The sequence below is a fragment of the Megalops cyprinoides genome, chromosome 7, assembly GCF_013368585.1.
Source record: "Megalops cyprinoides isolate fMegCyp1 chromosome 7, fMegCyp1.pri, whole genome shotgun sequence".
NCBI lineage: Eukaryota > Metazoa > Chordata > Actinopteri > Elopiformes > Megalopidae > Megalops > Megalops cyprinoides.
In genome coordinates this window covers 39,629,056-39,773,234 of record NC_050589.1, presented here as the reverse complement: position 1 = coordinate 39,773,234, position 144,179 = coordinate 39,629,056, and the positions used below count along the sequence as shown (strand labels likewise).

Sequence of the window (144,179 nt, the reverse complement as noted above, 5' to 3'; positions counted from 1 at the left end):
CAACCACCAGACACTAATATCAAAGCTGTCTGAGATGGGCATCTCTGGAACCGCCCTCTCCTGGTTCACGTCCTACCTGACTGGTAGATCCTCCCAGATCTACTGGAAAGCCTCCACCTCTGCACCCACCCCCCTCACTACAGGAGTTCCACAGGGTTCAGTACTGGGACCCCTACTCTTCTCAATTTATATCAACTCTCTTGGCTCAGTTATCAAATCACATGGCTTCTCCTATCACTGCTATGCTGACGACATCCAACTCTTTTTCTCTTTCCCTCCCTCTACCTCCCAGGTCAACGAAAGAATCTCTGCATGCCTGGCTGACATCTCCAAATGGATGTCATCCCACCATCTAAAGCTGAACCTCAGAAAAATGGAACTGCTCTTTATCCCAGCCGGCCCTTCCCCCCTGCATGACCTCTTCATCACTGTCGATGGCACCACAATACCATCCTCTCAGTCAGCAAAGAGCTTGGGCGTCATCCTCGACAGCAACCTGGACTTCAAGGAGTACATTGCTCGCACGTCACGCGCCTGCCGTTTCCTCCTCCACAACATCAGGAGAATTCGTCCGTTCCTGACAACATACGCGACGCAGCTCCTTATCCAGGCCACAATTCTCCCTCAACTGGACTACTGCAACGCTCTCCTCGCAGGCCTCCCAGCCTGTACCACCCAGCCTCTCCAGCTCATCCAGAATGCAGCTGCCCGACTGATCTTCAACCTCCCCAAATTCTCTCATGTTACTCCCCTGCTTAAATTCCTCCACTGGCTTCCTGTCGCTGCCAGGATCAGATTCAAGACCCTGACCCTCACCTTCTCTGCAATCAACAGGACAGCCCCTGCCTACCTCCAAAGGAGGTGCTCGTTCTGCCAGACATCAGCGTTTCACCTACATCGCTCCCCAGTGGTGGAACGAACTCCCTGTCCCGCTACGGACAGCTCCTTCACCCCATTCCTTCAGACGGGGCCTGAAGACGCACCTCTTCAGACTCTACCTGGACTGACCCAGCACACAATTGCTGCCCCCCCCCCTCCCCCAATCAGTGCTGTCGTAAATTGCTGTGCTTTTTAAATTGCGCTTTTTAAAATTGTTTCTTGTTGCCGTCTTTACCCTGACGCTCATTGCGCTGTTTGAAGTTGTTGAAGTTTGCCGTTTGAAGGTGTATCGTATTAGTTGCCCTATAGGCTGTAATTGTACAAATCTGATAGTACTGTGTCCTCAAACAGACCTTGCTCTCAGCTGAGAACTGTCTCATTGTGGAACTGTACACATCCTGTCCCCATACTGTCGCTATACTTGCTGTATGCACTTTTGTAAGTCGCTTTGGATAAAAGCGTCTGCTAAATAAATAAATGTAAATGTAAATAAAGTTCGTTTTGTGGATTTGAATAACATCACCCACATGACTGGTTGCATTTAGGGGGACTAAGTGAGCAAAAAGTCAAACTGGAATAAAACCTAGGTTTCTTTCTCTCTTCTAGAAACCTCCGTGATCTGTAGTTACACTATTCTCCATAGAAACAACCCCGGGACTATTGTTATCTGTAAGAAATAGTCATAGCTACGGTTATGGTACTCTCGTGCTTTCCAACCACAAAACAAAGCACTGTTTCTCCTCCGGCTTTCAAAATACTTGTACAGCTTTCACAGTTTATTGTTTGCCATTTTTATAAAGTAAATTTATTAACTGAACTTTTGCCATTTGCCAATGTTATTTTAGGGTTGGGAATTTTTTTACTGGGCCCAAGTTTAAGAACCACTGCCTTCCTATAAAATTTCTGACAATTATGCAAAAATGTCAATATGCTGCATGTGCTTTCACAAGCAAGCTAAAACTAATTTTGCCATTTCAGATGGAAACTTGTTACCTCTCTGGCTGGAGCTGGTGTGTGAGGAATATGCTCCAAGAGATTCTTTCTCCCCCTGAAAGGTGGTAATTTCTTATTAGTCTCTGAGTCCATCAGCCTGCTCTTCCAGGACATCCCTTCTCGGTGGTCTCAGAAGAAAGGATTTCCTTACACAGAAAAAAATATTTCCAACAACGTGATCCTTCCCCCCTGCCCTCTCTCTGCAGCTCAGGACAGGATCAGACAAGTAACACCACCCACAGTGAACAAAAGGAAACCTGAAACATCATCAACTATTTATATTCTTCTGCAGACCAATTCATTTGCACCCTGCCCCTCCCTGCCCCCACACACAGGCCTTACCAAAGTGTCTTTCCTTGATATTAGTGCATTTACCTGTCCACACATCCAGAAGTTAGGTTTATTTCAAACTTAAAAACAAAAACATACAATAAACAAACACCAGTTAATGTCATGACTGCAGTCCAGATGAAAACATCCACCATACAATCACCTCCATATTTCTGATGTTGGTTGGCACTGGTCTTTCATAATTATGATGGTCTTCAGTCCTGGGTAGGACTAAGAGAAATAAACTTCCATATTCAGAATGTGCTCAAAAATTGCAGACTGTCCATCTGAAGTTTGGAGTTTTTTGTGATGATCAAATATGCATGAGAGAACATACATCTGCCAGCCATTATCTTCGGTATTTCATTTCCTTATCTGTGTAATGACATACTCTGAACCAGACAGATGTACTCCTACCTATTGGGTGTGCTGGTCCATTCATGTCTCCAAGATGTGTCCCCAGGCTAAGCTCATGAAGTTTATATTCTGTTATGACAATTTCACAGAAAGTGTTTTCCTAGTCTCACATCCTTCTCTCATTCCTCTCTCTCCTTGAGTTGCAGCAGTTGTAATCCCTGACCACATACTGCCACATAGGATCTGCCCAGCTGCCCCCCGCAAGGCCACACCTCAAGCCCAGCCACATCTGCCACATGTGAGAAGACCACCGCCTGGGGTTGGGGCACACCGTTGTGCAGGCTCCACAGACACACACGTTGGTCAGGAGAGGTGGAGACCAGCAGCCAGGGACTCAGATACCCCAGGGCTGTCAAAGGGGCAGAATGAGCCAGGGGCACGGCAGAGCTGGAGTGTAGCTGTAGAGATGCTATGCTACTTTCTACATCCTGCTGGTGGAACTCTACCCTGATGATGACCACTGACAGCTGTCCATCATCTCCACCGCTGGCCAGTGTCATCCAGCCCACTTCCCAACCCTTCTTTGCTGGCTTCAACTCATTACTCTGCCTCTCCCAAATGGCCAGTGTGTTCACACCACTCTGGTGGGCTGTGAATGTGAGACATGGACTGGATGGACCTAAAAAAAAGACATATTAACCAACAAACCCACACACTTTCACATACAACAGCAGTGGTGCCATACTTACCCTTCCAAGTAGAGGCAGAAGTCATATCTTCATTCCAGTTTATGACTGTACTAATATCCCACACTGCTATCCTACCATCTGTGGCTCCACTGAAAAGGAACAGCCTCCTGACATGGCACATGAAGGGGAAGGACAGAACAACAAAGAGGATTTAAGACAGGGACAGGAGCAGGAACATTTTATCCAATTTGAGTTTTAGGGTTTTTGATTAAATAACCTGCAAGATTTAAATTGCACAGATAGCTCAGATATTGATTAGAATTTGATTGGAATATAGATTTAGATTTTCCTCCTTTGAAGATCTTGTTTTAAGCTCATCTTGTTTTAATACTAACAACTCACATGCTTCTGAACTGCTGCAATTTCATGGCTGATAAGGACTTGATTGAAGGGATTTTCAATAAACATGTTGACTGTGTACAAACGGACTTTACGTTACTTCTTGACATAAATCCATCCAGCAAATTAAGATTGGATGAAAATCTATCTTTATGGTAGCTCTTATAGTAAATTTGTGCTGAGGAGGAGGTTGGCGCTTGGCCATAGAAAATTCTGGTGCTAAAAACTGTCCTTGCTAACACCTCATATCTTGTGGGTCTGCCATGTTTTTAGCAGACTCCTGCTCTAAATTGGGTGTCAGCCTCAATTTGCCTTCATGGCCATGGGTTTTAACCATTCTGCTAAACAATTTTTGTATGCTTCCATAGTTCATCTCTGTTGAGACTACAAAGTGTCCCACTGCCCCCAAAACGATGTGGGTATCCTACGCTAACCACTACTTATGTCCTCCATCTCTCCCCCTCCCTCTTTTTCTCTCTTTCCTCTGAAAGCAACAAGTGTTCCTGTAGCCCACAAGCCTGCATCAATGGACAAGATGCCTAGACCATCCCTGCCCTGGCCACTGTGGGAAGGTCCCCTTCATACATCGCCTGAACCAAACAAGTCATATCTCTGTCCACATAACTGTCCAGACATCAACTGGTGAAGAGCCAAAGTGATTGATATTTCATATCATATCACATCACATTTCACGTCATATCATATCATTACATTGTTTTGTAGGAGTCTGTTGGCCACCTTTTCCCAGGGTCAGGGAAAAATGTCCAGTATTGCCCTATTAGTTATGGGTTTTCTGGTGTTTAAATTTACTCTGGAAAACACAATGTGTTCAGTGCTTTTTGACAATTCAACAGGAAAATGTAGTAACAAGTAAATTTTATTCATTGGCTATTAAGATTTCTGTAAAATGGTATGAACTCCATTTCTGAAAATGCACCTCTGGCTGAAATCCTTTCTCTCACCGATTGCCCTGTGGGTCCTGGAGGCAGCAGAGGACAACGCTGAGCACACATCTCTGGTGATAGAAACTCTCCCACAGCAGCCGGAATCTACCATCTACATTAGTTACAGAGAAGAGCCTGAGGATGAGGCCATGAGATTGACAGGGAGAGAATGACAAACTTTGAGAAGTTGGGCCAGTAACAGGTAGAGAAAAGTGCAATCATCTATATATCCTCAGAACACCCACCTGACTGTGGGTCACTGACTGATTGCCCTGAAATGTCCCTATATTGTGACACACTCACCTCACAGCTCCATCACTGCAGCCCAGAGCAAGGAGTACTACTGTCCCATCCTGAACCACATCCAAAGACATGTACCTGCATCCAGAGAATCTCATCATAAATGGCTGTCAAAATCTGAAACTACAGACACACCCATGAGTCACACCCACAATCTCAGATTCAGAGGAATGAGGTATGCAAGTGCCACTGATTACATTTTAAGTATATGCACAAGATTTCAATGTTAATGTTTCAATGGCAATTGGTCAGTGTTAACCAATGTTAACCAAAGTGTTCCAACTATGATATAAGTCATATAAATATACTTTATATAATATGATATACAATAACCATAACCTGAATAAGCCAGTGTTTCGGTTAAAAGACGGACATGAGGAATATTTGTAAATCAAAACGATCCTGAGTCATGCAAACACCTTTTCAGCAAGCTTACAACTACAATGTTTTTCAAGGAATCCTGGCCTCATGGGTCCATGGTATCTTATAGGCCTTGCCAAAAGAATAAAGTATGCAGGTTATACATGTCAGCGAATTTAGAGGTACATAAGCAGTGAAAAACAATAACATCGTAGAAGATACAACTTTTTTGCAGGGCTGTTTCATTTTACAGTGGTTATCTATCTGCACACACTCTGCTGTTTAATATTTACATAAATGACCTTGATAAAGACATTAGAAGCAAAACAGTTCCATTGACTGATGACAACTTGGAGATGAAGCAAACAGTCTGGAAGCTACCCAAGTGATTCAGGAGGAATTAAACAGAATACTGAAGTGGACAGACAGCAGGCAAATTAAGTTTAACATTGACAAATGTAAAATTATTCTTGTGACAGCATGGCTAAATTATTTTACAAACGGTACCAAATTAGAGTTCATACAACATGCAAATACTTGGAAGTAACAGTATATCTGTATATCTGAATCCATTATTGTGTTGAAGCCATAAAAAAGGCAAACAGGATGCAGGGATACATACTAATTTGTGATCGCCTATTCTAATGAAGGCACAAAAAACTAGGAGAATTCAGCCACGTTGAAAGATGGAAGGAAATATTTGTAGGTCTCCTGTACACATTGCCCCCATCTAACTTGCACAAATTGTACAGAGAGGGAAAGTGCCCCGCAACTGCTGTTACAAGACCCCCTTTCCATATTATGCTACACTGAGCTACAAACAGACAAGGAGGTGTCTATAAACTTGAATGTTTTAGAGACATTTAGATATTTGAGTATGATACGGTGTTAACCTTTTTCTGATGTTTGTTCATAACTTTATTTTTTTAATAAAATTTAAAGCGTTCACTCTGTCCAAATACATTTTGGGATATTCAGACATTTAGGCTGTGGGCTAAATGCCCACATGTTCGAGTCGCTGCCTAAATTTAAATACCATGTAGTAATGATTTGATGAATCTAGTGGAAAAAAATTCCGGTACTCTTGCTCTAGCTTCTTTCTAAAGGTCCTTGTAGAGGCAAGCAGCAATATATCTTTACCGGGCTAGCCACCTCTGTAACTAAAAACAGCATTACAATTAGGGCTTGGTGATATAGCCATTGCGATATATCGAATAGCTATTTTTAGCATAATAACAGCTATCCCCGGTATGCGGCGTTAGGTTTCTTCCCTTATTGTTTTTGCTTTAGTCATACCTGATGCAGGAGCACCTCTCCAGTTTTCTGAGGCCATATGAAATGCTTCTGGGGGAAAAAACGCCACTCGTATCCACTGGCAGCGGGTGAGCTGGAAACAGGGGAAGCCCGAACACTACCTCGCATGCGCGACAAGGCTAACAATAGGACACGGTCCTGTCCGTGACCGCAGGAGGTCCTATGTGTGTACCATACTGATTACCCTGTACCGCATGCATGTAGAGGAATCAATGACGCTAGCTAGCTGGATTTATGGGAGGAATAATCGTTTTGTCTGCTATTTGCTCCTCAACATTGTAGTCTACTGTAAAAACAATGCCCGATGCTAACACGCTGTCTTACACAAACAAACACTTTGTCTCGGTGCAAATAACAGACAAACACAATCTTAATGTACACACATAATACACATTGGATAAGAATGCATAACACCCTTCTCTCTCTACAGACAATTATAATACAACCAGTTGAACTCAGGCATAGTACTTATGTAGACACAGATGCACACAATAATAACACAGTACTCTGTCCCCAAGGGTTTGGTCTCCCCAGTTGTTCACCCCGCAGGTATTGGTGCTAGTGATGTGCAGTATGTGAATGAACGAATCTTTTTGAATGAATCTTTGAGGTGTACTGAATTGCTAGTCTAAAAGCTTTGTTCCTTTCTCTTTGCAAACATGCATGCTGATTAGCTGGCATAGCAGCTACATATAACTCTCCATCCAGTGGATATTAGCTATGCGGTCTGTCCATGAAGCAGCCTATCACAAAACTGTATCAGCAGTACGTTCATGATGACAACTAGCCAATGGCTGAAATGCTAAAACACTCAAAGCATCTCCCACTGGCCATCTCGGCACAGCGGCTCAGTGACTATGCTGACCATGGTGACTATAGCATGTGATAACTGTGTACTGTGTACTGAATGACCTGATGTACTATTGACAAGGTCTCAGTACAACGGTTCATTCAGACTCCAAAGATTCTCTGACTATGTTGACGATGAGACCCTAAATGGCCCGAAATATTCTCAGTACAATGGTTCTGTATGACTCCGAAGAGTACAGCATGAAACAGACTCTACTGACCTGAATCACTAGCCCCTTTCAGACATGCACTGCAACCCTGAACTTATCTGGACATTACCCAGAGGAGCTGTATGTGAGAATGCAAATGTCCGAATCCGTTGGACCGGACATTAAACGGACTTTACCCCACCAGCTCCCTACAAAGTCCGTGTAATGTCTGATTGAGTCCATGTGTGAATAGAGCAGGTCATTGACCGGAGAATTCACAGCAAGAGAGTGGGCGTGTTGATGAGATTTTTATCATGCGACTGGCGCAAAACCGGAAGAATACAAACATCTGCTTCATATTCTTTTCTGCTTGCCTGCATATTGCTTTCCACTCTTTCATTGATATTGCGGATACGTCCAAATACCTGTTATTTTGAGTCCAACGATAATTAAAGAGATAGTTAGCTATAGCTATACAGCCAAAACTTGTCTCTAACGATGATTAATAACGGTGGTTAGTAGTTTATTATCTGGTTAGTAGCTAGCTAAGCTGTAGCTAAGTAATAGTGACAGGTATAGTGAGGTGAACCGGGGACCTAACATTACATAGCGAACAACAAAAACTTACCTCCCTGTTATAATAAATGTATAATTAATAATAAATTATATGTATCGGTAGCACCATTTTGGATTGTACCTGCATTCATTTGAACTGTTGAATAGTTCAGTAAACTACAATGGTTTTGTGGACTATTTTAATTATGCTGCTTAGACTACATGACATATTGTAGCGGTTGATAGTTAGCCACTGCTGCTAAGGAAGTGTGTGTTCCCATGAATCTTTTTGTTTTTGTCGTTAGCTTGTATGGTTAATGTTCTTCCTATAAGACTTTGTTATGTAGGCTGTTACTTTGTTACACAGTTAGGTTGTGTGTGTGTGTGTGTGTGTGTGTGGGAGACCCCATGTGTTTGTTCAGTGCGTTTAATGAACTACCGTATGTGTGACAGATAGGGGCAGTGACATGCCTTCACTGTCACATTACAATTTACAATTTGAGTGGTGACTACAAGTATATTAAAATGTTTGGGCTCTGTTTGAAGCGAAAAACTTCATTTTACAAGTTTCAAACAGATATAAGTGTGACTCTTTTTTCCCCAGTGCATTTTTTTAGTTTTAGCAAATGACATGTACTTATTATAGGCCTACGTGTTAAAATGTATGGTTCTATTACCTTCACGTAATGGATATTGTGATTTAATTATTATTCATTTCATTGACATTTGGTTTTGCACGTGCTGTTTTGCCGCAGAGCAGGCTAATAATGGACATGATGTTTGGAACAATGTAGGATAATTTTTAAAATGCAAAAACTATTTACAGATTTGTGTTTGCTGCCCGACCAGATATGGAAATGAACAAATCAGTGAGTCAGAGATTTAAATTTTATTGTACTGAATGAAAGGAACTGAATCACTAAAAAGAATCATTTTGAACAACACTAATTGGTGCAGTACTGAGGTGGGGGAGGTCACCACTACTTTTATATTGTAACGTCCTTGGGGGTGTGCCTGTGCCTCGGGTTACCTGCAGGGGGTCCTGCTGATAAGGGGAGCAGCAGGACCGGTTTGGGCAGGTTTCAACTGAGTTGTAAACAAGTGCTTGTGAGAGGTGGGGGTGGTGTGCACAACCAAGGACTAACCCTACAGTCACATGGACGACACAGCCCTAGTCTCATGTGGGCGTTCCTGGCTTGTAATTACTAGGTTACAGAACTAATCAAAATGTTGCATCATTTGTTTCAGCAACGTGTGTCTATCCTATGAGTATGGACGCTTTTTTGATAGGAGATAGTGTTTATGACATGTGAGATGTCAGACAAATTTAGTGAACATTGGGGGGCGACAGTGGCTCAGGAGGTAGAGCAGTCAACTGGGGATTGGAAGGTCCCTGGTTTGAATCTGGCTCATCCTGGCAGAGTGTCGAAGTGTCCCTGAGCAAGACACTGAACCCCCAACTGCTCCGAGTGGCCAGTTGGTACCTTGTATGACAGCCTCTGCCACTGGTAGGTAGATGTGAGGCCTATAACTGTAAAGCGCTCAAATGAATAGAAAAGCACTATATAAATGCAGTCTATTTACCATCATTGATTGCTGTTTTGGGATATTAAGCCACATTAAGCTTTTTCCTTTTAATGGGCGTCAATGGAGAGTGAACGTAGTGAGATAACGACCATACTCCTAGGATTTCGGTTTTGTTTTTTTGACAGGAGAAAGTGTTTCTGACAAGAGATGTTTGAGAGAAATTTGGTGATCATTGATCGCAGTTTTGGAACATTAAGCCACATTAAGCGTTTTAGAATGATATCGTAAATCCTGACTCCCACAATACTAATAATATACTAAATAATTTATTTGTAGAACTACAACACTTCATGTATAATTCATAATACCATTTTCATGTAATATATTGCATTACACCTTTGGAGCTTGGAAGCATTTGAGGTAGCTTGCAAACTCTAGTTGTTGTTGCCTCTTATTGCACTTTAAAACCCTTTCGCACGGGTTTTCACATAACTTTTCACATATTTTTCATACTATGTAGCGCACATGGTTCGTTATGTTTTCATTAGCGTTATTTAGCTTCTCAGTTTTCAGTTAGAATTTGCTGTATTTTTTAACGTTAACTTGCTGTTACCTCAAAGCTAAAATTAGCTAGAATTTTTCCAATCCCGTGTTCTAATCACACCGGTTTTAGCTTACGTGCTAAACAGCTAATTACACTGGTGTGAATGCCGTTGGCACGCGAATGAGTACGTATGTCCGCTTAAGCAGAGGATGTTAGTTGAGTAGGCAGTCCTTCAATGTGGCCCAGGATGCATTTGCGTTCACACTGCTAAAAGAATGTGGCCATATGCGGCCCAGACCACCTCCGAATGCGGTCTGAGAGACTGGATTTCAGTGTGTCCTAAATGCGTCTTTGGTGCGTTTACACCTGTACTTAGCGCTGTCCACTTGTGATCGGATCATCCAAGACGCATGTTAATACCACGTGTAAACAGGGCCATAGATTTATAGGTAGTGTTCAGGCTTCCCCTGTTTCCAGCTCACCTTCCACCACTGCCCGTATCTATTCAATGTTGATATCACAGCAATAGCACTATGCTGCTTCCTTGTGGTAGATAGAAACACATGGCTACAAAGATAAAGAGTGAAAACATATGCTATGTGTTTTTCAAAGCTAATAGGTCAGTTAACCAACATATTGGCACAAGTGATTATTTCTGTCCCAGAAGCATTTCACTGCACTTTGGAGGTGTGCTCCTGCATCAAGTATGACCAACAGGAAAACAATATGGGAAGAAACCAAACACCGCATACAGGGGATAGCTGTTATTGCGCTAAAAAAAGCTATTCGATATATCGCAACGTATTGCCAAGCCCTAATTACAATACTGTACTTTAGCTGGCTAACAATCAATATTTCTACAGTTTCAGAATTTTTAACTCATGAAACAAGTTGTAGGATGATGAGTGCTACAAAGGGATTTTTTTTTTTTTTTTTACAAATCTGAGAACTGGTCAACAACTTTGTACACTTGGCATGGCACCCAACCACATTTCACTTTAGACTGAAACAAATACAACCAGGCCAGGAAAGCCAACTTTCTTGCATTTACCTTCCTCACTTCCTGCAATTAGATATCTAAAATGAAAAAAAGAGACCAAAAAGACACTGCAAGAGTAACTGCAGAATACATTAATCACTGCCATTGTATGAGGTTACCATTTCAAACAAATTAATTAGTGAACATATGAACAGTGAGTACTGAGCTAGTGAGTCTCATCAAATGGGAGAGTATAAAGTGAAAGCAGTGACATGTGTAGCAGATGTTATGGTAAATAATTAAATAACAATCATTTTGAGTGGAGTATGTCCATTTGCAGAAAACAGAGCACAGAAAGCAGTGGCAAACCATCAGGACCTTCAAGGTATTCAGAGAAGGCCCTGGAATCCTCAGATGAAAAAAACAAAAAACCGTATGTGATTAAATTTATAAATAAAATAAAATGAATAAATAAAATAAATAAAAATTGTCTCTGTGTTGCTTATCTGTAATATTAGTGTTTCGCTGACTTATTTCTGTTTCCTGTCCATGCACTGCGCATTTGAGTGGTTTTGTGTTTTTTTGTGAAAAAAAATGCAACCAATCAGATATTTTTCTACAGAGTCTCTGGGGAGAAAATCCTCCATCCACGGTATTCTATATCCTTGATAGAATGCCCTGACCATTAAATGGAACAAGAGCGTACGTTTGGATTGACAATTTGATCAACCAATCATATCTGTATTTGTAGCCAATGTGCATATTCTTCAGATTTTCCCACGGCTCCAGGGTATTCTAGAAGACCTGCTCACTCGCTCAAACACGAGACCTAGCTTAGTGCTAACAAGCGATTGATAGCCGATGTCGAAAATGGTAACAGGTGGAGATGATATTTATTATTAGGATTTATTATATATAGATATAGATAGATATATAGCAAATGCGGCGTTAGCGTTGGGGGGGGGGGGGGGGGGGGGGGTCATTTTGGTCATTTTGCTAACAAGGGGGGTAGCATCACCCCTCAAATCGCCTACTGCATATAACGTAACACCCGTATTAGATAGCATTAAATTAAGTTACGTGCAAAAGGGTTAAGGCAACTATCAGCTTTATGACCGGGTTATTGAAAAATTCATCCAAAAGGACAGGAGGATGGATTTCGTCTTGAAATGAACATCATTGGTGAGTGAAACTGAATTGTTATTGCTGGTTTTGCTACAGTGTTGCATCTCGTTGAACTGGTTGCACTTTGTTTCCACACACTTGTAGAATGATTGTTGAACGTCTGTCTTGAATTTGTTAAGCATTGGTTGTTTTGCATTTAATTTGTGAGTCTTGACTTGGTCTTTCTTTGCATTGGCAATTGTTACAAAGGTGGTTGTGTGGCAGCCATTTGTCTATGTAACATCATTTTCGTGGTTGAGTGGAGTAATTATTGTGTGTAACAATGTAGCAAGCTACCTGTGTGAATGCATTAATAGCCCGTGTGTGGTGGTGCTGTGCTGTGCTGTTACTTTACTACATGGACAGGGTACTTTGGAACACAACTTCCGCCTCCTGGAGTGTATGCAGGCGTGGTTGTCTGCCGCTGCTCGCTGGATTTATGCCATTTTTCATAGTGATCCTTTCTGTTTATGGACTATTGGATTTCTTTATTTTTCTTGTGCACTATATCAAAAGCCAAGGATTGCAACCACTGGTCTGTTTATCTTCATTAAAATATTGGATTAGCCTACCTGGTCCGTTTGGAGTTGTCTTCTCTCCCGCAGGCGACGCTAGCATTTCACCAGCCTAACTCGAGCCCTCTCTGTCGCTGACACCACTGACTGCCCGGTGTCTGTATGTTAGGCGTAGCATTTTAACTTGGGAGGGTAGTCTCTCCTGCCCTTTCTGGCGAATTGCTGGTCTCTGTGTGTCTGTCGGTAGTTAGCCTGTCGAGGATAAACTTAAATAGGCTGTGTATAAATTAGCTAGCTAGCAGGGCAATCTATGGCAAGTTCATGATGCGTCCTGGTCGCTTAGTCTTGTATAGCCTCATACCTTGCGTCGTTCTTCAGATACTGTGGATTATCCACTTTTGTGGCTTCTCCATAACACCACTTTTGACTATGGGTTACTCATACTCCTCAGAGGACCTTCTAAAAATAAACTTGTTGTCTTTCCGTTTACCTGCTGGAGTCTACAAGCATTGTGTTAACTTATGCATCGCTCGCCAACCTCATTATACACACCAACGCTCATGTCGTAGATTTTGCTGGCAGGCTGAAGTATCCGATGTCGTCATCCCTACTACCTGGTCTGCGCTGCCCACTCGTCCCCTGGCCAAGTAATGCAGAGGTGGTGGTGTTGACTTTGGCAACCTCCTATCTCTGACTACAGACTCTTCTCCTACAATACCTGCGGTAAACTCTGTCAGGTACCAAATTCCGATACACTGGACACCTCGCTCTCTCCCCGCTAAAGCAAATGTTTTGAGCAGTGGAGTAAATGCTGCAAATCTCCGTTTGTTAAAATTTTGTGGAAATACGTTGTCGGAGCGGGCTGCACAGCAAATACCGGATTCCCCACCAGTCAAATTCGCCCTAATAAACGCTTGGTCCCTATCAAACAAAACCTTCATTTTAAATGATAACTTTACGTCTCGTCAGTTGGACTTTTTATTTGTAACTGAGACCTGGCTTAACGTTTGTGATATCACCTCACTTGGTGATCTCTGTCCTCCCTATTGCAGTTTCTTAAATTCCCCAAGGTTTACTGGTCGTGGAGGTGGATTAGCCACCGTTTTTAAAAACTGTTTTAAATGCAGATTTATGCCTGTTGATGTCTACTCTACTTTTGAGGTGCAGCTTTTAAAGATTAATGTCACTACCCCTGTCCTATGTGCATTGGTGTACAGACCACCTAAGACTAACAGTAATTTCATTCAGGAGTTTTCTGATCTTTTATCATTTATGGTCTCTCGCTCTGATAAACTGTTAATTGTAGGGGATTTTAACAGTCATATCTGTTGCCCATCAAAACCTATGGTCAGAGTTCTTATGCCTTGTGGACTCTTTTAATCTTATTCAGTCAGTGTCAGGTCCTACACATCAGAAGGGTCACACACTAGATCTTGTATTATCATCTGGTTTCTCTGTCTCTAACCTTGAAATTGTTGATACTGGTGTCTCTGACCATCTTATGGTTGTGCTTGAATCCTCTTTGTCTTGCCCCCTTCCCACCTCCTCCCAGCCCCACTCCCTTGTCCGATCTATAAACTTAGCCACAGCCACACACTTCAACACATTCATGCTCACACTTACCTCGCATTTCAGATGCCCTTCCCTCCTGCACCGACACTGGGGAGCTAGTCACTCGCTTCAACACATCCTGCTCTGAAGCTCTGGACCATGTAGCTCCTTTAAAACTAAAAAGGCCCAAGGCTAACACTGCTGACTCCACACATGCTCTTAGATGAGCTTGTAGAAGGGCAGAGCGCAAATGGAAAAAAGACAAACTCCAGGTCTCATATGAAATATTAAGGGATTGTTTAGAGCTTTACCAAAGCTCTGTTAAGTCAGCTAAGGCTCAATATTATGCTGAACTAATTAATAATAATGCCCACAGACCTAAAATACGGTTCAGCACAATTAACTCTATCCTAAATCCTGTTGCTGCTGCTGTTGCTAGTCCTGCTTCCACTACTGAAACCTGTGAGAAGTTTCTGAATTTCTTCATCGACAAAATTGACAATATAAGATGTCTCATCTCACCTCCAGACTACGATCCCTCAGAGACACATCATCCAGTCAGCCACCTCCAGCAGTTTCAACCTGTGTCGTCCTCCCAGCTGTCTGAGGTGGTCTCTCACATGAATCCTACCTACTGTCCCTTAGACATTATACCGTCACGCCTCTACAAGGAAGTTTTCGCCACAATCTGCCCCCTTATTTTGGCTATGATTAATAGCTTTTTAACAAATGTCGTCCCTTCTGGTTTTTAAACATGCAATCGTGCAACCCCTACTAACGAAACCTAGCCTAGACCCCAGTGACCATAAAAACTACAGGCCCATCTCCAAATTACCATTTATTGCTAAGATTTTGGAAAAAGTTGTCTTCTCCCAGGTCTCCTCCTACTTGAACACATTCAATATCTTTGACAAATTCCAATCTGGTTTTAGAGCTCTGCATAGTACAGAGTCCACTCTGCTGAAGGTATATAACGACATCCTTCTCTCTGTCGATTCTGGTTCATGTGCCTTTTTCGTCTTGCTCGATCTCAGCACAGCATTTGATACAGTCGACCATGACATTTTTTTTAAATGCCTGGAGGGTGAAGTTGGTCTGCAGGGCCCAGAGTTAAAATGGTTTACCTCCTACCTTAGAGAAAGAACCTTTTCAGTCAGAATAGGAAACTGTTCTTCATCCCCTGCTCCTATTAAATGTGGCATCCCCCAAGGTTCAATTTTAGGGCCTCTTTTATTCTCACTATACATGCTTCCCGTCGGCTCTATCTTTGAAAAATACAATATTCTGTATCACTGTTATGCAGATGATACACAGTTCTACCTACCCGTTACACCTGACAGCGCTTGCTCACTGAAGAACCTTTTTAATTGTCTTGACGACATCAAATGCTGGATGGCGAGGAACTTCCTTCAACTAAATGAAAACAAAACTGAAGTAATTATATTTGGCCCTCCTAGCTCTGTCACTAGCCTAAGCAATGCGTTTGGTCCCCAGTCTGCAAATTTGCACAACATAGAAATCTTGGTATCTTTTTCAACACATCTTTGAACTTTAACAAACAAGTTAGTAATGTTGTGAAGGGCAGTTTTTATCAGCTTAGAACCATAGCCAAATTAAAGCCGTTTTTATCTCATAAGGACCTGGTAACAGTAATCCATGCTTTTATCACCTCTCAGATGGATTACTGTAATTCCCTGTATATGGGGTTGACCCATTCCACCCTGTCTCGACTACAGCTGGTTCAAAATGCAGCTGCTAGACTTTTAACTGGAACAAAGAAAAGACAACACATCACTCCTGTTCTGGCTCACTTGCATTGGTTACCAGTGAAATACAGAATTGATTTTAAAATTTTACTATTTGTTTTTAAAGTCATCAATGGATTACCTCCACAATACATCACTGATCTGCTGATTCCATATTCTGCCCCCAGGTCACTTAGGTCATCCTCACAACAACTTCTCTCAGTCCCCCACTCACACCTCAAAACCAAAGGTGACCTGGCCTTTTTGGTTGCTGCCCCCAGGCTTTGGAATAGTCTCCTGTCTCATATTGAGTCCTGTTCCACTATTTACAGTTTTAAGTCAAATTTAAAGACCCACCTTTTTTTCCTTGCTTTTAGTTCAGCCTGAGGTTGCCCCATGGTTTTTGCCATGTAGAAGTTTTTATTTTTTATCAAGTTTTTGTTTTCTGTTTTTTTTCTGTTCTTGTGTTTTATTATTATTATTATTATTATTATTATTATTATTATTATTATTATTATTATTATTATTATCATCATCATCATCATTTACTTATTTACTTATGTGTTTTTCTTAATCCTGCTTTTACTTGTACTCTTTATTCATTTTATTTATGTATACTTGTATTGGTTTTCATCTGTCTTCACTTGTCATCTGTCTTGACAAAACAAGTGAGAAAGAAATCTTAACCCTGTATATAACTGCATTACTTTCGTTGCAAAAGCGGAAATATTTTCTCATTACAGTGAAGTCTGTGGAATTGTAATGAAGTATGTGTCTGCATGCACATGTGCAGTCAGTGTGTTCTCTACATTATGACAGCATGTGCGTCTATCAGTGTACTCACCTCTGTGTTTCTGCATTTGTACACTTGTGTCTGTGTGACTGACAGTGATGTTAGCTGCAGCTCTCATACTTGCCTGGTCTCAGGATCCATTTTCAAAGTCTTGTGTCGATTCCGCCTTCTTTCCAGCTCTTCATCCAAATGGTGACTGGCTATCTGGATCACCTGACACGTAGGCTGACTCAGCTGTGCAGTCCACCTAATCAGCAGCCGATAGCACTGCAACTGGGCCCTACCGCCCGCAGAGAGCAATAAGGCAGACAGGGATGACACTGTCTGCCCCTCTATCTTGCTGCAGTAATTTCTCTGTCGATTTGTCTCTTCCACCTCCTGCCGGATTGCAGCAAGTGTGCGTACGTTGGAGATGTGGTCAGTGATGATGGACAGCACTCTGACTGCTCCACTTTGTGGCTGGACTGCAAGTACTGACAAGCGCGTGTCCTCTCCTCCAGTCACCAGAATCTCCCAGCATCTCCCCATTCCTGCTATCCCCACCCAACCCAGATGACATATGCATCCCACCCCTTTACCATGGAGCCCCTCCTTCAGCCATAATCTGCCAGATCCAAAGGACTCCTGAGGGCCTTGGGTGGCTAGTACTGTTCCCTGCTTTACAAACAACAGAGATCCCCCCGTGCCAGTGGTACGGAGGTCGGAGGGCGGGCAGTAACTCCAGGACCGATGCCCCCCTCCACAGGGGACTGACATAAGTCTCTCCTGTTGGATTGGATCCCATACCACAAAGAAGACTGAGTGAAACCCCAAAATCACAATCCTGCCCTCCCCTCCCCACCCATCCCTCTCTTCTACTAGATCCAGGATCAGAACCCTCTCTATCCATTCCATACCTTGGCAGGCCCGCTGGACCCTCAGGACTTCCAACATATCAAATCGTTCCCCACCCACCCTCAGGACCCGCACACAGCCATCTCTTCCACAGCTGTACAGTACACCTTGGTGTTCACACACCCATGTTACACCCTGTTTCCCATGAGCTCCAAACAAAGTGTTTACTGGCTGCACCACTCCTCTATTGCTCACTGTGCTCTCTTCACTCACCGTCTCCTCCACTTCTTCCCTTTCACCTGCCTTTTCCTCTCTTGAGTCTCTGTAGAGCAGCAGTGATCCCCTCCTGTCTCCACATACCCACAGTGACCCTTCTGATTGTAGCACAAATGCCACAGCAGTGAGCCAGCGCTTGGCACAGGGTGGGAGCAAGAACGCACAGAGTTGCACAGCCCTAAGTTCCAGGCCCCTCTCACCCAACTCCAACTTCACGTACCAGCGATACACCTTACCTTCTGCTGCTGACACAAACAGGTACCCTGCCTTTCCACCCTGCCTTGCCCACAGCACATTGTGGACTTTCCCTGCACCTGCCCTCAAGTGTATCACTGCACTTGGCTGGGACAAAGGGAACACGGACACAACTCCATTAAGGCCACCTAAAGCACATAGCCCTGTCCTGGGTTGGTCAAAACTCAGGACCTCCATCACACTGTAGGACTGGAACTCAGCCCTCCCCTTCAACAACAGCTTCCAGCATTGCTCCTCCCAGAGATACACCACTCCCTGGTCAGTGCTGACTACAACCCCACCCTCTCTCCAGTCACCTGATACTACACGGACCACCTTGGGGCAGCCTCTGCCCTCAAACCCCAGATCAACCACAGTCTGCACACCCCCATGCCCACCGTCTTCATTCCCCAGATTCCAGAGCCTGATTCCTCCATCTGCTCCCCCAGTGGCTACCAACCTGCTTTGTCCACTCCGTTCATTACTGACAGCCAACGCCCTGACCCCTCCAGCTCTGTGGCCCTTTAGAGCACGTTCAACTTGGCCCCTCTCCCAGTCCCACTGCAGACATGTCCCATCTTCCCCAGCACTGAACACCTGGCCGGGTGAGAGCTGAACTGAGAACACTCGAGCCTGGTGTCCATATAACACCTGAAGGCAAGGGGGGCATAAAGCCCCGCAGCCTGCTGCACCACCCAACGTTCCTACCCCCCAGATTCGCACGCTGCGGTCATCTGAGGCAGAGGCCAGCAAACCTTGTTTGGAGTGGTAAGCGAGACCAAAGATCACGCCTTTGTGACCTGACAGACGCCTCTCCACCGGCTTCATCTGCCCTGCTTCCTCTTCCCCTTGTTCCCTCCCCACACCATATGCACCTCCAGGTCTCCAAATAACCAACTGGTTGAAAACAGTCCCGCCCACAACAACCATGTTATCCCAGTGCCATCCCAGCAACAGGGCAGAGTAAAGCAAGCAGCCCTCCTGACAAGGGCAAAGCACTAAAGTCTGCCCTTCCTCAGCCTCCAGCAGCAACACAATATTGTGGGCCAGAGCAACAGCCAGAAGGTGCCCCCCCCCACTGAGCCAGCGCACATCACACACCCAGTCCTGCAGCTCAGTCAAAGGGCCCAGTAGCTTTAAAACCGGAGGGGTACCCACACCCACCTCTTCCCTCAGCTCCACCACTCTAACTGCTTTCCCCCCAAACACAGCCAACACTGTCCTTCTGACCCCCCCTAATTGTTGCCATGGTGATGCCAATAATTCATCCTCTATAGTAACAGTGACACATGCTCCTTCACCCTGCTGCCATATTTGCAGACGAAGTCCATGGATGCACTGATTTTGGAGTACAGTCAATGAGGTGCATGTTACTGACAGAGTCCGCAGGCTGTAAACTGATAGAGTTGGGCCTTCACCTGTAAAAGAGGTTAAGGTGACATGTTAACATATATTAACAAACTGCTATCAATCATGAGACATGACCAACCACTTAAATGACTCACTGTAGGAAAAAATCTTTTGGGAGGCCATGTCACAATATGGTTCCCAAACCCTGGTCAATCATCAATAATCATGAGGACCATCACCACACCTGCCAATAAGTAGTCTTCCTCCAGAAACTCAAGGGCTGTGACAGGGGCCACAAGCAACACAGATTCCATTACTAATGGACTCTTCCTGGCAGCCATCTCGCTTTCTAAGCCTGTCCACCAACACAAAAACATAGGCATATACATGGGTATGTGCACACACACACACACTAGAGATGTTCTTTGCTTGTGTTGTACTTTGGATAAAAGTGTCTGCCAAATGAATAAATGTACTATAAATGACACACATTTCTGATTGCTGATAAGTTGATGGCTGAGAAGGGAAATTATCAATTAATCATTTGATTATTGAGGATGAAATGAAACTTAATGTTACTTGAATGAAGTATTTTTTACTTTTACCTTTTTAAAGGATTTCTCTCATAATAAATGTACCAATCACTTGAATCAACACATGAGGTAAAACACAAGGTAAAAAAACACAAATAACAGGTACTTGATACATTTTGGGCTTTGTGCGTGTGGCAGGTTTCTGAACATGATTTGGACGCTGGATAATCAGATGTTCTATGAACAGGACACTTGCATTTCTTCATAGCAAACTTGATTAAATTAGCCTAGCTAGCTTGCCAATGTTAACTTTGCTTGAATTGCAGCCAACAGGCCTAAGCTTTTAGACAGTTCTGTGTGATAGCTAGTGAGAAGCAATCAGTGAACTAGCATATGTTAGCAAAATAATCTAACATTACTTCTGCCTGTTAGCTCATGTAGAAAACTACTTTGCACAAGTAACCCTGTTTAGTCTGCTCTTTTGCTCAAAAACATGAAGTTTAGAGGAAGTTCAAAGCTAGGTGCTTTGAACTTCTTCGCCATTTCTATTTATCTATACTCTGTCGCAGTCCAACTCCTTTTTGTATTGTGAAAGTTCGTGCTGCATTCTTCATGGGTGCATTGACCCGTTTAGACTGACTTCAAAGGTACATCATATTAAACAATCTATCATAGCTACAATACATTGATTCAATTAAATGTGTAAGTCTTGCACTATCACACAGAACTAAATGAATAGTCACTTAGCCTGCAGGGTCTAATCACTTACCTGAATTTAAAGTTATTTTCCTGTTAAAGCACTAATTTCTTTGCAGACACATGCAGTTCCCTGTAAAACCTGTGTGTTCCACACAGTACTCCTGTGCAAGCTAGTCGTCTCTTCAACTGAAAAGCTTGGAAAGGGAAAGAGAAAGCCCCACCCCTAGAATAAAAATAAAAGATAATTAACAATGGACAGGTTTTGGTACAGTATGCCATTTCTACTTTAATTAGATTTGTTAAATGTTATAAATGGCTTTTAAATAAACTTTAGCTCAGGCTAGTATAGATCTCTTTGTGCCAAGCATTTATGTCATATACTTTGCTGGTAACTACACTTATTTAGCCCCCTCTCTGCTAGATGGCTTACTTGCAGAATGCTTAGCTATGTTATGAACTGAAAGCCTTCAAATTCACGTTTCAGTTAGAATGGGTTCCTCTGAGTTCACTACGCTCCTTTTCATTAATATAATTTCTTTTGCTGCTTCTTCATAGCAAAATATGTGCACATAGATATATGCACAAAGATACCTATGCAGCCTACAGGGCTACAGTAACAGCCTCAGCAACACTTACAACAAAACTTTCAAACTCATGTGTTTTGGCTAGAGGGGGTTCTCCTGAGTACTTTGAAATCCCTTTTTCTTTCTTTTTCTTTATTGAAAATATTCATTACTTTTCACAACTAATAATTCACAATATCACCTGTTTTCCCTTTGAAACACACCCACCCATCCCTCCTGTACCCCTGTCCTTAGAGTAGGGAAAAATAAAGTAAAAGCTATCAAAGAACCACCAAAAAAGAAAAAAAGACTGTAGTGGTTAGTATATTAATAAATATTGTTATATTAATAACAATAACATCCATTTACATCTCTGATGTTACTTATAAAGTTTGTCAGCTGGAACATTAAGGGAATTGGCTCACTGCCAAAAAACGTTATATTGACATCAATGGAACCAGAAATGATAAAATAACCATAACAAACATTTATGGACCAAATATGATAACCCACATTTATTCGAAACCATTTTTTCAAGACTAATGGATTTTGCTGAATCTACAATCATCTTGTGAGACTTCAACATATAGTTATCAATCCAAACCTTAACTGATCAAACACTGGAAGCAATCACAGACACTGGCACTCATCAGAAATTTTCAAACAATACATGACTGATGTAGGTCCTGGCAATTAAAAAATCTCAGCAGTAGAGAATACCCATATTACTCCACTCATCACAGGCCCTTCTCACACTTCTTTGTAACAAGAAACTAACATATCCAAAATATTTGATCCAGATATTCTTCTTATAATAATCTCAGCCAATATCCCATTTAGCATCAATCTAATACCTGACATCAAACCAAAACCCCCCACTGGGTGGCGTTTCAACTCATCACTCCTGAAAGACACATATTTCATTGGAGAGGGGGCATCTTTAATTGAACTGAATGACTCCTGCGAAATATGCACTACATTATTTTGGAAAACAGCAAGGGCAGTATTGAGGGGGAGAATATTCCACTCACAAGAGGAAGAAAGAGCATGAAATTGAAATTAAACTTGAACAATAACTGAAAGACCATTCAGCTCTCCTTGCCCTTTCAGAATCAGAATCAGAACTTGATTCATCACGTACAAATGTACAAGGAATTTCTCTTGATGCAGCTGTCAACACTGAAAACATAAATGCAGAAAGAAACTGTACAATGCCTTTGGTTATGTACATTTGTGCAATAACTTGACACTTTTACAGTTCCATTGTGGGATCTGTGGGATGGGCAATTAAAGGTTAAATGTACAACTGGACAGGGGGTAAATATGGGAAGGGTCCTTATTGAGAGGATTGCAGCCTGAGGAAAGAAGCAGGTGACGTGTCGTCCTAGCCTTTATGGATCTCACTCTTACTCTGCCTTTAGAGGGAAGCCACTGGAAGAGAGAGTGGCCAGGATGTGAGGGATCAGCCATGATTTTCCCCACCCGCTTCTGCATCCTGGACGAGTACAGGTCTGTGGGGGGGGTAGCTGACAGCCAATAATCTTCTCTGCACATCGCACAATGCACTGTAGTTTCCATTTAGAGTGTGAAGATGCAGATCAGAACCAGATGGAAATGGAGGATGTCATCATTGATTCAATAATGGCTATATAGAATTGGACCAGTAGCTCTTGATACAGCTTGTATTTTTTGAGCTGTCGCAGGAAGTACATACGCTGTTGTGCTTTCTTGATTATTAGTGTTATTGCAATACAAAGCATTGCAAGCACAACTATTGTTATCCAATAGTTTTATTAGTGTGCTTGCAATGCAAAGCATTTTTCAAAGCATTGAAAGCACAACTATTTCTTCTACCACAACTTCTTCTTCCTCTTTTTATTCCACCAAATTTTGCCCCGCTTCTGCTCCCCCAGTTTTCGAGATATCGACCCCAAACCAACCGTAACCCGTCCGGTCTGACCTCGATCAGTGTGCTTGTATACAGCTAAGCCGTACCTGCACTCGTTCTCTGGTTTTTGTCGTTTTTTTTCATCCCTTTTTTCCCATAGACTCCCATTCATTTTCAAAATCACCCCCCTCACACTTCATGGCCTTCCCGCTCGGTCACTTTTCACCCCATAGCCACCATACCTCACATGTTGCCTCAGGACAAATCACCCAACACTCATCCAAGACTGTCTTGACCCGCACTCGTCTTTTTGTCATTCATTCATCCATCCATTCTCCCACTGACTTCAATTCATTTTTCAAAGTCTTACCGCTAGGTCACCTTTCGCCCTACGGTCACAGTACCTCATATGCTGGCTCAGGTCAAGCCACCCAACACTTACTGAAACCCATACTGACCTCGCACTCGTCTTTTTGTTGTTTATTCATCCTTCCATCCTCCCATTCACTGCAGTTCATTTTTCAAAGTCTTACCACTCGGTCACCATTTGACCAATAGCCATGAGACCTGATATGCTGCTTTGGGTCATGTGACCCAACACTCACAAAAGGTGGGTGTGTCCCTAGCAACCATATTGTTTACCCTAGCAACCATCAAACAACACCCTGGCAACCACCCAGCAACACCCTAGCAATGACTCACTGACCATATTGCTTACCCTAGTAACCACCTAGCAACAACTTAGTAACACCCTAGCAACCAGCTAGCAACCTCTTAGCAACACCCTGGCAACCACCCAACAACACCCTAGCAACCACCTAGCAACCACTTAGCAACACCATAGCAATCACCGACCAACACCCTAGCAACCACCTAGCAACCACTTAGCAACATTTTGGCAACCACCCAGCAAAGCCCTAGCAATGCCTCACCGACTATATTGTTTACCCTAGCAACCACTTACCAACACCCTAGCAACCACATAGCAACACCCTGGCAACCACACAGCAATGCCCTAGCAACCAACTCATATACCTTAGTAACCATCTAGCAACGCCCTAGCAACCACTTAGCAACACTTTAGCAACCACCTAGGAACACTGTAGCAACCACCTATCAACACCCTAGCAACACTTAGCCACATCCTAGCGATTGTCTCATATACATTAGCGTGTTTTCGCTGCCGGGTCGCAATCACACTCTGCATTTTCTTCAGGAAATGCAGAGTTCTAATTGTGATCATGTTCCCTTCCCACTTGAGATCCTGTTGGATGATGGAGTCGAGGAATGTATAGGACTTCACTCTGCTGACCATGGTGCAGTGTATTGCCAAAGACGGGTGTGGGGTGGGCTTCTTCCTGAAGTCAATAATCATCTCCATGGTTTTTTGTGTGTTCAGCTCCAGGTTGTTAGCTTCACACCATGACACCAGACGGTTTGCTTCCTCCCTATATGTGGACTCATTACCATTTGAGATGAGTCCAATTAGGGTAGTGTCATCAGGACACTTAAGAAGTTTGACAGATTCACTGTTAAAAGTGTAATCATTGGTGTAGAGTGAGTAGAGCAGTGGGGACAGCAAACTTCCTTGAGGAGTGCCAGTGCTGAGAAAGAGGGGGTCTGAAATATAGTTACCCACCTTGACGTACTGTTTTCTATTGGTTAGGAAGTCCTGGATCCAGTGGCAGACAGGGGAGGGCACTTTAAGCTGTTTTAGTTTTACCAGTAGTACGTAGTACTGACCGATAAATCGCATTTTCATTGTTATCGCAATATGTGATGTGTGATAAACACATCGCAAAAGACTGCCTGAAATGCGATGAATAAGTGTGAATAAAAAGACTGCCTGAAATGCGATGAATCATTTTATTTACACGCACCATGCATTCATATTCTAATGGATAACATTGTAATGAACTGTAACCTATGTAAGTCGCTTTGGATAAAAGCGTCTGCCAAATGAATAAATGTAAATGTAAAATATTCAGCATGTGAACATTTGACCTATCACAGGGCCGCCCAATTTCGCTCCCTTTGTTTTGGCCCGCCATGAGCTATGCACTCCCGCCGCCATGTTCTTCCAGGTAAGATGACGCGCCCCTTAAAACTGATGTTCCACCAATGAGTGGAAAGGGGCAGGGGCATAGTGAGCGCTGCTTGAGCAGGAAATAAAATGCACTAAAGAAGCGTGTCTTTGTGATAAACTACAGTCGGCCTTTTCAACAGGGTTGCCAGTCTAATTTCAAGTGACGTCACATAAAAAGCTGAAATCCTGTTACATGCTATCAAAACCGTTTCCCGACAAGGTTCGCCTTGGAAAAAGCAGTAAAACACCACTCTGCCAAGTGTTTACTTATAATTAACTGCTAACCGTGGAAACAAACCGTGGCTATTTCTGCGCAGGAACGAGTGTTGAAATTGATGGCTAAAATGCATGTTTTATTTTAAGTTGACATGATCTCAGTAAGGAAACCAAACTATTGCCATTTCAGTCACATAAGTCAGTGCGAAATCACTACCAATTACGACAAATAATTATGCCAAACTTGGAGGCCTGGGTTAGCGGATTCTGTTGTATTTCCAACCAATAATCTGTTGTTGGTGTTATTAGTTACCCAACGTTACTATAAAACAAAATTACCAAATCATTCCGAGTGACCCCGTGAATGAGAAGCTAATTTTCATTTTGATATTGTGGCTCCTTAGCTACCATATGTGGGCATTTTGTGATGATGCGTAACTTAAACGTTGCTCAATGTAAATCTAATATCCAATATTGATTTGTTATTCAGTGTTGTCACTATGATGTTTAACTTTTGTCAATTTTTCAAGTTGAAGTCAAATTTCCACTCTTGATTACAAAGGTGAACAATACAGCTGTTTTCAATTTAATTTTCTAAAGCACCTTGAGTTGCATGCACTTTCTGTCAGAAAGATGTGATTCCTTTTAAATATGTTTATGCTCCCAAAAAGAAGCATATGGATTTTTTATACTTTTGACAATCATCTCTGCAAATTAATAAAATTACTGTTAAGCAGATTAAAGAGTAATAACAATTTTATTATTTTGAAATTTTATTTTAGATTTAGAAGGTTAATTTTTCATAAAATATAACACTTTTTAATGTAATGTAATTTCACATAACATCAACATTTGTTTTTGGCCTGCGGCCCTTTCATCGGAAAGTTCAATGTTTGGGGTCTATGTACTTCGCAGTGTACCTATTTAAGCAGAAAGACATAGGAACTGTATAGCTAATATGCACACTTCAATATTTGTTTATTTATCTCAAGTCATATCATCATCGCAATATTGAACAATGTTATCGCACATCACAGATTTTCCTCATATCGTGCAGGCCTAGTGGTAGGTCAGGGATTACAGTGTTGAAGGCAGAGCGAAAGTCTACAAAAAGGATGCGGGCATTAAGTGTGAGGGCTGTCTAGGTGCTGCAGTATATGGTGCAGAGCCAAATTGATGGTACCATCGACACACCTGTTAGCTCTATATGCAAACTGCAGGGGGTTCTGACTGGCATCAGTCATGGCTTTAAGGTAGTGCAGGATGAGTCTCTCAAAGCACTTCATGACAACAGAGGTTAAGGCAACCGTCCTGTAGTAATTCAGGCAGGAGATCTTCCGTTTCTTGGGGACTGGGATGATAACGGAGGTTCTGAAGCAAGCAGGCACGGTGCACTGGGCCAGGGACTGATTAAAGAGATCAGCCAGGATAGGAGATAGCTGCTAAGTGTCCCCAGTTAGACATGATCAGGGCCGGCTGCTTTTCTGATCTTTTGTTTCTTGAGAATACAGTTGAGTTGATGGCTGGTGATAGTGATAGGAGCCAGGGAGGTGGGGGTTGTAGGTGTAGGGGGGGAAGTGGGGGGCAAACAGAGGGTCTTAAACCCCTTTTTCACCAACGCAAACTACATGCTAGTTCTGGGCTGCTGCTAGTGCCAGTTTCGGAGTTGCTTCAACTTGCAAACCTTCTAAGAACGGGTTTGCTTTCCCACGGGCTAGAGAGCCACGTCATTACGTCACTGTATACATCTGTATATGCCTCCGCTTTCCCGCTAGCGCCAAGCTAGCAGTGGTGGCTGGTGAGCTGGAAACAGGGGAAGCCCAAACACTACCTTTAAATCTATCATTACTTTCAACCTGTTCCCCTTTATCCTCCTTGATTAACAATAAAACAAATAATTCACAAACACCAGTCATGTAAATAGAGTAGGGGTGCAACGGATCACAATTTAATATAACTTTTCTTTCCATTAATTACTTAAAGAACACTTAAAGCAAGGAACTTTTGCTTTTGCGGTAGCCATGATTTCCATTGCGGTGTAGGAACTAGTGATGGGAATTCCGGCTCTTTTTAGTGAGCCGGATCATTTGGCTCAGCTCAGCAATAAGAGCTGGCTCTTTCGGCTCCCAAACAGCTCTTCATTTAGGACCACTTCTGGCTTTTATAATTCAGCCAAATTTAGCAATGACCTATGATTGGTATGTGTGCACATATATCACTTAAATTATTCAATGCAATTATACTAAACCTTATAATTTCCAGAAAACCATTATTTTACATTAAGTTTGGTATAAAACATTAATGTAAAAACATCAAACACTATTACACATGTGTACTGAATGTTTCATTTATATTGAACATTGTAAATCAGCGTTTCGCTACAAACACTAATCTGGTCCTCGTGCATAAATGTGTTACAATTCTAACATTCAGTCAGTGCATGGAGTGCCTGTGGCCAAGCAGTGTGGCGAAAAGATCATCCTATTATCCTGACTTGTATCAATTAACAAAAATAAAAAGAAATTAGCTCTCAGATGAGAGCCGGCTCCGATCGTTCACGTAAAGGAACGTAAAGAGCCAACTCGTTCGCGACCGACACATCACTAGTAGGAACCACCGGACTCACAAGTCCGTAATATTGCGACAGGTTCGACCACGACGTAAATTCTGAGCGCTTGTTCTGCTGTTCTTCAGCTGTGTCCGAAATCGCTCCCTATTCACCATATAGTGCATATATACATATTTTACACTTGATCGTGAACTTAAGTTAGCTAGTGATAGCTAGATAGGTAGCGCTATTATCTAGCGAGCAGGTTAATGTCAGCTGCAACTAGCTGGACACTTAGCTAGCTAGCTGGCACAAAGATGTTCATACAAATGTTCGAATAAACTTGCAAACATAAAACTATATCCAGAAAATTAATTTATTGTATGACTGTGAATAGTGAGTGAGCGAACAAGTGAGCGATTTCAGACGCAGCCTTCGTCTTCGCAAAACATCTGCTAAGTAAGGTTGCTGGTTTTTAAAATGGTGCTTGTATCTTTTCACTGCAACTCTGGATCGAGATTTGGGGAATTATTACTTTAAATAGTAACAGCGGCAGTAAAACTGTATTTCACACTATTATGGTTAAACTCTGCAATTAATCCGCGTTTCACATGCGTGCCGAACCGTGGTGGGTGATCTGTACGGATCACAGATCAACTACAATCCGTTACACCAAATGTTCATGAAACACCACAAATTGTCTGTAGTTTGTGTGCTTGCGAAAGCTACTACGTGAGATTAATTAACAAGCATTGTTGATTGATTGATGGCATTTATCGATTTAAATTACGTTAAATGCTCATGACACATCGCAGCTTTTGTGAGGTCTGTGTTCTAACATTATTGTTCATTGCACTCAACCTAATCTAAAAGTTTATTCTCAGTAATTTAAATCGATTTAACTAAATTTAGCTCTGTTTTGTGATTTGAATTTTGTAACACAAGAAAGCTATAATGCGACACATTTAAGAGTAAGATTTGAGATTAGTTGCCACTTAATTATTCAGATTGCCACCCTTGTTAATTAAACAATCTCATGCTGTAGTAGCTTTCGCAATAGCGCACAAATTTCAGACAATCTGCGGTGTGTTACGACCATAATGTTTCGCGAGCATAGTGTTTCGCTATAGTGTTCCCTAGCTGGAACAAACAACAATAAAAACAAGAGAACAGTGCTTTAAAAAAACAAACTTGTCCACTACACTTTATACAATGTTAACATTTCGCTTCACAAAAGGCTAAGTGACATTGGTGGGTGAGTCAATGGCAATGTTAGAAAGTAGCATGCTAACGTTAGCTACTGTTACCAAGGTTACGGTAGCTGGCTAGCTACTTGTTGGTCAGCTAACATTACCCACGCAAGCATAGCTACTAATTTCTCACATCAGTGATATGAACGTCGAACGCAACATTGATGTGAGAATTTAGTAGCTTGCTAAACAGCTAAGAAATACATAGCTAGCTTACAAGAAGGCGAAATGTTTAAAAATTTTTCAATTCAAAAAATTGTTCAATGTTTAAAACTGGTTTTTCTTCTTCTTTTTAGGCAGACTAGACGCTGCACTAGCTCTAGTTTTTTTAAAATGGCACAAAGTTTTAGTTGGACTTCGATAATCCCACCCCCAGCCCCTGATGTAGCGGTTCTTTGTTCTAGACCAGCAAAGAGTTGGTGCCGCTCTCGAACCAGTTTTCCTGGCCGAGAGCTGGTTCTTTGGCTGTTGAAATACAAAGAACTGGTTCGAGATTAGGCACTGGCTCCGAACCAGCCCTCAAACTGCCTTGGTGGAAAAGGGGCATCAGAGTGAGTGTGGCTGGGTTGGGGAGGGGGGGTGGGGTGAAAGTCCTTTGTTTTTCATATCTGGAGTAGATGGTGTTAAGATGGTTTGGGAGTGAAGGGTCTGCCGTAGTGTTGATGGGTTTAGGTTTGTAGTTGGTGATATTCTGGAGACCCCTCCCGATGGAAGAGCAGTCATTATTTGAGAAATGGTTTTCCAGTTTGTCCTTATCTCTGCGCTTGGAAGTTTTGACTGCTTTATTGAGTGCATAATTGGTCCTCTTGTATGCATCCCAGTCACCACTCCATCTTCCCCCCCTTCTTGAGATAGTCCAACCCTGCTTCTCAGTCTGCCGTGGGATGCAATGAGAGCAGGTCTCTCTTCAAAATACAATAAAGTTTGTTGAGTCATTGTTTAACGCTCAGTTCTTATGTTATCTGCAAAGTAAAACCATAGAAAAGATTGTAGACTGTGTAAGTAGCGAGTGCGTAGCCGCATTACCCTTTGCACTTGTGAAATCCGTCTGGCTAAAAGTATGATACGCGAGTTAGTCTTTTCCAGCTACTTGCTGCGTGTAGTCTACTCAAAGAATGGATATGTGTAAGAAACCGGTAGACAAACTAAAAGCATAAAATAAATTGGTTATGTAGTAAGGATATAGTTGCAGTACCTGTGGAATCTGAAATGTATGTTGTCAAAGGCTTACATTTGAGTTTTTTTTCTGTTGTTGTTATTTGCTATATGTAGCCGCTATCTAAATTAAAGTGTGCAATAAACTGGTGCCATTTTCTTTTCATAGAGCAGGTATGCAACGGCCTTTGTGTTCCTTATTTTATTTATTTTACTGTATGATGGTTGATTGCACCGCCATAGTCCTGTAGCCGTTTTAGAAGATATATTTCTCATTTTAGAGACTGTGTGTGGCTGCGGACCTGTCTGTCATTAAGCCCGTGACATATCTTTTCTCTGTGCTACAGGTATGGCAATAAATTGTATGTTTATATTAATAAAATTTTGAACTGCTATAGACATTCCAAATTGTTAATTATAGGTTCTTATGGGATAAATCGTAAAACCACTATACGATCACTCAAAAGAAGTGTATTTTCATTTGATGTGATATATGCGATACTGTTTTTGAAAAGTTTTATTTTTATACTGACTTTACAAAAATTGTGAATTTATTTTGAATTGTAATATGCAATGTTACGGGAGTCTGCCGTGGGATGCAATGAGAGCAGAGACTGTGTGTGGCTGCGGACCTGTCTGTTATTAAGCCCGTGACATATCTTTTCTCTGTGCTACAGCTACGGAATAAAGACTACAGTCTACTACAGTCTACGTGTTTGGTGTCCTTCTGAAGCCATTACACTCAGAAGAGAACCAAGGTTTGCTGTTGTTATACCTATACACAGTCTTTGTTAGGATGCAGGTCTCATCACAAAAACCGATGTAAGAAGTGACTGCCACCGACTGTTGTCGGTGGTTCTGAAAACATACCAGCTTGTGGAGTCCCAGCAGTCCCGCAGATCCTCTATGGCCTCAGAGGACCATATTTTCACTGCTTTCACCTCAGCCTGGCAGGGGAATGGTCAGAGTTCCCTAGTGGGGCACATATGGTTGCCTTGTATACATCCCTGACAGTGCTGTAACAATGATCCAAGATTTTGCCTTCTCTGGTGGGACATTTGATCAGTTGTTTGTATTTAGGGAGTTCAATACTCAGGTTGGTGTGGTTGAAATCTCCCATAATGATGACTGGAAAGTCAGGGTGTTTTCCTTCAACCTCTACAATCTGGTCTGCTAGCTGTTGTTGTGCTGAGTGGGCATTTGACTGAGGTGGAATATACACCCCAACCAGTATTATAGAGGCAAATTCCCGTGGGGAGTAGAATGGCTTGCAGTTGACAATAAAACGTTCCAGCTCTTGTTTTATTTCCCATTGCTGCCTCTGCTTCCTGAGCCATGTTATTTAAAATTTTTCTCACACCCCCTCCAGAAGCAGAGAAAAGCTTAGCAGCACACAGCTAGCATCCTCCCAGGGTAAGAAACTTAGCTAGGGGTTGGTCTAAACCATTAAGACCTCTGTTCGAGTCCCAAAGCATGAGCTCGGTGATCGCGGGCTGTCTTGTTTTATTTCCCGTCGCATTCTCTACTTACCAAGCTGCGATATAAAAACAATGGTCTCACGCCCTTCCAGAAGCAAATAGAAGCTTAGCAGCACTCAGCTAGCATCCTCCCTGGGTGAGAAACCTAGCTAGGTGGTCGATCGAAACCATTTCACCACCCCAATGCCCTCTGTTCCGAGTCCCAAAGCATGAGCACAGCGATCGTGAGCTGTCTTGTTTCATTTCAAATCATATTCTCTCCTTTACGGAGACATGTTATTTAAAAATGGTCTCGCGCCCCTCCAGAAGCAGAGAAAAGCTTAGCAGCACACAGCTAGTTTCGTCCCAGAGTAAGAAACTTAGCTATACATTTTACCCCTCCTCGCAGCACTGGTGCTTTACAAGCATTGCAAATAGCAATTTTGTTATCCGTTTCAGATACTTCGAAATACTTCCATACAGCTGACATGTTGAAGCTCGTTGCTGGTGCTCATAATAAACATTTAGCGTCATCGCGTGCACATAGTTAACGCATCACCTTATTGGCCAGGCACATCGGCAGAAATTTTCATATCTACTGATGCCGATAATCAACTTCTTAAGTTTTTATCGGCCGATACTGATGTCATGCTGATATCATCATGCATCCCTAATTATAACAGCTTTTTTTTCCCCTTATCTGAGAGTGCTGCCCCATCCTCATGTATCTTTTGGTTTGGTCTGTGGCCTTTTCTACACATATCCGGATATTTTCGAAAACTCACTTTTTTTTCTCTCAGTTTTGAAAAGGATCACGTCCACAATACACACATTTTTTTTTTTTTTAAAATCTCTCCACACGAGAAAGAGAAAATGATGGATTGACATTGCGGAGAAGTGGTTCGCGAGTCTGGTGTTGAAAACTAGTGAGCAACTGCATCTGTCAACAAATAGGCTAATGTTATGGAGGAAAACATTCAATGTATGATAACCTGTCTATACCCATGTTTATTAATTATAATGCTCATGTAAAATGCTTTTAAATGTGTGTAATAACTACGTCTTTAGTTTTAAATTAATCAACCAAATATTTAGCATTTTATATGGTGTTTGAAATGCATGCCATGGATAAACTAGGACAATTAGCCTAGGCAATGGCCTAGAACTCAATCGATGGATTTTTGCCTTTTGAAAGCGATAAAACAGTAGAAATGATATTTGCTCAACAAATGATTATATGACTGTTTAGGTTAGGTGTATTTGTTATATGGCTACATTTGAAATTGCCAGCACCTGCTGCGCATAAGAAGGAATTAAAACCTGTGAGCAATTTATATAGCCTATTTTAAAATAGACCTAGTGCCCCCAATTCTGGTAAATTAAATCCCTTTCTGGTTATTGCAAACGAGGCATGAACAAGTCTGCGATGGTCAGCTATTTGGTGTAACAGTGTATTAGTCAAAATAGGGGGTAACCTAGTCTTTTTTTATATAAAATTCAAGCCTGAATTAGCCTATTTACATTAACACAAAAATAATTGGAGGCCCTAAAAAAACAAGAAACAACAAAGACAAACAGTTTGTCCTGTCTTTGTTGGTTCTTTTTTCAATGCTTTTAGGCCTATATGGTAGCGATAGTAGCAACAGTGGTAGCGATAGTACCACTATATTGCATATTAAGGGACAAGTAATGTCAAATGAATGAATAATTAAACACAGGGGGGTTTGGTTGCAGTATTACCAGTAACAAGTGGACCTTAAAAACACTAACCTCTCAGTGCCCAACAAGTCATCACCTGGATTAGATGCCTGCCTCAGCTAATTTTAAAAACACTTTTGGCAATCAATAGCACCATTATTTATCAGAATGACTACTGAAATAAACACATCCAGTCACTCATGAATACTGATCTCATTTCAGTTATGCTCAAGCCCAATAAGGATCCAAACCTTTGCTCAAATTACCACCATGTACATTTAACAAAGACAACTGGAACTTTTTATGTGCTGCTTTGAAGTGGTTTGTTTTTGGAAAGTCATTCATTCCATAGGTTCAAATCCTGTGTAAGACACCCACATCATCCATTATCATTAATGGTCGGGGGGGGGGGATGAACTTCACAGAAAATGAACTTGATTATAGAAATACTGTGAGTTGTGTGGGCTTACAAAATCACTGCGTGTGAGTGTGTCTTTCATTTTAAGATGTATCTTGTTACAAATTACATTTGAATTTTTTCAGCCCTGTCAAACACAAATTACAAAATACTCAAAAGTAATTGAAATATGTATATTTCAAATACAAGTAGCAGAAATACTGCCCATCTCTGCTGTAAGAATTGATATTTCCACCAATCTGTCAATTATTCAACTTCACTTCTTAACTTCACTCAGAACTTTTGAAAATGATCTCAAATGTTGGAATAACCCCCCCCCCCCCCCCCCCCCCCTTTTCCATAGTTAACAAATTGTACTCAAAAACTAAAAACCCAGAATTACACTGGCTACACAACAAAAAACAAAGATGTTGGAGTCCACAAATATTAGACTATATATTATTATTATATGAAAGGGTCAATGACGTGATGCTCATTTTTTGTGTCCATAAGAGTTAGTTAAATTTAAAAGTGTTAAAATTTGAAAATAAACAGAGATTACTTATAAACATTATTTTCTTCAGGACCTCATCTAAAATTTCATACTCTTTTTAAAAGTTTTAACATAGTTTTTGAATTGCCCATCTTGCCAACCCTTATTTGTCACTGACCCAAAAACAACCTTCAATACATAGTAAAATGGCTACTCCCTGATAGGTTCCCAGTTTTATTCAGTACCATGTATATATATTATCTGTAGTGTATTATGTCTCCTTTTCTACCATTACTATGTCTGTAATTTGTATGTCTCTGTACATAAAAGTAATGTAAATGTATAACACCTCTGTAGTGTCTGTGACATCCTTGCTGAATGGCTCTGCCAGGATTCCCATGGCACAAGACCATTTGTCTCTGGCCCGCCACTTAACTCAATCTTTTGATATGTATGACCATGGACTGTATATGTACACACCACACAACTTTATTCTTTAGAGATTCTCTCAGCACAGACAGCCCAAATGTCCTGAGCTTGTCTCTCTCCCTTGCACGTTGTGCACATCAATTCTCTTAAGAGAAGTGGTCAGCGTGTTCTTCATCATCCTGCATTGGGTTCCACGGAGAAGAGCAAAACATCCTAACATCCCCAATCATAAAGAGATCCCATGGCTAGAGACAGAACCAACACAATGCAGAGAACTTTCAATAACTGATCTAGCTTTCCTCACTCAATCACCAAAAAACATAACTGCCTCAAAAATCTGGTAATCTCTACCACTTTTACACCTTGGTGAAAAGTTAAAAAGATCATGGGTTGCACTCCATTTCAGAACAAATTCACTCCAACATGGCACAAACCAGAATTACAAATTCAAAAGACACCTTTTATTTTCAACCCAAGGAATCAACACCTGGAACACGTTTAAAAATAACTCACCGATACTAGTCACGATACTGAGAGCCTTCTGAAATACCTTCAACTTTCTTCAAAGCTTTCTTGAAATTAAAGATCAATTTATCAAATATCATTCAACCACCACCACTGACTGAAAAACCCATGCATATCACTAAATCAAAGGAACCCTTTCTACAAATCTTATAAACTATTGCCAAAAATAGACACTGTCTACTAAGTACAGAATGGGAAAAAGATCCAACCATCACTGCTGATATCATCTTTTCGAAAACAAATATGCAATAAAACCTTCACGACAACTAACAACCCTAAAACCCAACTCACCCAATACAAGATAATCCACCAAGCACATATTACCCAACACAAAACGTACATGGGAATGGGATTTACTGACACTTGTTCAAACTGTAGTCTAAACATGACATACAACTACATTCATGCCACTTGGTTCTGCCCACCAATTCAAATAGGGTAGGGCTCCAGCGGTATAGAAATTTCCTTACTGCAATATTCGAAGAATGCCACCTCGCGGTTTGCAGTAATACTGCAACCAAACCCCCCTGTGTTTAATTGTTTATTCATTTGACATTACTTGTCCCTTAATATGCAATATAGTGGTACTATCGCTACCACTATAGGCCTAAAAGCATTGAAAAAAGAATCAACAAAGACAGGACAATCTGTTTATTGGCTTTGTTGTTTTTAAAGCCTCCAATTATTTTTATGTTATTGTAAATAGGCTAATTCAGGCTTGAATTTTATTAAAAAAAAAAAAAAAAAACTAGGCCACCCCCTATTTTGACTAATAAACTGTTACACAATAGCTAACCATTGCAGACTTGTTTGTCCCTTGTTCACAATAACCAGAAAGGGATTTAATTTACCAGAATTGGGGGCACTAGGTCTATTTTAAAATAGGCTATATAAATTGCTCACAGGTTTTAATTCCTAAAACTTCTTATGCTCAGCAGCTGCTGGCAATTTCAAATGTAGCCATGTAACAGAGGCAGAAAATATCTGTATTAAAAAACAAACACACCTAACCTTAACAGTCATGCAACCATTTGTTGCGCAAATATCATTTCTACTGTTTTATTGCTTTCAAAAGGCAAAAATCCATCGAGTTCTAGGCCATTGCCTAGGCTAATTGTACTAGTTTACCCCTGACATGCATTTCAAACACCATATAAAATGCTAAATATTTGGTTGATTAATTTAAAACTAAAGACGTAGTTATTACACACATTTAAAAGCATTTTACACAAGCATTATATTTAATAAACATGGGTACAAACAGGGTTTGTCATACATTGAATGTTTTCCTCCATAACATTAGCCTATTTGTCGACGGTTGCAGTTGCTCACTAGTTTTCAACACCAGACTCGCGAACCACTTCTCCGCAATGTCAGTCCTCTCGATTGATTTGATTGGTCAGTCGACCAGAAGGTTACAATGACGTGAAACACTTGCTAAATGTTATTTAACCTTTTTTAAACTTTTTCTTTTACTATGACGAGAACATGCCATTTAGCCCAACTAAACTCGCCATTACAATTAAAGAGAATCCAAAACTGCATTGAGTCTGGACTTGAACACAGCAAGGGTCTCTGCGTCAACTACATGACCTGGTAACTCCATGTATTGATAACTCTTTGTGTAAAATAGTACTTCCTTACATCGGTGCGGAACTTACTCCTGAAAATGTATTATAGTTAACCTTATTGAGTCCTTTTATAAATTTAAAAACCTCTATTAGGTCACCCCTAAGTCTCCTCTTGCTAAGTCTAAATAGGATAAGCAACTTGAGTCTTTCCTTGTAGTGTTTATATTTCATGCCAGGAACTAAATTAGTCGCCCTTCTTTGAACTTTTTCAAGAGCCTCAATATCTTTCTTATAGTGCAGTGCCCAGAACTGCACATAATATTCCAAGTGAGCTCTGACTGTATGTTCAGTGCAGAGGTCTGGGTGTTTTAGAATCATTTTCTCGTTTTCGTGTGGAGAGATTAAAAAAAAACTGTGTACTGTGGTCCTTTTCAAAACTGATAGAAACAAGTGAGTGAAACAAATATCCGGATATGTGTAGACAAGGCCACAGACCAAGCTAAAAGCTACATGAGGATGCCAGCACTCTCAGATAATGGAAAAAAAGCTGTTATGACGGAAATGGCGGTGACGGGCTCAACACTGTGGTATACCTCCTAATACCGCAGTATGGCAGTGATGCGGCTATTGTTGCAGGCTTGCAGCCCTAATTCTGGGAAGACATCTTGGACTATCCACCTTTCTGGATCACTGCATTCCACCCTCTCCTTCCCTTTTTGCCTACTTTCATCAAGTGAACTGCCACCTAAAGATCAACAACCCTTTCTAATCACCTCAACTATGGCGAGAAAAACAATATCAACTGGAAAAGCAGAGATAAATTTAAACCTGTTGACAGATCACATTTGATAAAAAACACATTTCAAAACTCAAATTATTCAATGAAATTTGGATACCAGTCAGTGACTCCCATGATTCAGCACTTTAACAATAAAAGAAATACTGTATATAAGAAACATTTCTCCAAACAATGCTCCCAACCACAGACACATACACCAGTTTTCTGTTCATCATTACATCATCATCATTTAGCAGTCTTATCCAAAACATCTTAACATAGATTACAATTTTACATGTTGCTCATTCATACAGCTGGATATTTACTGAGGCAATTCTAGGGTAAGCACCTTACCCAAAGGTGCAAGAGCAGTGCCCTAGCAGGGAACTGAACCAGAAACCTTTTGGTTATGAGCACTGCTCCTTACCACTATACCACACTGCTGCAAAAAATAATACAATATTATCAAATAATACAATAAATTCCTGTCCCACTTCTGTATTTGTCTTTAACCAGACTCTTTTTCCATGCCTTTTACTGTGGTCCTTGTCTTATGTGTCTGATTGCATGTATATGCAGGGTTGGGAGGGTTACTTTTAATATGTATTCCACTACAGTAGGGCTGCAACTAAGGACTATTTTGATATTCGAATAATCTATCGATTACTGAAACGAATAATCGACTATTCAGATTATGAATCGCATAATTACTCAATGGCTCTTATTTATATATCAGATTTTAAATTTTGCTTGAGGTTGTTTTAGGCATATGCTAACTAACAATAAAGACAATAAAGATGACTAATTCAGTGAGGGCAGGTGCTAGCTGGGGAGTACAAGTCTGCTTCCTTTGAAGAAAGCCATCCAGAGTAGCATTACGAGATCCAGCAAACCCATAGCTCGTTCGAATTCATTCGCATGCAACCCACACTGGGCACGCACGCACAGACAGGAGTTGTAGAAATCTTTCGCGATCTAGAAAGTATCAAATTTTCCGGTGTTCTCTAAACTTGTGCACTCGGCAGCAACACTATCTCCAGCCATAAACGTTGCCATGACAACGACGCAACATTTAAGCAGAGAATTTCTAAACAGCAGACAGGCTCTGGTTTAACATTGTAAAGTTAGAGCACATTTGGAATGTGAACAGGATCGTTGTGAATAGTGGCTTATTATTTGCTACACTGTATGTTCAACGTAATTAATAATTTGTTGATCAAGAGAAAACGTATTTCAAAATAGAAAACATTACAGCTCATAACGTGAAGAGACATGGCTTTTAACATTAACATTAGCTATTCTAGCTAGCTAACTAACTTAACCAGACGAGTCTTCATCATCCAGAGAGCCAATGTGCCACCTCTTCAGATGTTCGAGCATAACTGATGGGCTCGCATGCCAAGCAAGGTCAGGTTTGCAAATGTTACCATTCACAACCTTCTTGGCATAGTTAACCCTTTCGCGTGTACGGTCACACCGGTGTAATTAGCCGTTTATCACATATGCTAAAACCAGTGCGATTAGAAAACAATTTTGGAAAAATTCTAGCTAATTTTAGCTTTGAGAAAACAGTGATTTAACATTAAAAATATAGCAAATGCTAACTGAAAACTATGAGAAGCTTAATAATGCTAATGAAAACATCATGAACCATGTAACGTAACACGCGCGCTACATAGCATAAAAAATAAGTTACATGCGAAAGGGTTAAGAGTCAAATGCTGCCACACTTTTGAGGTCTTTGGTCCTTGTGTTGCCATCTCTATTGTTCACTCCAGTAAAGCAGTGTAGTGTAGACAACATGTCTGAGCATTCCGTGTCAGCACGAAGAACACACATGATGACGCCACCAACTAATCGACAATTAAATTCGTTGGCAACTAATTTGGTCATTGATTTTAATTGACTACGTCGATTATTCATTGCACCCCTACACTACAGATTACAGATTAATTAAAATGTAATTTGTAACGTAGAATGTTCGAATGTCCTTTTAGAATGTTCACTTAGCGTTGTTGTGGCTAACATTTTGGCACCCCCATGTTACGTCTATGGGCATTTTATCGCAGTTTCTTCAGAATTGTAAATGCTAATTCAAAAACTGTACATGACACGAGAACATGAGTTAGAAAAGGCGCGAGCCACCCTAAATACATTGTGAGTGAGAAAGGAGTAACTTTTTTAATAACAATTTAATGTATAATATGCATAGTGTAAAATTGTTGGAGCAATTGCAGTTTTGAACATGTGAAATTTCACTTGTTTTTTCACTGTATCTACTCGTTAGCTAGTTAGCTTTAATACTATACCTACTAGCCTACTAGCTAGCTGAATAGCTAATCTAGTGTAGCCAAACTATGTAAAATAGCTAGCTAGCGATCAATATTAGCTTCAATAATGAAAAAGAGAACTTACTTCAAGATGCTTCTTCAGGTTAGAGGTCGACTCTTTTGAAGCGGATAGCAGTTTGGTTGCTGGCAAACACAGCTTGCATTGTACTGTTATGTTGCAACCTCTGCCAAATTTGAAAGTAAAATGGTCCCGGTATTTCCATGACATAAAAGCGTTGCACTTGTTGCTTTCTGTCTCACTCTCCATTCTACTGTCTTGTGAGTCAGGCAGGCTGCGCGCTTTTTTCTTTTTTGTTCGTGAGGGGCATATGGGAAATACACCCTGGAGTTGCCTATCATTGGATAGCTTTTCCAACTGAATAAACATTAAATGAAAAAAATAAATGAAATTAAATGAAAAAAATCCAATGTAATCCCTTCAGTAATCTAAATATTTTTAAAACGTAACTGTAATTTGATTACCATCAATTTAAATGGTAACTGAAACGAAATACAGTCACTCATATTTTGTATTTTAAATATGTAACGCCATTACATGTATTCCTTTACTCCCCAACCCTGTGTATATGTATGTATATATACTCTTCTTTTTTATTCCTTTCTCACTCTTGGGTAGGGGGTTGTGGGGGTGCGGTGAGAAAATAAAAAAAAATATTTTAATATTTGATGGCCATTTTGAATTATAATGTGGATCCATTTTGCAAAAGCAAAAATACACTTGAGGGTGTATGTTATTGCGTTCCACAGAAAACACATAAGTACTTCAAGACGTATGAGTCCGCTCCACTAGCAGTTGAAAGTATTTTATAAAACATCTGAATTAAAATTAGAAATAGGCATTATTCTTTTTCATTCATCTCTGCCAAAATGCTTTTTCAAAATCCACAGAGATGACTATGTTATCATTCAGAACACTTGTTGGACTAATACAGAATGCTAATATCAGATGGCTGTCAGAAGATAAATGGCCCAGAATAAATGTCTGATGTCTGGTCTACTGTCAGTGTATCAATTTCTGCATAACTGGTACTAATCAAAGGACTATTATCTTTACTATTATTTTGCAATCTATATTAAGTAAAGATACTAGCTGGTGAGGACAACATGGTAACAGATCCTTCTTTTTAAGTAGTGTGATCAATTCTAAATTGAGGCTCTTTTGTGTTTAAAAGAGCATAATTTATCATGGATTTAAATGGGTATATTAATTTTCCAACTCCTTGTAAGGTTTACCCTGGAATACCAGGTGATTTTCAATTCTGTAATCTAGCTAGGCTGAATGCTTTGTTTATGCAAGTATTGATGCCGATGAGTTACATGCTAGCTAGCAAGACCTAAACTCATAACATTAAATAACATCTTGAGAATGCAAAAAAAAAAAAAACGGTCAACTGGTATTTTACATTAGTAGAGCGAATGCTACCTAATCTGAGGTAAAAGGACACAATGCAACTGAAGTATTTAAATAAACTTCTTTATAGCTGCCCAGTTTCTCACCCATTAAAACCGCTTTTGAAACTTCAATTCCCATTATTCATAAAAGGTTTCTTTACGGCATTTATGCTACACAAACTATCATGTCTATGCGCGCTGCTGATTATAAATCGCAGTCTCCTATCTGAAAGACTTGAAAAATCAAATTACACATTTAAATAGCTAGCCAGCTTCACGCGGTGACGATGATGTGTCATTACATCCATTTTATTTACTTTCGACAACTGCACGCCTTGATACCCATAATGCACCAGTTCTCAAACCGACATCAATTTCCCCTTTTGTCGTTTCGCCAGAGGACAGATACCTTGCTTCGTATATACAGTATGTATATATTGTAATTATAACCAGAGCTCTAGTGCTATGAAGCATATTTCAAACCTCGCCATTTTCTTTCTAGATATAATAAGCAAGGAACTAAAGGATCCACACGAAACCGTCTAGTTCTGATTCACCTTTGTTTTTTTCATAACTGTAACCAAACACCAGTGATAAATGCTTGGCCACATATACTAACGTTATCTATATCCATGTAAAATACAGCTTATATAAAGCCTTGATGTCGCAACATGCTGTGCAAATTCGCTGTATTTGTTGCGTGTATGTTAGCCTACGTTGACGGCAAAGTGATTGGGGATACGTCATCTTGAGCTTGCAGCTGCACCAAACAACAGTATAGCACCTCACACATGGCCATACGTTTAGTGAAGTACAAGGAAGACGGAATTTATGACATCCTTTTTCGTGTCAGCAGTGGCTAGCTCACTAACGTTTGATGGCTTGCTACAACACACAGAACAAGTTATGTTGCTCTTAAATTGTGGTTCGCAAGCTAGCCAGATAAGAGCATTTGGTATAGTTTTATTTAGTGTAGTGAACCAACTCGAATGGACACGACTGCATTATGGTATGTGTGCTATTGTATTAGATTGGCTATTATTTTTACAGCATTTAAGATAAAATGACCAGCTAGCAAGATACCCTTGGTGAATCTTAAGAACTCTAAAAACACTTCGGTTAGTAGCCCGTAGCCAGGCAGTTTGTAGCTGCGATACTCACACTTTAAAATGCCGATGGACCGCTTCGAATCTCTTAAATTAGTTGGAAGGCCAACTTTCTCTGCGAATGAATTATATGTTAAATATTCCGTGTCCCAGTCGATTAAGTTAGATCTTAGCCAATAGCCTGGACAGAATTATTTTAGTTATCCCAAAGCGTACACACCGCTGTCATGCGTTCTTCCTCTTCTTCTGTTGGCCGGCGTCAGGCTAAGTGAAAGGTGCATACCGCCACCCATTGTGCTGGAGTGTGCATCTGAAAATGTACCCATCCCTGCGCAAAGTAGCTAGGCACTTTTTTGTGAACTTCCTTACTACCCAATGTAACCTAAAACCCCCACATTGATCAATAAAGTTATCACGCACATCACTAAACATGCTCTACCAAGGCCAACCAAAATACATCACGTACACAACACAGCCCTATAGTGTTACGACCCCGTTACTGACTCATGTCGTGTTCAGTGACCTGACGGCAACCACGAGATAATTTTTCGAAATTTTCTGATGTCTCTGTTGATTTCTTGTGTTTTTTTTAATTGTCTCTTGATTATCTGATGGTCATTAATGGTAATCAGCTGGTTTTTACTGGTACAAAAATGGAATTCTATTGGTCATCTGATAGGACTGTTGGATTCTTGGTGGTATCAGCCTGTCCTACACGTCTCTCTCTTCGTAGTTCATTTGTCTTCATACATTTAGCAAGTGCTAGTTTATTTGCCAAACGATAATCCCAACGTTTTCTTTTTTCCAAAAGGGAAAGACATATTTTTCAAATCAAAGCCAGTAGGGTATATTGTCTAACTAGCTAATATTTAAAGGTTTAGAATTATTAATTCAGCGGTCGCTTAAATTTCTTGCTGTAACTATTAACACAACGACCTCGCTTGTTATTGCAGAGTTACTGGCATCACTGACCAACCGGAGGCAGCTATAGCTAGATCGCTATCTGATTCTTCGCTTGTGATTAAAAAAAAAAAAAAAAACGTTAGCAAATCTGTCTGTGTACCACTAAAAAAACTAACCAGTCGGATAGCTACCAGCCCATATAAACGAATAGGCTCCTTATCTTGACAACAGCGCACACTGCTGCCTGGAAGACTGAAACTCTCAACATAAATGTTACAGTATGGGGTTTTACAATGCACCTGTTCTTGACGTTTGTTCTTGACGACGTCAGAAAAATTCTATCTACCTAATGTTACATCAGAAATTTTAGTCCAAAGGACACTATCGATTTAGATAAGAAAAATATTTCATGACGTTACTTTGGGTAAAAAAACCTCCGTCAGACAACCTCTTTGGTTAAACTCCAATCCATGGAAGTAAGTTTTGTCACTGTAAAATATGTGCTACTAACGTCACCTGGACTTTAATGTTAACTAGCTGCATTATACACTTACTATATAGTGCTTATTTAAAAGTAGGCAGATATGAGTTAGAAATTAAGATTGTAATAACTGAAATATTTTAATATGGTTTTTAATATAGTTTTTATTTGTACCCTTGAATAATTTGTGAACATGCATAATAACAATTTTCTTTTTTTGTTGTGCTGAGAACCTGTGTACTGCTGTATGTTATTTAGCAATGACATCAACTGATGGTAATAGCCTAACTCATTTCATGGTTTTCTCTTTGTTTGCTGCACACTGGCTGCCATTTTGGCCTACCCATTTTTACAAGACAAAAACTAAAAAAATAAATAAATAAACAGTCCCTCCAACTGAGAGTGAAGATGGGACCACTGACACACAGCAATGATCTTCACAGTGGTTTAGTGACTGTGCCGATGAATTGGTCTGTAGAACATTTTGGGGTTTTTAATTTAAAAATGTTAGCATGCATTCAGGAGCGGAGCCGATGGCTCATTGCAGAGGGGGCGAGGACCCGTAGTGGGCCCTTATACAGCCCTTATATAGGCTGTATTGAGACACAATACAGATCCAAGGGGAAACTTACGGAGACAGATGATGCACATACACACACACATGCACTGTAACTGTTGTTGTTAAACCATGATATTGTTTACATAATTTACATAAGTTGTTTACTTTTTCCACTTTCATAATTGAGAATTTATTTAAGTTGCAGTTGGTATTTATACATCATTTCATTTCGTACAAGTAATAGCCTAATACTATTATTTTGGAGGCTCAGCTCAAAGTTACGCGCAAATCCTGTTGGGCTGCTCTCGCGTGAGTAAGACTGTTTAGGCAACATTGGCAAGCAAGCACGGACATCGTATATGTCGGCAGTGGACGAATGCCCAGCCCCGCCCCAACCGGTTTGTTCCCTCCTAGGGATGCGCCCACCACAAGGACACCAGGACAAGGTGAGTATGAGAACACACTTTATTTTACAATTAAAAACAAAAAAAATTACACACAAATTCATAAAAACATTGAAAAGGTAGGGTAGGGAATTGTTTGCATCTAGTCAAAATGCCACTATATTGCCACCCACAGGCTGAAAAAAATGCAGAAATAGGCATAGCAGGATGATAACCTACTGTTTTACTATATAATAAGATTTTCCCCCTCACCATTTTTAACTGCCCCCTCAGTCACTTCATCATAGTGCAATAACACTCATCAGTGATTGACACAAGACCCATTTACTTCACCGTTAGTTCCTCTTGGTGTCGCCAATCTGCAAATTACAAATTATATGCGTACGCAGAGGTATGCATGTTTTCCCGTGAAGTATTTTTTCATAAATAACGTTTTATTTGTAGAAAAGTGCTCAGCATGATTTTAGTGCGTACACACTCTTGATACATGTGGCACAAGTTGTCACAAAGCAGTTTTACATAGTTATCAGGCAGGGTCTCGTTAACCTATTGGGCAACATGGGCTGCAGCCCAGGGCCCTGGCCACTAGGGAGCCCCAGGAACAACAAATTACGTTGAAGTTTTGAATGGGGTTTTATGGTGTTTTGATCAGAGGTAGAAAACCCCGGCTTCAGAAAGTAAAAGTCCTACCATGTATTTGTTCTAGCCATTCACTAAACAAGACGATTTCACTAATTACTTCCTCTACCTGGCTGAAGAGTTGTGCTAATTAAATTCAGCTGGTTTAGTGAATGGGTGGAACAAATACGTGGCAGGACTTTTACTTTCTGAAGCTGAGCTCAAGCATATGCTTATAGAATGACGGCACATTGTCAGATCCAGCCTGCACAGCAAAACACATTGAGAGAACAAACATGGCATGCAGGATCTGGCATTATTAGTGTTACATATTGTCAGTATGAATAATCCTTTTAATAGCAAAGGAAAAGCTACCCTTTGAGTTCTCTGAGAGGAGGTAGCCATGGGTGGGTAGAGTGGTTGATTTAGCTCCTCCTGAAAGACAATAATGCGATTGCCAACTGACCAAAGCTTTGTTCTCTTGAAGGTTCATTCTCATTCAATAGATGTATGACTGGAAATATCAGCTCATGACAATTTGATATACATAGCCTAGTATTAGCCTATGTTAGTCACCATTAAATAGACATAAAAAAACAAGTGATGAAATGGGTCAACCTGGATGTGTGTGTCAGACATGGATGACATGGTCTCCTAACCCAGGTCCTCCTGAAAAAAAAAATAAAGAGAAAAACTGTTAAGTTGTGTCAACATATCAGCATTAATAAATCCACAGAACTCCTCAATTATTTCCATGCTTACCTCTACCTGAGAGTCAGATGAGGGGCATGCTGGTGGCTGGAGCAGATCAATAGTATCCCCCTCAACTGTACATACGTCAGGCATGTAAACCACATAAAATTATTTTAAACTGGGCAATCAAAACAATTGATATGATATTACCCTGTACATAAAGGGTGGACATTGAGCTGACACCAGGGTCAGAACCGACTGCCCCCTCGACCCCCTCCATTATGGGCCTTCCTCTATTGTTCCCCATTGCCAACTCCTCTGCCTGTGAAAATGTAGCAGGAGGTGGCCCTCCTCCAGTTTTCACTATCTCTGTCTTCTTTCTGTTTGTGAACACGTGAATATGCAATTTTAAGTGTAGGCTACACACCACATCTGTACTCAGTATTAATGATGAGAACTATTAATGCATACCACTTGATACAATATTTTTATATTTCATCCTGACTTGTCGCCAGGTATGCCTTCCACTGGGGTTGCAGCTGAAATGATTGTATGCATTACATTCATACAGGGAGTCCTACAGCCTAGGTGCTTTGGGGAGTAGATCTTAATTCATTAACAGTGGGTAACGGGTCAATGTCAGAAATGTAGCCCATGTGTAGGCAATAACTAAACTATCATAATTGTTTTCACATATTTAGATAGACTTTTTTATGTGTCCTAACATTTCAATCATATTACAAATCAAAGAAGAGTCTGTAAGACAAAACAGAGAACATACGACAAGAACACTGTTCTTACGAATTTACAAAGCCTCCCTGGCTTTGTTGGCCGCCACGGTGTTAGAATTAGCTGTTAACATTTCTTTAAACTCCTCATATCCTTACATTAACCAATGTGCATTCTTCGGGGAAAAAATACGGAGCACGAGCCATTATGCATAAACTCTGCCTGCGTTGACGAACACACCCCTTTTATGCAAACGCACACAAACTCCGATTAAGTTAACACTGAATCAACTAACCGACATCTTAATCACCATCATAGTACCGTTTAACACCAACTCAGGCAATCAGAGTTTGTCAACCCTGACTTTCCTTGATAACCAACCGAGTTAAATCTGAGTAGGTTAAACTCCCTTCGTAGTACAGGGGGGTGTTTCAGAAAGCGGGTTTAGTGAAAACTCAGAGTTGAAGGAAACTCTGGTTTTTCGGTTTCACAAAGCCAGTTCAGCCGAACTCAGTTACTCTGGCAACATACTCCGTGAAGCTAACCTGCTCGCTAGCAGGTTTTCTTCAACTAACCCTAACTTTCCCCTCCTCCCCAGCTGAAGCCGGCAGACTAAAGGCAGTGTGAGACATGGCTTGTCCCTTACTCGAAGAGCCAATTGATATCGAAGCACAAATACTTCGTAGATATCTCCGTCGGGAGAGGGTGAAAATGGTTGAAATGGTTACTACACACTTTTGTGGTCTTCCCAAGTCACAGACCCACAAGACTCATCAAAGAAGAATTCCACAGAATTGCAGGTACCAGTCTAAGCAATTAGTAATTCATTCAGTATGAAGCTTTGAGACTTGAAGCACTAATCAGTTAATACGATATATTGTAGGGTTTCCAGGTGTGCTTGGCTGCATAGATGGTACTCATATTCCTATCACAGCTCCTTCAGTGAATGAAAGAGATTATGTGAATAGGAAGTCTTTCCACAGCATCAATGTGCAGGTAGGCCTAAATAGTAGCATTTTGCATTCAAAATGAAAGATAAATGACAATACAGCCACTGCAGCTAATTACTGTTCTGCTCTGTGAAGATCATATGTGATGCAGTCCACATCATCAGCAACGTGGAAGCAAAGTGGCCTGGGTCTGTGCATGATGCACAAATTTTCCATGAGTGTACATTGAGCGCTAGATTTGCCCGTGGTGAGTATATACATATAGCCTTATTACATTTATACACATATATATATATATATATATATATATATTAGTTCCCACCTATTGCAACTGATAATTTAAATTGTATCCCCGTATTATCATAGGAGAGTCTGATGGTCACCTGCTCGGTGACCCCTGCCAGCCCTGTTTGCTGACCCCTTACCCTGATCCTGATCCCGGCCTGCAGCAATGTTATAACTTGGCTCACTTCAGGACACGAGCCAGGGTGGAGATGACCATTGGGATTCTCAAGGCCCGGTTTCAGTGCCTTTGTCGGCTCAGGGTCACCCCGAAAAGGACATGTGACATTATTGTGGCATGTGTGATTCTCCACAACATTGCCATAATCAGAGGAGAACAATGTCCCACTCAAACAGTGAATGATCCTGATATCAATCCTGACCAGCCCACTGATGCACAAGATGGAAGAGCAGTGAGAGACACATTTCTGATTGAGCCATCACCTCCCCAGTGTCAAATAAATACAATATGCCTCTCTCTTTATGAAGTCTTCTTTAGTTCCTGCAAGTACAAATGCAGTACAGTAGTTATCTTTTATGTTGTTCAAACCAGTAAAATCATCCACCTGTGGGCACCTCACCCACCTTCAACTGATGTTCCAGCAGTTGTATTTCCATTTTTGTCTTCTGCATCTCAATTAAATTCAATTCATTTTTATTTATATAGCACTTTTCACAACACAAGTTATCACAAAGCAACTTTACATTGTTCCCAGGCCTGAGACCCCCTGAGAGCAAGCCTAAGGCAACAGTGGCAAGGAAAAACTCCCTATCAGGAAGAAACTTTGAGCAGAACTGGGCTCAGAGGGGGACCCCATCTGCTTCTGGCCGGCACTGGGCAGATAAAGTACATTGTATAACTTGTCTTTTACTCTAAGACATTTAAGAGTGATAGACAATAGTAATTAACATCAGAGCGATTGTAAGAATGTCTCTAAGGATGTCCGGTTCTTGGAACGCAGTTGGCTTTGATGAGCAGGGCAGCGCGGTAGCAGGACTGGAAAACAGGATGAGATGCTTGGGCTACAGCTCCGGACAGGAGCCCGGAGCAGGGATAGGAAGCAAACAGAAAACAATGGTTAGTGGATGATAAGAATGGCAGGGATGCAGAACAGAGAGGCAGGAGAGGAGGGGCAGTGAAAAAGGTACTGGTGTGTAACAAGGAAAAAAACCCCGGCAGGCTAACATTATGGCAGCATACCTAGGGGACGGGAGGCAAGAGACCGGCATAGTCATGAGGGGGACCCTAAGACAGTCAACACCAGATCACGGCACAGAGTCCATGAAAGCGATGACTTGAAAGCGATGATGAAAGTCCACCAGAGACTATGATCCACGCCAGCACCAGGCCATGTCCCTCAGCTGAAGGATTTACTATATAGATATGTTTTGAGCCTAGACTTAAAGGTGGAGAGAGAGTCTGTTCCCCGAATCTCAGTAGGTAAGCTGTTCCACAGGAGAGGGGCTTGATAGGAAAAGGCTCTACCGCCTACAGTAGTTTTGCCCACTCTTGGAATGGTGAGAAGCCCGGCATTTTGGGAACAAAGGGCTCTCTGCGGAAAATATGGGTGAAGAAGGTCCTTAAGATAGGGGGGGGGCAAGCCCATTTAAAGCCTTAAATGTGAGTAAGAGTATTTTAAAAAACGATCCGGTATTTAATAGGTAACCAATGGAGAGAAGCCAGAACTGGGGTAATGTGCTCAAAGCGTTTAGTTTTAGTTAAGATTCGAGCAGCTGCATTTTGCACCAGCTGAAGGGGTTTTAATGAGACGTTTGCACATCCTGACAAGAGGGCATTACACTAGTCTAATCTGTATGTTACAAAAGCGTGGATTAATTTTTCAGCGTCGTTAATTGATACGATTTTCCTGATTTTGGCTATATTTCTCAGATGGAAGAAGGCAGTCTTAGAGGTGTTAGTTATGTGAGTTTCAAGAGAGAGCTCAGGATCAATAACAACACCAAGATCTTTGATGGCTGCACTCGGGCAAGGGAGACACCATCAAGGTCCAGTGTAAAATGAGTGAGTTTGCTCCTGATTGAATTTTGGCCTATGACCAATATTTCGGTTTTGTCCGGGTTAAGGAGGAGAAAATTTCGGGCCATCCAATTCTTTATATCTGTTAGGCAGGCCTCCATTTTTGATATATTCAGAGGGACATCGGGTTTGACTGATATGTTTAACTGAGTATCATCCGCATAACAGTGGAAATTAATGTCATGTTTACGGATGATATCGCCAAGAGGCAACATGTATAACAAGAAGAGCAGAGGCCCAAGCACAGATCCTTGAGGTATACCATATCTTACTCTGGAACAAGCAGAGGATTCATTGTTAATGGAGACAAACTGATATCGTTCTGATAGATAAGACCTAAACCAAGATAGGGCATGTCCACTTATGCCAACCAGGTTTTCGAGGCGGTCGGGGAGGATACGATGATCGATGGTATCAAAGGCTGCACTTAGGTCTAGTAGCACAAGAAGAGAGATACAGCCATTGTCACAGGAGAGTAGAAGGTGATTGAGCACTTTCAGGAGAGCGGTTTCCATATTGTGGTGAGGCCTAAATCCGGACTGAAAAACTTCCAAAATGTTATTAGAGTGTAAAAAGGCACAAAGTTGCTTTGATACTGCTTTTTCCAGAATTTTTGAGAGGAATGGAAGGTTCGAGATGGGCCTATAGTTTGACAGGTCATTGGGATCTAGATTAGGCTTTTTCAGAATAGGCCTGATAACTGCTACTTTGAAGGGCTGAGGTACGTGTCCAGACGTAAGGGAGGCCTTGATAAGATTTAATAGCAGTGTGCCAATTGCAGGCAGTAGCTGTTTTAGGAAGCCAGTTGGTATGGGGTCAAGTTAGCTGGTAGAGTTATTAGATGAATTGATAAAAGAAGAAAAGTCACTTAATTCAATGGGTATAAAAGAGTCAAAGCGTTAGGCGGGCCTAATAGACATACCTACATAATCTGGGACAGAACTGGCCAGGCAGGAGGCAGAATTCAATGAGAATTTTTGTATTGTGTCTCTTATCTTTATGATTTTACTATCAAAGAAGTTCATGAAGTCATTGCTACTATAAATTGCTGGTATGGTAGGGTTAACTGATGCAGGACTCTTGGTTAATCTGGCAATAGTGCTAAACAGGTACCTAGGATTGTCCTCATTTCTCTCAATAAGGGTAGAGAAATATTTGGATCTGGTAGCTGTGAGGGCATGCTTGTAGGTTAGGAGACTTTCCTTCCAGGAGAAAAACCTGTAATTTGGTGGAGCGCCATTTTCTTTCGAGTTTTCGCGTAGCTTGTTTGAGAGCACGAGTATGATCGTTATACCAAGGTGCTAGCTTCTTGTCTGTGATTTTCTTCCTTTTGAGGGGAGCAACGGCATCCAGAGTTTTAGGCAAAGTAGAGTCAATACTGTCCGCGAGTAGGTTAATTTCAGTTGAGCTAGGGTTTGAACATAAACTAGAGGACATTTTGTTGTGCAGGTAGTATGATGTAGGGAGCTCGTCGATAAAGGCATTGGCTGTAAGAGAGCAAAACGTGTGCCTAGAAGAAGATCTAGGCTCCGAGTAGCAGCAACGCCACCACCTCTACCAGTAGGTCGAGGGACCTGGTGATTACAGTAACTGGGAGGAGTTGATTCATTAAGAGCAACAAAGTCATTAGGTTTAAGCCATGTTTCAGTCAGGCATAAGATATCAAATTGGTGATCAGTAATCAATTCATTTATTAATATAGCTTTAGGTTGTAGCAATCTGATATTTATTAACCCAATCTTAAGGACCATTTGTCTACAGGTACTACTTTCAGGTTTGTCAAACTTAATTTTTATCAAATTATCAGCACAAATGCCCCTACTGGATGTTTTTAAGAAGGGTCATGGAACAGACACTGACTCTATGGGATTGACTTTAAATGAGAAAATGACTGATTCCGACATTTGTTTAGCAATCCTGCACACCGATTTAATAGTTAACTTTGTTACTTCCGATTGTCTCATGCGGACATCGTTAGCGCCGACACGAATAACAATTTTAGAGTATTTAGCTTTACTTTTACCTTTAGCTTTAGCCAGCACTTTCAACTTGGCTTCTATGTCAGAAGCTCTGGCTCCAGGAATGCAATTGATTATGGTCGTTGGTGTCTCTACGTTCACGTTTCTAAGAATAGAATCGCCAATAATCAGGGCTCTTTTAACAGGCTTCTCAGCAGGTGTGTAACTGAGGGGGGAGAACCTGTTGGAAACGTGAACCGAGGGTTGGTGGTGCAACGGGGGCTTGCGCTTGCGTCTATTTTCCCGAACCATAACCCACTCGCCTTGCTGCGAAGGCTCTGCCGGGGTTGAACTAGGGGAAAGGCTAATTGACACATCCGGTACTGAAAAAGATTTGATAAACTTTTCTTTTTGCTTTAATCTCGTATAAGGTGCGGATGCGTGCTTCTAATTCTGCTACCTTCTATGTCAACCTAGAGTTTAGCTCGCATTTAACACAAGTAAAGTTGGCAGTAATGGCGGAGGAGGAATAGCTAAACATGTTGCACACAGAGCAGGGGAGACAGCGAGAGGGAGGAGAGCTAACGATGGGAGAGACAGAGCTGCGAGAAGCCATCGTACGTAATTAGCTGGCTACTTACGTCTTTGTGAGGGTGGTAGAATCGGCAAGTACTCCGGGTTTGGGTCCTAGCCGATCGGCGTCTTGCGTCTGGCGTTCGGGGAATGAGCAACAGGAAGTGCGGAGCAGAAAACAGGTGAGGAGCAGGAAACAGGTGAGGAGCCTTATGTGGTCCATTTCCAAGTCAGATTTTTCGATTTGTTTCTCCAAGTAAACCTTGTACAGCTGTTTCACAGGGAGCTATAGGAACACAAAAAAACAACATTGAATATCACAGTGCCAGGTCTACATCATGGGCCAATTCTGAACAACATCTTACAGTGGTACGTTGTGCTGAGGAGGTGGATGGACCCTCTTCCTCATTGTAATATCCAGCATCGCCCTGTTAGAGAGAAAGAGGGTCATGCAATATTATGGCACAATGCTATCATCAACTGTTAGATGTTATTCTTAAAGTGTAAACCTCAATAAACCTCTATCTTCCCTGACCGGACAATTAAATTAACTTTAACTTTACCCAGAAAAGAACCCCACCTAATTTGACTTCACATCACGGTTTTTCAAATATATAACTCTTGAGTCACCATGTAACAGATTATGATGTCTGAAGGACAACTGAGAATCTGGAAGAGTAACAGCAGTCAATTACAAAAAATTGTACCGCTACAAGATAATCTGTGTGCCAAGTTGTGTCTAGTAGGAATGGGTGGGCATCACTGAGCCCACACTGGCAAACAGATGACTGTACGTATATCCTTAATTTGAATGACTAACAAGGGGTTAGTCATTGTGGCCCCATGTAGGCCCTTGTGTCCTGGGGGGTGGCTGAGTCAGATGAGGTTCCTCCAGGGATGCCTTCAGCTATAGGTCGCCCAATGTTTTGACTGAGGGCCGTCTCTTCTGCCTCTGTGAGTGGTGGTGGTGGTGGACCCCCACCTGTTTTTCGGCCCTCAGCCTTTTTTCTGTTGCAGATCCAGTTGCCACATATTTGGAGACTTGTGTGTATAAAGGCATTTAGGTGTTGCTTTCAAATAGACAATATGACATACTGGCAGTGTTGGCATGGCTGAACAATTTACTTTTTTTTGCTTAGGATATTTCACTAGCTACTCACACATATGACATAACCACTGGATGCTGTTTTATTATGTAGGGTAGGCTAAACAACATCACAATTGCTTGTAACGATATTATACCTTACCTGTTTGAACTATATTTTTGTATTTCATCTTCAGTTGCTGCCAAGTCCGTTTTGTGCCTGTTGGGTTGCACCTGCATATATATTCGCACACACACACACGTGAAATAAAATTGTTGAATACGTGAAACACTCGGAATAAAACTTTTCTTTTTTTACTCACTCATTGACTCGGTCAGCAATTTTCTGCAACGCCAGCTCACGTTCTTTTTCTGCTGCTACTGTATTGCTTTTTTCCGAAATATATGCTCATATAGCATTTATTAGTATTTCTAACTCCACTGGGGTGAAGTAGGAGGATCGAGCCTTTTTTTCTCCCGTTGCTATGCTGATTCGTGTGATCTGCATTCCATTGATGAGGGCTTTTTATCTCGTGTACGTGCTTTACTCAGGGTTAACTTAACTCAGAGGTGATTGAACTAAATGTTATCACCTGTTCTGAAACCGAAAACTCTGAGTTTGACAGCTCAGGATTAGACAACTCAGAGTTCAGCTTTGAACCCAGAGTTTGTTAAACCCGCTTTCTGAAATACCCCCCAGCCCTCAGTTCACGAAAACACACACACACACACACACACATACATATCATGAGAGTGGATTGTGGGAAGAGCAATCAGGTAAACTTGTGGTCTCTCCTCTCAAAGTCTGTTGTCAGCAAATAACGCACAAATTCGCATAACTTGTTTTTATGCTAGCGCGTATTAGGTTACATGGTTTGTTATGTTTTCATTAGCGTTGTTAAGCTTCTCATAGTTTTTAGTTAGCATTTGCTATATTTTTAAATGTTAAATCGCTGTTTCCTCAAAGCTAAAATTAGCTAGAATTTTTCCAATCTAATGTTCTAATCGCACCGGTTTTAGCATACTTGCTAAACGGCTAATCACACCGGTGTGACCGCACGCGCGAAAGGGTTGATGTGCTAGCTTGCAGTATATCTCTCTAGTCTGTCTGTTTTGCTAACCTAGCTGGGCAGTGCATCTCTTGGTCTGTGTGTGTCTTGCTTGCTTGCCAGCCACTTCCAGGGCTGTGTTCTGTGACTTTGTGCCTGACAAAAGTGAGAGTGAAATACAGCTATTTATTACGTTTGTTAAACGCCAACGTGCAACGGTGTTTATAAACTGCAGCTCGGAGAAGATGAACATGCGTTCATATGCGTGTGCACGCAATAAAACTCGCGCTTTCCAGCAACCTCTAGTCCAGACAATATATGGGCATGATGGCACTCCTCATAGGCGTATATAATTTTAAAACAAGACAATGATTATCTAGTCTCTCAGTCAAGGTTTAGTTACAACTCTGGACTAACGCAAGATGGAAAGCAATGGATTGATATTGACTATTGATTAAATATTGAATTTAAAATATTAGCTGGGCATACTGGGCAATATGGATGCACATCTCTCAGTAAATAATAACTATTAAGTATTCAACCAAGCCATAGTATAAATAGTATTTTATATTTGAAAATGTATAAAAGGAAGCCAAAGAGCAGAGCCAAAGCTCATTGTTATATTTTATTATTTTCGACAATTTCTTATTTATGTTAATGTTAATATTGACTTATCTTAAGATTCTATAGAAAATATTCTATTCAATAAATATTGTTATAATGTTAAATAATGTTATTCCTCATTCTGTTCTGTATAGGTCTACTGATTCTTAGATGAATTTTCACTTAGCAATTTTCACTTATGCATGAGGATTGTGATTCATTTATTTTGTCTTCAGTCTGTTGTAGGTATGTGGGGTAGCCACAGTAACTTGCAATTCTCAAGTATTATTCTAACAAAAACCTCATTATTTACCAAGCCCTTTACAACAGTTCAATTTGATGACCTCTTTGGGAAGTATGTTCATCTGCATCAACTCAACCATAAGTAGCCTACATGTGTGTTCGTCTGCTGCAAGACGAAAAGAACTCACTAAATTTAACCCTTTCCCGCTTACAGTGTGATTAGCTGTTTAGCATGTATGCTAAAACCAGTGCGATAAGAAAACTAGATTGGAAAAATTCTAGCTAATTTTAGCTTTGAGGAAACAGCAATTTAACATTAAAAATATAGCAAATGCTAACTGAAAACTATGAGAGGCTTAATAATGCTAATGAAAACATTTTACATTACATTTACATTTATTCATTTAGCAGACGCTTTTGTCCAAAGCAATGTACAAAAGTGCATAAAAAGGGCAAACAGGCACAGGTACAAGAGCAAGATGTGTACATGCCATACAAAGCAAATAGTGCTGAAGCTGAGCACAAGGTCAGTGTAGCGAGACAGAGCTAATCTGATCTAGGGGTACATATATCAAATTCAATCAAGGGACGAAGAAGTACCACTATGCTACAAATACAAGGTGAGAGATAGAGCTACAAGTACATGCCAAGAATCTTAAGTCAACAAGGTCAAAATGGCAAGGGTGTCCAGGTAGAGCCTGAAGAGGTGTGTCTTTAGACCATGTCTGAAGGGTTGGATTGAAGGGGTTGTTCTCGGGGTGGGGAGTTCATTCCACCATTGGGGGGCGATGACAGAAAGCAACGTTGTGAGGAGCGTGGGCCTTTCGTTCTGATGGTGAGAGGAGCGAGGCGTCCGGATGTGGCAGAGCGAAGTCAAGGTTTTGAAGCGGATCCTGGCTGTAATCGGGAGCGAGTGGAGCGATCTCAGCAAGGGGTTGACGCGGGCGAGCTTGGGGAGGTTGCAGATCAGCCTAGCAGCTGCGTTTTGGATGAGCTGCTAGGCTGAATGGTACTACGAGGGAGGCCTGCGAGGAGGGCTTTGCAGTAGTCCAAGCGGGAGAGCACGGTGGCTTGGACGAGCAGCTGGGTGGAGTAGGTGGTCAAAAAGGGCGTATCCTCTTGATGGTGAAGAGGAGGAATCAACAGGAGTGTGTTGTCTGAGAGATATAGTTGGTGAAGTCCAGCCTGTTGTCGAGGGTGGCACCCAGACTCTTCACTGAAGTGGAGGAAGTTACTGTGGTTCCGTCGACAGTAATTGAGAGTTCTTGAAGAGGAGAGGTCCTAGCCGGGATGAACAGCAGATCGGTCCTGTCCAGGTTGAGCTTGAGGTGGTTGGAGGCCATCCATCTGGAGATGTCGGCCAGGCAGGCAGAGATCTTTTCGTTGACCTGGGGAGTGGAGGGAGGAAAAGAGAAGATTAGTTGAGTGTCATCAGCATAACAGTGATAGGAGAAGCCATGTGAGTTAATGACTGAACTAAGTGAGTTGGTGTAGATGGAGAAGAGGAGGGGTCCCAATACAGAGCCTTGGGGGACACCTGTAGTGAGGGGAGTGGGTGTGGAGGTGGAGTCTTTCCAGTATACCCGGGAAGATCTACCGGTCAGGTGGGACCTGAAACAAGAAAGGGCGGTCCCAGAGATGCCAATCTCCGAGAGCTTGGCGATGAGCAGCTGGTGGTTGACTGTATCAAACGCAGCAGAGAGGCTCTAGCTGTGTAGAGGGCCTCCATCACTGCCAGGAATGCCCTTTCGGTTGAGTGCCCGGCTCTGAATCCAGACTGGTGGATATCCAGGAGGTTGTGCTTGTGGAGAAAGGGAGACACTTGGTTAAGAACAGCACGTTCCACAGATTTGAATACAAATGGCAGGAGGGATACTGGACGGTAATTGTTCATGTCAGATGGGTCAGCCGTAGGTTTTTTTAGTACCCTACTAATCAGGGTGACCAGAGCATTTTTGAGATCTGTGGGAACAAGACCAGTAGTTAGAGATGAGTTGATGATGGAGGAGAGATATGGGGCGATCTCACCGGACACAGACTGGAGAAGGGAGGAAGGAATGGGGTGAAGAGGGCAGGTTGTAGCATGGTGAGCTGTGATGACTTGAAGAACTTCTGTGTCGCTGAGCGTAGAGAAGGTGGACAGGTGGTGACTGGATGCCTTTCCGGTGGTTGAGGTTGTACATGGAGGAGTGAAGGAGTCCCGGATGCTGGACACCTTCTTCTCAAAACATAACAAACCATGTGTCTTCCGGTTGTGGAGGGAGGGAGGTGTGTTGACCCTGGGCCCCGAGGAGGCTTAATGCGGCCCTGTTACCAGGCCTGTTAACTGTTGCCTTAGGGCAACAGGTAGCAAGCCTAAGGCAACAGTGGCAAGGAAAAACTCTGAGCTCAGAGGGGGAGTCCATCTGCTTCTGGCTGGCACTGGGCAGATAGAATTACAGAGAATACTTGAAGTTAAGACATTTGAGTTTGATAGACAGCAGTAATTAACAACAGAGTAATTATAAAATGTAAACCTGGAATGTCTGGTTCTTGGCACACAGTTGGCTTGACAGGTAGGACACGAGGTAGTTGAACTGGAAGTCGGGATGTGGTGCTTGAGCTACAGCTCCAGGTAGGAGTCCGGGGGGGATGCATATGTGCAATAAGGAAAAATCCCAGCAGAGAAGCATTATGGCAGCATACCTAGGGGACCAGCACAATCTTGATGGTGACCCTAAGGCAGTTGTGGTGGAAAATATTTGTCTAAGTTTATACCCCATATGTAAATTCTAAGCATTGCCAATATATGTTAGTTTTTGATTTTAACTATGCACAGATAATTTAATATGTTAGCCTTAATAAACTTTGTATGCAAGAGAGCAGAAACTGAAATAAGAGATGGGAGGGGTAAGCAGCTGTGAGATACCTGTATGCCAAGTAAAGCTTGTTATTGGGGCCTGGCTAGACGCTGCCCATCGGAAGATGGACCTTGAGTGTAAGATAAAAGAGTTGGACTGTATAAATGCTGAACAGGGATTCTTCATGGAATATAGCCAAGGCAGAACAGGTTAAACAGGGACAGTTGGGCCTCGGCAATAATGGAGGGCAGCCGAAGCAGGATTGATATTCTTATTATTATAAGAATTATATTATATACTATATTATATTATATTATATATTATATATTTTTTTATATACTAGATATGGGCGGCCTAGAAAACAGGAGAAGACAGGAGAAGGGGGCGTGACACTACAGGAGGGGTATGAAACTAAGTTCCAAAACAGGAGGGGCTAAGGTAAAGACATAAAAGAAAAACGTATTTTGGTGTTTTTCAGACTGCTTGGGGAATTGACTGACAGACAGACTGCTCCGCGGACCAGCCCAGTTTACTGTATATGATTTGCACACATATACAATAAACCTATTGCATCAGACTCTTAAGATTATTTGCTGTACTTATTTCCTGTGATTATTTTATAACATTGTTTAATTCAGAATTGTTACAGCAGACTCTTGAGAATTATATTTGTTCTTTATTGGGCACTGGAATTTACTTTCTGAAATTATTACAAAAAGGTATATATAAATTATGTAACTTGGTGAATTATTGTCCATGTGTGGAGGGATCCCCCGGTCTAACAGGCCTAGACTGGAAGGGGTTTTTTCCCACCACACAGTCAACACCACACCACAGCTGGACACAGTTGAACACAGTCATCAGACCATGATGTAGTGACAGCAATGACTACTTAGTCTGCCAGAGACTCTATGATGTATGTCAACACCAAGCCATGTCAAGTAAAAGATTTACTATAAAGGTGAGTTTTTAGCCTAGACCTAAAAGGCGGAGAGAGAGTCTGCTCCCCAAACCTCAATAGGTAAATTGTTCCACAATAGAGGGGCTCGATACGAAAAGGGTCTACTGCCTAGAGCACTGACTGAGCTCATCAGTGGCACTTTTGATTAGCTGAGCACACCTGATTTAATCAAGAGCATGTTAGTCATTTCAATCAGGTGTGTTTGGAGCAAAGATAGGTAGAAGATATGCAGGACAGGGGGGCTCAAGGAGTAGGATTGAGAAACACTGGCCTAGAGTACTTTTACCCACTCTTGGAACAAGGAGAAGTCCCGCAGTTTGGGAACATAGAGTTTGTTGTGGAAAATATGGGCGAAGGTCCTTAAGATAGGGAGGGGCAAGCCCATTTAAAGCTTTAAATGTAAGGAGGAGTATTTTGACAGAATACTTAACTAGGGCTGTAACGGTAATTTTTCTTCCCGCGCTAATAAAGCAACAAATTACCACAATTTAGCGGTTTACCGCCCCCTCCCTCCCCCGGCGCCGCCCTCCGACCCCCGCGCAACACAAAAAGCCAAATCATAACATTTGCACATGAACAACTTGTTTATTTTTCTGCAAAATTCGCGGGGAGGCTGATTACAACTTAGAGAGTGATTGCAAACTTACAAATATTTTACTTTTTAACATTTAACATTTTAATATTTTATATTTTAATTCACATAATTTTGTAGGCTATACAATAATGGTGTCTGAAGCAGCATGAACAGGTAGGCTACATGTAGTTGCATTAAAATAGTTTTAATTATTTTTCAAATCAAATGACAAATAAGAAGATGGTAAGGGAACATTAGGCTAATGGTTTTTAAACATGCAACATAATTGAACATTCATGATGTCCTTAGGCTGTCTACTACAATCACTGCTTGTATAAAGTGCTGCAAAAAATCGAAATGTACTCATTCTTTATTTTACAGTCTTCATGTTTTGTGCTAAGAAAACCAACATGTTCACTTTACGCGGAGGTGCTGATCGGCAGTTTTAACCCTTTCACGCATACGGTCACACCGGTGTGATTAGCCGTTTAGCGCATTTGCTAAAACCAATGCGATTAGCACACTAGAATGGAGAAATTCTAGCTAATTTTAGCTTTGAGGAAACAGCGATTTAACTCAAAAAATATAGCAAATGCTAACTGAAATATATAAGAAACTTAATAATGCAAATGAAAACATAATGAACCACATAAGGTAACACGCGCGCTACATACCATAACAAATAAGTTACATGCGAAAGGGTTAAAACGAAATTTGCTGTTCAGCACATCTGCGTTTGCCACGCCTTTAAGTAATTCAGCCAGGTAAATATCCGCGCTGGAATTATGGAAGGAAGTTGCGGTCAAACTTGTTAATATGATTAATTTGTGTTAAAACATTAACGCGTTAAAGTTTCCAGATTAATCACGAACAAGCGTCAACCCGTTAACGTTGACAGCCCTAAAATAAATAAATAATAGCGGTGATGCGGTAATGAGTCAACCCCATGGTATGCGTCTCATGACCGTGGTATTGCAGTGATGCGGTTATCGTCACAGCCCTATACGTAACTCATTCAACAAAAATAGGGGTCAGTATTTCAATAGGGGTCGACCGATATGATATAACTGAGTGTCATCTGCATAACAGTGGAAGCTAATGTCATGATATCGCCAAGAGGCAACATGTATAACGAGAAGAGCAGAGGCCCAAGCACAGATGCTTGTGGTATACCATGTCTCACTCTGGATCGAGCAGAAGATTCATTGTTAATGGAGACAAACTGATATCGTTCTGATAGATAGGACCTAAACCAGGATAGAGGCTGTCCACTTATGCCAACCAGGTTTTCAAGGCGGTTGAGGAGGATACAATGATCGATCTTATCAAAGGCAGCACTCAAATAGCACAAGAAGAGAGATACAGCCATTGTCGCAGGAGAGTAGAAGATCGTTGAGCACTTTCAGGAGAGCGGTTTCCGTACTATGATGAGTTCTAAACCTGGACTGAAAGACTTCTAAAATGTTCTTAGCGTGTAAAAATGAGTTTCTTTTATTACTTTGATGCTTTGATAATTTCACTGCAATACACTAATTTCACTGCAATGACAATATACTTCTTTTCAATCTGATTTGAATTCTTCAAAAGGGTGCCAATAATTGTGTCAACGGCAATGTTTCTGTTTTTACACTTTTCCAACCATTTCTTTTTAAATTGTTATTGTTTTATCCTGTGCTGTTCTGTATCAAACATGTGAGTGTATATCGACCAAATCGACTACACACTTTTTTAGGAGATATTTTACATTATGTACTTAAAATACAGGGGTGCCAATAATGTTGACCAGAACTGTACTTCTTTCCATGTGAATACATTTTTTCAGAACAGTACAGTTAAGAGTGCTGGCTGTTGTTTGAATTTAAAGCTTTCTCTTGCAAAGTGTGTGTGGACAAGAACACGTAAATGGAAAAAATTAAGCCACCTTGGCACTCTTTTACATATTGTAATACAAAATAAACTGCTCACACGTCTGAGCTCAGGAGCCCACATTTATTTCCAACCCTCTCCCCATTATACATTGATCCACCCAACTTAACCAGTAATTTTTCCTCACTAAACCTGGTAATACTCAAGTGACGATCCCCATATCAGCATGTAAAATTAGGGGAGAAAAATAATTGAACAAAACTCCAATACTAAATAAAAAATATTGCAGAAACATTCTATGAAACAAAAAATAAATCACAGAATAACCAAAACAAAAATACATGACAATTTCTAAACTCATTACAATTTAGAGATGTTGGATCCATCCCTATTATAACCACCTTGCACCAGGAGCACACCTCCCTATGCAGCAAAACTTGGCACTTACACCCATGGATAAGTCCAACAAAAACTGCAGAAACAATACCAAATATAGCTGCAAGCAGCAATGAAGGGGCCAAGCACCTCAGGGCCACCAGGTAGACAACTAATGAGAACAACCCCTGACCAAGACACCAATCCATCACAGGCTGAACAGACACATTGACACCCACTCTTACACTCACACCTATAGCATGTCCAATTGACATTACCTGAATGTGTTTGGACTGTGGTAGAAAAACCCGAATACCCAGAGGAAAGCCACATGAACACAGGGACAAGGTACAAACTGAATGCAGACGCACCCTGAACTTGAAACCTCCATAATGTTAGGCAGTACTGCTACCCATTTGCACCACCTCACTGCCCCCCACTACATATATGTCAAGCTTAAACATAAGCAGTGCCATAAAATGCAGTGTGCCTTCTTGGGACATTGCAATGAGAAGTGCCAACGCTGTTGGAGGAGTGCAATTTTTGGGTATTGAAAAAAATCCAAAATCATGGGAAAAATGGCAGAGGACATACCATATTAGCTGAATATAATAAAATGTCCCTGATTAGAAAAGGACCCCTCATTTTTTAACACCTTTTTTAGCAAAAGACTTTTTGAAGATCAAATCTTATTTATTTAAAGAAATCATTTCATTTGATACCACCAGGCTTCTAAATAGCTTCATACCCCAGGCTGTGAAGATCATGAACACTCTAGCTCCCCGAACCATTAATCCCCCCATAGGACCAGACAGACACTATTCTGCACTAGTGCAATCCATTTCATGCTGCACCTGGCACTTTTTGTACAGACAAAAAAAGATCATTTATTGACAGTACATGCTGCTATTCCCCTCCAACTACACCATAAAGACATGCCACCATAGAGTCATGCTGCTATTCCCCTCCAAATGTTTACAAAACTGAGTGTATTGTTTATGGATATATGTTGTTTTAATTCTCTTTGTAATTTATATACACTGTTGATATAGGAGAAACCACATTTCATTCTTGATTGTACGCAAGTGCATGATAAAATGACAATAAAGGAAATCTCAATCTGAAATCAATTTAATAAAATACACTGAATAAAACATGGTATTCTGATATATTTTCTACATCTGTTCGATGAAATTACCACATTTAAATAAAAATAAAATAAACTAGTCTACTAGGATTTCTAATACCACTCAGCAATCTCAGATAAATGGCGCCATCTGCTGTTCATAATGACATTAAAAAGTCTAGTCCTCCCATGTAAGACAACCCCACTTTTCAGATGTAATTTCTGGAGTAGAAAAAAATCTGCTGTCTAACATTCAGGCCAATATGGAAAGGGGTTTAGTGAAGGCGGGTCATTTTTGACCCTTAGGACAAAGGGATGTTAAGGGATGTACAGAATGTTACGACTAAAGTAAAGTAGCAGCCTATACTATGGCAAAACACAAGGGGGGCTTAGGGGGCTTTCAATTCAATTCAATTCAATTCATTTTTATTTGTATAGCGCTTTTTACAACACAAGTTGTCACAAAGCAGCTTTACATTGTTCCCAGGCCTGAGACCCCCTGAGAGCATTTCACAGGAACCTGGGCCCGGATCCGAGTACACTTGACCCCAAAGTCCAGTTCGTTTGATTAGTGTGAACACTGTATCGTGTACCACTTGAAAAGGTGGTCTCAAGTATGGTTCATGTGTACTCGGGTACAGTTCGCATCAGGTGTGAAAACTACTGCACAAAAACAAGGAAGTGAATGTGAAGTGTACGCTTCTTCTTCTTTGTGGTTACTGGCAGATCACAAACTAACTAGGTGCTGTATCGGAGTGTGTAGATATGCAAGTGTACTTGGGTACGGAACAACATTACTGATGTGAAAGCTGACCAGCGGGGAATGGGGGGGCAATCGTACCAAATATGAAAACTCCTACAATCTCTGATAGGTGCATTCTCCGTCCTCGTGATCTTGCAAGACCATTCTTGTCAAGGACACTTGGCAAGAATGTTCTTCTCAAGAACACAAGTACGTTCTTAGCACTCTTGGTATTGATAAACAGCCCATGATTGATCATCAAGGCTAGCAAAACTGAATCAAGCTAAAGAGAAAGTAGCTTTCAAGTCACACAAATTGAACAAATTAAATATCAAAATCAAGTTCAGCCCTGACCAAGGTACGTTTTACTAGTCTGTTTTCTGGACACAAATGACCCAATAAAAAAGGAGAAAACGAGCTGAATTTCATTTTTTGTTTTTGACACGCAACACAAGAAACGAAAAAACAACTCGTTTTCTCCTTTTTTATTGGGTCATTTGTGTCCAGAAAACAGACTGGTAAAACGTACCTTGGTCAGTACTCTTTGGGACAAGATAAAATGACCACTCAATATTTTGTTTTCACCCCTGGGTGGGCCTTGGCGCCCGAACGCTTCTGATTGGCTATAGGACCAAAGAGACGTGTGCTCAGTTACCGTCATTTCTGAGGAAAGTGTAAGCTTATTTTGGCGGTTTAACTGCCATAAATATTATTTATGTCATTATTTTATATGTTTTGTCCACATATATTATTTATATAATTTATTTTCATGAATATTGATTTATTTTGTATTAACATTTCACTGGAAGTATGTTTACGTTCTGTGTTGTGCGGGGGACACATTTAGTTGGTGCAATCTCCTCCAAAAGAAAAAGTGAAGCAGAAGTTTATGGCAGAAGCAGAAGATTGAGTTTAAGGGTGAATTGCGTAGTCATTTTTGAAAGATTTTATGTTCATTCAAGTGGACTCATTCCCTCTTGGTTGTGTGCAGCCAGCGAGGTATGTTTGTTTACGTGTTTTATGTTTAATTGCGCATAATTATTTTCTACAGTTTGTGTATGGTACAAATACGTGCTTGTTCTGTACATTGATGTATTTGAACAGTTCGACGGTGGATTTGATGGTGACAGAAGTGCAGTTAAGACGATTAAATCCATCAGTATCAGAAGAACTGCGGTGTCGTGTATTTCCTGGAGGGAGTGATAGGCGGATTGATACGTTCTATATAGCCGAGCCTCACCGAGAGTTACGTTTGTAAGCAAATAAACTTTACGTGGAAAACTATGGCTACATCCACGATAATTGAACATTTTGAAAGCAATATTTTTCCTTTGTGTATTCAAAAAACTGAGCAAAAGCGCAGTAGTAGCCTGCATATGCCCAGCCCAGCCCAGCCAGCCAGTTGGTGGAGCGTTATAATCAATGTCTACAGAGCCGTGTATATAGAGAGTTTGACCAACTCCAGTGTCAACTGTTCTGCGCTATGATTGGTTTAGGGACTTTCACGTGATTCATGGGCACCATGTTGTAACCTAACCTTCATCCTGGTGCAATTGGCTTAATATGGATTTGCTCATAGGCTCCGGTTTATTTCAAGGTATTTCAAACAATAAAAGCAGCAGAAAGTAAACCATGATGTTATTTATATAGCTCTATCGATCAATCATGCTTGACATTGATGTGGGAATCATACTGAAGCGTTGGGTTAATATTAAGGAAGCAGGTGGCGCATCTGGATTTGCCATAGCAGTTAAGTTAAATGAACCTTAACAGGCTAGTTTTGCTAGCGAGTGCAATAAACACACACACACTTACCAGAAACTTTTAGGACATCCCATTTTACTCCAGAAATATATCTATGAAATATATCTACAATTACTGTTATAGAAATATATCTATGGTTACCGTCATGTCATAAAATGTTAGTTCGCTGTGCTCCGAGTTGATAAGTTTTCCAACCGCTACTGTCTGTTTTTGGTCGTTGTCGTGGGAACGTGACGTGACGATAGAACATGGTCTGGCTGTACAAATAGTAGTTTTATACCGTTATTTTACCATTATTTGGGGCAAACAGATATGGGTATGTTTCTGTAGGGATCCTACAAATGTGGTCAGGTATCATAATGACATCTATGAGCCTATGCGTGGCGAAAATAAATGCTTTTGTCCGACGTTACATTTTGTCCCATAGGATTACACTGTACGGTCGTCCAAATTCTTGTTCTGCTTCAACCTGGTCGTCCATGGTAAGAAAGGAATTTTTTCTAAATAGTGACAACCGTGTCAAAGACGACCCTACTTCATGGTAATAGCGGTCTGCAGCCTCTTCAGCCTCTGGCAGAAGAACTGCCGGCACTTTCTTTGGACATCCACCCAGAGCCAGGTAACACGAATTACCATTATGTATCCATCCATTCTATCATTACATATTTCTTAAATCTGAAATAAACACCCATCTTTGGGTAAAAACTCAAGCAAAAACTACAGCCAAGCTGCCCTACTAAGACTTGGGATGTCACTGTGACTATATCAAGGAGGGGTCAATTTTGTACTCTGCTTCGCATCTTGCCTAAAAACGCCCCTCAGCTATTGAGAAATCACTGGATCCTACAGCGTCTTGAGATTTAGAGATACATTCGCCTCTTGAGATTTAGAGATAAAGGGCTGGGGGCTGTGTCTTGTATCCTGCGTGCATTCCAGGACTGCACCAGCCGACCAAGTCCAATTTCAGCAACCTGACAGGTAAGTGTGGACACGCAATATCGTGTCATGTTGTCCTCCAAATTCAGTTCCTCTTGGTCAACCAGGTGGATGAGAGCCCCTTTCAGTGGGTAGTTTACACTCTGATTGACATCTGGCCACATTCTTTCGACTATATGGTTCTGTAATTTTGAAAGCATGAACAAATTTTACAGTGTAATTTCAGAAATAGTTCATCATTACTAATTTGCACTTGATAGTAACCAGTCTATATAAACCCAATTAATATGGTAAAGAGTACACTATAATGAAGAATAAGCAACAAATTTGTCATGTCGTTGAAGTGTTTTGGCTTTGCATTGTTACCACTATTGCTGCACTACATTGAGAAATAGTGTATGTCTATATACTGTAACAGTATCGGAGAAAATGACTAACAGTTTTTGAGACTAGATTAGTAACCAATAAGACAGAGACAACAACACTGCATTATAAACAGTTAGCAGTTGATTGAGGGAAAGATGCAATGAACCAATTTACATGAGTTGACTGTGTTTGCAAGTATGGTTGTCTTGCTGTGTAATTCTTGTAGCCTGCCAATTTCTCCTGCATGAAGAGAGTTAAGTAAAACTCTTTTCCATGGTCTACCCTTATTTGCTCTCACATTCCATATTCCAGTACAGCACTCCTGTAATACAGAAGCATGTATCAACACATTTCATTCATATGTAAGACACCACATAAGCCTTTTGTGGATCCATTTTGCATACATTTATAGTTACATGTATAGTTACATTGTAACTTACAGCACATTGAGCACTGTAATTACCTGTAAATCTGTTGATGTATAGTCAGGTTATTTTTCACCGGCATTGTGGAGTGGCTAACAATTTTGCTGGAGAAACCCATCAATTGAAAGCACATGGGTCGCCCCAAGCATGACCAATTTCTCATTCTGGTCAATGTGCAATTTGTGACCCATATACTTTGCACTGTATGGCACTGGATTTAGGTTTCTTGATCTCTAGGGAATAGAAAAAATAGCTTTTTTTCTCAGAATATTGTAACAATTGTCTAGAGCACAATGAAACCTTTTAGCCTTAGCCTACGTAACACTCACATTGTGCCAATCGGCATGATGTGAAGGGTTCACATTTTTGAGAATACGACCAACGCGCCCCTCTGATGCCTGGATCCCTTTTGAAGTCAGCCTCCATACGCTGGTCCAGTCTGAAAAAAAAAAAAACTCAGAATCATTATGGTTGGTACATACAGAAGCTGTACGTAAAATATAATAATCTGTCAGACTGTGTCATACCTCATTAATTGCTTTAGCAATCTCGACCTCCAATTTGGCATCCTGAATTCGGTGTCGGATGATGCCATGTTCGGCGCAAAATCTCCTTATGTTTGCTTTAGAGAATCCCTTATGTAATCCACAGTAAGATAAACTTTAACCAGTTTTACGCAAATATGGAGACATGTTTTCTTCAGAGGAGGCAAGACAGTCTGTCTCAAATTGGATGATATGCGAGTGGACAGAATAGTGAACATCTTTCAGGTAAGTTAATGTGGTATGTCAAACTAATGAATTGCTTTAAAGGTAGTTACCGTGATGTTCAGACATGTGTGGGTGAAAGTTATAATGACATTGAACATGGTTGCATTGGTGCCATAGACCCGGGATATTAGTGAGGTTTAAGGGATAATGTAACCGAAGAGTATAGAAGGCCTCTGTAATGTCACTCTTGGTTGTAATGGTAGTTAGCAGATGACATTAAGTTAAGCCTATGCACTAAACCTCACTCAAAGGCACTTAACCTGACTTGCTGGGGATAAATGCTAGCAATGTCAGGGGTTAGCCTCTTTGCTAACACTTTGTCAGATCTTGCTGTTACATCTCACTTTGCATTTTAGCAAGAAATGTGTGTTCACTGCATAACATTTTCTATTGTTTTCTTTTAGGTCAACACAACTAGCCTCTACATCACTGATGCCTCAAATGTTGTGATATTTCCGATGAATAATGGGTGTTTCAGCACCATGGACCTCACCGACAAAGCGCAGTATGAGGTTCATGGAGAAACTGTTGGGCAGAGTCCAGCTTTGCCGATGCCAGCCCCAGCCCCATCCCCATCCCAGCCGTTTGCCTTTCGGTGGAACTCTCAACCTAACATGAGCCAGCTTGCACGATCTGTTTCCACACAGAGGTCATTTCAAAGGTAAGGAAGGTCTCATGTTAACTGATGTTGATGATCTTAGAATGTTGATTTAAAAAGCTAACAAAAAATCTACAGACTAGCAATGTCGCCCTGTGTATCTCACAACAGGATTTTATGTCATTTTTAAAGCAAAACTCTTTGACTGCATGCGTGTATAAAACAAAAGTCTTCCGAAATTTTGCTTAAACAGTAATGCTGTTTCCCAACAAGTCAAAAGTCGGTTATTTCCAGTTTGAGATTTCCCACTTGTGTTCAGACCTCCTACCCCATTCAAAGTTCCTACTTGTACACGCTTGGCAAGTCTATATCACCTCATAATACTGTTGTCTTGAATGCAGCAAAAGCAATATTGTACCATTGTGTGAGTGAGTAAAGAATATCAGCTGTTCTTTATGTATTACAGGTCAATTCATGTCTCTGACATAGTTGATGAAAAAATGATGTCAATTGTTCATTGTTCGATTTCTGGAGGAAGAAAAAAGGAGAAAACGAGTCGATTTTTAGTTTTTTTGTGTTGTGTCAAAAACAAAAAAGTGGAAATTCAGCTCGTTTTCTCCTTTTTTATTGGGTCATTTGTGTCCAGAAAACAGATTAGTAAAACGTACCTTGGTCAGGGCCGAACTTGATGTTGATATTTAATTTGTTCAATTTGTGTGACCTGAAAGCTACTTTCTCTTTAGCTTGATTCAGTTTTGCTAGCCTTGATGATCAATCATGGGCTGTTTATTAATACCAAGAGCGCTAAGAACATACTTGTGTTCTTGAGAAGAACATTCTTGCCAAGTGTCTTTGACAAGAATGGTCTTGCAAGATCGCGAGGACGGAGAATGCACCTATCAGAGATTGAAGGCGTTTTCATATTAGGTACAATTGCCCCCCCCCCCCCCCCCCCCCATTCCCCGCTGGTCAGCTTTCACATCAGTAATGTTGTTCCGTACCCAAGTACACTTGCATATCTACACACTCCGATTCAGCACCTAGTTGGTTTGCGATCTGCCAGTAAACACAAAGAAGAAGCGTACACTTCACATTTACATTCTAAATAGCAGTCCACTCCCTTGTTTTTGTACAGTAGTTTTTACACCTGATGCGAACCATACCCGAGTACACATGAACCGTACTCGAGACCACCTTTTCAAGTGGTACGCGAGACACAGTGTTCACACTAATCAAACGAACTGGACTTTGGGGTCAAGTGTACTCGGATCCGGGCCCGGGTTCCTGTGAAAGCCCCCTAAGCCCCCCCTTGTGTTTTGCCATAGTATAGGCTGCTACTTTGTTCATATAATAAAGTTAAAGATGAACTCAAAACTCGTGTTTGTCATTTCACTCATATGGTAAGATGGGTACTAAAGTTTTATTTAATCCTTGTGTACTACCTTTGTCCTAAGGGTTAAAAATGACCCGCCTTCACTTAACCCGTAAAATAAAGCAGCTTAATTGAATTTTAAACCCCAAATTTATTTTGCATGAAGAAACAACCGGTCATTCATCACACACTTTGTGAATGTCTGGGTTTTCCCTCTTCATAGTGCAGAAAGACTGCATTTAATCAGTGGACACCACTCATTTTTATTACAACACACCTGTCATGATTGTTTTCTTTAATAAAGTACAGGTTTATTATTAGGGGTCCAAGCACCGAAGCTGCTGGAACCCTCTTGTTTTTACTCAGATTATTATTATTATTAGCAGTCCAAGCACCAAAGGTACTGGAACTGTCTTGTTTTTACTTGAAAGATTAGGGGTCCAAGCACCAAAGGTGCTGGGAGCCTCTTGTTTTTACTTGGATTGTTATTATTAGGGGTCCAAGCTCCGAAGGTGCTGGAACCCTCTTGTTTTTATTCGGATTATTATTATTATTAGGGGTCCAAGCACCAAAGGTGTTGGAACCCTTTTGTTTTTACTCAGATTATTAGGGGTCTAAGCACCAAAGGTGCTGGAACCCTCTTCTTTTTACTCACATTATTATTATTATTAGGGGTCCAAGCACCGAAGGTTATTATTAATTTTTATGTTACAAATTCAGTTTGTCATCCTGTTCTGGTGGATATCCCCCTGGTCTGGGCCAAATGGACCGAGGATCTTCCTCCACATTTTGATGCCTTCTGGAAAATAATAAGTCCTCACAGAGTCTGATGTAATTATGGTTGTTTGGTTTATTGCATATGGTGATCAATCACATACAGTAAACCGGGTTGGTCCACAGAGCAACAGGTGTATATGCGGTGTGTATACATTCACAAACACTCCCCAATCACTCTGTCCTCCCCTCAGCCTGCATCCATCCTTTATGCCTTTTCTCACTCCTCCTATCCCAGACCATAATTTCCAACTCCTCCCAGGCTCCTCCTTCAAGATCATCCCATTTTCCATTTAATACACCATTATTTAATTTTTAAGCTGTTACATTTACCCCGCCTGGAAAGTCCCACAAACTCCATAGTCATTAATTGTATTTTGTTTTTAAACATAACTGTCTGCCTTTCAATTCAATTCAATTCATTTTTATTTGTATAGCGCTTTTTACAACACAAGTTGTCACAAAGCAGCTTTACATTGTTCCCAGGCCTGAGACCCCCTGAGAGCAAGCCAACAAGGCAACAGTGGCAAGGAAAAACTCCCTATCAGGAAGAAACCTTGAGCAGAACCGGGCTCATGGGGGGGCCCATCTGCTTCTGGCCGGCACTGGGCAGATAGAGTTAGACACAATATTATGCAATGTACATTTGTTATTGACAAACAATAGCAGTTAACAGTAGAGTGATTATAAGAATGTCTCCTAGGATGTCCGGGTCTTGGAATGCAGTTGGCTTTGATGGGCAGGGCAGCGAGGTAGCAGGACTGGAAAACGAGATGAGACGCTTGGGCTACAGCTCCAGACAGGAGCCCGGAGCAGGGAATAGGAAGCAAACAGAAAACAGTGGTTAGTGGATGATAAGAATGGCAGGGATGTAGAACAGAGAGGCAGGAGAGGAGGGGCAGAGAAAAAGGTGTGCAACAAGGAAAGACCCCGGCAGGCTAACATTATGGCAGCATAACCTAGGGGACGGGAGGCAAGGGACCGGCATAGTCATGAGGGCGACCCTAAGACAGTCAACACCAGATCACGGCACAGGGTCCATGAAAGCAATGACCACTTAGTCCACCAGAGACTCTATGATCCACGCCAGCACCAGGCCATGTCCCTCAGCTGAAGGATTTACTATATAGATATGTTTTGAGCCTAGACTTAAAGGTGGAGAGAGAGTCTGTTCCCCGAATCTCAGAGGGTAAACTGTTCCACAGGAGAGGGGCTTGATAGGAAAAGGCTCTACCGCCTACAGTAGTTTTGCCCACTCTTGGAATGGTGAGAAGCCCGGCATTTTGGGAGCGAAGGGCTCTCTGCGGAAGATATGGATGAAGAAGGTCCTTAAGATAGGGGGGGGCAAGCCCATTTAAAGCCTTAAATGTGAGTAAGAGTATTTTAAAAATGATCCGGTATTTAATAGGTAGCCAATGGAGAGAGGCCAGAACTGGGGTGATGTGCTCAAAGCGTTTAGTTTTAGTTAAGATTCGAGCAGCTGCATTTTGCACCAGCTGAAGGGGTTTTAATGAGACGTTTGCACATCCTGACAAGAGGGCATTACAGTAGTCTAATCTGGATGTTACAAAGGCATGGATTAGTTTTTCAGCGTCGTTAATTGATACGATTTTCCTGATTTTAGCAATATTTCTCAGATGGAAGAAGGCAGTCCTAGAGGTGTTAGTTATGTGAGTTTCAAAGGAGAGCTCGGGATCAATAACAACACCAAGGTCTTTGATGGCTGCACTCGGGGCAAGGGAGACACCATCAAGGTCCAATGTAAAATGAGTGAGTTTGCTCCTGATTGAATTTTGGCCTATGACCAATATTTCGGTTTTGTCCGGGTTGAGGAGGAGAAAGTTTCGGGCCATCCAATTCTTTACATCTGTTAGGCAGGCCTCCATGTTTGAAATATTCAGAGGGACATCGGGTTTGACTGATATGTATAACTGAGTGTCATCCGCGTAACAGTGGAAATTAATGTCATGCTTACGGATGATATCGCCAAGAGGCAACATGTATAACGAGAAGAGCAGAGGTCCAAGCACAGATCCTTGAGGTATACCATATTTTACTCTGGAACGAGCGGAGGATTCGTTGTTGATGGAGACAAACTGATATCGTTCTGATAGATAAGATCTAAACCAAGATAGGGCATGTCCACTTATGCCAACCAGGTTTTCGAGGCGGTCAAGGAGGATACAATGATCGATGGTATCAAAGGCTGCACTTAGGTCTAGTAGCACAAGAAGAGAGATACAGCCATTGTCACAGGAGAGTAGAAGGTCGTTGAGCACTTTCAGGAGAGCGGTTTCCGTACTGTGGTGAGGTCTAAATCCGGACTGGAAAACTTCCAAAATGTTGTTAGAGTGTAAAAAGGCACAGAGTTGCTTTGATACCGCTTTTTCCAGAATTTTGGAGAGGAATGGAAGGTTCGAGATGGGCCTATAGTTTGACAGGTCATTGGGATCAAGATTAGGCTTTTTTAGAATAGGCTTGATAACTGCTACTTTAAAGGGCTGAGGTACGTGTCCAGACATAAGAGAGGCATTGATAAGATTTAATAGTGGTGTGCCAATTGCAGGCAATAGCTGTTTTAGGAAGCCAGTTGGTATGGGGTCAAGTTGGCTGGTAGAGTTATTAGATGAATTGAGAAGAGAAGAAAAGTCGCCAAATTCAATGGGTATAAAAGAGTCGAAGCGCGGGGCGGGCCTAATAGACATGTCTACATAATCTGGAACGGGCCTGGCCAGGCAGGAACCAGAAGTTGATGAGAATTTTTGTATTGTGTCTCTTATCTTTAAGATTTTACTGTCAAAGAAGTTCATGAAGTCACTGCTACTATAAATTGCTGGTATGGTAGGGTTAACTGATGCAGGACTCTTGGTTAATCTGGCAATAGTGCTAAACAGGTACCTAGGATTGTCCTTGTTTCTCTCAATAAGAGTAGAGAAATATTTGGATCTGGTAGCTGTGAGGGCATGCTTGTAATTTAGGAGACTTTCCTTCCACGCCAGGAGAAAAACCTGTAGTTTGGTGGAGCGCCATTTTCTTTCGAGTTTTCGTGTGGCTTGTTTGAGAGCACGAGTATGGTCGTTATACCAAGGTGCTAGCTTCTTGCCTGTGATTTTCTTCCTTTTGAGGGGAGCAACGGCGTCTAGAGTTTTACGCAAAGTAGAGTCGATTCTGTCCGCGAGTAGATTAATTTCAGTTGAGCTGGGGTTTGAACATAAACTAGAGGAGATTTCGTTGTGCAGGTAGTATGCTGTAGGGAGCTCGTCGATAAAGGCATTTGCTGTAAGAGAGCAAAACGTGCGCCTGGAAGAAAATCTAGGCTCCGAGTATGTGAAGCACGTTAGTGGTAAATTGAAAGAGATGAGATAGTGGTCGGATAACACAGGATTGTGTGGCATGATTTCCACCTGGTTAATGTCTGCTCCATATGTGAGGACCAAATCAAGAGTATGGTTGCGGTAATGTGTGGGTTTGTCCACAGCTTGATAGAGTCCAATGGATTCGATGATGGACAAAAATGCTGTTCTGAACGGGTCATGTTCATTATCCATATGGACATTAAAGTCGCCTACTATTACAGCTTTTTCTATATTGACAACCAGGTCAGATAGAAAATTGGCAAATTCCGATAAGAAAACACTGTAAGGGCCAGGTGGCCTGTAAATTATAACAAGGGTAAATAGCTGAAATGCAGTCTTGTCAGGATGTGCAAAGCTAAGTACTAATAGTTCAAATGAATGGAAGTTATAGCCAGGTTTAAGGGTGGCACAGAGTTTGGAGCTGTGTACAGCAGCAACGCCGCCACCTCTACCAGTAGGTCGAGGGACCTGGTGATTACAATAACTGGGAGGAGTTGATTCGTTGAGAGCAACAAAGTCATTAGGTTTAAGCCATGTTTCAGTCAGGCATAAGATATCAAAATGGTGATCAGTAATCAATTCGTTTGTTAATAAAGCTTTAGGTTGTAGCGATCTGATATTTATTAACCCAATCTTAAGGACCATTTGTCTACAGGTAGTACTTTCAGGTTTGGCAGACTTAATTTTTATTAAATTATCAGCACAAATGCCCCTACTGGATGTTTTTAAGAAGTTTGGGACGGAGGGTCGTGGAACATACACTGTCTCTATGGGATTTTTAAGTGGTGGTTCCAGGGAAAAAGCAGACAACTGTGTAGGACAGGAAGTCTGCTGCCTGGCCTTGGCCCTGATTAGTCAAGGTTTAGTGGAATTCAGACTATGATCTATGTTACTAGAGATGATAGCTGCACCCTCCCTCGAGGGGTGGATGCCATCTCGTTTTAAAAGACCAGGCCTCCCCCAAAACTTGTGCCAATTATCTTTAAAACCCACGTTGTTAGAGGGGCACCATTCAGACAACCAACGATTAAGTGACGTTAATCTGCTATAGATCTCGTCACCGCGCCGCATGGGGATGGGGCCAGAGAAAATTACTGAATCCGACATTTGTTTGGCAATCCTGCACACCGACTTAATAGTTAACTTTGTTACTTCCGATTGCCTCATGCGAACATCGTTAGCGCCGACGTGAATAACAATTTTTGAGTATTTCGCTTTACTTTTACCTTTAGCTTTAGCCAGCACTTTCAAATTGGCTTCAATGTCGGAAGCTCTGGCTCCAGGAATGCAATTGACTATGGTCGTTGGTGTCTCTACGTTCACGTTTCTAAGAATTGAATCGCCAATAATCAGGGCTCTTTTAACAGGCTTCTCAGCAGGTGTGTTACTGAGGGGGGAGAACCTGTTGGAAACGTGAACCGAGGGTTGGTGGTGCACCGGGGGCTTGCGCTTGCGTCTATTTTCCCGAACCGTAACCCACTCGCCTTGCTGCGAAGGCTCTGCCGGGGTTGAGCTAGGGGAAAGGCTAATTGACGCATCCGGTACTGAAAAGGATTCGATAAACTTTTCACTAGCTTTAATCTCATATAAGGTGCGGATGCGTGCTTCTAATTCTGCTACTTTCTCCGTCAACCTAGCGTTAAGCTCGCATTTAACACAGGTGAAGTTGGTCGTAATGGCGGAGAAGGAATAACTAAACATGTTACACACAGAGCAGGGGAGACAGCGAGAGGGAGGAGAGCTAAGGATTGGAGAAACAGAGCTGCCTTTCATAGAAATGCATTCATTTTGGGTTATTTACACTGATAATTGAGTTGAGTTTGTATGTAATGCCACCTTGTGGATGTTTCGTAACCCCGCAGTAATATAAATCGAAAGTTTAGATTTTGCTTCAGTCAACCTCAGTTCATGTTGCTGAATACGTGCCATAGGAATCTTTAGTGCTGACTTTCTGTTTGAGCTTTGGACATTATTTGTCTGTAAGTACCGGATTTGTGCTTCAATGTTATGCTGTCATGGGACTGTGCTATTTCTTAGTTTGCAGTATTTTGTGCAAATGCGTTATATTTTTGTAACGTCTATTTCAACACGCTAGCTAGTTATGCTAGCTATCGCGATTAGCATTTTCTTCACTCTGTGTTAGACGTATTTTAGTTGCGTGTAATATATCATGTATGCTTCATATTCTATATTGTATGCATGATTCACGTACATATTTCTGTTTGTGTATTTTGTTGCAGTTTTACAATATTACAACTGGGATACTCAATAAACGTCAAGAAAAGTCAAGCCTTGTTGGATTTATTGGGATTCGAGTTATTGTTAGCTAGCTGTCTAGTCCTGCCTAGTCACAACGCAGTACGAGATCAGCATAACACTTCTGAAATTTCCCATTATTTACACTCCACACCTATATGATGTTTAAACATAATTAAATAATACAGAGTACGTTTTATTTTTAAGCATATATGCCTGGAATATTACCATTGTTTCCAGGCCCACGTTTGAATAATAAAAAAGGTTAAATAACTCAGTTAGCCAGACAGCGGTGATGCAGACTAAGAAGGCACACAGATATCTATGTGCCACAAGCTACAAGGTTAGGCCTTAAAACAAAGGGTTAATGTAAGAACTAGGCCCCGTCTGAACATGGCCCAGGAGATGGGCCACAGGAACAAGACAAAGAAGAATTAAACCCCGCGAAGGGGGGCCATTGGCTCAGCACTGCTGTGATGGGAAACTATGACAAACTGCAGTAAATCCACATACAGTTTGCAAGCATTTGCCAGTAGATGTCAGCTAGGCCAAAGCAGGCAATCAGCTCTTATTTTCTAGCTGTATGACTCCTAAAAGAAAATATAAAACTAAAATGGGATGGATATGTTAAAAGGAGGCAAAAACACGCTGACATGCTGTAGGGGGAGAAGATACAATAAGCGAAGGTGGCATGACTATGAGTCAGAGGAAGAAGATACAATAAGCGTGACTGTAAAACAATAGGAGAAGGGAAGGGAGAGAAGATACAATAAGCGTAGACCATGAACCAATAGGAGAAGTGAAGGGAGAGAAGATACAATAAGCGTAGACCATGAACCAATAGGAGAAGGTGGCATGACTATGGAACAGCAACATAGTGCACGAAGGTTCTGGGGTGACTTCCAGGGAGGGCCAATGCTGAAGGCAGTGTTCCTCCTCCAAGGTCATCCACTGTCCTGTATTAGCCCCCAAGATTACCCCCCTAGCAGTGTCTTACAATGGCCTACATGCAATGTTTATGACCTAGGGTAACCCCCCAGCATTACTCAGGCATAGAGTCACATCATATTACTTTTCAGTAGTAGTGCTTAATGCATACAATATGTTCCACTATACAAAGTATAATAGAATACATATTATTTAAGGCTAACATATTAGATTGTCTGGTAAAGATAAAGATAAAGAAAATAGCTAATGTAATATATCAATAACTTCAGTTAATATGTCAATAACTGGTTAAAATCAAAAGCTAACATCTGTTGGCAATGTTTATGATGTTTGCTGGCAATAACTTATTTCCACCATGTAACAAGCTTAATCGTACCACGTCAAGGTCCGCTTTTCTCTGGGGGGGAGTGAAGGTGGCAATACTCATAATTTACATATGGGGTATACACTTTATCAAACATTTTCCACCACACTACCAAAACAAAACATTGGGAACTCCTGAGACTTAATAGGTATGTTTCTCCCTTTGTTAACAATCATCCCAAGGAGGGAGAATGCCATAGGTCACATAATTTGGTGACCATCTTGAATTATCTGTAAGACTCTTAAATGTCAACTTTTCTTGAACTGTGTGGCCGATTGGCATGAAACTTAATATGTACAAATGAGCCAAGAGTTTTATCTTCCATCAAATTCTTCCACTGACAAACACTGACCTGTGAAAATCTTCATCACAGACTTTTACTGCATGAAATTCAAGACCCCCAGACAATTAGCTTATATGTGCTTGGACCCCGGAATTGCTGCTTGCAGCTGTATTTATTGTTATTAGGGGTCCAAGCACCGAAGGTGCTGGAACCCTCTTATTTTTACTCGGATTATTATTATTATTATTATTATTATCAATAATATTAGGGGTCTAAGCACCGAAGGTGCTGGAAACCTCTTGTTTTTACTCAGATTATTAGTGTGATTGCAATGCAAGCACAACTGTTGTTATCCGATAGTTTTATTAGTGTGATTGCAACGTGAAGCATTGCAAGCACAACTATTGTTATCTGATTTATTGTTTTATTCTTCTTCTTCTTCTTATTCCACCAAATTTTGTCCCGCTTCTCCCACAATTTTCGAGACAACTGTAACTCGTCCAGTATGACCCCGATTGGTGTGCTTGTATACAGCTAAGCTGTACCTGCACTTGTTCTCCGGTTTTTGTCATTTTTTCATCCCTTTTTTCCCATAGACTCCCATTTATTTTCAAAATCACCCCCCTCACAATTCATGGCCTTCTCACTCGCTCACTTTTCACCCCATAGCCACCATACCTCACATGTTGCCTCAGGACAAATCACCCAGCACTGATCCAAGACAGTCTTTACCCGCACTCGTATTTTTGTCATTTTTTAAATCAGTTTTTTTATTAATTTATTCATCTCTCCATCCTGCCATTGACTTCAATTCATTTTTCAAAGTCATACCGCTCGGTCACCTTTTGGCCTTCGGTGATAGTACATCATATGCTGGCCCAGGTCATGCCACCCAACACTCACTGAAACCCATACTGACCCCACACTCGTCTTTTACTCTTTTATTCATCCTTCCATCCTCCCATTGACTTCAATTCATTTTTCAGTCTTACCGCTCGGTCACCTTTCGGCCTACAGTCACGGTACCACATATGCTGCTTTAGGTCATGCCACCCCAACACTCATTGAAAGCCATACTGACCCGCACTCATCTTTTACTCGTTTATTCATCCGTCCATCTCCCATTGACTTCAATTCATTTTTCAAAGTCTTACCACTCGGTCACCTATTGCCCAACAGCCACAGTACCATATATGCTGCCTCAGGTCATGCCACCCAACACTCATTGAAAGCCATACTGACCCTCACTTGCCAGCTAGGTTCCTAGGTTCGGCTGAAGGGCTTGGACCCCGTAATTGCCACCTACGGCTATATTTAGGGGCCCAGGTACATAGTGCTGGAACCCTATTGTGTTTGTTCTGATTTTTATTATTATTAGGGGTCCAAGCACTTAGTGCTGGAACCCTGTTGTGTTTGTTCTGATTTTTTTTGTTTTTTAAAGACCCACCACCACCCCCCTCTTCGGAGGACAACTTTATTTTTAATAAGGCAATACATTCATAATAATATGGATATCCATAAAAGGGGGGGATTGTGTATAGCACAACATACAGAGCAAGAAAAAACAAAGTGATGAGTAAGATGGGACGAGTAGGACGGGACAATAGCAAAGGACTGGGAAGACAGGACTAGACAAGCCAGTTGACGAACATGAAGAGGCAAGTTATTAAAGATTGAATAAAATAAGCTATGATTCACGTTGGGTGGTCACGGTTTAGGGATGCTGAAGGAGGTTGTCAGATATATTCTGCAAGAGTGTAAGTGACATGTGTCTCTGTGTATGTGTACTTGTGGTAACTGATAGGCAAAATAAGTAAATAAATTAAAGAAAGAAGGGGGGGGGTGAACCGAGAGTAGGAATGTTAGGGGTCGGGGGGTGGGGTGGGGGGGGGGGGGGCGGGGGGGCACCAGAAAAAGGAGAGCAGGGGGGTATGTGTCTGGCAATATACACGGCTTGTAGTTATGTTTGGATTGAATTTAGAAAAGTTAGAAATGGGTACCAAATGTCTTCAAAGGCTGATGTTTGGTTCTTTTTGTGAGCATTACTCTTTTCCATTGAAATGTATTCTGAAATTAGATGAGTCCAGTGAGTGATGTGACAGGATTTCCTTGATTTCCAGTTTTGGAGGACTACTTTCTTAGCAACAGTTAGAGAAATGAGCAACGGATTCCTGAGTTTTGATGGGATGTGAACTTTGGCTTGTTCTGATTTTTATTAGGGGTCCAAGCACGTAGTGCTGGAACCCAATTATGTTTGTTCAGATTTTTATTTATTATTATTATTAGGGGTCCAAGCACGTAGTGCTGGAACCATATTGTGTTTGTTCTGATTTTTTTTATTATTTTTTTTTTCTGCCCTAAAAGTGTTTGCACAGCAAAAACTATAGACGCTAGAGCTACCAAACTTGGTAGACGCGTTTCTATCGTCACTCACTACTCAGGTAGAAAAACATCTTCAGTCCAAGATCTTTAAATATTGTATAAAGAAAGTTGCTGCGTTAAAAGATGTGGCCGCAGTAAGCCAATGAAATTGGTGAGTGTGGCCTGTATTGATATAATGCAGTGTTTCTCAGTCCTACTCTTGGAGCCCCCCTGTCCTGCATATCTTCTATCTATCCTTGCTCCAAACATGCTCTTAATTAAATCAGGTGTGCTCAGCTAATAAAAAATGCCACTGATGAGTTCAGTCAGGTAGATAAAGCAGGGAAAGATGGTAAACGTGCAGAGCAAGTTTGAGAATCAGTGATATAATGAGCTATAACTCCTGAATGCAATGTGCAATCATCATCAGCAAGTTTCATGAAATTTGGCCATATGGGGGCGCTATACTAGAAAAAGAGAGAAAAAAAATTCAAATGCCTATAGCTTTGGAACCAAAGCAGATGTTTCAACCAAATTTCTTGTGTATCATCACAGTGAAGGACCCTAGCTGGGAAAGCATGAAACCTGTGTGTCGGCCATTTTGTTTTTTGGCCATCTTGGTATTATCATTTTTTCAAAGGCTTTCTATGGCAGGCCATAGAAGCCCTAGGTGGATGTTGGTGGAATCTGGCACCCTCACAGAGCACAGTCCAAGGTATCCAGGCACCAAATTTGGAGTCAATCCATCAATCCCTGTAGCACCACCAACAGGCCAAATTTCAGAATACTTCTTGCTTATTACTTTTGAACCGTTTGTCCTAGTGTTGTGATCCTTATTTCCGCTGAATCCCTGGTTCATGATGAATTGAATAGACTCCACTGTAATGGATTCTTGAAAAAAATCATATTTTCAACTTTTGCGAACTAGTCCTAGACCGTTGATCCTATCACCACCAAATTTGGTCAGTATCATCGACAGAGGGATACGATACTGTGGTGGAAAATGTTTGATAAAGTGTGTGACGGAGAAAGAATTCTCCGCACAAACGGGCGCATCCGCCTCGCTATGAGGAAGCGGGGGGCTGTGACAATACATGTGTTTGTGCAATATTTAAATATACACGGACTCGGTTTAAATGGCTTCGGTTTATTTCTGCAGCTAGTGAGATGTGTTCAGTCCTGCAAGAGGAAAGAAGACTGTTATCATTATGTACCGGATTGCTACAGCCATATATGTTTGGATTGTTTGTTTGTTGTTTGGATTTGTTAAAACTTTAGCGAACACAAGCGTTGTTTCGGGTGCACACGAAACAGGCGATCGGGTTTGCTAATTTGACAGACAGCAATTATAATTGTCACTTTGGAACAAATGTGATAAATGCAATTAAGTCTGAAATGACTCACCTGTGGGTTAGAGCTGCTACCGGGAACGGGCAAAAGGAGTGCGTACACGGAGTAGGGGAATTATATAGTCTTATGGGTAGCGTAGTTCCCATGTGTTGAAACGTGGAAGGGGGAGAATGTGCTGCCAATGTAAATTTTATGCAGCAATCTGTTTTTGGAACAAAACATGTGGGTTTGTCAATGGAATGTGTGTATTTCATTGTGGGATGAATTGTTGTTATAACTTTGTCATTTTATTTCTGTAAATTGATTTTAATATTTTGACCCAGGTAATGGGTTAGTCCAGGGCGGGGCTCAGGCTATTTAAGCACCCAAGTTCTGTCATTTGGGGAAGAAGGCTGTAGGAGAGTATAAACTCTGTGAGCCTATGAAGGAAGGAGGCACCTGGGAATAATTGCCTGGTGTTGTTTATTTTGTAAATAGTTAAGCTTTTGTTTATTGTATAGCACAATTAAACGTCTTGTCTTCGTTCACCCCAATCTCTGTTGTCGTTACCTGTTTGCCGCTCGCCGTCCCGTCACAAAGTGTATACCCCATATGTAAATTATGAGTATTGCCACCTTCACTCCCCCCCAGAGAAAAGCGGACCTTGACGTGGTACGATTAAGCTTGTTACATGGTTGAAATACGTTATTGCCAGCAAACATCGTAAGCATTGCCAACAGATGTTAGCTTTTGATTTTAACCACAGTTATTGACATATTAACTGAAGTTATTGATATATTACATTAGCTATTTACTTTATCTTTATCTTTACCAGACAATCTAATATGTTAGCCTTAAATAATATGTATTCTATTATACTTTGTATAGTGGAACATATTGTATGCATTAAGCACTACTACTGAAAAGTAATATGATGTGATTCTATGCCTAAGTAATGCTGGGGGGTTACCCTAGGTCATAAACATTGCATGTAGGCCATTGTAAGACACTGCTAGGGGGGTAATCTTGGGGGCTATTACAGGACAGTGGATGACCTTGGAGAAGGAACACTGCCTTCAGCATTGGCCCTCCCTGGAAGTCACCCCAGAACCTTTGTGCACTATGTTGATGTTCCATAGTCATGCCACCTTCTCCTATTGGTTCATGGTCTACGCTTATTGTATCTTCTCTCCCTTCACTTCTCCTGTTGGTTTACGGTCTACGCGTATTGTATCTTTTTTCTTTGGTTTCATAGTCATGCCACTTTCCCATATTGTTTTACAGTCACACTTATTGTATCTTCTTCCTCTAACTCATAGCCATGCCATCTTCGCTTATTGTATCTTCTCCCCCTGACATGCCCCTATAGCGTGTCAGCGTGTTTTTGCCTCCTTTTAACATATCCATCCCATTTTAGTTTTACATTTTCTTTTAGGAGTCATACAGCTAGAAAATAAGAGCTGATTGCCTTCTTTGGCCTAGCTGACATCTACTGGCAAATGCTTGCGATCTGTATGTGGATTTACTGCAGTTTGTCATAGCTGCCCGTCATAGTAGTGCCGAGCCAACGGTCCCCCTTCGCGGGGATTAATTCTTCTTTGTCTTGCTCTTGCAGCCATCACCTATTCAATGTTCCGCTGATGTGCTTGGACCCCGCAATCGCCGCTTGCGGCTATATTTATCATTATTATTTTTTTTTTCTTCCCTAAAAGTGTTTGCACAGCAAAATCTTGGTAGATATGTTGCTATGTTCACCCACTACTCAGGGAAAAAAAAATTACCCCGATTGGCCAGATGGTGGCGCTATAGGAAGCCACAACGCGTTTTGGCCTGTAACTCTTGAACTGTTTGGGGTAGAATCAAAATTCTTTTTTCCCCTGGCTCAGGATGAACAAAAAAGCCTCTTGGACCAAAATGATGCGCCATATTGGATTTTCCGCCATTTTGAATTTTATGTAAAACAGATGGTTTGTCCAATTTGAACTAATCTAATGGGCAGGGCCTCTTTTGATATAATGAGGTGTAACTCCTGAATGCAATGTCCAATCATCACCAAGCTTGAGACCCCTCATGGCCACCATCAGCCAATCAAATTTTAGCAGTCCTTAAACTGACTTAACGACCTATCATCATGAAACTTGGCAGGTTGGTTCCTAGAAAACATTACTGTGACACGAAAGCAGATATTTCAGCTAAATTTCTTGTGTTTCATCAAAGTTAAAGAACTTATGAAACCTACACATCAGCATTTTGTGTTTCATCCATCCTTTATTTTGTCAAAAACACATTTAACCACCTCCTTTATTTTGTCAAAAACACATTTAACCACCTCCTCCTAGAGTTATGGCACAGTGCGCCTTTGTGTATTACGTCTCTGGATCATTGTCTTTAAGAGTTGTTAAAGGATAGTTGTCAGGTTGAACAATATGGCCACAGTGTACCCACAAATTTGCCCATGAATGCGCCATAAAGGAACAGTGGCCATATCTCTGCAACGCTTTTGTTCATTGACATAAAACTCATTTACACATGCTTACCATGAGGCCTGGGTGCCACACAGCAAGTTTAGTGAAATTTGGCCACTTTGGGGTGCTATACTGAAAAACAGGTTTAAACGCCCAAGTTTGCGTGTACTTAGATGTTAATGACATTGTGTTCCAATGGACATCACAAGGCACAGACCACACAAAGAAAAGCAAATATCGTGACCAATTTCTTGTAGATCATTACATCATTACAGTTAATATAGTCAATATAGTTTATTTTTATTTTTATTTAAATAACTTATTCATTTGAAAATGTGATTACATTTTATTTTTATTTAAATGTGGCAATTTCATCTAAAAGATGTAGAAAATATATCACTGTACCTTGTTTTATTCAGTATGTTTTATTAAATTGATATCAAATGATTATCCTCTGGGTATTCTGGTTTTCTACCACAGAGCAGACACATTCAGGAAATTTCAATTGGACATGCTATATTGCCCATAAGTGTGAGTGTAAGAGTGGTTGTCAATGTGTCTGTTCAACCTGTGATGGACTGGTGTCCTGTTCAGGGGTTGTTCTGATTATTTGTCTTCCTGGTGGGCCTATGGTGCTTGGTTCCTTCATTGCTGCTTGCAGCTATATTTATTTTTCCTAATTGGTAGTGATTTCGCACTTGTGTGACTGAAATGGCAATAGTTTGGTTTCCTTACTGAGATCGTGTCAACTTAACAAAATAAAACATGCACTTTAGCCATCAATTTCAACACTCGTTCCTGCACAGAATTAGCCATGGTTGGCAGAGTGGTGCTTGGCAGAGTAAACACTTGGCAGAGTGGTGCTTTAGTGCTTTTTCCAAAGCAAACCTTGTCGGGAATCGGTTTTGATAGCGTGTAACACGATTGCAGTTTTTTATGTGACGTCAATTGAAATCAGACCGGCAACCCTGTCGAAAGGCCAACTGTAGCTTATCACAAAGACATGCCTCTTCAGTGCATTTTATTTCCTATTCAACTGGCGCTTGCTATGCCCCTGCCCCTTTCCGCTCATTGGTGGAACATAAGGGCGTGTTGTCTTACCCTGAAGAACGTGGTGGCGGGAGCGCATAGCTCATGGCGGGCCAAAACAAAGGGAGCGAAATTGGGCGGCCCTGTGATAGGTCAAATATTCGCATGCTGAGTGTGAATGCATGGCACGTGTAAATAAAATGATTTCTCTTATTCATTCCATTTCAGGCAGTCTTTTGCGATGTGTTTATCGCGCATGTTCCTATCGCAGTGATGATGAAAATGCGATTTATCAGTCAGCACTAGTAGGAGCTGACATATGTGAAATAAACAAACAATACTATTTAGTAGCTGTGGATTACTTCTCCAGATACATCAACATAGCACACCTGCCAGACCTGTCTGGAGAGACAACATGCTTAACACTGAAGAACATATTTGCACGATGGGGCTGTCCCAATATTCTCATTACCAATAATTGACCACAGTTCTCGAGCAGAGCTTTTCAGCAATTTGCAGGACTATGACTTCAAACATGTCACGACTAGCCCCCACTATCGTCAGTCCAACAGTGAAGCAGAGAGGGCTGTACAGACTGCAAAGAAAATCTTGAAACAGACCCATTCACTGCCCTGATGAGCTACATAGCCAGCTCTATTCAAGCTGCTGGGGTGAGTCCAGCTCAACTGATGTTGGGTAGACAGATGAAGACAACAGTCTCCATGCTGGAGTCACACCTGCAGCTGTCATGGCCTGACTTTCAACAGGTGAGACAAGCAGATGAGAAAGCAAAACAGAGCTACAGGTGGAACTTCAACAAAAGATAAAATGTCAAAGACTTGCCAGAGCTTAGTCCCAGAACCACAGTTGCCTTGAAGCTTGATGCTGAATGGGGATGGAGGAAGTCCGGCAAAGTCCTCAAGATGTTTGACACTATGATCTTACCTCATACAAACAGAGAAGGGAGTACTTTGTCACAACTGTACGGTGGCCGATGAGTGCAAAACAAATTTACATCACGAGAACAAAACAAATTTGCATATGTCCGAAACAAACTTACAAACAGCCAAAACAAATTTACAAACGAGAGTTGCTGGCGGAAGGGGAATGTCCCAAATGCCGGAAGTGAAGGGATAAGATTAGCTTGCAGACTCTTAAAAGTAAACTCAATCAAGCCGGATTATACCGCAGAAAGGAATATTGTTCTAGAAACAGCATAACGCCATCAGGTTGGAACTACGTGGACCTGGACAACTGTTTGGCTACAGAACAATGTGGCAGGTACTTAGACAAAAGTACAATTTTCGAGTGAAGAGAGATGCTGTGATGAATTTGCTCAGGGAGCTTAATCCTCGAGGGTGTGAGAGGAGAGCACGCAGAAGGTTTATTAGAAGAACATACCACTCAATGGGACCAAGCTATATGTGGCATGCTGATGGTTATGATAAACTTAAGCCATTCGGTCTGGCCCTCTCAGGATGCATTGATGGCTTTTTGTGTAAAGTACTGTGGCTTCAGTGTGGACCAACAAATAATAACCCTGCAGTGATCGCTCACAATTTCCTTTCATGTGTGCGAAACCTTGGTGTCATCCCAATGAGAATGAGGACTGATTGCGGCATGGAGAACAGCATTATGGCTGCAATTCAGAGTACCCTACGCCACCATCACAGTGACTACTATTCTGGAGTGTCCAGCCACATGTATGGCTCATCCACGAATAACCAGCGTATTGAGTCCTGGTGGTCCATATCTAGAAAGGGAAGATAAGTAGCCTTCATAAAGTTACTTAATTATGACAGAGAAAAAAATCACTTATATTATACCCATTATACCTATACCCACATTATACCCGTTTTTATAGGTCACAGTTCTGGATGGAGTTATTTGCAGACCTCCGAGATTCCGGACATTTCAATGGGAGTCATGTGCATCAGTGCCTTCTGAGATTTTGCTATGGAGATGTTATTCAGAAGGACCTGGATGAATGTGTGAGACAGTGGAACAGCCACAGGATTCACACTTCCAGAACAGCTTCCTGTCCAGGAGTGCCCAATGAACTGTTCTACTTACCACACAGGTAATACATTAGTGATTTATTGATATTTATGTGTTTTTTTCTTAAAGGCCAGTAAATGCTATTGTACTCTGTTTAATATAGATTTGGCTCCAGAGACTGTGGCTTTGAAATCGAAGAGGCTGAATTGGATGCCTTTCCTGAAGCCAGATTGTCAATACCTAAATGTGGGGACCAAAACATGCAGGAGTACTTAGAATTTGCCATGGAGTCCAATCAACTACATAAGCCAGAGAACTGGGAGGCTGCAACAGAACTGTACATGAAGCTAAAAGAAATTGTTCAGCTATGAATCAAAGCTTTTCCTTTCCAAAAGATGTGGCTGCTCATGAGAGTTTTGAGTTTTCTTTGATGTTTAATGAGTTTTTAAAAATGTATCAAGACCAAACAGTCAACTACGCTGTATACTGCTGTTACAAGAGCATTTAATGTATGGAATAAAAAATTGTCAGGTCTTTGGAGTGATAAGACACTTATCTTTATTTTATATATGACCGATATTATTTCACACTAAGAACAATAAAACTAACGGATACCAAAATGATGAAGAACAAGGAACACAGTTTTAACAAAATCTCAACTAAACTGAGAGATCTAGTAATGTGGCTCAAAAACAGCCAAACCCTAGGGAAAAGGGTCCATTTGTGACCTAAAATCAGTGTAAGAATTGAGGAGTGGCAATTTCAATGTGTTTGAACATGTATTTGCTATTGGGAATGGAGAGTCATCCAGGAACTCAATTCTTGGTGGTGGTTCGAATCCAGAGGGGGTAAGTGAAGTCAGCCCAGTTGCAAACATCAAAACTTCCTCCACAGACACAGCAGCCTCGTCTTCTAAAAAAAGGTTGTATAAATGCATTTTAGGTATGTGTTTTCTCATTTTTATTAAAAAAATATGCCTCCTTTACAAACTTTACCAGTCGAGGAGGTAGTCTGCCCAGTAGCCCAAAGTTTGACTTTCTTGAAGTCTCCTATTACTCCCTATTGGACTGAGGTCAGGTTTGAAGAGTCTCTCAAGTTCAAAAGCAGTGAGACGCTTGTCAGAGTGGCACAGAACAGGAACCATCAAAGCAGGGTGCTGCTGTAGTGCTGTCAAAAACTGAAGTGCTGAAAGACCATCTTTGAATCTAAATAGTGTACATAAACAAGTTTCACTGCAGTGTTCCAATCACATAGAAATTAGCTGGAATGACACAGGGAGCAGGGTGTCATGAACACTTACAGATAAGCACCAGACATGGTAAGAAGAGACAGGCATAATAATACAAGTTACACAACACTAGGACCATTTTTGCTATTCTAATGTCTAACAGATATACTTGTATGTAAAGAGTCAAATTCTCGCATCTGTATGAAAAAAATCACAATATTTCAAATGTGCTATTACCTATCAATAACAGATGAGTTGCGATCAATGATATACCATCTAAGGTAGTCTGACACAATGTCTTTCTTTTCTTCAACAGTAGCCACATGCCTCAGACAACTGCAGTCTGTAACATTGTGCTGTGTGTCATGGTACATTCGCGTAGAGCATCCACTGAAGCTGCATTCTCAATCTGAAACATTTAGGGGAGACAAACATACAAGTCAATAAATATTTCTTCATCGGTACTTCTTCATGTTATGACATTAGATTTTATTCCACGCATAGCATGAAGTAATCGTAAACTAGCACAAAACAATAAATGTATATACCAATACGGTATATGTTAAGGAAGTAGATTGTTTAATAACAATTAACAACTATATTATATTCTACTCTGCCTCTCCATGGAGTTTTCCACTCTCACCTCTTGCAAAGCTTTCCCTATTTCTTCATCTGTTATTAAATCAACTGTTGCTTTGATAGAAGACTGTCCTGCAAGAAAATGAACTAGATCTTCTGACAGGAAATGGGGCCCTGGACCTCCATGCACTACTGACACCGCAATCATCTTTCCTGCCAGGTAGTATTCATCCTCCCTAAAAGCTGTTAATGAATTCATATAGCAAACTTAATACTGTAAAGGTATTACATACTATAATATACATACTGTACATACTAATTGAAAACTTAAAAAAACAAAATATGCCATATGATATATACACATCTTGATCATTGACCTTTGAATAGTCCTTATGTGATCCTATGAATACCATTTGCATTATAGACCTAGAAACGACATCCATCTGGTTCATCAAAAATTGGCCGGTCTTTAAGATGTTTCATTAATAGAGTCAGAAACTCTCGTCTTGGCCCGCTGGTGTCAATTCCTTCTTCTAAAGCACCAGCATCATCAGTGAATTTTACCAGCATGTTACAGGTTTCAGAATATGATGTACGCTTGAATCCTCTGACAGCTCCATCCCAAACATTAGCTCTCAAAATGTTGAATCTGCTGACTCTTGTATAATCAATCTGTTGAGACAGGTTTGCAATAATCTTGGATAATGTAATGTTCATCTCCTCTCTGTAATGACAAAGAAAGTGACTGAATTATTGGATATTGCTAAGAGAAAAAAATTGTAATTTTTTGAAAAATGATTCAAATACCAGAAATATTGTACAGAGAAAAAACAGGCATGCTAAAGTCAAAAGCTGTCAGTTTACATTGCTGTGTGTTGAAAATTCTTCAAATCTACTGCCACCAGCTCCTCTTTCTCTTCCTCTTCCTCAGCACATGGTGCATAAAGGTCTGTGTATTTACTGTTGGGAAATTAACAATCCCATTCTGAGACATTTTACAAATGTGTCCTCCATGCACCACTTTAAAATCAAAACTAAGTAAGTCAGTGGTATTTATTACCTGTAGCAAATAGTCCTGTTTGGTTGTGTTTCAGGTGGATCCACATCCTCAGATTCAGGGAGTAATGGAGTTCTGAATAACAATTAGAGGAAGGCGGGACCCACAAGATGTACAAGCAAGGAATTGTTTGTTATCACACAATAGTTGCATAAAATTTACATTTTATAAAAATTAGAACTTATTCTTCATCTTCCGGTTTGTAATATGGAGTACTCTGATTTAATGGCTTGAAAACCTCATAAACAAAAATCATACAATTATCAGAATTTTGAAATAGGTTTCTGTTATTGTTAACTTACAACAAACTACCGTATATATAAGGTGAAAGGTTGACAGTGTGTCCAATATAAAAACTACACACCAATATTCACAACAAGCCTTGGTTCTTCAAAAAAATATAGACCAGAAGAAGTATTTAGCGCTTAAACTAAAAATTATATCCAAAATTAAATATTGATATTATAAATATTAAATTAAAAAACTTATGTACCACAGTGTCAGCCCGACTGAATTCAGCTGCGCTCCTAGATGTGACGACAACTTCACAGTCAGAGTCAGAGTTGTCATCGCCTATAAATAAAAAAACAATCAACATGGTACACTACAGTAGAGCAATAAAATATGTAAAAATATTTACAGATTAAACCCACAAACCTCCTCTAAAGTGTGTTTCTAGGCAAATATAAAAAGTGATCCTGGAATATGCCTTTCCTATTTCCTTTTTGTATTCTGCCAACATGAATGGCCAAAACAGCCAAAACCAAAACTGACCTGGATGCATTTCCTTTGTTGTCTTTGTCGTTCTTTTGGGCCACAGTTAAAAGACTGTCGTTCTTTTGACTTCGCGCTTCTATACTCCAAGAATTGTTTATATGATGGGCATGGTTGTTCTGCTGGATGTAACAGAGTACCATGTCAAAATAGAAAGGTAGCAGCGGCTCAAACTATAAGCAGGTGTCGCCTAAAGCCCAAAATAAAAATTAACAACGCATATTAACTGAGGTCATTGCTATTCCGTCAAGGCCAAAAGATTGGCTGTAACTGGAACTGTAATTGCACTTTTATTCACTGCATGTATAACTTGTTTACGCTACACTTACCTTGCTTAGCATTAGCATTTTCCATTTGTTCAGATGACTCCTGTGCACTTGGTCCTTCCGTCTGGTTCATCAAACATTGCAGAGACCGTCTATACGAAAAACAAAACGGTGTTACCTGGCTCAAGAGAGTTACACAAAAATAGCAAAACATTGTTTTTATTCACTACATTCACTACCATAAAATCGTACTCCGCGCGCATTCCATCCGTAAACTGATTTTACGCCACTTCCGGCATGTAAACGGATTGACGGCTAACTTATCCCTTAACTTCCGGCATTTGGGACATTCCCCTTCCGCCAGCAACTCTAGTTTGTAAATTTGTTTTGGCCGTTTGTAAATTTGTTTCGGACATATGCAAATTTGTTTCGTTTTCGCGATGTAAACTTCTTTTGCACTCATCGGCCACCGTACCAACTGACATCACCTAATGCCTACAACCGACATAGCAGAAGAAACATCTTCACAACAGCAACAAACACCTGTGCAGGAAGCACAGCCCGACAGGGACATTCCACCAAGTCGTCAAACCTCCTGAAAGATACAAAGACTTTGTGTAGAACATGATAACATTTTTACAGGTTTAAAATAGCCTCTAGAACTTACTAAGTTTTGTTAGAAACAAAGAGTTAAATTATGTGAGTTACGTATTGTGAAAAGTTGAAAGTTCATGTACTGTGGAAAGAAACACAATACTGAGTATAGATGTCACAGCAAGAGATACTTCTCACAATATACTCACAATAAACTTTGTTGTTAGCTGACAGTACATTTAGTTAACTCAAAAGGAAGCGTGGTGTGTTGTATGCACCTATTTAGTTATGCGCAGCTTTACGCATTAGGGATCAGCGCTATACAAATGACGTAAGGCAGTGAGCGTATACGTCCGCGGTAGAATGGTGGGTTGATGGTGATGACCTGTATCTGGCCATTGATTTTAGTTATTAAACTGTTAAACTATACCGATGAGTTTTGAATACATCACCTAACCTCACAGACACAAATGAATTGCTCTTGTAGACATTATCTTGCAAATAAGTAATAAGAGTCACAACTGCGTTTAGGGCAAATTGCTTAGTGATTAATTGCGTTCTCACATAGATAAAATCACTTACGGCGACACAGTTGCTATACAATATAGTGTAATTACAACTGCTAGCTAAATTAACAACGCCGCCAATATGGCACCAGAACATGCTGTATCGAGCTTCAAATTTGGAAAGGATAACATTAGCCAGTATCCCTCCGATATCCAGTGCACATTTGCTTGGCAGGTGGCTCTAAGACAGTCCCAATTAACGTTATGATTTATGCGTTGACAGAGACAAGGCGATTCAATAACAAATACAGCAGAACGACTACAGTCAACTGGAACAGTTGGAACAAATTACCTAACCTTACCTAACGATAGCTAGTCTACATTGAAATAAATACCCAATATCTTCAGATAGCAGGGAAAGTTTCTTTATATGTGATCTGTGTGGGATAAAAAAGAATAACCTTGAAAGCTGTTTCTTTTTCTAAGTCCAAAATGTTATTGTTTTGCCTGGCTAGCTAGCCATGAAAGGTCTTCCCTAGCCAACTAAGGGGAAAATATTCCTCACCTTGACTCTGGCACGAACTACCCCTCTCCCCTCTTCAGCTACCATAGCCAAGAATCCATGTCTTGAGAAGATGATAGTATTGCCTAAAATTACTTCCTTGAATGTACTATGCTATGGCGATTCTCCCACACAAAAGCGTGTCTCCGCCTGCCCACCATGCTGCACACGAGCGGTTATAGCTGTCAACTTAGCGTTGAACTCGTTTACTAAAAAACGGTGCTGGTTCTTCCCCACCAGCCCCGTAACCTGGGGGTATGGCATACTGACCCTGTGAATGCATTTACACCTAAAAAGGTTCATAAAGAGCGTTCATAAAAGTCAGTCTAAGGTCATCTTTATGGATTATAATACCAACAGAAATATGTTTACTTTACAGTGTTCCCTAAAACTATCCACAAACTAACCTTATAACTAACTATATATTCAGATATCACACATCCGAAGGAGCAGATCAGGTTCAGCTTTGGTCAGTCATCGGAAGGGTAAGGACTTTTGAAACATTACATCCTTCGATCACCTACGCCTCCCATGCAAAAGGGTCTTATAGTATTTTTATGGTCGATGATTTTAGCAGTAGTATGAAGGTAGAATCGTGCCTTAAATACGAAGTGCAGAGTATGATTTGCGCTTGTAAATGGCGAACTGTAAAAGCGAAACACTAATTGCAATTGTACTTTACAACTTGCGAAACCGCATTTTGGAGTTTGCAATAGTAATTTACGATCTGCAAAACGGCAAGTAATAATAATAATAAATTGCAATCTCTCTACATGGCTCTGGTAATTTCATACTCGCAAAACTTTACCACAGGATTTGCGTTTGTAACTTCCGGTCTTAGCGTTTAGGAGCGTAATCTTGTCACGAGATTTTTGGCCGCTTTCTCTCGCCAGTCTCTGTGCAAAAAATGAAAGAAGCGCGACTCACGATTTACAACTTGCTTACAATAAAAGCATCCAGTAGGTGGCAGTGTACGTATACACTCAGTTACGTTTGGCGTACTACGTTTGTTGTGTGCGTGAAACACTGCTCATAGTAAACGTATTTATTTGAATGTACTTTGTCTAACAATTACCCTGGTAGGTTTTATTTTCTTTTCCATTGCTTATTTATGTCTATAGTAATATAATAATGCACAATTTTGTTATTGAGCAACGGTTAAATATCACAGACGGTCCGTCTGTGATAAAATATTATCACCCCCATGCCGTTTCAGGATTTTCAGCCTGCCGTGACCCGGATTCGAACCGGGGTTGCTGCGGCCACAACGCAGAGTACTAACCACTATACGATCACGGCGAGCTACTAGGGCTCTTGGAGATACATTACGCAAAAAGTGCTTTCATCGCTGATTACCGCCGGTATATATGGTATTTTATAGGTTATTCTCTTTAAGTCATTCTTGTAGTCACTACATAACATTATTAACTTACAGGACACTCAGGCCAACATTTAATTATATTGATTTGCAGTCGAGTACTACATATATTCTGGAAACAATCTTATTTGGGGAAGACATATATATTTCATTCTGTCGGTTTTTTCAGTCTTTTAAGTATGGGAAATGGCTCCTAAAGGGCTAGTCAGTTCATAACGTTGCTGAGGACTAATGAAAAGAGCTGGTAAAAATTTATGTCGATGCTAGGATACGTTATCGGGGCCAGGAAACACTCATTTTCGCGAAACTGTTAATAATATCACTTTGCGCTGTGTAACGCTTTCAAGATTAAAGTAGGCCTATTTTTCTTCTTCGCCAGGAGTATGAATGAATATGAATGACACTGGTTTTTATACCATGAGAACTGGAGGGACAAAACCTGAGATGGTTGGAGATTCGAACTGCTTAACAGTGTCATTACAGGTGACCCTGGCTATTTGTGGGGTACATGTTATTGAGATCGCAGGGCACAGGAAAACAGACAACTGTATGGTATGGATATGGGCTTCTACTGCACACATTGGGCTTGTGCTAGGGGTGGGCGGATCGATCCAAATATCGATAGTATCAATACCAACGTTGGCATCACTATCTGATCGACAATAGCGTGATGAGATCGATACTTTTGTTCCAGTTTCTCTTCTACGTTCAGTACGTTACTCCCATTTCATCAAAAAGTAGACTCGTGTGTGTAAAGCACAGCTCCCTTTACGTCTTGCCTGCTCACTCTGCTCCCCCTCCCCTCCCTGCTCTACCGTTTTGCTGTTACGTGACTCAACAGTGCCTGGCAAACACTGTTAGCTGCACTGAGCGAGAGCATGGCAGAGAGAAAGAGGAGCGCTGTTTGGAGTTATTTTACAAGTGAAAATGAAAATATTGCAAAATGCAATGTGTGTAAGAGAGCTGTTCGTTACTGTGGCAACACCACCAATTTATACAAACATATAAAAAATCACGAAAAAGAGAATGCCGAGTTGCAACAAAAAAAGATGAGAGGAGAGAGATCCCCCAGGCAGACCGCTGTCGGCACAGAGACAAAAGTCGCTGGCAGAATCGTTTCTGCAAGTCAAAGAATATCCAGGTAACTCCTACACAGCAGTGAAACTAATATTTTAGTCATGTCGGATGTTCAATTTTAGCTAATGTTAATTTTCACAATGATACTAGTCATCATAGTTGTTACTTTAGCAGACTGATTAAATATAGACCATATTAAGTCATTCAAATAACACAGTCAGCTCATTACAATGTGTTATCTAAATGAATTATTTCACTGGAAGTAAAAAATATTTTAAAACTGAAATATGAAAATGGCAGAATACAATAATCCTTTAGTGTTAACTAAAGGGGCACTGGGATGTATTTAGGCTACATTTAGATATAGATATATCTACATATAGATATATTTGCACCTTATTTACTTTAGTTTTCTCAAACATTTGTGTGTACTTTGTTTATAAAAACTAAAGAAATTTTTATTTTATAATATTGTTTCTGAACAACTGAATACAAAGTCGAATTGAAAAAGAGGAATTTAAGTTTTACAAAATGTTCTCCAGTAATTTTGTAACTTTAATAACATTGTTTATTTTTTTTTTTTTTCAAAAAAGCCAGAGAAGTGCAATGTTATTATATTTTTATTTTTGAACAAAACCTCTAACTGGGAAGGAAGAATTTGACTTTAAACATTTGTTCCCTAGTAATAGTTTTGTGCACTTTGTTCTTTAAAAAAGTCAGAGAAGTGTAAATAAAGGGAAAAATTGTTTTGTTATTATATAGTTATTTCTGAACAAAAACCTCAGACTGAAGGGAAAAGGAATGTAAATTTTCAATATTGATTTTTCTTTTGTGCAGATTTTATGTTAATAAATATATATTTTTTATTTGCCTAACTTTGCTTAAAATCTGTTCTGGGTTTTAACATGCACATAATTAACAGTGGAAAGCAAAAATCACAAACTCATTTAGTGGTCAGAAGATGTATTCAGATTTAACATATGATGACACACTGCTTGCCCCTACATGAAAGCACATAAGCTGCTTGGTTAAGTACAAAGTATCGGTATTGGTATCAGCAATACTGGCCCTGTATTTACTTGGTATCGGATCGGTAAAAAATTTGCAGTATCGCACACCCCTAATATATACACAGTATATGGACAAAAGTATTTGGCCACACCTGTTTTTCAGGGTTTGGGCTAGGACTTTTCTCCAGTGAAAGGCAATCTTAATGCTTCAGAATACCAAGACATTTTGTACATTTTGGATTTTCTACTGGCATTTATGCAAGCACAAAAACTGTGCAGCATGGGTTTCCATTGCCGAGCAGCTGCATGCAAGCCTCACATCATCAAATCCAATGCCAAGCGTCGGATGGAATCGTGTAAAGCACACAGACACTGGACTATGGAGCAGTGGAAACATGTTCTGTGGAGTGACGAATCACGCTTCTTTGTTTGGCAGTCATATGGGCGAGTCTGGGTTTGGCGGATGCCGGGAGAACGTTACCTGCCTGACTGCATTGTGCCAACTGTGAAGTTTGGTGGAGGAGGGATAATGGTATGGGGCTGTTTTTCAGGGTTTGGGCTAGGCCCCTTATCTCCAGTGAAGGGCAATCTTAATGCTTCAGCATACCAAGACATTTTGGATAATGCTATGCTTCCAACTTTGTGGCAACAGTTTGGGAGAGGCCCTTTTCTATTCCAACATGACTGTGCCCCAGTGCACAAAGCAAGGACTATAAAGACGTGGTTTGATGAGCTCGTGTGGAAGAACTTGACTGGCCCGCACAGAGCCCTGACCTCAACCCCATCGAGCACCTTTGGGATGAACTGGAACAGAGATTGCGAGCCAGGCCTTCTCGTCCAACATCAGTGCCTGACCTCATAAATGCTCTACAGAATGAATGGGCACAAATTCCCACAGAAACACTCCAAAATCTTGTGGAAAGCCTTCCAAGAAGAGTGGAAGCTGTTATAGCTGCAAAAGGAGGACCACCTCCATATTAAAGTATATGTATTTGAATACAATGTCATTACAATGTAATGGTCAGGTGTCCGAATACTTTTGTCCATATAGAGTGTGTGCAATTTTATTTATATATATATATATATATATATATATATATGCATAAGCCCCAGGCAAACTTGACTTAGCCCCTAATCTTTTCAATAGCTAGAAAGGCCCCTGGTTAAAATACACAACGCAGTCTACACCCATTACATGAGCATGACTATTGCACAAGTTAACTTGTGCAACCTGAGTAGAAAAGGGAAGCCATTTATACTAGCATATATCCCAGTCATTAGATCACAGAATCCAAAACATAAAATAAACAGCAATTACATTACATGCATTTAGTGGATGCTCTTATCCAGAGCGACTTCCATCACAATATAACAAGTGTATCCATTCAAATTTAACCAAGCAATAGTGTCAGCCCAGGCTAACAACACTCACAGACCAGTGAGTGTGAGCTTACCACTATTCAACCCTACCACAAGTAACAGAAGCCAAGAATACTAAGATACAACAGAACACAGAATCAATACATCACAATACTACAGATAGCAGGTGTTAGGGGGTGGGGAATAAAGTGGGACCGAGATGCAGTCTGAAGAGGTGGGTCTTCAGTCTGCATCAGAAGATGGCCAATGATACCTCTGTCCTAACCTCCATGGGGAGTTCATTCCACCACTGAGGGACCAGTACAGACAGGGATCGTATCTGAGAAGGGCAACCCCATTGGGTTGGGACAGTCAGTTGCCCTGTAGATGCAGAGTGCAGCCATCTTGAGAGAACATAGCATTTGAAGAGGGGTTGTAGGTATTAGGGGGCTGTCCCATTCACTTTCCTGTATGCCAACAGGAAGGTTTTGAACTTGATGCAAGCGATGACAGGAAACCAGTGAAGTGAGGTGAGGAAAGGAGTAACTTGACTACGTTTGGGGAGATTGTAGACAAATCGTGTTGCTGCATTTTGGATTAGTTGTAGAGGTATGATTGCACAGGCAGGAAGAAATGTGAAATGTCTTTCAGACAAGCTGAATACGTGCAGAAACCTGTGTGTCAGTCGGCGGAAGCAGGAAGAGTTGTCTGTTGTCCGCATAGAGATGATACAAAAAAACATGTCATTTAGCAGATGCTCTAACCCAGAACAACTTCCAAATAAGTGCATCACAATGCTAAGATTAGTTATCAAAAAGTAATATAAGCAGTCAATAAAATACTTATGTATGACAGAGCCAAGACATTGCATGTAAAAAGAAGTGAAACGGGCCAAGTACAGAACCTTGGGTAACACCCGTAGACAGGCTGTGGAGTCTAGACAACTCACCATTCCAGGACACCCTGCCAGGGTTTGCAGAGAAAGGACCCAGGCGCAGACAAAACAGGTAGTTCGAGAAGATATCCTTTAATGGTCCAAATGCACAGGCAAAAATCGTAGTCAAAAGAACGGTCCAAATCGGTAACCAAAAAATCCAGAGAAAAAAACAGACAGCATCAAAAACGACAGGCAAAAGAGTAAGTCTGGGATAGGCAGAGTCAAAAACCAAATGGATCAGAACAAGTAACTAATGAAAGGCGAGAAGGACACAGGAATAAAACTGAGACGGTCAGGCAAAAAACAAAGGAAACAGCAGGGTATATATACACGGGCTGGTGATGAGTAAACAGGGAACAGGTGTGCAGGATGGGCTTCAGGTGGTGGGTGTGACAGCAGGGCAGATAGGTGGGACAGGAGGTGGAGCAATGGCTGAAAACAAAACAGAAGCACATGCACAAAGAAAAAAACAAACAAAAGACACACCCACACTGACAGACAGGGAGGAACAAGCAGTTCAGGCTGGAGTGCTGACACACCTTGAAGGAGTGTCTAGAGAGGTAGGATTCAAACCAAAAGAGAGTGGTGTTGGTGATCCTCAACGTAGCCAGGGTGGAAAGAAGTAGAGTGTGGTCCATTGTGATAAAGGCTGCAAAGAATCAAGACTGAAGAAGCTCTGGCTGATTGAAGGGCCTCAGTATTGGAGAACAGGGCAGTCTCTGTGGAATGACAAGCCCTAAAGCCAGACTGAAGGGTTGAGAAGGTTATTCTAGGAAAGAAAGGAGGATACAGTGCCTTGGGAAGTATTCACCCCCCTTGGCATTCTTCCTGTTTTGTTGCCTTACAACCTTGAATTAAAATGGATTTTTTGAGGGTTTGTATCATTTGATTTACAGATACTCCAATCTCTGCTGTGGAGCTTTCCAGCTCCTTCAGGGTTATCTTTGGTCTCTTTGTTGCCTCTGATTAATGCCCTCCTTGCCTGGTCTGTGAGTTTTGGTGGGCAGCCCTTTCTTGGCAGGTTTGTTGTGGTGGCATATTCTTTCCATTTTGTTATGATGGATTTAATGGTGCTCCATGGTTCAACGTTTGGAATATTTTTTTATAAGTTTGGAATATTTTTTTATAACCTAACCCTGATCTGTACTTCTCCACAACTTTGTCCCTGACCTGTTTGGAGTGCTCCTTGGTCTTCATGGTGCCGCTTGCTTGGTGGTGCCCCTTGCTTAGTGGCGTTGCAGACTCTGGAGCCTTTCAGAACAGGTATATATATATACTGAGATCATGTAACAGATCATGTGACACTTAGATTGCAAACAGGTGGACTTTAACTAATTATGTGACTTCTGAAGGTAATTGTTAGGGGCTTCATAGCAAAGGGGGTGAATACATATGCATGCACCACTTTTCAGTTTTTTATTTTTTAGAATTTTTTAAAACAAGTTTTTTTTTCATTTCACTTCACCAATTTGGACTGTTTTGTGTAGGTTCATTACATAAAATCCAAATAAAAATCAATTTAAATTACAGGTTGTAATGCAACAAAATAGGAAGAACTCCAAGGGGGGTGAATACTTTTGCAAGGCACTGTAGCTGGTTATCTACTGCGCATTCATGTGTTTTAGAGAGGGGAAAGAAAAGATAACTATCAATGTATTATTTTGGTCTCAGTTCCTCCATCATATTAAGGAAATTGGAAAGCTGCTATTTATTCATCACCATATTGGTTTCTACAGTACATGTCCTCACCTTGCATCCAGCTCTTTTAGATCAGTGATGCAAGATATCCTCAAAGAAGCCATGAGGGGCCAGCAGGTAAAAGGCCAATTACATTTTCCACATAGCCTGTCTTCTGTCTTGTAGCAGACTGTTCAGTACCAAAACTGTGAGCATGAACAGGGGTAATTTCAATATTTCACATTACAAAAGTAGGTGATAGAAAATGGATTGTAAAGTGGCAGTCGTGGATGAAAAACCCCCTCCAACACACGTATTCAGCCCCTGAGAAAACACAATTCAAAGGATGAAGTTCATGTGAATATAAATGTAACACTTTGTACAACAAATTTAAGACATTGAGGAGAAAATGTAGTTAATAAATATATGTAACAAGGGACTATCCCAAATTTGATTGTGCAAAAGCCTACATAACTCAATTTATTGCAATACATGACCTCTTTAATGCTGAATGTGTTATTCCAAGTGTTTGTGCTACCTCTCCCATCCCCGCTTAGCCACAAAATAAAACTAAAACATGTTAGTAGTAATCAGGCTTGAGGAGTAACAGAGTACATGAAATGGCCTTATTTAATTAGGATACAAAAAAAGGTAACTGTATTCTGTTACATAAAAAAGACGTAATCAGATTACAGATACATTTAGTAAAAATTGGGATTATTAGCAGGATTACAATTTTAAAATACATTTTAAAATAAAGAACAATACACTACCTTGCACATGCGCACACACTTCACGAGTCTCACACCACCACTCTGGTCTGGAGTGAAACCATAGGCAATCTTACAGTTGCCAATTCATTATCATAGCCTCTACTGAAAAAATGCACTCACTGGGTAGAAATTTCACCATTATTTTGTCTTTAAAGCAGAAAAGGGGAACATCACAGTACAGTGCATGTTATGCCTTCCAGCTGTGAAAATGCTGTCATCATCCAAGGACTTGACATGTAATTTAAAGAAACATTTACTGGTAAGAAGATCAACCGCTAATGTTAGCTACACAGAAATCCAGTTACCTAAAGTTAACATTAGTTAGCTAACTAACCTGTCAATACTAATACTACTGAAAAATATTTTGGGACTGTAGGTGGTGATGCTGGTGACAGGATGGTGTGTGGGTACAAATACAAGCTCCAGACTGACTATTTGTTCAGGAGAGACATGATGAAGCTGTATTGGTTTGATAGGTAGTAAAGTGCATGAAAGCCAAATTAGCTAGCTAGCTAATTTCAACTGAAAAGTACAAATAACACATTACAAAGACAAAGCTAGCTAGCTAGCTACAATACAAACAAAACAATAAACATAACTAGCTAGCTACTATCACATTCTGCTGACAAATACAAATGTCACCTTGCAAACAAACATAGCTAGCTAGCTACAATAAAAAACAACGTAGAAAGCTAGATAGCTTGCTAGCTAATTTGGCTTTCACGCACTTTACTAGCTATCAAACCAACACAGCTTCATCATGTCTCTCCTGAACAAATAGTTAATTTTACCACAGACACTGCAAGCAACCTGTTCTGACAACTTCTGACAACAATGTTAGCTAGCTAGCTACCAAATTAACATCATAGTCATATTTGGCAATTGAGACAATCCAAAAGTTATGTAGCAGATGCTGTTACCCAGAGCAACTTACATAGGTTACAATTTTTACATATTACCCATTTACACAGCTGGATATTTACTAAGGCAATTGTGGGTGAAATACCTTGCCCAAGGGTACAGTAGCAATGCCCCAGTGTGGGACTGAACTCACAACCTTTCAGTTACGGGTCCTGCTCCTTAACCACTGTGCTACAATACTGCCCTTAACCATCATGTAAAACAGTAATTTAGTCATGTAGAACAGTGTTTCTCAACCCTCCCCTGGAGGGCCCCCTGCCCTGCATGTTTTAGATCTCTCCCTGCTCCAACACAGCTGATTCAAATGATCAACTCGTTATGAACTCTGCTTAATAACAAATTGATCATTTGAATCAGTTGTGTTGGAGCAGGGAGAGATCTAAAACATGCAGGGCAGGGGGCCCTCCAGGAGAGGGTTGAGAAACACTGATGTAGAACATTATTTCCATTCCATCAAATCAAGTTTAATGTACACACTCTCAAAAAACAGATTCTCCAATATATGTAAAGCAATAATGCAAGATCCATAAAATATCTGTCATATCTGGGGTTGATGTCTGTCACCTACTGCTTTTCATGTTGAGTAGATATGTAAACATCATATCTGGGCTCACTTTATTGAACAGAGACACACGACAAAAAATAAACTAGTGATGTAAAGGACTGTACAAATAGCCTAAATGCTCTGAGAAGATGTGGGAATATGTAAGGCAACAGATCAAAAGATTTATGTCCAGAAACTTTTATTGACTTAAAGACCAGTATACAAAAATTATCAAGACAATAAAAAAGACTTAAACACTACAAATCTGCCTGATATTTTGTGTGCAGTCTTTTGCAGCCTGAGCTGGTGCCAGTGTGAATTATAAGTTCTTTGTTACATCCATAGGTGCTAGAGTATGAGCATTAAATAATGGTACAAAAAGCTCTGAAGCAGAGTCCTGGGCCTGTCACCATTACAGTACATTCAGACTCACCTGAGAAGAGTCTTTTCATCTGTACTGCACAATAAAAAAACACACTTTGTTCAAAAGAATCTGCCACATTTAGCTCCACCTCCTCAGGTGAGAATGTATGAGGAGTTTCTTGATTGAACAATGTACCAAACACTATAGAATGCAGTTCTGGTGAAAAATTTCATTTGTAAAAGATGTTCTCTGAGAAGGCTCCATTTTAGCATACTCAACAACAGGCCAGTCTGTGTTGGGTCACCAACAAGACAACACGTTGCTATCTTCAATACTACCTATTCTACATAATTACATACAGTATATGACTGAGGAAAATCCCCATGAATATCAATTCAGCATTCCATAATCCCATCTGAAGAGATACATAGCATTTCCCGCTCACCAGGTCCACAGCTGACTAGATCAGTCGACTGTGCATGTTAGACCAAATGGTCAAAATCATAAGGTTCAAAAATACACTTTTTGGTTTCTTTTAGGTGACCTTTGCCAGTTTCATAGGTAGCTAAATAAATGTACAGACAGCAGGTTAAACACTTGAGAGCAATGATTCTGAACCCTGATGTGCAGGGATAAGTATGCCACATTTCAGAGAATGCACCCAAATTCTCACCCCCTGCATGGCACCAGTCTGCAACATGTTCCATATTGTGACTCACAGAGAGCACAATTTTAAAACCACAGCTAAATTCTTTTAAGTTCTGGGTTTTAGCGGAAATGTCTGAGCTATGCATAGGTTGGTCATGAGCACTAAGCTCAGCGGATGTGGGCCATCTCCTCCAGGAATGGAGTCTTCATGCAGCCTGTACAAAGCTGGTCCATCCACAGGGGCGCCTCGTGCTGCAGGGGTGTGCGACGGGGGTAGAAGGTGTAAGAGAGGTCATAGTTGAGCAGGCAGCTGAGGGAGGCCATGTAGAGGTCGGAGAATCTGCAGAGGCGGCGGGAAAAGTAGGTGGGGTTGTGACAGGTGCGGAAAATGCTGCCAAACTGCGGGTTGAACAGGTTCTTGGTCACAGCGCTGAAGGGAAAAAACAGAAAGACAACAAGAGTTTATACAATGCCACAATCACTTTTCACATCACTCATTATTAATGCAGGGAATCCACATCTCTGTCCTCATGCACGTCATCATGCACACCCTTCAGACACTCACCGCAGCTCCTCACGCTCTTTCAGCCAATCCTGCAGGACCTTCCTGGACTCCGGGTCCCGGTGCATCTACAGCACAGGCAGCCAAGGGAGAGTTAGCATGCTTACCATGAGCCACACAGACAGGTGGATGAGAGGGTGGAGGGCAGGCCACATGAAAGGGTGGAGGACAGCACCTGCATGCGCTCAAGCAGACCAGTGAGGGCCTGCAACCAGGTTAGGGTCTGGGCGTACTGCTCCGTGTTAACCACCTTGGTTTCTACCTCCAGTTCCGGCACAATGGCCCCCGTCCGCCAGCCGTGGCGCAACATCAGGTCCTGAGCAGAGAGCGAGCATCAGCCTTGCCCTCAGGCAAGAGTGCTACTGCACCCAGATTTGTTTAAGACCACTCTGTAAACCCCCCCACCCCACTCACTCCACATTAATGTCAGGCTCTGCATTAGTCATTAGACACAGCTAGATTTGTGTTCTGAACTCCGGATCTGGATATTTCTGTAAAGCTGAATTATCAACACTGTTAGAGATCAGAAAAATGTATTACAACACATTCTCTTGCAAGTCAAAAGTTTTCAAGGGTGCCAAAGTGCAAGTCAACAGAGAGTTTTTGTTCCAAATGTCTGCGCCAACTGTGTAAGAGGGAAAATGACTAATATGGCACACTAGCAGTGCAGATTTGCATGCATATCAAACAACCCAATATCAGAACGAAAAAAAAAAATCAATCACTTACTGCTAAGTCACTGTACAGATGGTCTCCAAAATACAGCACTTTGGATCCCCTCCAGCCAGTCAGGCGCAGAAAGTCAAACAAGTTTCCCTGAAACATGACCCAAATAAAGGAAAAGAAGAGAAATGATAAATTTAACAGCTAACCTAAATAATAACTGCCTGACTTACACAATCACAGAAATTCATTTTGTGTTCACATGTTGTGTAAGAGTTTTAGTTCAAAGGGGTAAAATGTTATAGCTCTAATAATATCAAAAGGTTTGTACCTACTGTGATGTGTTATTTACACTGCGTGTATGTATGAAAGTGGTATAAATGGCATGTGTATCAAGAAAGGAAATGTTATGTTTTAAACATGACATAATGAAGAAATAATAAAAACAACAGTGCTTTAGAGACCTCATCATAACATGACAACATTCTATGGAAAAATCAGGAATATCTTTCCAAGTTGAGTAGACTGAAGTGTCAAATGTACTTCAAAGGTTGCTTCAAACTTGTAGACACACTTGTATCTGTGTTTAGCTGCATACACTCACTTCAAAACTATGCTTTGGCCCCACCCAAAAACAGACACTCATTGGCCACTGCTTTGCTTTGGATACACTGACCAATCTGGTGAGGTAGCTCACATGGTTGAGGGGTGGGAATGACAGGCTCCAACATGCATCAAATTTTTTGTAACTTATATGAGCTGTGGAACAGACCCTGCTTGCATTGTGAATGAAAGTACAGCAGAGGATGGGGAGAATGAATAGTAGGTGTAGAGGGTGAATCTGTCTAAACAAAGAAATGCCAAATTCTCACTTTCCAGATTTCAGTCAGAAATGGGAGGCATTGTGAACCCAGCCATTCAGCACAGGCTGAGGAAAGAAAGTCAACACGCAGAATGGGGCTTTCTTTCACTGCGGCAGTGTTGCCAACTACTTTCAATGGAAAGTAGCTAAAGCCTGCTCGAAAAGTTGCTAAATGTCGCTAGATGATGTCATGCGCTAATTTGCACAATTGTGATGTCATCTGCCTAATGTCAGATGGTGTCAGCCCCTTTGATCTGGTTGATTCTCTCCTACTCTCTGTGCTCACATATACTGTATTTTAATACAGCCGAATTCCCAATAAAGCTGTTCTCATGTACATATTTTTCTGTTTCTGTTGTCAGACAACAGGACAAGTATGAAATAATGACTGAAATGTGGCCCATTAAGACTGGGCTGCTGCTCTGCACTGCTAAAATTCTGATTTTATAACCGCAACGTCATCTGACAAAATCACCATACACATAATTTAAAGACAACGGCTGTGCTGTGATTTCGGCTATATTTACATGTAAAATGATCACTCAGAGAGAAAGTTAGCAGTGACAGAATATTTGTATTTGCATAATAAAGTTTAAAGTTTATTATTATGTGTTTGAATAAAGCACAATGTACAGACTTGTCTAAATAAATGATCTGAATTCAGAGAGTTCAGAAATGGGAATGAACTAAACACCTGTGTGATAGTGAGTGATAAGACAGTGATGATGGTCAAAATGACCAAATTAAAATAATTAAATTAAAACAAAGGAGGAGCAAACAATACAGATTAGTGATTGGTCCTCGGCAACACTGTTTGCACATGCGCAGCTCATTTACATCTACCCGCTGTCAGCTACCGTACGGACTGAATGTGCTGCACCGCCTCTCTGCCACTCAGTAGACGCAGAGAGAGGTGTGCCTGTCGCTTGTGCAGCAGTACTGGCAACTCTCTTCTATGGAAAGTAGTTAAGGTTTGTCCAAAAAGTCGCTAAATTTGTCGCTAGGTGCTTTTTTGAAAAAAAAAAAAAAAAAAAAGTCGCTAAAGGGGTCTGAAAAGTCGCTAAATCTAGCGACAAAGTCGCTAAGTTGGCAACAGTGCACTGCGGTGCTTTAACATGCTGGTCAGTTCCTGCATCTGCCTCTCTCCATGGCAGAGGAATTTGACTAAGCACATCTACCTCACTCTATAGTTCTTCCAAGGTCAATAGCTCACTAGGATTTGAATAGTAGGCTTGATTTCTGCTCTGTCTGAATCATTGTCAGTTCTCTTATGGTAAATAAGGTTGACATCTCATTCAGAAAAAGCTACATATACACTTACAACTTTCTGGCTCAATACCCAGTTGATATGAGTTAGCAGCATTATCCAATTACAAATGTATGTGTATGTTTTATTAATTATTGAATAATGAAAAAAGTAATTCACATTGTATTAGCAAACCATCTAGCAATTACCTATTTTATGACAAAACAGTATTCTGACAGTAACACAAAGGTACTGGGGAGAGTGGAACCACAGGACCATGTTCCACAGCGGTTTCTTTTACCTAAAGTATAACCTGCTTCACAAAATACCATTTTTGGACTGTCACATTTATTTTTGAGGTATTATTAATCTGAACTGCTTCAATAATTATCTAGAGGTATAAATGGATGACATGTAAACTAATCACTCTAGTTAAGAGCATCTCTAGTCAGCAAATAATGTAATGTATTTTGTAGGACATCGTGTGACACTTTCTTGCTCAAGGGGAGTTTACTCTGTTCCACTCTTGTTATTTTCATATGTTTGATCAGCATGTTTTTAAATGTAATGCTATAGTAGAAACACTAACAGAGGGTATGCATTGACGTCACTTTCCTGCTGGAATACGCCCCCTCAGTCGGACTGAGTGGCAAAACATCCTGCAACATGGCTGCGTTTAGTACAGGAAACTGCAAAACCGGGAGTAAAACAAATGATTATCTGCTTAAATTAAAGGCAGTTGGACTTGACAGTGATCCTTACAATTTACCAAAGAACCAGTGGTCCATGGACATTGACATGTGGCAAGGAATCGGGTTTCCTGACATTTATATGTACCTGATTTCGATGCTGGGGAAATAGGCTACACAAAGCAAAGCCTGAAGGCATACAAAAGCCGGGACATTCTAAAACGCTTAACGTGGCTTAATGTACCAAAACTGTGATCAATGATCACCAAATTTCTCTCAGACATCTCTTGTCAGAAACTCTTCCTCCTGTCAAAAAATCAAAACCGAAATCCTAGGAGTATGGTCGTTATCTCACGTTAAGCGTTTTCCCCTCCACTGACACCTATTATAAAGAAAAAGCTTAACGTGGTTTAATGTCCCAAAACAGCGATCAATGATCAACAAATTTGTCTGACATTTCACATGTCATAAACACTATCTCCTATCAAAAAAGCAAAACTCTCCATTGACGCCCATAAGGAAAATGCTTCGTAGCTTAATTTCCCAAAAAGCAATCAACTAACAAAAAAGCAAAGCGCTTAACATAACGTCGGCCTAACTACCATATTCCTTGGATTTTAGTTTTGCTTTTTTGATAGGTTTGCACATATATTTTGATTTTATTACAACTTTAACCATTTCCTCATCAAACCATCTGAGTTCACAATGAAACTGCCCTTACCTGCTTGTAGATTTGTCCCTTGTCTAAACTGTTAATCTTGTCCCACTGAAGATCCCCATTACTGTCCAAACGTCTAAAAGGTCTGTAAAACAACAGTAAAGACTAAGTACTGTTGACCAATATATTTACACTTTTTCCACTAAGTGAATGCAAACTTATTAAGTTGTAATTCACATTTTGGGGCTATTTCATGGATTATTTATTCAGTATTCAGGCCATTCCCCTGTATTTTGTCTTCCATAAAGAAAGGTTGATATGGCCATCTCTTACTATAGACCACTATCATTTTATGCTTTTGCAGTTGCATTATGCAACTGTTTTTGGAATAGCTAATTGTATGTGAGGGTCATTTCACCCTGACCACTGCACTCACACAAGAACACTGAAGCAAGATGAATGCAATCCTCAGTTCCACTCACATGCAGCCAGTGGCTATTTATTGTACTACAAATCACACAGAGCACCACAAGGTGTTCATGGGGCTAGGCACCACTTCACAAACATCATGCAAGTAACTCAGAGTCTGATGAATCACAGAATGCCTGATAGTGGTGAGGCAACAAAATCCTGGCAAACGTATCTACCCCTGTCCTTAACAGAAGACCAGTGTCTCTCTTTTAGATTTTGTGTTGTTTAAAAGAAATTGAAGCAGGACTTCCTGGTTCTGTCTGAAAGTGCAAAATTTGTGTGTGGAGAGATACCCCCAAAAACTCACTTGACACAGTCATTGAAGAAGTGGGGTTTGTCTGCCTGTACAATGACCACATCAAAAAAGTCTCTCCAGTCCTTCCCAACCATGTATCTCATGCCTTTGTCCCTGAAGAGATCAAAACAAAACACCACTTAAGTGAAGTGAGGAGATTAGAACACAGCTGTAATGATTTAACCATACAGTGTTCTTGGACAGCATTACAACCAGTGAACCAGGCAATTATTTCATCTGACTGCAACAAGAAAGGCCTTGCTCAGCAGCTTAGTTTTGCACAGTGACAATGGATATGAACAGACACTCACACAAAGCTGAAGGGGCTGTTGGTGATGAGGAAGAGCTTCTTGCCATTGCTGGCAAGGCGGTGGAGAACTGCGTATGTCTCATCTCCTCGCAGGATGAACTTCTCTGCAAAAGGGCATTAAACAAGGGATTTTTTGCCAAATGACTCCTCCCCCGATGGTGCTGAAAATTTCATTTCAATAAGAACACTGTGTACAGCACAGGGAACACTTGAGCCAGAGTATTTTTCCCTTGAGACCAAGGCTGTTCCATAACTTTTATTTCCTTCTCTAAATTGATAACATCCTCACCAATCCTCATTGGCACTTAAAAAAAAAACACCAGCATACTCATAGTTTTTCGCATTTTCCTCAAACTGTTAAGGCTGACAACCTTCACATAAAATCAAAGAAAAAGGAAATAAGTGGGAGACAGCAGAGTGTGTTCCTCCTTTTGTCTCCTACTTTATGAAGTCTTGTCCTTCCGAGTGCAGTGTTTTCAGCTGGGGTGAGGTCCAGAAAACCACTGTGAGCAGGCAGAATTGATGTATGCCTTATATTGCAGTGTTCTCAGTCCTCCTCCTCATTATCAGAGTGATGTGATATGTGATGATGATATTACACAAGACAAGCACTGTACCCCCCACCCCCAGTGGCCAAAACCTTCCACAGTAAAATCTAAGAGCTTTAAATACACAAATAGTTTTCCATTAAAAAATGAAATTTCAATAAACTATGCTGTTACTCCTCAGTTTAACTTGCATGGGTTGAGTTTCTATTTGGCCAGGCAGCAGACTTTCTGTCCTACACAGTTGTCTGCTTTTTCCCTGGAACCACCACTTAAAAATCCCATAGAGACAGTGTCTGTTCCACGACCCTCCGTCCCAAACTTCTTAAAAACATCCAGTAGGGGCATTTGTGCTGATAATTTGATAAAAATTAAGTTTGACAAACCTGAAAGTAGTACCTGTAGACAAATGGTCCTTAAGATTGGGTTAATTAATATCAGATCGCTACAACCTAAAGCTTTATTAATAAACAAATTGATTACTGACCACCAACTTGATATCTTATGCCTGACTGAAACATGGCTTAAACCTAATGACTTTGTTGCTCTCAACGAATCAACTCCTCCCAGTTATTGTAATCACCAGGTCCCTCGACCTACTGGTAGAGGTGGCGGCGTTGCTGCTTTACACAGCTCCAAACTCTGTGCCACCCTTAAACCTGGCTATAACTTCCATTCATTTGAACTATTAGTACTTAGCTTTGCACATCCTGACAAGACTGCATTTCAGCTATTTACCCTTGTTATAGTTTACAGGCCACCTGGCCCTTACAGTGTTTTCTTATCGGAATTTGCCAATTTTCTATCTGACCTGGTTGTCAATATAGAAAAAGCTGTAATAGTAGGCGACTTTAATGTCCATATGGATAATGAACATGACCCGTTCACAACAGCATTTTTGTCCATCATCGAATCCATTGGACTCTATCAAGCTGTGGACAAACCCACACATTACCGCAACCATACTCTTGATTTGGTCCTCACATATGGAGCAGACATTAACCAGGTGGAAATCATGCCACACAATCCTGTGTTATCCGACCACTATCTCATCTCTTTCAATTTACCACTAACGTGCTTCACATACTCGGAGCCTAGATTTTCTTCCAGGCGCACGTTTTGCTCTCTTACAGCAAATGCCTTTATCGACGAGCTCCCTACATCATACTACCTGCACAACGAAATCTCCTCTCAACTGAATCCCCCCAGCTCAACTGAAATTAATCTACTCGCGGACAGAATCGACTCTACTTTGCGTAAAACTCTAGATGCCGTTGCTCCCCTCAAAAGGAAGAAAATCACAGACAAGAAGCTAGCACCTTGGTATAACGACCATACTCGTGCCCTCAAACAAGCCACACGAAAACTCGAAAGAAAATGGCGCTCCACCAAACTACAGGTTTTTCTCCTGGCGTGGAAGGAAAGTCTCCTAAATTACAAGCATGCCCTCACCGCTACCAGATCCAAATATTTCTCTACTCTTATTGAGAGAAACAAGGACAATCCTAGGTACCTGTTCAGCACTATCGCCAGATTAACCAAGAGTCCTGCATCAGTTAACCCTACCATACCAGCAATTTATAGTAGCAGTGACTTCATGAACTTCTTTGACAGTAAAATCTTAAAGATAAGAGACACAATACAAAAATTCTCATCAACTTCTGGTTCCTGCCTGGCCAGTCCCGTTCCAGATTATGTAGACATGTCTATTAGGCCCGCCTCGCGCTTTGACTCTTTTATACCCATTGAATTTGGCGACTTTTCTTCTCTTCTCAATTCATCTAATAACTCTACCAGCCAACTTGACCCCATACCAACTGGCTTCCTAAAACAGCTATTGCCTGCAATTGGCACACCACTATTAAATCTTATCAACGCCTCCCTTACGTCTGGACACGTACCTCAGCCCTTCAAAGTAGCAGTTATCAAGCCTATTCTGAAAAAGCCTAATCTTGATCCCAATGACCTGTCAAACTATAGGCCCATCTCGAACCTTCCATTCCTCTCAAAAATTCTGGAAAAAGCGGTATCAAAGCAACTCTGTGCCTTTTTACACTCTAACAACATTTTGGAAGTTTTCCAGTCCAGATTAAGACCTCACCTGAAAGTGCTCAGCCAGTGACAATGGCTGTATCTCTCTTCTTGTGCTACTAGACCTAAGTGCAGCCTTTGATACCATCGATCATTGTATCCTCCTTGACCGCCTCGAAAACCTGGTTGGCATAAGTGGACATGCCCTATCTTGGTTTAGATCTTATCTATCAGAACGATATCAGTTTGTCTCCATCAACAACGAATCCTCCGCTCGTTCCAGAGTAAAATATGGTATACCTCAAGGATCTGTGCTTGGACCTCTGCTCTTCTCGTTATACATGTTGCCTCTTGGCGATATCATCCGTAAACATGACATTAATTTCCACTGTTACGCGGATGACACTCAGTTATACATATCAGTCAAACCCGATGTCCCTCTGAATATTTCAAACATGGAGGCCTGCCTAACAGATGTAAAGAATTGGATGGCCCGAAACTTTCTCCTCCTCAACCCGGACAAAACCGAAATATTGGTCATAGGCCAAAATTCAATCAGGAGCAAACTCACTCATTTTACATTGGACCTTGATGGTGTCTCCCTTGCCCCGAGTGCAGCCATCAAAGACCTTGGTGTTGTTATTGATCCCGAGCTCTCCTTTGAAACTCACATAACTAACACCTCTAGGACTGCCTTCTTCCATCTGAGAAATATTGCTAAAATCAGGAAAATCGTATCAATTAACGACGCTGAAAAACTAATCCATGCCTTTGTAACATCCAGATTAGACTACTGTAATGCCCTCTTGTCAGGATGTGCAAACGTCTCATTAAAACCCCTTCAGCTGGTGCAAAATGCAGCTGCTCGAATCTTAACTACAACTAAACGCTTTGAGCACATCACCCCAGTTCTGGCCTCTCTCCATTGGCTACCTATTAAATACCGGATCATTTTTAAAATACTCTTACTCACATTTAAGGCTTTAAATGGGCTTGCCCCCCCCTATATTAAGGACCTTCTTCATCCATATCTTCCGCAGAGAGCCCTTCGCTCCCAAAATGCCGGGCTTCTCACCATTCCAAGAGTGGGCAAAACTACTGTAGGCAGTAGAGCCTTTTCCTATCAAGCCCCTCTCCTGTGGAACAGTTTATCCTCTGAGATTCGGGGAACAGACTCTCTCTCCACCTTTAAGTCTAGGCTCAAAACATATCTATATAGTAAATCCTTCAGCTGAGGGACATGGCCTGGTGCTGGCGTGGATCATAGAGTCTCTGGTGGACTAAGTGGTCATTGCTCTCATGGACCCTGTGCCGTGATCTGGTGTTGACTGTCTTAGGGTCGCCCTCATGACTATGCCGGTCCCTTGCCTTCCGTCCCCTAGGTATGCTGCCATAATGTTAGCCTGCCGGGGTCTTTCCTTGTTGCACACCTTTTTCTCTGCCCCTCCTCTCCTGCCTCTCTGTTCTACATCCCTGCCATTCTTATCATCCACTAACCACTGTTTTCTGTTTGCTTCCTATTCCCTGCTCCGGGCTCCTGTCCGGAGCTGTAGCCCAAGCGTCTCATCTCGTTTTCCAGTCCTGCTACCTCGCTGCCCTGCCCATCAAAGCCAACTGCATTCCAAGACCCGGACATCCTAGGAGACATTCTTATAATCACTCTACTGTTAACTGCTATTGTTTGTCAATAACAAATGTACATTGCATAATTTTGTGTCTAACTCTATCTGCCCAGTGCCGGCCAGAAGCAGATGGGCCCCCCCATGAGCCCGGTTCTGCTCAAGGTTTCTTCCTGATAGGGAGTTTTTCCTTGCCACTGTTGCCTTGTTGGCTTGCTCTCAGGGGGTCTCAGGCCTGGGAACAATGTAAAGCTGCTTTGTGACAACTTGTGTTGTAAAAAGCGCTATACAAATAAAAATGAATTGAATTGAATTGAATTGAATTTGTGTTTGACATAAATAACATGGCCAGCAGTGCTGGGATTAGTTTGTACTTACCCACATCCTGCATGATCCACTTGTACATGTAGCCCTTGATGTGAACCATTCCCACAGCATCCTGAGAAGAGAGTGTTGTTCTCACCTTAAAGAAATGATACTCATGTGCAGACAACACTGCCGACATTCAGCGAATGATGTTTAAAAGATTATAATATGTAGAAAATCACACTGGCAACCATTCTGAAAGGAAGTCATAGTTAATCTTTTCAGATGTTGACTAAATTGTGGTGATCTAGGTTTACCCAGATTTGGAAACTGAATGATTTTGTCTGAGACTTTCTCTCTCTTGAAGGAAAACCAAAACCCATTGCTTTTGAGGAAGTTAAACATAAATCTAAGGCATACTCAACAATCAAACAATCAAGATGGGTGCTTTGCCTCTGATCAGTTGATTAATGCCTTGTGTTCTTTGTGCTTTCCACAAATCATTTCACAGAGCTTTTGTTAGGCATAAACAGGGGGATAAAGCTGATGTGGAGCTCAACAGTCTCATCAATCCATGCATATCATGAAATGTGGTGACTCATAGCTCTGTGCTGTCTAACTCTTGCATTACGCAATCTCTCTCTCTCTCTATGCAGAAGAGTTGTAAAGTCTGTGAATGACAGAATTCATGTAGCTGTAGGAGTGCTATCAAATTCCACAATGCAAGTGAATGGCACATGTGCCCTTTTTTCTTAGTTCAGGCCAATTTTACCCTTCTTGTCAAATTATTCTCTCCAAATTCACTTGGTTATTAAAATTCATATTGCAGCTAAACATTCTGATGCATGTTATGATGTGAATGAATCATTTTAACATCGAAAATATCACTTCTAAAATGACAATAGTGCTAGTCAAAATTGGCAGCAAAGGTTAGGGGATGCTGACTTCTTATAAAAGCACTTCCCCCTTAACTCAGACTGCCCTGGTGCCCATACGACCTAATGTTCTAGGGACTATGAGGTGCAGTTCCTACCAGTGTGACATCACATGCCACGCGCTCACCGAGACATCTTTGTAGAGATGGACTGGGTCATACTCAATGTCATGGGAGATGAAGAAATCGTTGGCTACAGCAAGAAGAGTCATTTCTGGGATGGAGAAGACATCCATGAACTGCTTCATCTTGGGCCCCTGCAAGGGGGTAGAGAGGACCCATTTAGAATGGTCAACTATGGACACTAGCGTCACTCCTAAGTGTCCAAGCAAGAGTACTATGAATTGCCTAGGTTCCCCCAGTCACCTACCTCTGCTGTGTGTTTCTTACTTTTTGGCTCAAAACTTATCACTTCAACATATCAGGTTTCCATTGGCTTTAAATCTTTTACAGGACCTTTACAATGCTACATAAGAACATATTATAATGACAACAGGCCATTCGGCCCAACTAAGCTCGCCATTACAATTAAAAAGTATCCGAAACTGCATCAAGTCTGGACTTGAACACAGCAAGGGTCTCTGCCTCAACTATATGACCTGGCAACCTATTCCATGTACTGATAACTCTTTGTGAAAAATAATACTTCCTTATATCAGTGCAGAACTTACTCTTAACTAGTTTCCATTTATAGTTATCAATACATGGAATAGGTTGCCAGGTCATGTAGTTGAAGTTGAAGACGCACCTCTTCAGACTCTACCTGGTCTGACACACAATTGCTGCCCCCCCCCCCCCCGGCTGAGAACTGTCTCATTGTAGAGCTGTACACATCCTGTCCCCGTACTGTCGCTGTACCTACTGTATGCACTTTTGTAAGTCGCTTTGGATAAAAGCGTCTGCTAAATAAATAAATGTAAATGTAAATGTAAATGTAGTTGAGGCAGAGACCCTTGCTGTGTTCAAGTCTAGACTTGATGCAGTTTTGGATACTCTTTAATTAAGAAATGGCGAGCTTAGCTGGGCCGAATGGCCTGTTCTTGTCATCATATGTTCTTATGTTCTTATGTCCCCTTGTTCTACAGACTGAACTCACCCTAAAAAATGTATTGTAGTTAGCCTTATTGAGTCCTTTTAGAAATTTAGAAACCTCTATTAAATCACCCCTAAGTCTCCTCTCGCTTAGTCTAAATAGGTTAAGTAACTTGAGACTTTCCTCGTAGCTTTTATATTTCATGCCAGGAAGTAATTTAGTTGCCCTTCTTTGAACTTTTTCAAGAACTTCAATATCTTTCTTATAGTGCGGTGCCCAGAACTGCACACAAATTCCAAGTGAGGTCTGACTAAAGCATTGTATAATTGCTAGGGCTGTCCCGAATACCATTTTTTGGGCTCGGTAGCTTCTGTAGGAATCAACAGCGAATATTTGTGAAGCTTCGGAGGTAGGGGGTTGAGATGGATGGCAGGCTGAGATGGATGGCATAGCGCTGCAACACATGTCTTTCGGTTTAATTAAATGCATTAATTTTGAAGGATTCTGTTATTCTACAGTATTGTTGTTTGTGTTGTTATTTGTTAATAAAAAACATTTTCACTTTATTATGTCACTTTTTGTCCTGTCAAAAAATCAAAACCAAACCAAAAACCAAAATCCTAGGAGTATGGTCGTTATCTCACATTAAGCGCTTTCCTCTCCATTGACGCCCATTATAAGGACAAGGCTTAACGTGGCTTAATGTCCCAAAACAGCGATCAATGATCAACAAATTTGTCTGACATTTCACATGTCATAAACACTATCTCCTATCAAAAAAGCTAAACTCTCCATTGATGCCCATTATAAGGAAAACGTTTCGTAGCTTAATTTTCTGAACAGCGATCAACAAAAAAGCAAAACTGAGAGGACAGTGCTTAACGTAACGTTGGCCTACCTACCATATTCCTTGGATTTTAGTTTTGCTTTTTGACAGGAGATGGTGTTTATGACATGTGAGATGTCAGACAAATTTGGTGATCACTGGACGCTATTTTGGAACATTATGCCACGTTAAGCCTTTTCCTTAGCCTATAGGATAATGGACTTCAATGGAGAGGAAAGCACTTAATGTAAGAATGTCCATAGGCCTACTCATAGGATTTCGGTTTTGATTTTTTGACAGGTGGAAGTGTTTATGACAAGACATGTCCGAGAGAAATTTGGTGATTACCGGACACTATTTTGGAATATTAAGCCAGCTCCAGCCTTTTCCTTAGCCTATAGGCTAATGGACTTCAATGGAGAGGAAAGCGCTTAATGTAGGCTAAGTACGTCCATACTCATAGGATTCTGGTCTTGATTTTTTGACAGCTGGAAGTGTTTATGACAAGAGATGCCCGAGAGAAATTTGGTGATCGTTGATCGCTGTTTTGGAACATTAAGCCACGTTAAGCCATTTCATGTTAAGCGTTTTAGAATGTCCGCAAAAGCTTGGTCGTAGGCTACTTCAAGGTGGGATTTGTTGGTGAAATTAAAGCGACAAGGACACTTACAGATATTCTGGTTGTATGTGGACAGGTTTGTGCAAATATTTTTATTTTACTACAGCTTTTATTTGTCAAGCTTTAAACTACACGTTTCAGTGCCTGGATTCCAGTTGTTTCTGCGAATTGCAGCCATCCATTTGCTTCTCTTTTCTTTAGCTTTCGACAGTCTGTAAAAAGATAGCTCCGATTTCTTGTTGAATCTATTTGTACAGTCAATCGCACAACAACTTTCCCATTTTAGATGTGTTTTTTATGTTTTTGCGGCATTCAAGCTGAATGCTAATGCTGCCACTCAGTAAGTCTTTCTGCCACTCAGTAGGTGTAACCTGCAGTGACTCCGCCCACTGTGATGTCACATGCATAACCTCTATTGGCTGTATAAGGGCCCACTACAGGTCCTCGCCCCTCTGCAATGAGCCATCGGCTCTGCCCCTGAGCTTGTGACAATTCTTCTTATCATGGATAAATTACAGAGCTACATAAATGCTCCTAATAATAGGCTCCGAATCTGAGACAACGCCTGACCAAGTGCTGTGAAACAGAAGCACAGAAACAGCATACTAGCTCCAACAAATTTAAGATTTGAGATTTATATTTATAAGATTTATATTTATTTATAATTTCTTTGTCATTTCTCAGTACTCACACACATTGAAATGAAATTTGTCCTCTGCATTTAACCCATCCTATACACTCATCGGTGTCACGTACTGCTTATGGAGCCGCGGTATTTAAAAATGGTCTCACGCCCCAGTGGAAGCAGAGAGAAGCATGGCATCACTGCAGCTAGCATCCTTCCAGGGTGAAAAACTTAGCTAGGGGTCAGTCGAAACCATTAGACCGTCCGTTCGAGTCCCAAAGCATGACTCGCCGATCGCCGGCTACTTTTTATTTCCCATCACCATGACATTCACTCTTGTGAGTGAGAGGGATGTCAGGAGCCCAAGCTGAGATGGTAGCTATATATTTCCACATTTTAACAGTGCAATTAAAAAGTATAAATATAGTACAAGAATGTGCTGACAAAATTTATTTTGCAGTTCACCTTTCTTGATAGCCTACATTGAGCACATTCTAGTCCCCCCCATGAAGTAGTCTTGTCTAAGGTTCTTATTTCCCACATGCAAGACTTTACATTTAGCTAAATTGAATGTCACCTGCCAGGTATCTGCCCACTTTTGGATGCTGTTTAGGTCTTCCTGTATTACCTTAGTTGATTCTATACTGTTGGCTAGACCCCCTAGTTTTGTATCATCTGCAAATTTTACTATTTTACTATTAACCTCTGCATCAAGATCATTTATGTATATAAGGAATAGCAAAGGCCCCAACACCGATCCTTGCGGGACTCCATTTCGTACAGGACCCTGCTCTGATACAATTCCTCCCACAGTTACAGTCTGCTTTCTATTAGACAACCAACTTCAAACCCACTCAGTGATAGCTCCTGTAATTCCTGCAGATGTCATTTTCACTATGAGCCCCTCATGCGGTCAAATGCCTTTTGAAAGTCGAAAAGGAGAATATCATAAGCTTGGTTTGAGTCTAAACACACTTTAGCTTCCTCAAAAAAGTCCAGAAAGTTTGTTAAGCATGACCTCCTTCTGCGACATGTTTTCTGCTCCTTTATCTGTAATTATTGTGTATTATCTGTAATTTTAAAGATTACAGATCTTCATCCAAAATCCATTGAAATCTGACCCAAAAAGGAGCAAAAAATGGTACCAACACCATAAATATTCCCACTCCTCTGTGAAATTCTGGCTGTCAGTAAGCCAACCATCAAATAATCGCATTAAACACAGGGCCTTTGGTCTGTCAAAATACGACACAAAGTGACAAAAAGTAAATACGACATTATAATACCCATATTTTGGCATTAGCAAATCACCCTGGGATCATGAATATCATTGCATTAAGTCAGTAATGGTAGATAATGCAGTGTTACTGTGTGTGACATTACAGGAATAAAAACTAACGCTTGAACCACAATAGCTAAGGTGAAAGAAAAGCTTAACACTCCAAAGGTTTACACTAAACCCAGGGTCTGAAATAACTTTTTGGTCCACCAGCCAGGGTGGCTGGTTGATTATAAAATTCACCAGAGAGCTGGATTTTTTACGAGTCAAAATAAATCATTGCATTTTTTAAAAATACTAGAATTGTACAGAGCTGTTGTGCAACACTGTCACTGTTATTTCAATTTATCTTAAATTTCCCTTTCCAGTTGTAAAACTAAAACTAGGCTATAGCAGATGGAGCCACTTTAACTGATGGTGTGTACCCAGACAGAGATGATTACCTGACTGAAAAACCTCTATATTATGTCTGTCTCTGGTTTCTCCTTTCAAAGCTTGCCTTAGTTCTCAGTTCTTAGTACAGTCACAAATAGAAACTTGCTGATTAAGCCCACAGTTCATCTGAAAATGGACAAGCAACAGTCATACTAGTGGGCTAAGCAGACATGGGTCTTCATAACTAAAAGGTCATGGAAAACCACCTATAACCACAGCTAAACATGTCAGTCTTGTTGCAGCCCTACAGCAGAAAAGGTGTACTGGAGAGCTCATGGTTCTACTAAACGGTATGGGGGGGGGGGGGGGGGGGGGGGGGGTTACAGACTGTTATAGACTAACCTTGCCATAGAATCCGCTAACCTGGTGCAGGGGAACATGGTGAGTTCCTCCATAAAGCTGCAGCACCTCCTCATCTGGGACCGGCTTCAGGCCCCTGAGGATAACAGCAACATTACATCAGCTTCTCACACGTTCAGATTTATATCATTGTCATCACTCGTCTTTTCACAGTACTTTTGCATGACCTACTGACATATCTGCATATAATTTTACATATTAAATATCTCAGTGGTCATATACAATGAGAATGAAAAAATGCTTAGCTTGGGGGCTGTCTGCTAAGCTTGTCCTATTGATTGTCTTTGACTGTACTTTACTTTTTCATGTTAATGCACTGCACAGTAACATTGTCACCCGTATGAGCTGTGGAATAAAGCATTCCAGCCTGGTATGTTACCAGGGATTGCAAACAGTAATTGCAGCTCAGCATATCATAACATGTCTTCTTAATATTTAATATTTACATTTTTCTGTTATGCCTCAATTCCCAAGAAAGCAAGCAAAATACATAAAAGCAATCACTTTATACAAGTTTCATGGATGAGGCACTGTCAGCACTACGTCCCTGAGTTTTCAACAAAAAAATTGTCATCTGGCCTGCTAGTGGATAGTAAATAAATAATTAAATAAATATGTGCTTAGTGCCGGAAGTAAATGTCATGGTTTTGTTCACTGAAGTCTTGTCACTGAGTCATTTGATGAAAAATGTGCTTTATTTCATGAAAACCTGCACACATCATTTGACACAACTTTTGAATCATTGAAATGAATAGCAAATACATTATTTGTGTTTATTTTTCATACAAAGGGGGACTTCGTGACTTTTTCAACCGAGAAGCAGGAGTGTGAAAATGGGTGAAGAAATTAGTAAAGATATTACTTTGCAGAAGTTTTATCTGTCTTCATAACATGATTACTTAGGTATGTACAAATATGTGATTAGCATCATTACAAAGCTCTGGTTCCGCTCTTTCTTGTGATATGTGTTCTATGTGTATCTATGCAATGACGAGTTCATGAGTAATTCAAACAAGAGTAATGGGTGTGGAGATGGACGCAGAGCTGTATGCAGATTGTAACTATGATTAAATTTGATGTAAATTCAAAATTATTTTTCTCGCCAACACTTCATCGCATAGACAAGCAACTAGCATCACTACTGATGAATACTCTGTGAGCAATTCAACCGAGAAGAAGGGATGTGAATTTGGACGCAGGCTGCGTCTGTCGGGCTTTAAGGGTTAAAAGACATTTTTAGTGACAACTGCAAGTGACAAGTAATTTTTTAAAGATTTTTCCAAAGACCCCCCAAAATTTTGCTGTTGAGGCTTTCAGGGGGTCTCAAGCACCAATCAAGGGGTCTCGGACCCTGGATTTTTGCACCCTGGTTGAGACCATAAAACAATTGACCATGATCAAATTTCATCACAAAATTTAGAACCCTGGGTTTTCATTTGAACTGCGTATATGACATTCATCATCTTCTTGTTGTTCAGTCCTGGTTGTTTTTTGTTTGTTTTGTTTTTACTATATTTATCAGGCAAAGAAAACATGACAGCACTCATTTTTAATTGTCCCATTCCTCCTCAAACAATGAAAAAGTAACATGCCCCTCACACACAACCACATGGTCCATGGTTCTAAATAGCTAGACTGAATTAATAAATGGCAGTGTTGGATCTATACATTTGTACTTAACTAGGGGTGCTTAATTCATCAACTTAAAAGAATGGGGAGTTGTTTTGCAAGTGGCTTGAAAAATGGGCATACTAATTGGCAGCTGCTACAAATTATTTTAGCTTTTTACCAGCAAATAATGTGCAAACTGCTTAGCAAAGAAACTCAATCTAAGATAGAATTGACTTTGACAAGACACCTACTGTAATTTGAAGGAAACTCTAACTACAGTAGGGGCAGTTAGGGAACCGGGGAAGTAATGGGATCAACATGACAGATAAGACAGTACATGTGTTGAGTGGTGGTTTAATTTTGGTTTAAAGCAGTTACTGCTCTATACTTTGCCTTTTCCACTCACTTGTACACAGTCCCCAGCTGGATGTAATGGAAAGCATCAATTTTCAAGAGGAGTCCCTGTAAGAGAAAGGTAACATTTTCATTTACGAGATGAGGAGTACCCAAGTGACCACATACTTCTGAGCATCTGCATTAGGGGTGTGCGATACTGCAATTTTTTTACCGATCCGATACCAAGTAAATACAGGGCCAGCAATGCCGATACCAATACCGATACCGATACTTTGTAGTTAAACAAGCAGCTTATGTGCTTTCATGTAGGGGCAAGCAGTGTGTCATCATATGTTAAATCTGAATACATTTTCTGACCACTAAATGAGTTTGTGATTTTTGCTTTCCACTGTTACTAGGGAACAAATGTTTAAAAAAGTCAAATTCTTCCTTCCCAGTTAGAGGTTTTGTTCAAAAATAAAAATATAATAACACTGCACTTCTTTTCTGGCTTTTTGGAAAAAATAAACAAAGTTATTAAAGTTACAAAGTTACAAAATTATTACTGGAGAACATGTTGTAAAACTTAAATCCCTCTTTTTCAATTAGATTTTGTATTCAGTTTTTGTTCAGAAACAATATTATAACAAAATAAAAATTTCTTTAGTTTTTATAAACAAAGTGCACACAAATGTTTGAGAAAACTAAAGTAAATAAGGTGCAAATATATCTATATGTAGATATATCTATATCTATATCTAAATGTAGACTAAATACATCCCAGTGCCCCTTTGACAGTTAACACTAAAGGATTATTATATTCTGCCATTTTCATATTTCAGTTTTAAAAATATTTTTTACTTCCAGTGAAATAATTCATTTAGATAACACATTGTAATGAGCTGACTGTGTTATTTGAATGACTTAATATGGTCTATATTTAATCAGTCTGCTAAAGTAACAACTATGATGACTAGTATCACTTTGAAAATTAACATTAACTAAAACTGAACATCTGATATGACTAAAATATTAGTTTCACTGCTGTGTAGGAGTTACCTGGATATTCTTTGACTTGCAGAAACGATTCTGCCAGCGACTTTTGTCTCTGTGCCGACAGCGGTCTGCCTGGGGGATTTCTCTCCTCCTCTCGTCTTTTTTGTTGCAACTCGGCATTCTCTTTTTCGTGATTTTTTATATGTTTGTATAAATTGGTGGTGTTGCCACAGTAACGAACAGCTCTCTTACACACATTGCATTTTGCAATATTTTCATTTTTGCTTGTAAAATAACTCCAAACAGCGCTCCTCTTTCTCTCTGCCATGCTCTTGCTCAGTGCAACTAACAGTGTTTGCTAGGCGCTGCTGAGTCACGTTACAGCAAAACAGTAGAGCAGGGAGGGGAGGGGGAGCAGAGTGAGCAGGCAAGACATAAGGGGGCTGTGCTTTACACACACGAGTCTACTTTTTGATGAAATGGGAGTAACGTACTGAATGTAGAAGAGAAACTGGAACAAAAGAATCGATCTCATCACGCTAGTATCGATCAGATAGTGATACCAATGTTGGTATTGATACTATCGATATTTGGATCGATCCGCCCACCCCTAATCTGCATACAGTACCAGCTGTTCAGCTCTTGGTGACTTCATGCCTAAAACATTCAGATTTGTGTAAGCTTTTTACAGAGGTTAATATTTGTGCTGTAACAATAATAACCTGACACTAGAATGGTGCATAAAAGATAGAAAAAAAATAGCTTTATATCTAGTAAGGTCTGGCATACAGCAGCTATGTGTCTGGTTCAGCAAGCTAAGTTCAGTTCCTTGGAAAGCTTTGTAACTTATTTTGACATTTATTCCAAGAGCTGTCTAAGGGTAAGGGCTTATACCTGAGGGCTGTTTGTAATTCTAAAGCCAGCCACACCACATGTGCATCAATGCCACAAGCCGCTCACCTTCTGGATATCGTAGTGCAGGCCCCGAGCAGCAAAGTTAGGGATATAGTCGTATTTTTTAATACCATGAGGGTACTGTGGAAGAAAAGAGACATCATTGTTGAAACTAGAAAGATTTGTCTGAGTCTTTCTGGTGTCCCTGTGAGCACAACTGTGTGGAAAAGGTCAGCATTTCATAATCAGTCACAAACAACTCATCAACAACTTCCCCAGCACTAGCCTGCTCGTAGTGAGTAGTGCTAGCCTATCTGCTCTGCAAGCCAGAACACATCCCTGTTGGGAAAGGGTTATACTACTAATATCCTTTTTTCATTAGAATAGAACATTGTAATCACTCCGATAGGGAGCGGTAATGTACATGGATGTACACTGGATTCTGAGAAACAGATGGTTAAATAAAAGCAAAGTTCCAATCAAAATATCTGACAATCAATACTACTCTTTCTGGTCATGTAATAGGTGAAGACAGACATTAACAACAGACTACAACAATATCTGGCTATTTATGAAATGCCCTATGTTTTTAAATTATTGGTTAAATTTTAAGAAAAGGTCAATAACTGGAATATTTCCTGCTCAGATAAACTGGATATAGGCTTACATTTAACACTAATGAAAAGACAGGCTGTTATAAGAAGAATATCATCTTTAAAGAAACATGATTAAAATTATACCTTTACCTAGCTGCAAACAAGATCCTGCTTCAACATTTTGTCATTTAGACATTCATAAATAGCTTCTGGAACTTCAGGGAAACTTTCAGGGAATACCTGTTTCTATGGGGTATTAAGGAGATCACAGAGGAACAAGGAAATTCTTCTACAGCATCCATCATCCTCCAAGTCAGAAAACCACAGGAGGGTGGATTATGGCACTGGCAGTAAAGTATTCAAAGTATTCAAACCACAAAACAATGGAAACTGAAGAAACTGAAAACTGAAGAATGTGGTCTAACATTTGAGTGATGTTGATAAACACTAAAGACAAATCTGAAAATAGGTTTTAATACTACACATTTAAAAGTTCACTAATGTGCATAATTTTGCAACCATTTTTAACTGTTGGCGATCAGTGCTCTAGAACAAGTGAATGAGGGATGTGTAGCCAGCTTTGATTGTTTTTCTATTATTGTTGTTGCATTAAGGTAGATGTTCAAGTGTGAGCCTAGATCTTAATATTAAGTTTGATAATAGCCAATTTTGTAGGACTGGTAACTGCTCACTTCAGAGACAGAGGGGGCATCCAAAAAGGCAGAGTTGCAAGTTGCAGACCCAAACTTTGTTTATTCATTTTCTCTGCAGCAACAGCCTGAACTGTCCCCCAAGATGGTCTCGCCCAGAAACCCAGTTTATGGCAGCCAGCTTCTTTAGCAACAGCAGACAGCTTGTGATGCAAAAACTAAAACTTTGAAATAGTATATTTACAATAGATAAAAAATCTCTGACAGAACACAGTTCAATGATAAAGTTATGTCAATCCTTGTCAATGTCTAACCAGCTTTAGATCAGTTTACTGGGTAAAATGTGAAATAGACATAATTGTTGTAAAGCTTACTTTTTTGCAATCTCTGTGGTTAGCACATTTTACCCCAACCACATCAATCTCAACAACTGTCCTAAATTATCCATTAAACTCTCACACGAAAAAGGATGTAGTTGCTGGTCACATGATTGTCCACTTCCTTCCCCAACAACCACAAGTCTCTGGCTATTTTTTGCACGGCTGTCACTCCACTTTAAGTTAAGAATAATCTGACTCTTCCATGACAGTCTACCATAAACCAATGGTGTGTCAGACCAGCTTACCTCATTATTACATCTAAGGCAGAAATACAAGAATAAAAGCATGAATAAATAAATACATAATATCTAATTAAGTCAGCTATCATCCATATAAATTGTTGTGAAGGGCAGTCAGTTGTAAATATGGCTGCAAAAAGGACTAATGACTAGTAAGGTATTTTACAGTCTTACAATATCATGGAAACAATTAGAAACCGCTAATGAATTTGGTCATTTTATAGTTTATTGCAACAAAACCCACACTGTGGCATGAATTACCACTAGTTAATGTAATGAACAACATAAACATTCACAGCAAAGCAGCTGCATTTTGCTTTGACTATGAGTAAGACCATTCACTGATTAATTCGGTGTGTAACTGCCTCTTATTCCTCGTTTTACCATAACAAGGCTTTCCATGAATGTCCACACAACCAAATGTTGAATCAGGACTATTTTTGCAGGATTTTGTTTGCAAATTTTAAGGGTAAGGAAAATTTTGATCACTGTGTTTTTCAAAAGACACCATTCTGTATTTCTGAAAAATATTAATTGTTTTCATTTTCATTTCAGAGTTAAAGATAACCTTCAGTTTCAATTTATCTGAGTAAAGAAAATTCAAATCAAAGGTTTTATCAAAATGTAACATTTAAGGCGCCGCCAGGTCTGTGACAAATACTGGATGAAACAACAGGCAGATACATGTTGATAACCTGAAAATAAACTCACAACTCAGAACACATTGTAAATTATAAACACAGAAGACGCTACATTCATGTTAAGGTTTACGTTTTGGGGTCAGTTGTCAGATTGAGCAGTGGCCTGAGTGACAGTAACTGCCTACGGGTTCGATCACTCACACCTTGTAGTGTTCCACAAGGAAGTCTCGTGCAGTGTTGTAGATCATGGCATCCAGAGCACTAGAGTAGAGGGCCAGTGTATAGTCGTAATCAAAGCCATAGATGTCCACCTCAGCCAGGCTGACCTCATTATTAGCGTAGATTGTGGAGGGGTTCAGCAAGTTACAAACCCCCGGGGGGATCAGATCTGGGGGGGTGGGTGAGAGATAGAGAAAGAAAAACAGGTACAAAGCAAAAGCATGAATATTAAACAATCATCTCAATTTGGAGGAATAAATGAATTGCAAATTGGTGAAAAAACAGAAATTACTTCCAATAAAGTTAATATCTGAATTGGTGTCCAGTGTTCACTATGGAGAGTGTATTGGGATTGGTTATATGGAAAAGATGTGAAGAAGGCTGGGGGGGTAGTGTCACTTTACTCTGCATCCAGCAACACCAACTAGTTTCAGAATGGTGCAACCAAAAAGAGGATTTTGTGAAGATAAGCTGCCCAGTGGTAATGTGAAGTTCCGCAGGACGAGTCCACCCTTTTCGCACAGCAAGTCTGCTTTGCAACAAGGCCTTACAAACCCATTGAGCCCTGCTGCACCAAACAAAGAGAAGAGATTATTTTGTGCAGTGTGTGTAAATACAATTTAGGGAGAAAAATGTTATAAAAGGAGTGACAACCCTTACTGAACCACGTTTGATCATCTGAAATAATGTCAGCCATGTCATCAGCTCACAATGACAGAACAAACTGGCCTTGTTCGTAGGGACAGGGGTTGATATGATGGCAGCTACATCTTACTGCTCTCAGGCACCATGAGACTTGTTCTGCACCTGCAGGTTTCTGGGACAAAGTTAGTTGAGCTGTGCATATCCTCCAATAGTTTTGGTGGGGGAGTGCATCGCAGCATTTGCTACACCCCAGCACTCCTTCATTCTTGTAATGGTTGCCAAGGTGAGACAAGCCTAAGATTTCCAACTGGCAATTCCAAAAAGAGGGCTGCATAAAGGGGAAGAAATCACAAAAAAAATAAGACAGAATGACAGGTGTCATAGCTTCTTAGGGCCTGGGTCTGCCTTGTTTTTAAGTATTAGAGCGATAGAGGCCTGCATCAAAATAGCGTCTGGCTGACCTGGGCCCTGTTTCTAAAAGCGAGTTCAGCGAAAACTCAAAGTTAGTTGACTCAGAGTTGAAGGAAACTCTGGGTTTTCGGTTTCACAAAGCCAGTTCAGCTTAACTCTCAGTTACTACGGCAACATACTTCGTGAATCCAACCTGCTCGCTGGCGGGTTTTCCTCAACTAACCCAGTTTCACCTCCTCTTTAGCTGAAGCCTGCAGACAGTAGAAGGTGTCAGACATGGCGTGTCCTTTTCTTGAAGAGCCTGTTGATATTGAAGAACAAATACTCCGCAGAAATCTGCATCGGGAGAGGGTGATCAGACCCCGCTTGGATGTTTTATCATTCCCTGATGATTATCTGTTTGAGCGTTTCCGTTTTCCTGCACAATTGATCATTTATCTGAACAATATTCTCAGCCGCTCATATCGTTCATATGACACATCATTTACATGCTCTCAGTTTGGAACAAATTCTTTGTGTTGCACTTCGTTTTTGTTTTTTTTCTTGCCAACAGGAGTTTTCTATATAACATTTGTGATGCTGAGCATATTTGCTGTTTAATACGCTGTTTAATTAGGCTAAGCAACATCACAATTTCTTGTAATGAAATTATACCTTGACTGTTTGAACTATATTTTCATATTTCATCTTCAGTTGCTGCCAGCTGCATAAATATTAAAAACACGCGCACACGTGTGTGTAAGAACATTATTTGTAGTCGTGTCAAAATAACCGGCAAATTTAGAATAAAAGTTTAATTTGGAAACGGAATGTCATTCTCCCTGATCACGTTTCGTGAGCGCGCCACTTTCACTGACTGGATCATTATCAAAAAACACGCAAACACAATCAAGTTGAAGGTAAGCCTGAACATGTACCCGCTCCCCGGGAAAAGGGAAATATTTCACCTACTGGAAATATTCTGGAGGAGCGGCGGCTGGGTAGACCGTGGAAATGACGCAAAAATGACGCTGCAGAAATCACAGTAGCTGTATTCGAAACCACCCACTGCATACTGTGTACTACAGAAGTATGTATTGTATACTGCATGCTATTTTTCAGTGTAGTACCCAGTATGCGACCATTAATCATTACAGTATGAGTTGAAGTATTTTCAGGTTTTTTCTTTTCAATGTCTTACCTTTCAGTTCACCTATCTCACTATACCTATCACTATTACTTAGCTACAGTTTAGCTAGCTAAACTGACCAGATAATAAACTACTAACCAACATTATTAATAATCGTAAAAGACACGTTTTGGCAGCATAGCTATACGTAACTATCTCTTTAACGATCATTGGACTCAAAATAACATGTATTTGGACATATCCGCAATATCAACGAAAGAGTGGAAAGCAAGATACAGGCAAGCAGAAAAGAGTACGAAGCAGATGTTTGTATTTTTCCAGGTTTGCACCAGTCACATGATACAAACATCATCAACACGCCCACTCGCTCGCTGTGAATTCTCCGGAAAATGACCCGCTCTATTCACACATGGACTCAATCCAACATTAGACAGACTCTGTACTAGGGAGCTGGCAGAGTGAAGCCCGTCTCATGTCCAGTCCGAATGGATTCGGACATTTGTGTTCTCACATAGAGCTCCTCCGGGTAATGGCTAGATAAGTTCTGGCTTTCAGTGCATGTCTGAAAGGGGCTTAAGTATGGTAGATTATAGTGATAGGCGTGTGTAGACTTATTTAGTGACCAGTTTCACATTAGTCATCTTTTGAATAATTTGGCAACAGTGACTGTAGCCTAGGCTATTAGCTAGCTAGTTTCTGTACTGTTTAAACTACTGTATGTTAAATAAAATTGGATTTCAGGATACGTTGAATTCATGTTAAACAACGTCCGCAAGCACAGTAAACCCATTAAACAGGTTTTTATTTTCGAAGAAAACTCAGGGTTCCCGCTCGTTGACACAGCAGATTAACTGGGAAGACACAGCTAGCTACAGCAGTCGTTTAAAAAGCACTTGGCTGAAAAAACACTGAGTTCACGAGGTAACTGCATTTGCAAATCAAGGACGTAGGAAGCATTCTGGGCTACTCAGCGCACGCTGTTTTCGGTATCAAATTCTCTACAGCCTACTACTGAACAGCATTCTGTTTGAGTATTAGGGCTGTGACGGTAATGATTTTTTTCTTCTAAAGCAACAAATTACTGCGATTTAGCGGTTTACCGCCTCCCCCCAGGCGCTGCCCTCCGACCCCCGCGCAACACAAAAGCCAACCCAAAACGTTTGCACGTGAACAACTTGTTTATTTTTCTGCAAAATTCGCGGGAAGGCTGCAAACTTACAAATATTTTACTTTTTAACATTTTTACATTTAACATTTTAATATTTTATATTTTAATTCACATAATTCTGTAGGCTATACAATAATGGCATCTGAAGCAGCATGAACAGGTAGGCTACATGTAGCCGCATTAAACCAGTTTTAATTATTTTTCAACTCATTATAGAGAAATAATATCATCGCGGTTACCTTTTTTGTATCCTAATTATGAAACACTGTTACATGTATTCCGTCACTCCCCAAGCCTGGACATGAATGTGAGTTTTGAAGCAATTAGCTGATTTTTTTTTTAGAAATATCAAAATTAAATGGTTTAAAAAAAACTATGTAATTCTTCCTGAAGAACTTCCTGAAGAAGTTCACTCAAGCAAACAGATATTCTCATATTATTTTGCTGAAACATAGGGTTACGACAACTTGTTGTACATGGTATAGTATCCAAGGGGGTGCGGCATTGCAAAGGTACCATTACAGACTTTTTGTTGATCGGGGATAGAGGCGCAGCAGTATTCTGCAAAGCAGTTGCATATTAGATGGAGGCTGTGGGTTGTTTTCCCATTACAACAGGGTCTAGAGTCTGTCCGTAAATCTGCTTATACCTGGAATTCCACAGCTGACACACTGTTCCAAGCCTTTGCCACGTCAGCAGCACAGCTGGGTATAAGCTGTCAAACAGGAAAATCTGACTAAAACGAACAGGCAATCCAAACACAGTAAGGTTGCATTAACTGCTTATGTCTGTCCTCTCTACACACATTGCTTCCCTGCCAAAACGTAGCAAACAATAACACATCCATGGGACAGCAACAGACATTTGATGCTGCTTGTGACCTTGCTATGCTGTTCCGACTCGCAGTATGGAACATTTCACCAAAACATTCATCTCTTAAACATCTGCCTGGGTAACGAGAGGCTTATGTTGCCCCTCTGGCAAATTCACTCATATGTCCTGACCCCACTTACAGTCGTTTCAGGTTAAACCGATCAGTGTAGGTCCTTGATCCCAATCATACAATAAACCGATAAGACTAAGACCTTCGGCGAATGCAACTTAATTCACACTAGCCTACGTAACTAATTGGTCTTGACAACTTGAGAACTGTGAGCGCAATATTTGTCCATTCTGATTTTATGCATTTCAGAGAGGACCACCTTCATATCTAGTTAGTACAGAATATAAATTTCAAACCCAAGAAACATGAAACGGTGGAGAGAAAGCAAGGGTATTTGCTTGCAATAAGTATCCTTACAATCAAATTGTCATTATATTTGCCAGTATGCGAATTAGAAGGCATTTGGGTCTTATGGCTAAATCAGACAAAATAAGACCATCCTTTGTTTGAGTCAGACCAAAGACTTAATTACATTCTGGAGACCTGCTGAATGGTGCAGAATTTAACTAACCGATTTAACACACCGTGCACTTCTGCATGTCTGCAGGCTACCAAAGGGACCGCGTTTACAGTAGATGTATCACAGTCAATATGCATTAAAATATATCTTTAACTACATTCAGCATATTCTATCTTATTCGACCAACATACCATGCACGAGTCGCTTCATTTCGTTGTACCGTGCCCACAAGTAGGTCTTGGGGTCAAATCTGGGAGCGTTGGAAGAGTAGGACCTTCCGGACACAGAAGGCGACTCCTCGCTGCGCTTTTTTCCCACTACCTGGCGTCTGTGAGCTGGGGATGATGATGATGGAGATAGAGACGCAGAAGTCGCCGAGTCTGTAGCACCCGGATTAGATCCACAATTCGCTCCATTTACGTAACATTTCCCCTGACCGTCCACGATGCCGGAAGCCACGCTGCCACACGCAAAGGCTTGCATCTTTACAGTTCTGGAGGGACAGGGCGTTTTACTGCTTTTTTGCCACAATGCTCGGCCTAGACTGCTTAATTTTTGGCAAGACATATTAAACAATAAATGTACAGGAGCAATGCGTAATGTAACGAAGACACTCCACCCACTCGCACCAAGCCCCTACCGCTCCTTTCGCGTTCTAAGTGTGACTATATGCTAACATTCTTGAAGCAAAGAAATAAGGGTGGGGAATAGTCCGTGAGCCAATCAAATAAAAGTCAAGCTTTACTGAATTTGTGTTTGACCAATCGATGAATGCATATTCGTCTGGCTCCTGTAGGGGTTTTGGCTGTCAAGAAGACTGTTTACTTTTCGTCTTTTGACCAATACAGAGCCACGATGTAAATTTAGGACTCGTCAGACTACACGATTGGTTAATTATGTTCTTGTAGAAACCGCTTGCATGGGCTACGTGACTATAGTGGTACTGACTGTCCTTTTGTGTACCCGAAAAAAGATGTTTTTGCCTGCCATATATAACTGAACCGAGAATAACGTTATGCAACGCCCTGAACTGACCAGTGGTCACTCCATTCAACTGTTCTTAATAGTATGTGAAAGTAGATGTATTGTCATTTTTTCATCTACCTTTTAAATACTGTTAGAACTAAGAGGAGAAATCAAAGTAGTGGGTGTGACCAAATCCTCTCTGTTGACTGGGAGATGGTTATTGTTGGAATTGTGGGAGAAAATGACAGCTGTCATTAAACGCAGCATAATCAGCAACAATGAACTGTTTCGGGTGATACCAATGACCGATGACTACCATTGGATGTATGTTGACAAGGCACCAAATAATAATGAAGCAGATATATTGTGTTTTTTCAAAGGACTGAAGACAGGCTGAAGGCACTGCAATGTGAATATGCTTAAGTTTACAGAGATGTATGAACAGTGACTTTACTGAACAAAATGTTTAAGTTTTAGGACATTTTCCTCTGATGTGGCCTGTGTTTTGTAGTACAGCAGAATAGCTGAAACTGATCTGTAGTTCGAATGCACAATTAAAGCTGTAAACAATCACTGATGCTCTCTTTTTCTAGAGTGGGATGGAACAGGAGAAGTAAAATGTATTTGTATAGTGCTTTTCACATACATAAGTCACAAAGTGCTTTACATGAGCATTGTACAACATAAAAGAGAGAAAACAGAAGATGAAATGACCACCCGAGCCACTACATACATACACAGTACATAATAAAAAATACACAATACACAATAAATACATAAATACATAAAATGCAGACCTGGTGCATACAGATTACCCAAATGCCTGTCTAAACAGATGTGTCTTAAGCTGCCTTTTAAAAGAATCAGCAGACCTTAAGGGTGTGGGCATAGCATTCCACAGTTTAGGTGCAACGGCCTCAAAAGCTCGATCGTCATGGGTCTTTAGGCGGGTGCATGGGACAGACAGTAAATTTAGCTTATTAGACCTAAGAGAGCGAGCTGATGAGTGAGGGCGAAGTAGGTCAGCCACATAAGCAGGAGCCTGAATGTGCAGTGCTCTGTAAATAAGGGTGAGAATTTTAAACTGGATCCTATATTTCACAGGAAGCCAGTAAAGAGATATAAGTATAGGGGTGATTTGAGACTGCCTATCTGACCTAGTATGTAGTCTTGCAGCAGCATCCTGAATTGCCTGCAGATGATCAAGAGCAGACATACTAAGCGAAGAGAAAAGTGCGTTACAATAGTCAATACGAGATGAGATAAAGGCATGAATAAGCATCTCTAGCTCTGAATTTGAAACTACAGATCTCAGTTTACTAATATTTCTTAAGTGGAAAAAACAAGATCTGGTCAGCTGCTTAACATGGATATTGAATGACGAGGACTGATCAAATATAACCCCTAAATTACGCAGGTTGGAGTGGGTGGCAGAGGAAAAAGGCCCAATACCTCGCTTGATCATAGGGGCAACCTTTTCTGCAGCAACAATCAGAACCTCCATCTTATCAGCATTGAGCTGTAAGAAATCTTTCACCGTCCAGTCCCTAATAGCGTTAAGACAGTCCAGAAGCCTAGATAACCTATAAGCCTCACTAGGTCTGAATGAAAAGTAGAGTTGGATATCATCTGCAAATAAATGATATTCAATATTTATTCTATTTATAATCTGTCCCAAGGGCAGCAAATATAAAGAGAGTAACAGGGGCCCCAGAACCGAGCCCTCCAGGACACCACAAGACAATGGAGAGGAATCAGACACAAAATCTCTGGTGAAACTTCTATCAGTGAGATAGGATGTAACCCAGTCTAATGCTGTGCCAGATATGCCTACCCAGTCACGTAACCTCTTAATCAGGATATGATGGTCTACTCTGAGGTCGAGTAGTACTAACACAGAGCAATCGCCTGCATCAGAGGACATTAAAATATCATTTGAAACCCTCAGAATAGCAGTTTCAGTAGAATGCCGTTTCTGAAACCCAGACTGGAACCTATCATAAATATTGTGCCACTCCAACGCAGTAGAGAGTTGATTGGCCACAACCTTCTCTAATATTTTGGACAAAAATGGGAGTTTTGATAAAGGCCTATAGTTCTTGGGCAGAGCAGGATCTAAGTTAGGTTTCTTTACTATGGGCTGGATAGTGGCATGCTTAAAATAAGAAGGGACACATCCTGTAGACAATGATGAATTAAAAATAGCTAATACAGCGGGGCCAATAATTGGTAAAACTTTTAAAAATAGAGAGGATGGTATTACATCCAGAGAGCTAGAAGATGGCTTCATTTTCCTAATCAAATCCATCATATCTTGGAAGCTGACAGGTTGGAAAGAGTCCAGAACAGTAGGAGATAGAGGGGGACTAGAGCTAGACGGGCAAGTCACAGGATGAATACTGGACCTAACAGCCATTACCTTGTCAACAAAGAAAGTAAGGAACTTATTACAATCGTTGACAGAAAAACACGGTAGTGTAGAAAGGGGCGGTGAAACAATGTTATTAATAGTGTCAAATAAAATCTTAGGATTTCTTTTTGAAGAAGAAATAATGTTAGTAAATAAGCAGTCCAGGCTTCCTTCACTAATGCATTAAAAGAATATCGGAGATCTTTAAGGTATAGGCGATGCACTTCTAGCCCAGTGGCTTTCCATAGTCGTTCAGTCTAGCGACACTTCCGTCTCAGGCAGTGGACAACATCCGTCATCCACGGAGACAGGCCCGGTTCTAGATTTCCCCAAGTTTCAATATGGGCAATTTGTATTCACCAATGCATAATTTTCTTTTTACAGCATATCAAAAAATGCATAGTACAGCCTATAGGCTACCAACAGCCTATAACGTGACAGAAATGTAAGATATAAGGGGTGGCAGTATCTCAGATAGGGAATTGAATGGTTTCTGGTTCAAATCCCGCTTCATGTTGCATCCTACTGAGGGTGTGAGTGAATATGGCTTGTCTGCCAATATTTGTTGATGATAGGTCATCTGCTACAGCCAATCATTTACATAGAAAAAATGTTGGAATGTCGATGTGTTATTACAATTTTTCTCAATTACTTTGGCTTAACCTTCAAAAAGTGAGTTTTGCACTTGTTGTTTTGAAAATATTAAATATCATTAGCCAGAGCAATTGAGAAAAACTGTAAATACCAGGCTACCTGAAGTAATTATGAACTAACTATATATACATGAACTATGAACATCATGTGTCAATGCGGAGTGGGCACGGAAAATGCACTACTTGAACTCGGCACTTCATGCGAAGGCGCCGGACCCAGTGCCTTTGATTCTGGAGCAGCTGCCGCTGCATTAGCAGAAAGTTGTTTAATAGGAACCAGAAATCGCTGCTTGGCTGTTCGACTGTAACTATGCAGGATATCAGAAGTCCTCCACGTAATTTAGCCAGCTAAGAAATAATTTAAATTGAAAGCAGACTAGCTCAGAAAGCTAATATTAGGCAATAATCTCTAGCGAACTACATCAGCTAATGTTCTTTGACACTATTCACACCTTGGAATTATAACCAGACACTTTCTAAGTAAGGAATAAAGCACGACTGGCGGTGCAGTTCTATGGAAATAAACCATGACAGGGTGGTGTGATGCGGCCCCACAGGGCCAAGGGGCTGTTAACCACCCTGAAGTGAAATAATGGGGAAGGGAATAATGCACACCCCTCCAGCCAATCATCAACAAGTATTTAACCAAGCCGTGGTATAAACCTGTTTAAATAAAGTCAATTGAAGAAAAAAGTGATTCGTCTACAGGATTCCAGACGAGCGTAACTACTCTGACAGATATAGCCTACACATGCTTCTGGCCAGAAAATTTTGGTGGGCAATGCTAAAATTTGGGTGGGCAATGCCCACCCCTGCCCACCTCCAGATCCGGCCATGCACGGAGAAGTGTTGCAAGTAGCCCAGAGCCATGTAGAGAGAGAGTCACGTCAACTCCGTTCGCTCCAATGGACCGTTTTTTTTTTTTTTTTTTTTTTTACAGCAATGGCGGATCGTGGAGCCTCTCAATAGTTCCCGGAAGTTAGCAGCAAACACTAGCAGCACAGCAGAGTTGCAGCAGAATAGACCGTTTGTGATGCACTTTTAAAGGGTAAGACGTTTAAAGAATCAGATTGTACATCATCAGCACATCTGAATCAAATTAACGTGTGCATTAAAGCATGTTAGTGGATTATCCATCACTAAATCAGTAGATTTAGGGAACGTTAGATAACAGATTAGGCTATACAAAGTTAGCAACACATAATATTAACCACGAACAGCCTTAATATGATTACCTCACTTTTTTGTAATCTTTAGTGATAGCAAGATTGCTCCTGCTGACCTGAGCCAACCATTTTTTCTCCTCTCCGTGTCAGTGGGGAAACCGTACATTCGTACTCCTTTCTCCGAGCGATTGGAGCATCCCCATGCAGCATAGCAAACCATGGTGGCGACTATATGCAATGACAACACAGAGGAAAGGGCACAGACAAACTGCTTGACATGCTATTCATGTTTCTGAGTTTATTTGAGATGTATTTAATGAATTCATGACAATCGTTGATAGTCACCTGTCTGTCTCATTCTGTCCTATCTGAAAGTCATAGAGATTACATTAGTCATTAAGATTACTTAGGCCCTCAGTTGCCATGGGATTACAGAAACCACCATGAATTAAAGAAATGTTAGAAAATTAATCTGATCTAAATTTTGAAACATTCCTTCCCTTCCCCTCCCTCTAAATATATCAATAAACATTAGGATATGATTGCTCTTGACTACCATACAAGTTTAAGAACATAATAATAATAATAATAATAAATATAAAACAATTCAAAGCAATAAACTACAGCAACACGCTCTTTAACCGAGGTAACATTAGCCTAAAATATGTCAAGAAGGCAGGTAACGCTATCTGTTCACACTAATCCTCAAATAGTACCGAATTTTACTTAAAAAACACATTGATGTAACTACATACACATGTCAGTGTGCTGTATGAATATTGTAAATCAATGCATTTATTGACTACTAATTACCAAAAAATCACAGTTCTGTCTCTCTGTATTTACGCATTCAAATTGCCCGCCAAGAAGTTCCTGGAACTTGTGTACTGAAGTCTACGTGAATCACGTGATGATGAAGCATTTTGGACTTCCGTTGACGCGACTCTCTCTCTACATGGCTCTGAGGTAGCCCTAGTCCTAACCTTTAAAGGTGCCACTTTGTCCAACAGTGTGGAGCTCATTAAAAGACTACATTAAAAACTCAACATCATTAAGATTTGTATTAAAATTACAGCAAATAAGCGCTGAAAACTGATCAACCGTACTCTGAGTAATGATGCGAGAACGCAACGTTCTTTTAAGACACAAAGGCTTTTACAGAGAAAAAAAATACTGTGGCGTGGGGTAAACGTGGATTCGCTTAAGAACAGTTCAATTGGTTACATACTTTATTGAGAGTGATGTAACAAAGCTACACTCTCTCAGCATAACAGGAAAGAAATCCCTTGCTAATGGTACATTAGTGACTCAACCCTCAACCCTATGGTTCCGGCTGACGGTTACTATAATTCTGAACATGTAATGTGTTGTAATTCACACCAATAACAACAGGCAATTGTCTAACAGATTGTCTTCTACAGTTACTGCAGTTAATCTAGAAACTTTTAAGAAAACTTGTATGAAAAACAGAACAAAACAGTACTTTATTAACCCCAGCACAAAGCATGCTGGGTAGGAATACAGAATAACATTACTAACAATCACATGCTGGCTTCAGGTGATTCGCCACAATACATTTATGATCGCTGATCAAAAGGTCCTCACAACGGATATCATCAATATCTAGACCCAGAAAAAAACAAGATCCAAAGTATGACCACCCGTGTGAGTGGCGCCTAAAACATGTTGCTTGAAATGAAAAGATTCGGTAATACTAAGAAAATCAGTGGCTACGCAATTTGTGGCATCATCGATATGCAGGTTAAAATCTCCAACTAATAACACTTTACCCAGCTTAATACTAGTAGTCAGAAAGTCAGTAAACTCAGATATAAACTGACCCACTGGACCAGGGGGTCAATAAATTAAAACACAATAATACGGCTTTAGCCGACCAACTTTTGTCAGTTGTAATTCAAAAGTAGTAAAAAGTTCCGTGCTCACCAACTGGCAAGAAAACCAATTCTTCCAGACCACAGCAAGGCCTCCACCGCGACCAGACAGGCGTGGAGTCCCAATAAATGAACAATCCATAGGGCACAGTTCATTTAAATGGATAAATTCCATGTTCCGTTGCCAGGTTTCAGTCAGAAACAGGAAAGCCAAATTTTCCTTTGTAAACAAGTCATTTAGTACGTGCGCCTTGTTCGCCACAGAGCGAGCATTGATAAAGCACATTTTGATTGAAGAAACCCCCGCAACATCACCACAAGACGCTTTAGGGATGCATGCAATTGGATGGATCACGCAATGTGTATTGCAAGACCGGAAAATGGAGTTCTAGTAAATAGCTTAATTCTGCTCATTTGTTTCTAAATGCGCTCCACAACTGCAGGTGCAGTTCCAATGCAGACATTAAGTGTAATGTTAATGAAAATCCGTGGCCTGTGAAGAATATCTGGAAGACCCTCAGTAAAATGTATTTTGGACATTGCTGTATCTTGAAGATATCTAAAGTATTTTTTATTCATTGATTGTTGTTTAAGTATTTATTTTGTGCGTGATCACAACATTTGTTGCTGGGTATTATTATGTGGTTAGGCTCATTACGCAAAATGTAATGTTTGAGAATTAGACTTTCATCACATTTGACTCAAACAAATTAATTTTGCAGAGGGATGAGGAATCTGCATCGGACATGTTTTTTAAGAATTAAGTTTTGCGTAATGCAGTAAAATTTAGTAAATAAGTCCAAGTAATTGAAACATCAAAAAAGAAACTTTAATATTCTTCCTACCTAAGAACAGAAGTACATTCTCATAATCAGAAACTAATTTACCGAGTCATCATGGGTTGTACAAAACATTCCTAATCCAGTGTCAATCACACATAACTATCAAAAACACTCACTTCTGGATAATTAATCTGGTATTAAGATGTGAAGCAATAAACCAGTTAAATGAAGGCATCAAACTAAGTGCAGGAGGTTCTAACTCAACTCAGAAAAGTATTGAAAGACAAACTCTGATCTTAAAATTTATATTGACACCAAGATTCTTTAAACCCAAACCTATACCAAACAACAAAACAAAAGCTGAAGCAGAGCTGCTGAACTGTTGAAGGGAGGGAACACAATTAAATTAGTGAAATTCACAGAATGGGCAGCTCCTGTGTTGACACCTGCTGGTTCAGTGAGAATATGTGGTGGCGACAGCAGCTTAACAGTGAACTGTGTCTCAGATTTTGAGCAATGTCCAGTTACAAAAATGGAAGATTAGCAAACCTCAAAGAAGAGGAAAAGTTCACAAAACTGGGTATGAGCTATTTTTCAGAGGACTGTAGGGGGTTTGCTATAGAGAATGCCTCCCATTTAAATGACATCTTAACAACAAAGAACACCTGGAAAACCTGGCAGAGGTTTTACAGAGACTGACAGAAAAGAGGTAAGTGTGTCTTCTTGGAAAGCGAAGCAGCATTCCTCAGATACAAAATGGATACCATGGGGTAACATCCAGAGACGGACCAGGTAGATGCATTAAATTACACATTTGCACCTACATGTGACAGAGCTCAAATCTTAGCTCAGACTGCAAAATGACTCTCATAGATTCCTAGAACCCTTACACAAACTGCTGCATGACCCTGCAGAATGACAGTGGGGAACAGCAAGTGAGGGAAACCTAAGAAATGAATTCAATCCTCTGATGTTGTTTTAAATGATGAGGAATAGAGTATATACTGTCATCTGGAGCCTGGCCATACTAAACTAGCACAGTGCTTTCAAACTGAATGCGGGATGGAAGAGATATTCTCATTGAATTTAGGTGCAGAACATTGACACCAGCTGAGAAAAAGGTACAAAGGTTCCAGAAATACACACAAAAAATCACCACATGGAAAAATCACATACCTCTCCAGGTTCTTTTCAATGTAATGAAAACTGTTCCACATTGTTTCAACTGTTTCACCACAGATCTAGAGATAGACAGTGATATTTTGGATGTACAAATACAGCATAGTTTACAGGGCAGTTGAAGAGCATGGGATCACTGATTATCACCTTCACTCCCAGACAAACACCTGAGCATGGTTCCAGAGACAGAGTGGTACAAATTGAGGACACAGGTACAGCTAAAGTGGCAGCTGACTGAGTAAAAATGAGTAAAAATGTAGAGGGGTGAAGTCACTGTGTTATCTAGAGTTCAAAAGTATGTATTAAAGGGGTCAGCTACACTGGAGGGAGCTGATTTTCTACCGTGGACAATAAGGAAGGCAATATTGAACGTTCTGATTGGATGCATGTTGTGTTTTGCATGTGTGATTTTCCACCTCAAGGATGACAGGCTGTTTTGATGCATTAGTCAAGCACGTGTCACAAACACAGGCAAGCTTCTGCAGTGGTCCCACTGAACATCTAGGGTTGGGTAGAAAGACCTGGAAGAGATTTATTACCAGTATCACGCAGAGCGACACGTAATGATGGAAAGAAAAGAAGGACATCATGTGGACGATATTCATATGTAAGATTTTGGTCCAGATCCCTAAACCAGCTCACTCAGTGCAGCATAAGATAGCACAGATCCTCTCACTTAAGGTATGCTAATACCTGTATTCATTTGTCTAGATGGCCTTATTGTAACCACAGTCCTGCTCACAGACTTCAACTATCACTTTGGCAGCAGCTAGCTGCTGCGACAATTGACACTTCTAAAGGAACCAGCGATCGGTGATTGAGAATTGTTCTTGCTAGGGAAGACAATCTAATTACCAGACCTCCGGTAGTTCACCACCGGTACTCTATTGTCTATCCTGATCAAAGACGAAATAATCTCATTACCAAACCCCCGTTATTTCACCACATGTATTCCCACCCTTATTGATAGTTATTTAATTATTGTCTATCCCGATCAAAGCGCGGCATCTGTATAAAGAATGTCTTCAGTGGACCCTCATGGTCAGATTGACTCCGCTGAACCCAGAGTGCGTTTTCACATATTTCTGACAACTGCCGTTCCTGTAAATAAAGAAGTCTTTTCTGCGAAGATCGTAACTGCGCCTTGTTTTTCCTTACACATACCAGACAAATAGATCAAGCAAAGATACATTTAATCCAAAACATCAGAACACTTAAGTAATTGTAGGCAACACATACATTTTGTCCAGATGATCCTTGACAAGGCATGTAGAATATTGTAATTTCTCTCTTACTTGCCTTGTACTTGCTTGTGGACAGTGCCCCTGTGGTGTGCCCTAGTTCTCACGGGCTCATGACTCACACTTTCCATGATTTAGGCTGTAGGTCTCAGCCTGCACATGCAATAAGCATGCTGGGCAAATCACAGAACTACAAATTTTTGTACTGGGAAATTCCAGCAGCAACTTATTGCACCTGTGAAACTTTCTGTACTAAGCTATTATTAAACAACTATTATTCTAACTATTTATAACTAACGATTACTCAACACACTTGCTGGATTGCTCTTGCTCTTGCTCTTGCTCGATTGCTCTAGCCTGGATGAGTTCCTGCTGTGTTTTGCTGTGTTTGTGGAGTGGTCTCTGTGCTATTACATTCAATAGGATAAAAATGAAAATTGGGGCTATTTACCTAGCTATTAAATATGGTAGGTCTGATCTGCTCCTGAAGTTGAATCTTTTGTTGCCATTAGGGGACAGAGAGGGAATTTTCCACTTTTTTCCTCCGTTGAAGCGTTATCCAACGAGTTAGCTCACTGGCAAACGCAGCTAATTCGGCTCTAGCCGATGAGAGGTTTTTTTGTGGTTTTTCGCCCTCTCAGGAGCAAAACTTTAAATATTTAAGCAGCACACGTTAGCTAGCTAGTCAGGTAGTTTAGCTAGCTAGCCGGTTCGCTTGTTTAATTTTTTCTACTGTTCTTCAGCATCAGATTTTAGGATATTCTGATTCTGGTTGTGTTAGCGCATCTGCTGAACTGTAAACATAGTTTTATTGTATTTAGGCTAAGTGGCATTTCTTGTGCTTGATTTCTGCCTTTGACTGTTCTGAACCACCTTGGTGCTTTTAGCACCTTTTAGCTGGTAATTCTGTCTCGGCAGTAAATCTTTATTTAGGGAAAGTTTGTTCAGTTAGGGGGAAAAAAATGTGGCCAAAATTGTTGTCGGATGATCGGATTTCTGGAGGGAGATCTCCAGGATGAGTTCATCTGCGACTGTTGCTGACTCGTTGAGCACTTGGAGAACAAGATTCTTGATCCTGAGGCCCAACTAGCTGGACTCCACAGTAATCCTGAATTGTTAGAGTTCCAAGAACTGATTAGTATGCCCTATAGGGAGATAGTGTGCTCACCAAAGCCAGGTAGGAGGGAAGATACAGACCAGATAGGGCGAGAGAACCGGGTTACAGTAGGGCGTAGGCGTAGAAAGGGGCGCACAATTCCAAGAGGGACGGCATCCCCAGAGATCGCGGTGACCAACAGTTTTGTGCCACTGCAGGACGAGTTGGCCCACGATCCTGAGAGTGGGAGGACTGAAGAGCCCCAGGGCACCCAGGCGGCCTCATCCTCCAAGAAAAGGGAGTTAGTGATAGTGGGGGACTCATTCATTAGAGGGGTAGATAGCATAGTGTGTTCGCGTGACAAGGAGTCTCGCATGGTCTGTTGACTGCCTGGTGCCCGGGTTGGAGACCTCCTGGAGAGTGCGGATAAGCTCCTGGCCAGAGCGGGGGAGGATCCAGTGGTCATGGTCCATGTTGGAGCCAATGACACAGAAAACGGTAGGTTCGGGCTTCTGCAAGAAAAATTTATTCAGCTAGCAGGGAAGATTAGGAGCAGAACCTCCACGGTAGTCTTCTCTGGAATTCTACCAGTACCACGTGCAAGCAAAGGGAAGCAAGCCTTTATATGGAGGTTTAACACGTGGGTACAAACCTGGTGTAGGAAAGAGGGGTACAGGTTCATGGGGCACTGGGACTCCTTCTGGAACAGGGGTGACCTGTACAAGCGGGACGGGTTGCACCTGAACCGGAGGGGTACAGCTTCACTGGGCCAGCATATGCATAGGGTAGCAGAGGGTTATTTCAACTATGGTCTGGGGGAGCAGGGAGGGTATACAGTGAGATGGGTAGGGATAGACAGACTGTCGGAATAGAACACACCATGGCTAAATATTTTATTAGTAGTGAGGAAATGATGCATGTAAATCAGTCAGAACAGCACTGTAAAGAGGTGGTTCTGAGCAGCTGGGGCCAGGTGTGAAGGGCAGGAAATGCACACATGGTACCCTGAAATTCCTCTGTTTAAATGCTAGAAGCATAAAAAAT

At 40.8% G+C, this 144,179-nt stretch overlaps 3 protein-coding genes, 1 long non-coding RNA gene and 1 other non-coding gene across 9 annotated transcripts; 1 reads left to right on the top strand and 4 right to left on the bottom strand.

The window, feature by feature from the left end:
- Positions 1–2,189: 2,189 nt before the first annotated feature.
- Positions 2,190–43,092, bottom strand: wdr6 (WD repeat domain 6). The gene is made up of 8 exons (XM_036534275.1): positions 42,821–43,092; positions 20,933–21,085; positions 19,875–19,985; positions 17,061–19,698; positions 4,895–4,969; positions 4,610–4,726; positions 3,309–3,415; positions 2,190–3,238 (listed from the first exon to the last, which is right to left on the bottom strand). Exons 3-8 carry the CDS (start codon positions 19,969–19,971, stop codon positions 2,739–2,741), a joined length of 3,534 nt encoding a protein of 1,177 aa, XP_036390168.1. The 5' UTR covers positions 19,972–19,985; positions 20,933–21,085; positions 42,821–43,092; the 3' UTR covers positions 2,190–2,738.
- A 22,187-nt stretch (positions 43,093–65,279) lies between these two features.
- Positions 65,280–88,305, top strand: LOC118781114. 3 transcript variants are annotated; one of them, XM_036534001.1, is made up of 5 exons: positions 65,280–65,415; positions 66,689–66,799; positions 69,082–69,338; positions 87,677–87,892; positions 87,974–88,305. In XM_036534001.1, exons 2-5 carry the CDS (start codon positions 66,719–66,721, stop codon positions 88,179–88,181), a joined length of 762 nt encoding a protein of 253 aa, XP_036389894.1. In that variant the 5' UTR covers positions 65,280–65,415; positions 66,689–66,718; the 3' UTR covers positions 88,182–88,305. The 3 variants fall into 3 exon arrangements, with proteins under 3 accessions (XP_036389894.1, XP_036389893.1, XP_036389895.1); XM_036534000.1 differs by having other exon boundaries at positions 66,608–66,799; XM_036534002.1 differs by having other exon boundaries at positions 66,608–68,677.
- A 1,778-nt stretch (positions 88,306–90,083) lies between these two features.
- On the bottom strand, positions 90,084–93,491 carry LOC118780104. 2 transcript variants are annotated; one of them, XR_005005063.1, is made up of 7 exons: positions 93,380–93,491; positions 91,778–91,866; positions 91,449–91,570; positions 91,168–91,247; positions 90,678–90,749; positions 90,482–90,577; positions 90,084–90,341 (listed from the first exon to the last, which is right to left on the bottom strand). It is a non-coding gene; the product is annotated as an uncharacterized LOC118780104 (long non-coding RNA). The 2 variants fall into 2 exon arrangements; XR_005005064.1 differs by lacking the exon at positions 93,380–93,491 and adding an exon at positions 91,954–92,224.
- Positions 93,492–94,603: 1,112 nt separating this feature from the next.
- Positions 94,604–94,675, bottom strand: trnah-gug. The gene has a single exon. It is a non-coding gene; the product is annotated as a tRNA-His (tRNA).
- An 8,209-nt stretch (positions 94,676–102,884) lies between these two features.
- On the bottom strand, positions 102,885–132,397 carry nt5dc2 (5'-nucleotidase domain containing 2). 2 transcript variants are annotated; one of them, XM_036533114.1, is made up of 14 exons: positions 131,942–132,397; positions 126,979–127,163; positions 124,336–124,410; positions 122,450–122,505; positions 120,415–120,508; positions 115,384–115,512; positions 114,394–114,454; positions 109,822–109,924; positions 109,523–109,624; positions 108,808–108,889; positions 105,356–105,442; positions 104,802–104,942; positions 104,630–104,694; positions 102,885–104,494 (listed from the first exon to the last, which is right to left on the bottom strand). In XM_036533114.1, exons 1-14 carry the CDS (start codon positions 132,315–132,317, stop codon positions 104,233–104,235), a joined length of 1,818 nt encoding a protein of 605 aa, XP_036389007.1. In that variant the 5' UTR covers positions 132,318–132,397; the 3' UTR covers positions 102,885–104,232. The 2 variants fall into 2 exon arrangements, with proteins under 2 accessions (XP_036389007.1, XP_036389009.1); XM_036533116.1 differs by lacking the exon at positions 104,802–104,942.
- Between the last annotated feature and the right edge of the window lie 11,782 nt (positions 132,398–144,179).

Bases quoted from the DNA above. Each gene is read 5' to 3' on its own strand.
- wdr6 (XM_036534275.1), bottom strand. From the start codon at position 19,971: ATGGCTGCCAGGAAGAGTCCATTAGTAATGGAATCTGTGTTGCTTGTG. The intron at 3,416-4,609 runs GTGAGAGAAAGG...GTGCCATGTCAG, and splicing joins CAGGACCCACAGGGCAATCG to GAGGCTGTTCCTTTTCAGTG. The intron at 3,239-3,308 runs GTAAGTATGGCA...TCTTTTTTTTAG, and splicing joins TTCTGCCTCTACTTGGAAGG to GTCCATCCAGTCCATGTCTC.
- LOC118781114 (XM_036534001.1), top strand. From the start codon at position 66,719: ATGGTAATAGCGGTCTGCAGCCTCTTCAGCCTCTGGCAGAAGAACTGC. The intron at 66,800-69,081 runs GTAACACGAATT...GTTTTCTTTTAG, and splicing joins GGACATCCACCCAGAGCCAG to GTCAACACAACTAGCCTCTA. The intron at 87,893-87,973 runs GTAATACATTAG...TGTTTAATATAG, and splicing joins CTGTTCTACTTACCACACAG to ATTTGGCTCCAGAGACTGTG.
- nt5dc2 (XM_036533114.1), bottom strand. From the start codon at position 132,317: ATGTCTTGCCAAAAATTAAGCAGTCTAGGCCGAGCATTGTGGCAAAAA. The intron at 114,455-115,383 runs GTGAGCGCGTGG...CTCTCTTCTCAG, and splicing joins ATCTCTACAAAGATGTCTCG to GATGCTGTGGGAATGGTTCA. The intron at 104,943-105,355 runs GTAAGTGATTGA...CTCTCTGCTCAG, and splicing joins ATCTGTACAGTGACTTAGCA to GACCTGATGTTGCGCCACGG.